We start from the raw sequence: 113,466 nt of genomic DNA on the forward strand, positions 1-113,466 counted from the left end.
GAGAACTTTGTGTTGCACTGTGATAGTCAAAGTGCAATCCATCTCAGTAAGCATCCTACTTTTCACTCTCGATCAAAGCACATTGAGGTTAGATATCAATGGATTCGAGATGCTATGGAGATGAAGTCATTTGTTGTTGAGAAGATCCATACCGATAACAACGTGTCAGACATGATGACCAAACCTCTACCGAGAGAGAAGTTTGAGTTTTGCAGAAGGGAAGCAGGCTTGTCAGAGCCTCCTAAATTGAAGCTTACATGTTGATCGCCAGTATGGCGAATTCCTCACATGGTGCGTGAGGGGGAGATTTGTTGTGTGATCCCGCACCATGTGATGGGGGGACCACCACATTAATTAAGGAGGCAACTGGCTGCCTCTTTGGTTTTAAATTAAATGAAACGGTTACTGTAGAGGCAGTAGCAAAATTTGAGAAGAGAGGAGAAGAAAACCGAGAGAAAGAAAGAAGAGGAGGCAGCAGAGCAGCCTGCGTTCTTTCTTCGATTTCCAGTTCGTTCACCGTTGGATCGGGCTGAGATTTTGACAGCAGCTTCTAGACACGTTCCTCTTCATTCTGAACGGTTGGATTGAAGATTGGTGGTGTGGAAGCTGGCCGTTTTGACAGAAAACGGGGCTGTCAGTATTGTGAGTTTTTCTCAAATAATTCTTCTTTAATCTTGTTGTAATCCGAGAATAAGTTGTTCTTGATGATATATATGTTGTAGCCCTTAGTTGAATCTGAGGAAGAACAATTGTGAACCCATTATTTGTGATAGTGGAAGTTTTTAGGTGGATTCCGGTCCCGTGGTTTTTCCCGTATCGGGTTTTCCACGTAAAAATCTTAGTGTTGATTTGTGTGATTATTTGCATTATATTTGTTCATTGTTTGATTCTGTTTTTTACTGCACAAAGAGGGAAAAAGGATTGGGACTTGTGAATTGTGAATTGTATTCCGCTGAATTGATCCGGTTAGTTGTCCCTAGTTTTCCCAACAAGCTTTAATGCCAGTTCTGCTGCTGAAAATTCTTGATTGATAGAGCTGTTATAACTCTAAGCCATTTAATTTATAGATACAAAATAGTTTGAATAGCTTATTACATTGCATCCATTCATGAATTCCTTGTATATATATTTTTAATGTTAAGAAATATGTAGGAGGTTTAAGGTTTTTGAGACTTGGCTATGGTAATTTTTGGTCTGAGCAAAATTGTAATGTAAGATTGCCTATGATGATATAATCCAATTTGTTTAAGGTGTAGTGGAGCCACGTCCCTGTTTATCAGGGAGAACCTACTTGGTGGAAGCTACATTACGATGATATTAATGGATTTAACTGAGGTAATTTGATTTTGAAATTTATGTAGTGTTCGATATGCTGTAAAAAATGGATTGGACGGTATAATCTTTTTGTGAAGTTTTTTGGATTATTTATTTTTTTGTTCTATCAAGGCCAATTGCAGTGGAGAAATTTTTGTTTATTAAAAGGAGTAGAATAAGATCGATAAATCTTCTATGAAAAAAAAAAACCGAGATGATCTGAATTAATATATAAATAAAAATAATAATTATTATAATTTTAAAATTTAAGTAATAGTTGACTTGAGGAAAAGTTTAAGTTATAAATCATATTAATTATTAATCTGAATTAATATAAAAATAAAAATAATTATTTTCATAGCTTAAAACTTAGTATAAGTGATGACTTGAGGCAAGACCTTGATTTTGTGTTAGGAAGATAAATTAGGGTTGATTTAATTAATACATAAATAAAAATAATTATTATAATTATTTTAAAATTTAATTCAGGAATTGAGACAAGCCTAGTTATAAGTCATGAGGGTCAATCTAAGTTGATATAAATTAAAAATAAATTAAACCAATCTTATTTTGATAAAAAAAAATCAAATTTTTTTTTTATTATGTTTTATCTTGAATTAACTTGATTATAAGTCAGCTTGGATTTTTTATTAAATCAAGTTAGATCAATACTTTCTCAAATTTGTTTTTACTCATGTCTTGTCTAATTTTAATAAATACAAAACAAAATTATTTAGTCTAAAACACACTAAACATAAAAATAAATTGATTTTTTTTTTTTATCTCTGTTGTTCAAATTGAGTTTTAACTACACTTTTTACACCTAAGTGGAATTAGGGTCTGAAAAACTCAACATTGTGTGTTGTCATCAGCTTCATCTCCTTCGTAACCCACCAGATCGGAGTTAAATAATAGCATTATGTCATTTATTAATTTCTCAAAATGTTTATGTGCTTTTTTTTGTTCTTGTGAATGAAGTTGCAATGTGTAGAAATTGAAGTCCAAATTACCATTCAGCAATTAATGGAAATTCTAATCAATATATATATTAGAAATTCAAGTCCTTCGAAAATTATTGCTCAGTGCCATTCATCTAGAATCAATGGTGAACTTGTTAGCCTTCATTCTATGATCTCTATATTGAAGGTGTTAGCATTTCCCAAGTGCCAAAATTGAATTTTTCGATCATTGTACTCGTGAAAAGCAAGGTAAAATATCTTGATAAATAAAACCAACGTTACAGCTGATGCCATCAAGAAGATGACGAGAAAGATAGTTTATAACACGAGCTAAATGAGAATCAATAATCTTCTTCAATATCAGACTCTTTTAAAGTCTGCTGTGAAGTGTTTATTTCCAATATTTTATAAAGGTGAGTGCGTCAACTATGAATGCATATGCGGTTGCAAGGAAGATGAAGGCTACACCAATGAAACAAGTCGTGATTGCAAGCCATGATGATGGAGCTAGCACTGCATAACTTCCTGTGATGAATACGATGATCATTGCTAGGATGGCATATGCGGTTAAAACAGCTGTCCAATGAGAGAAGTTTTCTATTATGTCCTCATCCACTTGACCTCTTTTTCCAAGCAGTGCCCAATAAAAGTGCAGGAAGAGAGCAGAAGTTGAGAGAACCATTGCTGTTGCATCTGATATAACAAAGACTGCAAAAGCAGCATTTTTAACAAGAACTGGAGTGCCTTGTTCGTTCTTGTAACCGCCAGGGACGGTGAAAGCAGCTGCAAATGTTACTGTTGCTACGAGTGCCGCTACAAGCACACGAGTCTCCATTCCACTCTCAGAAATAGAAATAGAGAGGTCCTCTGTTTTAATCATACCTATGGGCCGTTGAAGCGGTCCACTATGTACATCTTTCAATGATTCCAAAAACTCTTTCTGCAACAAGTTTCAGCAATGAAATTAAACGACTCTTTCTTTTCCTTTATCATCAGCAATGAAATAGAAATTGAGAGGTCCTTTATTTGCTATCATAACCAGCGAGTTTGAAATCAAGTAATTTTGTTTCTTTTAGCTAGCAACAATACATATTGCTTTTGTTGCTACGAGGGCTGTTTGTTTTTTAGTTTTAAAATGTTTTTAGGTGCAATTTAAAAGTGTGTTGCTCAGAAAAATATCAAATTATTTTTTTTAGTATTTTTTAATAATTTTGATGGATTAATATTAAAAATAAAAAAATTATTTTAATATATTTTTTAATAAAAATATTAAAAAAAAACATTTTATACTGCAATACCAAATACACCCCGAAACAAACCGACGTAAGTTTAGAGAAAAAAGCAAATAGTGTAATCAATTAAAAATAATGGTTGGAGCTGAAGGTATAATTTTGTTATATTGCCAAAAAGATTCTATTCTATTTTTATTTTATTTTTAAAAAAAGGGAGACAAACCAATTGCTTTATTAAAGGTGCATACGGATTTATTGTTAAAGTTGAAGTTTTTTTTTTTTTTTAACAAGATTGAATGAATATTATAAATTATCTTGATGCATCCTTTGATATTTATGAAAATAATCTTACATCATTCCTCTGACAATTTAAATTTAATTTTGTTTTGGTAATTTTTTCAAATGCAAAGACTCTTTCTCGTGTACGAGCTCTACTCGTTAAAAAATCAAATCGAGGGAATTACCTTTTTTTGGGGAAAATGTCCTCTCAAGATGTCATCAACGCTGAGGTTTTGCTTGTTAAGGCCACACATCTTCTTGTACGCATGTCTCCAATCACTCCTCAAAAACATCTGGGGAAAATTGCCGAAAGCAGCAAATAGATGCAATGGCGTGTTTCCATCGTTATCCTTCTCGTATATAAGTTTGTCAAATTTAGGAATCCATCGAGAGAAACGGATATGTCCTTTTCGAGTTATGGCAGCATAGTGAAGGGCATTCCAACCTCTGCTATCCACTAGTTCACAACTAGCTGGACAAGTGTTCATAATCGCTATCGCTGCTGCCCAAGTGCCTCGAGAGGCGGCCAAGTGAAGGGCTGTTCTCTTCTCTGAATCAACAATGTAGGCTGCGGACACATCATGTTCTAGTAGTACTTCTACTGTTGACACACTATGAACAAAATCACGGAAAAAGACAGCGTAGTGAAGTGGTGACCACCCGTCATCGTCGGTTCTTCTCGTCAAACTCGCGTCTCTTTCTAATATCTTTCTTGCTGTCTCTGCAATAAACCATAAAAAAAATATATGGTACATATTAGGTAATATATGAATAATATTATGGTTAATGCGTAATCTACGCTACTAATTTAGTGATAAGTTAATATTTAATTTGGCCTTTCTCTCTCTTTAATTGTATTATAAATGCCCTTTCTTGCCATTCAATATTGTTTTGCATCATATTTATTTTTTTGTTTCTTATTATTTGGTCATATTTAAAATAATAATATGGAGATGTCAACAACTCCAACTTCATTTAAACTAGATGACCAAAGTTTTTAAGAAAAACTATAAACAACAAGAATAAAGTTCAATATTATTATGAGCCTTTAAATTATCATTTTAACGTAGAATCCAATAGTATTACTAATCTAATAATTCATTTGTATTTTTTTTATTTTTATTTATGTAAGGGAAATGATACTCCGTACATACAAACGTATATAAGAACATTTTAATCCTAAAATCTTATAATCGTGCAAATAAGTCCTTAATTAAATAGACTAGGAAATTCATTGTCTTCTTATTATGTATTTTCTTTCACTTGTATCTTCCAATGAATTATAAAACAATTTAACCTTTAATTTAACAAACATACAATGAATATTTTTGTTTTTCCCCCCTTTATTAACTTCTATATCAAATAGAGTAAACGAAGAATTTGACAAATGAACAATAAATGAAAAGAACAATATCCTAAAGGTTAAAATAAGATTTTTTAAGAAACATAAAATAAATGAGTTTAAATAAAAAGAAACTAAAATCTAAAAAATACAATATATTGTGTACTAAACAGACAAGGGTTTTCCTTGAATTAAAAACGAATTTAGTTTTTTTTTAATATACACCTTAAACTATGTAGGGACTACTTAAAAATTATAAGTTACATCAGGATTTGTTTGTGTTGAATAAAAATTTAGAAACACTTAAAATTTGGTATTAGATTAATATAAAGACAAAGTACAATAAAATGGCAAACAGAGGAACATTCTATTAATCCTATGACAAAGTGTAATTAGACGGTGTTGTGTCATTTTATCATTGTCTATCTGACTGCTGAAGTTTGCTTAGTTAAACCATCCGCTATAGAATTGTTTGGCCGACTGCTAAATTAAAATCAAACCATCCGCTTAGTAGTGTTCTTTCTTTAACCCAATTTAAGATAAGAACACACTTCTCACAGTTATGGTTTCCGATAATAATTTATGAATTCAAAGCTTTACAGTTCAGAATAAAATCTTACCATGATCACCATACATGCCTGCCGCGTGTAGTGCGGTTCTGCCATGAGAACCACAATATTCCACTGACTTGCAATTACTCAAGATTTCGTTGATCACTTTTTTTCTATTTTCTTCATGTCTTTTAAACCTCCAATTAAACCTTACATTGGCAGCAATATAATCATAATTAGATATATGTGATTTTTATTAACATTTTAAGTCCAGTAAAAGAGAATTAAAAACCATTAAATTTTGCTATTTTTTATTGTTCTTTAAAAACAACTAGGGAGATAAGTGAACTTATTCATATTGAATTAATATGTCTCGAGTTCAAGAACATATATAGCATAAAAAAAAATAAGCAGGTAAAATCCTATTATTATAGAAGCATTGCTTTTCTAATATCTTTTATGATAATTTTAAAAACAGATTTACTTAAACATTATAAAGCTGAACAAATTAAAATTAATCATGCAACAATTACATTTATATAATCTTAAAACGATAGTGTTCTAGATTAATGAATTCGATTGATAAATAGATTAGTAAAAAATTGATTAATCTAGTATATATTAAAAGAAATAAAAGATGTTGGTCACATATAGTATCGAATCGGTATCAAACTCTGTTTGAGACTAAAAACAATGTTCACAAACCTCAAATTGGCAGCAATATAAAGTGGAGTTTCTCCATGAACATTGGTGGAATATGAAAACTCAGGGTCCTCTTTAGTCAATATTTCCACCACTTGGACTTGGATATTTCGAGCTGCCACATGCAACGCTGTATCTTTCTCTTCATTGGTCATCCTCAACATCTTTTTTTTGCTTCTGTTACTGCGCTCTCTGGATCAGTAGGTCGAGCTTTTGCGCGGTCAATGAGGACTCTTACCACGTTGGAACGCCCATATCTTGCCGCAAAATGTAGTGGGGTTTCACCTTTCTTATTGGCTTGGAATAACAGTGGTGGACACATTTCAATAATTTGGCCAACAAAATCAGTAGATTCTGATTCTCTAAGTTGGTTTTCTAAGTAAACATGAAGAATCGTGTTTTTTTGTGGAGTCAATAGCTCAATGAGAGAAGTTGGAAGATCCTTAAATGGGTTGATGTTGCCTGCTTCTGCAGCTTTGTACAATTTTGGTTCCATGTAAGTGATGCTATTCATTTGTTGATCAGAGGAATTCATCTTGTATGACTGTTGTTTGTTGAAAATGGTTGTTGATAGAAGTAACTATTTTGGCTAGTTCCATTTACTAGCTAGGCTTGTAAGCCTATTTTAAAGCAGAGGAAGCTGTCTGAGTTCTGTGAGAGAATAGAATAAAAATGATTCTAGAAGTTTCACCTAATGATTTAAATTTTTATATGTTCAAAAAATATAAAACAAAGTATAAAAATAAATTTAAATTTTTAAGTTGAAATGGTTATTTAATATTTTCAAACATAGACGATTTCTTAAGAAGTTAAATTACATGCTTAGGAAATAATAGACGAGTACAGATGGAAATAAAAAACAAATGGAGAGGAAACCATTGTGATATAAGTCTTCTGGGATACATTATTTTGAAGTAAGATATGCTTTAGCACAATCATATTTCGTTTCTTTTCACTTTTTGTTGCAATTTTCTCTGCCTTGCTGGGAAATTATGCAACATAGGTAGTAATTCAAAAAATTATTAAGAACACAAAATTGAACAGAAATAATGACAAAAAAACCAAAATAATGCCAAAAAAAAAACACACACACACACAAAAAAAAAAAAATGAAAAATTCTTCCCTTAATGGCATACTTAATTCCAGCTAAGAATTAAAAAACAAAAAGAAAATAAAAGAAAATAAATTGTTAATAAACCCAAAAATAAATAAATAAAAAAAGACAATATACCTAAGAATGAGAAGAGAAGAGGAGGCTTGATTTTGGCTGAGAAGGAGAGAGAGAGAAAAGATAATTGTTAGTTGAGAAGAAGAGAGAATTAAGAAGATGATATCTCATTTGTTCTGATTCTGGTCTTTTTAATTTAGATTTACCAACGAAATTACTAGCAAACTATTAAATATTAATATTTTTAATATTTCCAATGGTGATTTTGTCTGTAAAGCCAAATGAAAATTTCCAACTTGTATGAAAATTCTTAGAAACCTCTCCAACTATTACCAATGACTTTTAAGTCCATCGGTGATTCCGTTAGAAAAAAAAAGTAAATAGTCAACAATTACTAGAAGCAGTAATTATTAGCGTATTGGAATTCTTATCGTCACTAGAATATAACGACAGACACATTTTGTCAGTATACCCGTGTGTAATGTACACCATGAATTGTGACAAGGAGAAGGGAAACATTTTCCATCGTCACTAGAATATACCAACAAATATATTTTGTCGGTATACCCGTGTATAATGTACATTATGTCAGTATTTTCATCATTGTAAAACAATGTTTGATGTCAAATTGTATATGTATTCCTTATCTATCCATCCTACAAATACTTAAATTCACAAGTGCACATACAACACAATAACAATAGCTCACATCACAATAATAAAACAAATATTTCATTGTCATTCAACAATAAATTAACATCATTGTCATTACTACATTATAATTTATGACATTATATATTCGTGTTGTGCAAATTAATCAGAATTTTCTTCTTGTTCGTTAATTGACTCGTCTTCATCTCCATCATAATCTTATACATTGATTTCATCATTATCATCATCTTCATCAACTTGTGAATGTCTGTGAAAGCTCAAAACATCGTTCAACTCCTTAGCATCAATATCAACATCAACATCAACATCAACAAAAATATTATTGACTATGTGAAATTTTAAATTTTCTTTTAAGTCATTAAACAAAACAACTTGATATGGATCAACTAACTTTTCAAGTTAAAAGATATCATCTCCCACAATTAATTCATTGTTCTCATCCTGAACAACCTCAATATGACCCCTGAGTTTGGTTTTCACTACGAATAATCAATCAACTTTTGAATAATCATTTCTAAAAAAAAGGGTGTATATGTAAAAAAACTTATTAGTATTGCTTGATACAAACAAAGACATCGTCGAAGTTGTAGAGTCTAGACTTTGAATTAATTTCAACCAAACCATGATGGTGATCTTCTCTGATTCCTCTGTTATTGGTGTCATACCAATATCATTTAAATAAAAATACTTTATCATGCTCGCTATAATATTGCAATTTACTTACCTCTTCTAACTTCTCATAATAGTCAACTTCAAATTTATTAGAAGTCAATCCCTTAACACAAAGCCTACTATTATGTTTTTCTACCCCCATATTTTTTTAATATGAAACACATGTCCATTGATGAAATACCAGTTGTAACACTTCACATTTCTTTTAGGATCTATACTTAGTAAAGATAAAGTAATACTTGCATTCCCTCCAAATTGATAAACATGATACATGAAATACAACCATGAACAATTAACGAGAAATGTGTAATGAAATTAAGTATCCCAAAAGATAAGAATAATTAAACAGCACTTATATATGTTTTGAACCATGTGGAAAACTTTTCATTTTGTAATCGAAAGATTTGAGATTCAGTCTGCTATGAATTTTGGAACAATAAAAATTGATGATGTTTCCTATATAGAATTCAATAATGTATCATTTTATAATATTATAAGAGATAAATTGATCGAGAATAAAGACATGTTAAGTAGTATACTTACTGAATAAAATATTTCAGTTCGGTTAAATAGTTTGTGAATTTTATTTCTTACAAATATTTTCCCTCACAATATTTTTTAGTACAGGTCGTCTAGAATGAGATAATATTAACAAACTCCCACTAAACAACATTTTATGAAAATGTACATGATATTTTATGTAGAATGAAATGTTATTATATACATTGAAATGTTGTTTTATTTTAGGGTGTGCATAACTTCTTAGAGAGTCAAAGTATCAAAAGTGCAAAAATAATCACATCTCTTTTCCTTTTCACTTTTGTAATGCGAAATCCTTTAGCTTGCTAGGAAGTTATGCTTTACACAAGGAAATGAAGAATAAAAAAAATTTAAATTTTTTTTATTGTCCTTGAAAAACAATTACGTAGACAAATGAGGTTTATTCATATGATAGAAGCATTGCATCTCCTATATATAATATATTTATTATATCACTATAATAAATATATTATAGTGATATATTAGATATGTTGTAAAATTAAATATAATGAACAGAATCAAACTATAACTTAAGGCGTACATAGACACTATTTTAAAAGATATTTTCTCAACACAAGGCTGTCCTCCAGGATCAAACAACTTCTTCATCTAAAGACGAGAGTTACAGAAACAACGACAAAGATAGAAAATAAATACTAGCAAACCTTGCAAATACAAAAAAAAAAAAAATGATTTTTTTTTCTTTTGCTATATTTGATTGTAAGAGTAGATGGTATATATAGGCTACTAACATGTAATAGCTAGGTACAAAATAAATTAGAAAATTAAAAAATTATTACAATAGTTAAAGAAATAAAAGAGGTGTTAGGGAATTAAAAAGTTATGGCTATTAATAAAAATTAAAAAAAAAGAGTTGTTAAAAAGAGTTAGAGCTGTTAAAAAAATATTCACAAAAATCTGATTTCTTTGTAACCCATTTCCATTAGCACCGATATTACATTATTTAAAAAACTTGTGACCATTTTCAAATGCAAATTTAAAATTGTTTTGAAAAAATTAATAATCTATATATAGTCGCTTATTGGTCGCAAAATATTGATGATAAAATTCCTATTTTGTATGGAATAATTAATTTTTCTAATTAGATAGTTATTGCTAACTAATATTATAGTGATCATCATATTTTTTTAAAATAATTAATTTTCATAAAAAAAAAATTAACAACAATAATAATCATAATTTTCAATAATGAAACAAAAAAATTTTCTAAAATTTGGGAACATTAATTACAACCAAAACAATCAGTACTAGATTTGCTATCAAATAAAGTTCTGTTGAATTTTTTTAAAAAAAAATATAATAATTTTTTGGAATGATTTGCTAATCACAAATAGAAAATAAAGAGTTTAAAAACAAAATGTGATCCAATTTTTTAGTTTCATTCACTTCACTGAATAGAGTTTTATGAATGTATACATAGCATATGCAGTAAAATGCTGTTTTAGTTTAGTATATGTTTCTACGGGGGGTTGTGTGTGTTTGATTTAATTACTTTTTAAGTCCGACAAATATTGATGTAGCGGGAAGATAGAAAAATTGCAGAAAGGAAGAATGTAGTTTTTATTATTCTATACTGAACAACATATATAATCAAAACGGTTTGTATTTAAATACATCAGTACAAGAGTAAGAAAAGGAGGTATGCATAATTATAATAAATATTCTTCAAGAGTTATAGCATAAGATTTATCAAGATCATGGCAGGTCATCAGGAAGCTTGATTAGGAATTTTCTGAATATAAGCTTCCTTCTCAGAAGCATTTTCCTTATCAGAAACCTTAACACGAGATACTTAGATATATACGAGTGTCAAAGTATCGATATTCTCTATTTATAGAAAAGAAAAAAATGATTAAAAAAAAAGAGCTAACATAATCACATTTCTTCTCCTTTTTTTTTTTTGTTGCAAAATCCTTTGCCTTGCTAGGAAGTTTAAAAGAGTAAGAAAAGGATATATGCATAATTCTAGGAGATATTCTTCAAGAATTATAGCATAAGATTTATCACGATCACGGCAGATCATGAGGAAGCTTGATTTGGGATTTCCTGAACGTAGGCTTCCTTCTCTGAAGCATTTTCCTTATCATAAACCTTAACATGAGATACTTAGATATATACGAGTTTCAAGGTATCGATATTCTCTATTTAGATAAAAGAAAAAAAGATTAAAAAAAAGATCTAACATAATCACATTTCTTTTCCTTTTCTTTTTTGTGTTGCAAAATCCTTTGCCTTGCTAGGAAGTCTAAAAGAGTAAGAAAAGGAGATATGCATAATCCTAGCAGATATTCTTCAAGAATTATAACATAAGATTTATCAAGATCACGACAGATTATGAGGAAGCTTGATTTGGGATTTCCTGAACGTAAGCTTCCTTCTCTGAAGCATTTTTCTTATCAGAAACCTTTACATGAGATACTTAGATATATACGAGTGTCAAGGTATCGATATTCTCTATTTATAGAAAAGAAAAAAAAGATTAAAAAAAAGGATATAACATAATCACATTTCCTTTCCTTTTCTTTTTTGTGTTGCAAAATCCTTTTCCTGGCTAGGAAGTTTAAAAGAGTAAGAAAATGAGATATGCATAATTCTAGCAGATATTATTCAAGAATTATAGCATAAGATTTATCAAGATCACAACAGATCATGAAGAAGCTTGATTTGGGATTTCCTGAACGTAAGCTTGTTTCTCTGAAGCATTTTCCTTATCAGAAACCTTAACACGAGATACTTAGATATATACGAGTGTCAAGGTATCGATATTCTCTATTTATATAAAAGAAAAGAAAGATTAAAAAAAAAGAGCTAACATAATCACATTTCTTTTCCTTTTTTTTTGTGTTGCAAAATCCTTTGCCTTGCTAGGAAGTCTAAAAGAGTAAGAAAAGGAGATATGCATAATTCTAGGAGATATTCTTCAAGAATTATAACATAAGATTTATCAAGATCATGGCAGATCATGAGGAAGCTTGATTTGGGATTTCCTGAACGTAAGCTTCTTTCTCAGAAGCATTTTCCTTATCAGAAACCTTAACATGAGATACTTGGATATATACGAGTGTCAAGGTATCGATATTCTCTATTTATAAAAAAGAAAAAAAAAGATTAAAAAAAAAGAGCTAACATAATCACATTTCTTCTCCTTTTCTTTTTTGTGTTGCAAAATCCTTTGCCTTGCTAGGAAGTTTAAAAGAGAAAGAAAAGGAGATATGCATAATTCTAGGAGATATTCTTCAAGAATTATAGCATAAGATTTATCAAGATCACGACAGATTATGAGGAAGCTTGATTTGGGATTTCCTGAACGTAAGCTTCCTTCTCTGAAGCATTTTTCTTATCAGAAACCTTTACACGAGATACTTAGATATATACGAGTGTCAAGGTATCGATATTCTCTATTTATAGAAAAGAAAAAAAAGATTAAAAAAAAAGATATAACATAATCACATTTCCTTTCCTTTTCTTTTTTATGTTGCAAAATCCTTTTCCTGGCTAGGAAGTCTAAAAGAGTAAGAAAATGAGATATGCATAATTCTAGCAGATATTATTCAAGAATTATAGCATAAGATTTATCAAGATCACGACAGATCATGAAGAAGCTTGATTTGGGATTTCCTGAACGTAAGCTTGTTTCTCTGAAGCATTTTCCTTATCAGAAACCTTAACACGAGATACTTAGATATATACGAGTGTCAAGGTATCGATATTCTCTATTTATATAAAAGAAAAGAAAGATTAAAAAAAAGATCTAACATAATCACATTTCTTTTCCTTTTCTTTTTTGTGTTGCAAAATCCTTTGCCTTGCTAGGAAGTCTAAAAGAGTAAGAAAAGGAGATATGCATAATCCTAGCAGATATTCTTCAAGAATTATAACATAAGATTTATCAAGATCACGACAGATTATGAGGAAGCTTGATTTGGGATTTCCTGAACGTAAGCTTCCTTCTCTGAAGCATTTTTCTTATCAGAAACCTTTACACGAGATACTTAGATATATACGAGTGTCAAGGTATCGATATTCTCTATTTATAGAAAAAAAAAGATTAAAAAAAAGGATATAACATAATCACATTTCCTTTCCTTTTCTTTTTTGTGTTGCAAAATCCTTTTCCTGGCTAGGAAGTCTAAAAGAGTAAGAAAATGAGATATGCATAATTCTAGGAGATATTATTCAAGAATTATAGCATAAGATTTATCAAAATCACGACAGATCATGAGGAAGCTTGATTTGGGATTTCCTGAATGTAGGCTTCCTTCTCTGAAGCATTTTCCTTATCAGAAACCTTAACACGAGATACTTAGATATATACGAGTTTCAAGGTATCGATATTCTCTATTTATATAAAAGAAAAAAAAGATTAAAAAAAAGATCTAACATAATCACATTTCTTTTCCTTTTCTTTTTTGTGTTGCAAAATCTTTTGCCTTGCTAGGAAGTCTAAAAGAGTAAGAAAAGGAGATATGCATAATTCTAGCAGATATTCTTCGAGAATTATAGCATTAGATTTATCAAGATCACGGCAGATCATGAGGAAGCTTGATTTGGGATTTCCTGAATGTAAGCTTCCTTCTCTGAAGCATTTTCCTTATCAGAAACCTTTACACGAGATACTTAGATATATATGAGTGTCAAGGTATCGATAGTCTGTATTTATAGAAAAACAAAAGATTAAAAAAAGAGTTAACATAATCACATTTCTTTTCCTTTTCTTTTTTGTGTTGCAAAACCCTTTGCCTTCCTAGGAAGTTTAAAAGAGTAAGAAAAGGAGATATGCACAATTCTAGGAGATATTCTTCAAGAATTATAGCATAAGATTTATCAAGATCACGGCAGATCATGAGGAAGCTTGATTTGGGATTTCCTAAAGGTAATCTTGTTTCTCTGAAGCATTTTTCTTATCAGAAACCTTAACACGAGATACTTGGATATATACGAGTGTCAAGGTATCGATATTCTAAAAAAATAGATTAAAAAAAAAGAGCTAACATAATCACATTTCTTTTCCTTTTCTTTTTTGTGTTGCAAAATCCTTTGCCTTGCTAGGAAGTTATGCTTCACACAAGGAAATTAACAATGAATGTATTTTTGAAAAATTTTATTGTCCTTTAAAAACTATTAGGAAGACAAGTGTGGTTATTCATATTGAGCATTTGTCAAGTTCAAGAGTATAAACAACATAAAAAAAACCGGTAGGTAAAATCCTATTATGATAGAAGCATCTAAATTAATAAATTATTACATTTTTATAATCTTAACATCATAGTATTCTAGATTACTTAATTTTATTAATAAATTAATAATAAAAAATTAATTAATATAGCATATACTAAATAAAATTGTCGATCATATTGTATAGTTCGAACCGGCCTCAAACAAGGAATGAGACTAAAAGAATATTCACAAAAATTTAATTTCTTTGTAACCCATTTGCATTAGAACAAATATTTTGTATTAAAAAAAATTGTGACCACCTTTCAAATGCAAATTTGAAATATATTTTTTAAAAAACATTAATAATATATATATATATATATAGGTCATATATTGGTTGCAAAAAAAACGATAAAAGTTCTATTTAGTATGGGGAATAATTAATTTTTATAATTATATAGTTATTAATAATTAATATCATCGTAATCATCATCATTTTTTAAAAAATAATTAATTTTCATAAATAATAATAATAATTTTCAATAATAAAAAATATTTTAAAAGTTTTGCTAAGATTTGTGAACAAGATTTACAACTGATCCCAAATTTTCTAACAAATAAAATCCATTTTTTATTTTTTTTAAATATTCATTGTTTTGGAATGATTTGTTGGTCATAAATAGAAAATAAAGAATCTAAAACAAAATTGTACAATATTTTATGTACAATGAATTTGTGCACAATATTTTATGTACAATGAAATGTTATATGCATTCAAATTGTCGCACCCTCACAAGCGGAGCGCGGCGGAGCGGCGATCCTCGATTAATTTCGGGGTCTTTGTGCGTTATTGTGAATAAGGGAGTCGCCACCTAGTATTATGGTCACTAGGAACCCTGACTGGTCTTTCAAAGATTCTAAGGCAAGAGACTGGTTGCGTAAAGGGAAGGTATTAGCATCCCTAGTACGCCCTACCTAAGGTAAGCTGCTTGGTGTTTGGTTTGTCTTATAATTGCTATGGTGTTGATGTTCTCTTAATTAGTTTTTCTATGATAGGTTTGCTATGATGAATGGATTTGGGTTCAAAGTCTGAAAGCAAGAATCATTGGCCAATATAGATCATACCTTTAGATATGTCTACAAAGTGTCAAAGGAAACCAATACAGATCTCTTGAAATCTGTGTTTGATTCAGACTAAACTTATTAAGATAAAAATCCAAGGAGATTCCATGTGCTTTAAAAGCTCATTTTTCCCTTAGTATTTCAAAAGTTTTGCGACTCGTAAATCGCAAGGAGGAGAGACAAAAATTTAGAAATTTAAGGAAATTCAGAGCGCTTTAAAAGCCTCTTTTTACCTTAGTGTTTCATACTTTTATGGCTCGTAAACCGTGGAATCAAAAAATTGAAATGCCTTCAATTATAATCGAGGCTTCTTTCAAGAATGTGTGATAACTTATTATTCCTAGAAAAATATTTTGGATATTAACTACTTGAGGTTTCTTTATCCAAACATTAACAGCGAATAATAACAAGTTATTCCCAATAATATTTTGAATATTCATCCCTTTGAGATTTCTTTATCCAAACATTAACGGTGAATAATAACAATTTATTCCCACTAATATTTTGGATATTCATCCCTTTGAGATTTCTTTATCCAAACATTAACGGTGAATAATAGATGAATTCCATCCAAAATAAGATTTTTGTATTTTTTAGAATATTAGCCAATACCCTTTGGAGTTTTACAAACATGTTGTAAAATCCAGAAATAGAAGAAAATAATTTTTTGTTATGTTTAAGAAATCCATGCAAAAACACATTTTTCAAAACTTCAAATATTTATTTTTTATATATATAAAAAAAAACATTCAAAACATGTTAGAGTATTGGCCGTATGCAACACACAAAAACAAGTTTTATATTTTTCTTTGTCAAAAAACACAAACATAACTATTAATCACAATTAAAGTTAACAAACCACGTATTAGTCAAATTTTTAAGGTTTTAATAAATCAGTTATTAAATCTCAATAAAATATATAAAAACATGTTCTTACATTTTCACAAAAAATACAACATGATTTTATTTATCCCTAAAATACTTGATCATATATAGATTAAAACATTAAATTTTTATTTTTTAATTTTTATAATTCAACAACATACATAAAAAAAAATACAACAACACCCCATCTTAAAAATTCATATATAATTACAAATAATAAACAAAAATTTAAAATAAAACAACCATCACACAAATAAAAAATCACATAATAGCCCCTAAAAATATCCAAGAACCTGCTGGGAGGCTTCTGGACCATAAAAACAGTGGCGGCGCGTCTCCTCAACGCGCCGCCGTAAGAGAAAAAACAGGGGGGTAGGGTGGATATGACTTGGCTTCCTCCCTTCCTCGCCGGTGGTGACCTGTAACAAGAAAAAGAAAACGCAGGCAGTTGATTTTAATCTATTCTGTCCAGATTGTTCTTGTGTTTTTTTTCTTTTTTAGATCTGTTAACTTCTGTCTTCTTTCTTCTTCTCAGTTAGCTGTTCTTTCCTTCTTCTCCCGGTAGCAAGTCTGGCGGTTGGGCGGCGGCGGCGCTGATGATCTCCAACTCCTGTTGGTTGCCACGGCGGTTGGGTTTGCTGCTGGAGGAAGACGGCGCTGCTGCACGGGGAGAGGGAGTCGTGGCTTGTCCGTTGTTGAGGTCGACGGTGAGGGAATAGACGCGGTTCGTAAGCTACTGAATCTCCAGTGATGGCAGCGCTGTTGTGGCTGTTGTTTTGACCGCTGCTACTGTAGGCCGAATGGAGGGGGGACCTGCGTTGTGTGGCTGTTGGGTGGGGGATTTGGGTCTGTGGGGGGCTGTGAGGCGGTTTTGTTTCTGTGTGTGGGGAAGAATGTATCGCCTATCGGGCTGTTGGGTGGAGGAGATTGTTACATGCTGCCAACATTAATTCCCTTAATGATGAGTCATAAACAAAGCAGGGGGAAGGAATTTGAACAGAGCCGTAGCGGGAAAACTTCAAATTCACCAAACGCACCGTTTCACTTATAATTAGTAATGTGTCACTAGACACGTGTAAGAAAACTGTAAATCCTACTATTCCGGACTAACACCTTGCATGCATATAATGCACTGCAACCGAATGGAATAGGCAGAGAAGAACAATACGCATTGTGTGTGTAAAGAGAGAAATTCGAGTGAATTTGCTCACATCCTATCCAAGTCCAATTTCTATTTCTGTTTTCAGTCATTAAGACTAGTTTGAATTCCAAATACGTTCTTGAATTACTCTTTCTGGTTCTTAAATTTTCTGTAATAGTGACAGTATTCACTTGAATAAACTTCAGTGTTCTTAGTTTTTGTTGAATCGTCACAAGTGGTATCAGAGCTCTCCTTCCTTGGACTGGGAACATGGCACCTGACACAAGAACCGCAGAGATCAAAAGACTTGAAGATTCTATTGAGTCAGCAAAAAGGGAGGCCAACTCCAAGTATGACCAGCTAGTTAATCTTATGAAGGACCAAGGTCAGAGGTGGGATCACACTACCAATAATCATGAAGCTCAAATCGGGGGAATTAAGGATCTGCTCCACGGGTTGACACAGCAACTGGAATCGGTTATGCAAAGGGTTCATTTTCCCTCAAGGGAATCCAGCCAAAGCAAAGATAAGCAGGCTGCCTATCAAAATGAATCTTCATTCAGGCCTAACTACTCAACCGAAGGAAGGCCATCAGCTTACAAGGTACACCGACCTAAACATCATTTTCCAGTATTTGAGGGTGAAGATGTGCATAAATGGTTGTACAAATGTAACCAGTACTTTGATATAGAGGACATTGATGAATCAGATAAACTGAAACTAGCTTCCTACTGCCTAGACGGCATAGCACTTTACTGGCACCAAAATTTTATGAAAAACCAAAACAATCAGAGAGTGAGCTGGGGGGAGTATATAGAAGCTCTCTGTTACAGATTCGGGGGACAAAAAGATCCAATGGAAGACCTGATAGATTTGAAACAAGTAGGGACCCTGGAGGATTATATCCATGATTTTGATGTTCTATGGAATAAAGGCTGGCATTAGGGAGAAGCAAGCTTTAGTTATTTTTTTAGGTGGGTTGGAACTGGAAATTAAGAACACTGTAAAAATGTTTGAACCAAAAGACCTTAGGCAAGCATTCAATCTTGCTAGATTGCAGGCAAACACTCTAACTCACAGACAAAATCCGGGATATATACCAAAACACTCAATGTCCACAGCACCTCATAGCCTTCCATCAAAACCCCTACACCAGCCAAATCTTACTACTCCCTTTCCCACAGCAAGCAACGTACCACCAGTTAAAAACCCTTCCTGGCCAAACAGTTCCCAAAACTCATTTAACAGAACTCCCAATAAGCCCACCAAATCTATAAAGAACCAGGAGTTTGAAGAGCGTAGGCTGAAAGGACTATGTTTTTGGTGTGATGACAAATTCGTGCCGGGCCATAGGTGCAAGAATAAAAGATTATACTCCCTAAGTATTCTAGAGGAGGAGGAAGAAACTAACGGGGAGGAGATCCAGGAAGAAGAAATTATACCTCACATCTCCTTGAATGCCTTGGAAGGAACCGTGGGTTTTCATACTATGAAGGTGACAGGGAGAACAGGGAAACAAACCCTCCACATCCTAGTGGACTCTGGGAGTACCCATAATTTTCTCAACTCCTTTGTAGCATTAAAACTGCAAAGTGAGTTAACCACTATCACACCTATCACGGTACAGGCAGCCAATGGGGGAAAAATGTCATGTGAATCAGTCTGCAGGGGTCTCAAATGGAAGATACAGGGAGTGAGTTTCGAAGCTGATGTGTTTATCATGGATTTAAACAATTACGACATGGTGTTGGGCATTCAGTGGCTATCCATGTTAGGGGACATTTTATGCAACTATAAGCACCTTTGGATGTCTTTCGACTGGCAGGGCCAGAGGGTGTTTCTTAGAGGGGAAAATCCCATCAAATTCCAAGCTATTAAGCTGGAGCAGCTTAAGGGATTACTGAGCAATCAGCAACAGTTGGCAGAAGTCCATTTGTGCAGTCTACGATTTCTGGACGAGGATGAATTCACTCTTAGTTCAGTGACAGTGGCACCACCTCCTCACCTCAACAAGGACCACAGAATCACAAAGCTAATGAGTGACTACCAGGACTTATTTAAGGAACCTGAAGGACTGCCACCACCTAGAAGCCACGATCACATTGTTCCTTTGAAGGAAGGAAGCCAACCTATTAATCTGAGACCCTACAGGTACTCAGGGCTGCAGAAAGATGTGTTGGAAAAGATGGTAGAAGAAATGCTGGGAACAGGTATTATACGGCCTAGCAACAGTCCATTTGCTTCACCAGTGGTCTTGGTTAAGAAAAAGGATTCCACCTGGAGGTTATGTGTGGATTATAGAGCTTTGACCAGACTTACGATCAAGGATAAGTACCCCATTCCAGTGGTGGAAGAGTTACTGGAGGAACTAGCAGGAGCAACCATTTTTTCAAAGATTGACCTTCGTTCGGGGTATCACCAGATCAGAATGGGTTCAGGGGAGGAATTCAAGACGGCCATTACGAGTTTTTGGTTATGCCTTTTGGGCTGACCAATGCACCCGCTACATTTCAGAGCTTGATGAATGAAGTTTTTCGAGTACACCTCAGGAAATTCATCCTGGTATTTTTCGATGACATTCTTATATACAGTAAGTCTTCTACAGCTCACTATGAACATCTAAGAACTGTTTTCAATTTGTTGAGGATACATCAATTGGTTGCCAAAGCAAGTAAATGCAGTTTCGGCAGCGAGCAGGTCGAGTACTTGGGCCATATTATTTCCAAATCTGGAGTTGCTACTGACCCCAACAAAATCAAAGCAATACTCGATTGGCCCTTACCTAGGAACCTGCGGCAACTACGAGGGTTTTTGGGGCTTACAGGCTACTATCGAAGGTTTGTGAAGGGATACGGGTCCATTTGTAAACCATTGACGTAACTTCTTAAAAAAGATGCTTTCGGGTGGAATTCTGAAGCTACCACTACATTTACACTACTCAAGGAATTGATGACAACCCCTCCAGTACTATCCTTACCAGATTTGGATAAACTTTTTGTGGTAGAAACGGATGCTTCTATGGTTGGTGTGGGAGCGGTTCTGATGCAAGAAGGCCATCCTATTGCCTACATCAGCAAAGCTCTGGGGTTAAAACAGCAAGCCATGTCGATCTATGAAAAAGAGATGTTGGCTATCATGCATGCAGTTCACAAATGGAGACACTACCTATGGAGAAAGCATTTTAAGATTCGCACTGACCACGTAAGTCTGAAATACCTCTTGGACCAAAAAATAATCACTCCAATGCAGCATCAATGGCTAGTCAAGTTGATGGGGTATGATTATGAGATAGAATACAGACGCGGGAAAGAGAATGTGGCCGCAAATGCACTTTCCAGGCCTGCCAGTCATGAAATTTTTACTATGGTTGTCTCCTCCGTTTCTTCTAACATCATGGAAGCAATTACCAATTCTTGGCAAGGGGATCCATATTTACTATCTATCATCCATGACCTACAATCAACGCCAGGCTCACATCCTCACTACAGCTGGGTAAATGGCCACCTAAATAGGAAGGGTAAGATTGTGGTAGGCCGTGACTTGGAACTACAGTCCAAGATTCTTTCCCTATATCACAGCTCAGCATTGGGGGGGCACTCAGGAATGACTGCCACTGCAAAACGAGTGGGAAGCTTGTTCTACTGGAAAGGGCAACAAAAGCACATCCGCCAATTTGTCAGAGAATGCTCTACCTGCCAGCGAAATAAACATGAAAATATAGCCACCCCAGGACTCCTATAACCTCTGCCTATTCCCCACGCCCCATTCATCGACATCAGTATGGATTTTGTCGAAGGGTTACCTAAATCTGAAGGAAAGGATGTCATCATGGTAGTCGTCGACCGTTTCAGTAAATATGCTCATTTCATGAGTCTCAGCCATCCATATACAGCTCCAGTTGTGGCTAAAGTATTCATGGACAATGTGTACAAGCTACATGGCTTGCCAGCATCAATAGTCAGCGACAGGGATCCTATATTTTTGAGCAAATTCTGGAAAGAAATGTTCAATATGCAAGGGGTCAATTTGCTCTACTCTTCAGCATACCATCCCCAAACCGATGGCCAGACTGAAATCGTGAATAAGTGTGTGGAAAACTACCTCAGGTGTATGACTGGAGACAACCCAAACCAGTGGGCACGATGGTTGTCATTGGCTGAATGGTGGTACAATACAAATTTCCATTCATCCACACAATTAACACCCTGCGAGGTCCTCTATGGGTTTGCCCCTCCTATACATATTCCTTATTTTCCCAGGGACTCTACGGTTGCATCAGTTGATGATCTACTGATCCGAAGAGAGGAAATCATTAAACAGGTCAAAGATAACCTTCGACTACACAACATCGAATGGTTCAATTTGCAAACAACAGAAGGAGTGACAGAACATTTTCAATCGGGGACTATGTGTATCTCAAACTACAACATTACAAACAACATTCAGTGGTTCGCAGGACTTCACAGAAATTAGCAGCTAAGTTTTTCGGCCCTTACCTGGTGATTGCCAGAATCGGTGAGGTAGCATACAAACTGGAGTTGCCACCATCATCTGCAATTCACCCTGTGTTTCACGTCTCCCAGCTCAAGCAAAGTATAGGTCGCCAGCCTGTACAAAGTGATCTACCACCAATGCCCCAAATGCAAGAATTGCAACCACAAGCTATAATGGAAAGAAGAATAGGCCGCAGGAGAAATCAAGCAATCACTCAAGTCTTAATTCATTGGAAAGGGCTCTCACCTGCAGATGCTACATGGGAATTTGCGGATGAAATTGCAGCACGCTATCCTGAATTCCACCTTGAGGACAAGGTGGGTTTGATGGGGGAAGATTTGTTACATGTTGCCAACATTAATTCCCTTAATGATGAGTCATAAACAAAGCAAGGGGAAGGAATTTGAACAGAGCCGTAGCGGGAAAACTTCAAATTCACCAAACGCACCGTTTCACTTATAATTAGTAATGTGTCACTAGACACGTGTAAGAAAACTGTAAATCCTACTATTCCGGACTAACACCCTGCATGCATATAATGCACTGCAACCGAATGGAATAGGCAGAGAAGAACAATACGCATTGTGTGTGTAAAGAGAGAAATTCGGGTGAATTTGCTCACATCCTATCCAAGTCCAATTTCTATTTCTGTTTTCAGTCATTAAGACTAGTTTGAATTCCAAATACGTTCTTGAATTACTCTTTCTGGTTCTTAAATTTTCTGTAATAGTGACAGTATTCACTTGAATAAACTTCAGTGTTCTTAGTTTTTGTTGAATCGTCACAGAGATCGGGGAAGAAGAGGAAAGACGACTTGGGTTCTGTGAGAGGGGTCCGGCCGCTGGTCTGTGGGGCTTTTGTCGGGTCTGGAGGTGAGAGCGGCGGCTAAAGGAGGTGAGAGGAAAGGGAGGGGGCGCCTGACTGAAAGGAGAAGAAGCCGAAAATCAAAAGCCCCAAAGCCAGGGGTTTCTCTGGTTTTTTCTTTAGAAGCGGGGCGACAGTCAGGGTCTTCTGGTTTGCTGCCAAAGGAAAGGGAAATGAGGGGAGTGGAGATGGTCCACAAGAGGCAGGCAATCTCTGGTTTGGTTTCAACGAGAGGGGGCTGCGGCCGACCTCTGTCAACAGGGAAAAGGAGGCTTGCGGCTGTTGAGAGAATTTTAGGTTTAGGGTTTTTTCGTAGTTGTTCTAAATTTTTATCTCAAAATTACTCCCCTGTAAATTTTTCTCCCTCGTGCACATGGCTGAATGTTCAATTATATAAAAATTCTCTACACATGCTATTTAAAAAATATTACAATAATTATTATAGAGATTATCTTTTATAACCAGTACCATCAAATTCTATATATTTGGTATCTCATATTACAGTGATTATTTTCCATAACCAACACGAATCAAATTATATATCTATGATATTTTATATTGCAGTAATTATATATGATTCAGTAATTATCTTCTTGACATATTACTTCTTTAATATTAGCCCTGATGTTTTATGTTATTGCCACATATAAATTCTTATTTTATTTTATTTTGAAAAATTATTAAAACATGGGTCAAAAATTAGGTAGCAACAGAAATGTTGTTTTATCTTAAGTTGTGTGTGTGTTTTATTTACTTTTTATAATATTGATGATTACATTGGAATTTAGAAAATGATGCGAGGACGAAACAAGAAGGTGGAATTATGTTTTGGTCCCATCAAATTTGAAAAAATTATGTACTTTCTCATGATGGTTTGTAATTTGTGAATTGGCCGTTACACTTTCTTCTTGTATTCTTTTTCTTCTTTCATGTTCCATTTTCTTCTTGGCATTCCGCCAAAAAAAACACAAACATCTTTATTTGTGAAGGTAGTACTCTCTCGGTTGACTGGTCGGTTTGTTGCTTACTCTTCTCTTAGCCTGTTGTTTTTTCTTCTACTATTTTATGGAGGATTATGCTTTCATCGTTTGAAATGTTGGTGTGTGTTAATTAATTTGACAAATAATCTTACGTTTGATCATTGTCAACTTATTAATCAATAGTTAATTACTTGATCAATATGCTACTCGTTCTTGTTTTTTTCCTTTCAATAAAAAAAAAAAGACTATAATTAGAAAATTAATTCTAAATTGAGACATATAATAGCCTTACTAATCAAACATAAAAAAATAATAAATAGTTGAAAACTATGAATAAATTATGTATATAGGAATGGGGCATCATTTCAAGTTGGTGAATGGCATATTTATATTGTTATAGAGATCAAATTTTATGTAAATATAAAATCTTAATCTTATACAAATTATCTATAGTTTATAAGGATTATACAATTTATTATTTGCATTAATTCTATGTGTTTATATCAATCAGTAATATCCATAAATGTAGCATAACTTCCTAGCAAGTCAAATTAAGTATCAATATTTCCTTTTATAAAAATATAAACAAAAGTGCAAAAATAATCACATCTCCTTTCTTTTTCACTTTTGTGTCGCGAAATCCTTGACGAAGTTATGCTTTACACATGGGAATTAAGAATAAAAAAAATTAATTTTTTTTATTGTCCTTAAAAAAACTTACGTAGACAAGTGAGGTTTATTCATATTGAGAACTTCTCAAGTTCAAAAGCATAGACAACATTAAAAAAAAAAAAAAAGGCAGATAAAATCATATCTATGATAGAAGCATTGCATCTCACATCTTTTATGATAAATTTTTTTTTAAAAAAAAAAACAGATTTACTTAAACATTATAGAGTTAAATGTATCTAATTTAATCAATAATTACATTTATATAATCTTAATATGAAAATATTCTAGATAAATGAATTTGATTAATAAATCAATCAGTAAATTGATTAATCCATCATATACTATAAAAAAACGTTGTCATCACTTATAGTCTCACAAGGTTAGATATTGGTCGCAAAAAAATATTAAAATTTCTATTTAGCATGGAATAGTTAATTCTCCTAATTAGATAATTATTAATATTATAGTAATCATCATCATTCCAAAAATACATTGGTTACCAAAAATAAATAAATAAAAGTGATAAAATTTCTAGTTAGTGTGAAATAATTGATTTTCCTAAATTGATAATCATTAATAATCATCACATTTTAAAAAAGATGATGATGATGATATTTAAAAGTTATTAATTATCATCACATTTTTTAAAATCTAGGTTTGTTCCTTTTGGCTTGAAAATTATTTTAGCTTGTTTGATTTTTGTATTTTTTTGTATTATTGATTCTAACAATATTTTAAAAAAAAATCTCAAAAGATGTATCTCAACCATATCTCAAAATCTAAAATTAGATGAAATTGTCATTTTGATCATTTAAAGCTAAAATGATATTATGATTATTAAACAATCTAAATAAATAAAAGAGAAATACGAAAATAAGAGAGAAGGAGGTTACTGTTTTATTGATATTGCATTGAAGGGACATGTTTAACCTAAATATAAAGAAATTATATATAGGCTAAATTGAAAAGAAAAATAAGAATATTATTCTACGCTTAGTAAATAAAACAAAATAACTTATATTTTTTAACATCTCCCCTCAAACTTATGATGCGGCAGCTATAAATATCGAGAGTTTGTCAACTAAAAAATAGAAAATAGAAAATAGAATGCGACTTGGTAAAGAAATCCGCAAAGAAGAAGAAACAAAAGGCAAAGTAATGGTGTCATGCTTGAGATGATGATGAGTAAAATGACAATTAATCTCAATGTGCTTAGTTCTATCATGAAAAACTGAGTTGTGAGCAATCTGAATAGAACTTTGATTATCACAATACATAAGAGTGGGATAAGAAAATGAAACTCTCATATTTGCAAGTAACCAACGTAACTAACATAACCAAACAATTTCTTTAGTAGTAGATGTTATAGCACAATATTCTGCTTCAGTTGAATATTGAGAAATAATATAATGTTTCTTGTTTTTCCAAGAAACAAGAGAATCACTTAAAAAGATACATAAACCAGTAACAGATTTGCGATCTGTAGGATTATTATCATGATTAGCATCAGAGTATGCACATGGCTCTAAGAAAGAGATGGATAGAAGTAAAAGACTTTGAAAAACTGTACCTCAAAGATATCACAAAATACAAAGAACAGTTGTCTAATGAACATTAGTAAAAGAAGTAACAAACGAACTAACAACATGAACAACATATGCAATATCTGGATAAGTAATAGTGAGATATACCAAGCTCCCAACAATAGTACGGTATAAAGTAAGATGTGACAAGGTAAATCATCAGAAGAAGAATACTTCGTGTTAACCTTAATGAGAGTATCTACAGTCTTATTATTAGTAAGTCTAGCCTGCTCAAGAATATCTACTATATATTTTGACTGAAAAAGAAGCTAACCTATGGGTAAGTAGGTTACCTCAGTACTTAGGAAATATCGTAGAGAATCCAAATCTTTCATTTCAAACTATTTGGCTGACTTTGTCTTCAAAACTGAAATACCATCAATATCATCACCAGTAATAATTATGTCATTAACATATAAAGACATGATGATACGACCTATATTAATGCACTTAACAAAAAGAGCAAAATCATGACTACTAGAAACAAAACCAAGGGAAGAGATCACAATAGAGAATTTTTCAAACCAAGCATGAGGTGCTTGTTTGAGATCATATAATGATTTCTTAAGCTTTCAAACATACTCAGAATCATGTGAAATACTAAGAGGGACGCCATATAAACATCTTCTTGAAGATCTCCATTCAAGAAGGTATTTTTAACATCAAGTTGAGATATATGCCACTGACGAACCGAAGCTACTACAATAAGAGTATGAATAGTAGTCATTTTTGCAACAGGAGCAAATGTCTCCTCATAATCCATACCATATTGTTGAGAGTATCATTTTGCAACCAACCCAGCTTTGTATCACTCAATAGATCCATCAGAATTAGTCTTGATCTTATACACCCAGCGACAACCAACATCACTCTTACCAAAAGGTAGAGGAATCAAATCTCAAGTATATGTTTTAAGCAAAGCATAAAGTTTCTCATCCATAGTTTGTTGTCAAAGAGGATCAAGAATTGTCTTTCTATAGGAAGAGGGCTCAGAAAAACAATGAATAGAAGGTAAACAAGAAGTAAATGATGAGGAATAACAAGAATAAGCAAAATATGATAACTTTGTGGACTTATGAAAGCATATGGTTTGACGTAGAGGTAGATCCACAATCTCAAACGAAGGTGGAGGGATCGCAGAGGAGAATGAAGCAACGTGCCTATATTTTATTTTAGTAACGTTACTTTGCTTAGAAATATTTGTACACAAGGTTTGGTAAATAGTTTTATCTAAACTAAGCAACTCATAAAATTTATTAAAAGTGTATTTTTCATTCAAATTACATCTAAAATATTTAATAACAACGGAATGTTATTACGGTAGAGCACACCATTATAAAAATTTTCCAATTACAGTAACACTTCTATTATAAAAAGTAAAAATAAATTATTGACCCACAGGTTGCTTAATTTCTAACGTACGGTGGAGCACACCATACGAAAAACACAGCTAGCTGAACAAATCTCAATTCCACCAAAATTGTGAATGGACAAATATCTATAAGTTTCTGTTTCTGATACATATGTAATAACAGGATCTCTCTAAGACTCTTTTAACCATGAGATTTGAAAGCTTCTGTACAAACCTCAAAAGGTAGGGAAAGCTAATTTTACAGCGAACAGAACCTCAAAAATCTCTTTAAAAAATCTAAGTTTGATCTAAATGAGATTGAAAATTATATCTTTTATTGTAAGGATACATGTTTAATCAAAATCTCCTACAGTTTCTTTTTCTTGTGATCTCACATGCATGATCTTTTTCATTTGTAGTACCATGAAATGACAGTTCTTCATCTAATTACCTGTTATATAGTAAGTATCTTCAGCATGCCTTTCAAAACAATTGGAATACCGCAAAAATGATATTATGATTTAATTAACCCAATTGTTGATAATTGGATAGCATTTCACTCACCAGAATCTAACAGATACTCTTGATAGTTTCATATTTATGTAATGTTTGATACTGTGATAATAGTTGTTTTTAAAATGTTTTTCGCTAGGAAATATATTAAAATAATATTTTTTATTTTTTAAAAAACTATTTTTAACATAGCACAACAAAACAATCCAAAATCATAAATAAAAAAAAAACAAAACAATCTATAAATAAAAAAAATAAAAAAATATTATTCCTTTTTTTCCTCATTGGAAAGGCCTTGTACTCGGGGCAAAAAAAAAAAAACTACCTACTTAATTTCTTGACCCTGGAAAGGTCCCTGAGGTATGGTTAGCATAATTATGGCTAAATGTATCAAATTATAGTCTACTAATTAGATAGCTATAATTGAAGGAAAAACAAAAGTGATCTTTTTACTAGTTGATAGAATCCTGCATCAACCAGCAAACTCCATATCAATTGACAATAGTCAAAAGACCTATCCAAGCTACTTTACATCATATACAAAGGAAATTGAATAGCAGAAAAGTACTTGTTTTCCTTGAAAATATTAATGATCGTGTAGGATGTTGTTACCCATTTTTTGATTCCTATAAAAAAATAAGAAAATACAAAAAACAATATTAAAAAATATTCAAAAGAAATCCAAAAAATAATAGGAGCGAGAAAAAAAAGCTGGAATGCTGAAAAAATAACAAAATTGGTTGAGGAGGTTCAAAAATACAAAATGTTGAAATTTGACAATAGATTTTTGACTGATGAGAGCCCTGTTGACAAAAAAAATTCAAGTTGAGGAAGAAAAGTCTAAAATCAGATGTTTATAGACTCAATTAAATTTTATCTAAGATTTAATTGAATTTATGGAGGGTTTGATTGCAAGAAAAATTAATTTTTAAGTCAATTTAGATTTTTATTGGAAGAAATTAAAGTTTTGGGGTCCAATTATCATTTTGAAAAGGGACTTAATTGCATAATTATTGAAGTTTGATGATCAATTAGGGACTTAATTGAAACAATCCGAAACCAAGGACCAGACCAGAAAAGACGTTAAAATCAAGGGATCCAATTACAATTCATACTGGGGCTTGATTACAAAATTTTCAAAACAGCCAAGGACCGAATCAAAAATATTCATTTTGAAATTTTGAAACGGCACCGTTTCCACTATTCATTGTCTCCTTCAAAGAGAGTCGTTTTCAGCATTAAAACAGGGATATGTTTTGCAGCAAATTGCTCCAATTATGGGGCATGTTTTATGGCTGCTATCCTAGCGACCGTTACCACCACAGTGCTTTCCTTGGGCTATAAAAGCCAGAGGAGGAAGTAGGAACCGTCGCCAGGGGAGGGAAAAGAGAACAAAAGGAGGAGGAGAAGGCAACGAGACATAAAGGAAAAAAAAACAGAGAGAAGAGAGTGTAAAGAAGAGAGAGGCAGAGGGAGTGAGTAGGATAAGAGAGAAAACAAAGAGAAGGCGAAACCAACAGAGGAGCCGAGTGACCATCAGAAAACGCGACACCAACAAAGGAGTTGAGCCACCACCTGCTCTATCTTTTCCAGAACGAGGAAATAACAGAGGAAGCCACCATCACCATCGGCTTCACTTTCTTCAGAACCAGGGAACCAGCAGAGGAAGCCAGCATCACCATAGGCTTTTCCTTCTCCAGACTCACGAAGCCAGCAGAGTAGGTCAGCACAACCATCGGCCTCCTTTCTCCAAAACCAGGTCTGTTTCTCTTCCATTCTCCGCCTCTGCAAAAAATGATGCATGTCACTGTGCAAAGGTAATTTAATTACCTTCGTACAGTTCATGCACGAGTGAAGAAATTCACGCGTGCTTTAGGTTGTTTAGCCGGGTCACTGGTTTGGGCCAGTGACCCAGCCAGGCCTGCTGGGTCCAGCCCCGCCACATGGGCCGGGCGGGGCCCAACCAAAAAAAATTTCAAAAAAAAATCCTTTAAAAAATCTGTGATTTTCCAGAAATTTTTTTACTGCATTTTGATTAATATTGGTTTGTATTTTTATAATGTAAAGATACAAATCCGGTATTAAAATACCCGGATTTCATCAAAAAAAATGTTTTGTTTTCATGCATACGGCCAAGTCTCTCAAATATATATATAAAAAATCATATTGTATTTTCATATAACAAAGAAAATTTCAAAAATATGTATCAACATGCATTTTAGCTTTAATAACCAGTTTATTAAAGTCACGAGAACTAGGCTAATATTTCAAAAATTCCAAAAACAATTATATTTTTGTTTTCTTTTAGTATATGGGGTTACGATCTTATACGTAAGACGTATTCCAGATATTAAATTTTTTTGTTGACGTCAGAATTACCCGATAAGATAAGGATCTCCTTACTGAGGATGACTTTTTTTAAACCATAGACGGATCAACAACTAGAAAACACGACAAGACCTTAGATTTTATTAGACAATAAAACAATGCAGCTTACCTTAGATAGGGCGTATTTGGTGTGCTAATACCTTTCCTTTACGCAACCAGTCCTCATACCCGATCACTGAGACCAGTTAGAGTTCCTAGTGACCAAAATACTAGGTGGCGACACTCATTCCATTTTTCCACTAATAAAAGACAAGAATTTCTTGTCTCCCCACATTTGCCACATTTTTAGATAATATAAAATTTTGAGGGTGGATATTTTCGCCGCGATGCCGCACACGTGCGACATAGGATATGATATTATTAAATGAAAGTACAAATTAATCATTGCACATTTCTTTTACTTGTTTTCTCTATTTATATAAAAGAAAAAAAGATTAAAAAAAAGAACTAACATAATCACATTTCTTTTCCTTTGTTTTTTTGTGTTGCAAAATCCTTTGCCTTGCTAGGAAGTTTAAAAGAGTAAGAAAAGGAGATATGCATAATTCTAGCATATATTTTTCAAGAATTATAGCATAAGATTTATCAAGATCACGACAGATCATGAGGAAGCTTGATTTGGGATTTCCTGAACGTAAGCTTCCTTCTCAGAAGCATTTTCCTTAACAGAAACCTTAACACGAGATAGTAAGATATATACGAGTGTCAAAGTATCGATATTCTCTATTTATAGAAAAGAAAAAAAAAGATTAAAAAAACGAGCTAACATAAACACATTTCTTTTCCTGTTCTTTTTTGTGTTGCAAAATCATTTGCCTTGCTAGGAAGTTTAAAAGAGTAAGAAAAGGAGATATGCGTAATTCTAGTATAAAGTCTTCAAGAATTATAGCATAAAATTTATCAAGATCACGGCATATCACGAGGAAGCTTGATGTGGGATTTCCTGAACGTAAGCTTCCTTCTCTGAAGCATTTTCCATATCAGAAACCTTAACACGAGATACTTAGATATATACGAGTGTGATCAAAGTATCGATATTCTCTATTTATAGAAAAGAAAAAAAAGATAAAAAAAAAAGCTAACAAAATCACATTTCTTTTCCTTTTTGTTTTTTGTGTTGCAAAATCCTTTGCCTTGCTAGGAAGTTTAAAAGAGTCAGAAAAGGAGTTATGCACAATTCTAGCAGATATTCTTCAAGAATTATAGGATAAGATTTATCAAGATCACGACAGATCACGAGGAAGCTTGATTTGAGATTTCCTGAACGTAAGCTTCCTTCTCTGAAGCATTTTCCTTATCAGAAACCTTAACACGAGATAGTTAGATATATACGAGTGTGATCAAAGTATCGATATTCTCTATTTATAGAAAATGAAAAAAAGATTAAAAAAAAGCAAACATAATCACATTTCTTTTCCTTTTCGTTTTTTGTGTTGCAAAATCCTTTGCCTTGCTAGGAAGTTTAAAAGAGTAAGAAAATGAGATATGCATAATTCTAGCAGATATTCTTCAAGAATTATAGCATGAGATTTATCAAGATCACGACAGATCACGAGAAGCTTGATTTGGGATTTCCTTAACATAAGCTTCCTTATCTGAAGCTTTTTCCTTATCAGAAACCTTAACACGAGATACTTAGATATATACGAGTGTCAAAGTATCGATATTCTCTATTTATAGAAAAGAAAAAAAAAGATTAAAAAAAAATGAGCTAACATAATCACATTTCTTTTCCTTTTCTTTTTTGTGTTGCAAAATCTTTTGCCTTGCTCGGAAATTTAAAAGAGTAAGAAAAGGAGATATGCATAATTCTAGGAGATATTATTCAAGAATTATAGCATAAGATTTATCAAGATCATGACAGATCATGAGGAAGCTTGATTTGGGATTTCCTTAACGTAAGCTTCCTTCTCTCAAGAATTTTCCTTATCAGAAACCTTAACACGAGATACTTAGATATATACGAGTGTCAAAGTATCGATATTCTCTATTTATAGAAAAGAAAAAAAAAGATTAAAAAAAATGAGCTAACATAATCACATTTCTTTTCCTTTTGGTTTTTGTGTTGCAAAATCCTTTGCCTTGGTAGGAAGTTTAAAAGAGTAAGAAAATGAGATATGCATAATTCTAGCACATATTCTTCAAGAATTATAGCATAAGATTTATCAAGATCACGCCAGATCATGAGGAAGCTTGATTTGGGATTTCCTGAACGTAAGCTTGCTTCTCTGAAGCATTTTCCTTATCAGAAACCTTAACACGAGATAGTTAGATATATACGAGTGTGATCAAAGTATCGATATTCTCTATTTATAGAAAAGAAAAAAAAGATTAAAAAAAAAGCTAACATAATCACATTTCTTTTCCTTTTTGTTTTTTGTGTTGCAAAATCCTTTGCCTTGCTAGGAAGTTTAAAATAGTAAGAAAAGGAGATATGCACAATTCTAGCAGATATTCTTCAAGAATTATAGCATAAGATTTATCAAGATCACGACAGATCACGAGGAAGCTTGATTTGGGATTTTCTTAACATAAGCTTCCTTCTCTTAACCATTTTCCTTATCAGAAACCTTAACTCGAGATACTTAGATATATACGAGTGTCAAAGTATCGATATTCTCTATTTACATAAAAGAGAAAAAAAGATTAAAAAAAAGTGCTAACATAATAGCATTTCTTTTCCTTTTCTTTTTTGTTTTGCAAAATCCTTTGCCTTGCTAGGAAGTTTAAAAGAGTAAGAAAAGGAGATATGCATAATTGTAGCAGATATTCTTCAAGAATTATAGCATAAGATTTATCAAGATCACGTCACATCACGAGGAACCTTTATTTGGGATTTCCTTAACGTAATCTTCCTTCTCCGAAGCATTTTCCTTTTCAGAAACCTTAACACGAGATACTTAGATATATACGAGTGTCAATCAATATTCTCTATTTATAGAAAAGAAAAAAAAGATTAAAAAAAAAGCTAACATAATCACATTTCTTTTCCTTTTGTTTTTTTGTATTGCAAAATCCTTTGCCTTGCTAGGAAGTTTAAAAGACTAAGAAAAGGAGATATGCATAATTCTTGCAGATATTCTTCAAGAATTATAGGATAAGATTTATCAAGATCGTGACATATCACGAGGAAGCTTGATGTGTGCTTTCCTGAACGTAAGCTTCATTCTCGGAAGCATTTTCCTTATCAGAAACCTTAACACGAGATACTTAGATATATACGAGTATCAAAGTATCGATATTCTCTATTTACTTAAAAGAAAAAAAAGATTTAAAAAAAGTGCTAACATAATAACATTTCTTTTCCTTTTCTTTTTTGTTTTGCAAAATCCTTTGCCTTGCTCGGAAGTTTAAAAGAGTAAGAAAAGGAGATATGCATAATTGTAGCAGATATTCTTCAAGAATTATAGCATAAGATTTATTAAGATCACGTCAGATCACGAGGAACCTTTATTTGGGATTTCCTTAACATAAGCTTCCTTCTCTGAAGCATTTTCCTGATCAGAAACCTTAACACGAGATACTTAGATATATACGAGTGTCAAAGTATCAATATTCTCTATTTATAGAAAAGAAAAAAAAAGATTAAAAAAAAACTAACATAATCACATTTCTTTTCCTTTTGTTTTTTTGTGTTGCAAAATCCTTTGCCTTGCTAGGAAGTTTAAAAGAGTAAGAAAAGGAGATATGCATAATTCTTGCAGATATTCTTCAAGAATTATAGCATAAGATTTATCAAGATCGCGACATATCACGAGGAAGCTTGATGTGGGATTTCCTGAACGTAAGCTTCATTCTCGGAAGCATTTTCCTTATCAAAAACCTTAACACGAGATACTTAGATATATACGAGTATCAAAGTATCGATATTTTCTATTTATAGAAAATAAATCTTTTTTAAAAAAAAGTGATAACATAATCGCATTTCTTTTCCTTTTGTTTTTTTGTGTTGCAAAATCCTTTGCCTTGCTAGGAAGTTTAAAAGGGTAATAAAAGGAGATATGCCTAATTCTAGCATATATTCTTCAAGACTTATAGCATAAGATTTATCAAGATCACGACATATCACGAGGAAGCTTGATGTGGGATTTCCTGAACGTAAGCTTCCTTTTCTGAAGCATTTTCCTTATCAGAAACCTTAACACGAGATACTTAGATATATACGAGTGTCAAAGTATCGATATTCTCTATTTATAGAAAATGAAAAAAAGATTAAAAAAAAGCAAACATAATCACATTTCTTTTCCTTTTCTTTTTTGTTTTGCAAAATCCTTTGCCTTGCTAGGAAGTTTAAAAGAGTAAGAAAAGGAGGTATGCATAATTGTAGCAGATACTCTTCAAGAATTATAGCATAAGATTTATCAAGATCACGTCAGATCACGAGGAACCATTATTTGGGATTTCCTTAACGTAAGCTTCCTTCTCTAAAGCATTTTCCTTATCAGAAACCTTAACACGAGATACTTAGATATATACGAGTGTCAAAGTATCGATATTCTCTATTTATAGAAAAGGAAAAAAACATTAAAAAAAAAAGCTAACATAATCACATTTCTTTTCCTTTTGTTTTTTTGTGTTGCAAAATCCTTTGCCTTGCTAGGAAGTTTAAAAGAGTAAGAAAAGGAGATATGCATAATTATAGCAGATATTCTTCAAGAATTATAGCATAAGATTTATCAAGATCATGACAGATCATGAGGAAGCTTGATTTGGGATTTCCTGAACGTGAGCTTCCTTCTCTCAAGCATTTTCGTGATCAGAAACCTTAACATGAGATACTTAGATATATACGAGTGTCAAAGTATCAATATTCTTTATTTATTAAAAAGAAAAGAAAAGATTAAAAAAAAGGGCTTACATAATCATATTTCTTTTCCTCTTCTTTTTTGTGATGCAAAATCCTTTGCCTTGCTAGGAATTTATGCTTTACACAAGGAAATTAACAACGAAAGTATTTTTGAAAAATTTTATTGTCCTTGAAAAACTATTAGGAAGACAAGTGTGGTTATTCATATTGAGCATTTGTCAAGTTCAAGAGTACAGACAACATAAAAAAACAGGGTATGATAGAAGCATTGCTTCTCTAGCATCTTTTATGATAAGCTAAGAAAACAGATTTACTTAAACATTATAGAGTTTAACATATCTAAATTAATCAAAAATTACATTTTTATAATCTTAACATCATAGTATTCTAGATGAATTAATTTGATTAGTGAATCAGTTAATAAAAAATTAATTAATAATAATAATTGTCGATCACATATAGTTTCAAACCGGTCTCAAACAAGGTATGAGACTAAAAACAATATTCATAAAAATCTAATTTCTAAAAAATGTTCATAAAAATCTAATTTCTTTGTAACCCATTTGCATTAGAACAAATATTTTGTATTCAAAAACAATTGTGACCACCTTTCAAATGCAAGTTTGAAACATTTAAAAAAAACATTAATAATATATATATATAGGTCATATATTGGTTGCAAAAAAAATGATAAAAATTCTATGTAGTATGGAATAATTAATTTTTATAATTAGATAGTTGTTAATAATTAATATCATAGTAATCATCATCATTTTAAAAAAATTAATTTTCATAAATAATAATAATAATAATAATAATAATAATAATAAAACTTTTCAATAATAAAAAATATTTTAAAATGTTTGCTAAGATTTGTGAACAATATTTACAACTGATCCCAAATTTTCTATCAAATAAAATCCAGTTTTAGTTTTTTTTTTTAAATATTCATTGTTTTGGAATGATTGGTTGGTCACAAATAGAAAATAAAGAATTTTTAAAAAAATTGTTATCGAATTTTTAAATTTCATTCACTAAATAGCATTTTATGAATTTGAGCACAATATTTTTAAAAAACATGGTACATATTAGGTAATATATGAATAATATTATGGTTAATGCGTAATCTACGCTACTAATTTAGTGATAAGTTAATATTTAATTTGGCCTTTTTCTCTCTTTAATTGAATTATAAATGCCCTTTCTTGCTTTCTACGTTCTTTGGTTCTTATAGTCGCTATTCAATATTTTTTTTTTTGTTTCTTATTATTTGGTCATATTTAAAATAATAATATGGAAATGTCAACAGCTCCAACTTCATTTAAACTAGATGACCAAAGTTTTTAAGAAAAACTATAAACAACAAGAATATTAAAGTTCAATATTATTATGAGCCTTTAAATTATCATTTTAACGTGGAATCCAATAGTCTTACTAATATAATAATTCATTTGTGTTCTTTTTTTTTTTAATTTTTAATTTTTATTTATGTTAGGGAAATGATACGCCCACACATACATGTCATATAGATTCCTTACATGCAAACGTATATAAGAACATTTTGGTCCTAAAATCTTATAATCATGCAAATAAGTCCTTAATTAAATAGACAAGGAAATTCATTGTCTTCTTATTATGTATTTTCTTTCCCTTGTATCTTCCAATGAATTATATAAGTAATAAATACAATTTAACCTTTAATTTAACAAACATACAACGAATATTTTTGTCCCAAACCAAAAACACAATAAATAAGTCCCAACCAAAAGCACCAGAATTAACCCAAACAAACTCCCAGCACTCTCTCTCACTCTGTTTTGTCGTTAAAGTTGCTTCGACTTGAAAAGTTCAACGATAAGTCTCCGAAAGAAATTTCCCACAGCATCTCAATTTTCTCTTTCTGACAGCATATCATCCTCTCTTTCAATGGAAAATATGACCTCAGTCGCCCAGGGATTCACTAAGTCGCTTGCGATGACAGTGGTATCGGAGATCGGCGATAAGACTTTTTTCGCTGCCGCGATCTTGGCCATGCGTCACCCAAGAAGACTTGTTTTGTCAGGTTGCCTAGCGGCTTTGATAGTTATGACTATCCTTTCTGCTGCTGTTGGCTGGGCTGCTCCAAATCTGATCTCTCGTGCGTGGACTCATCACATAACAACAATATTGTTTTTTGGATTTGGGCTTTGGTCCTTGTGGGATGGATTTAATGACAAAGGGGAGGCTGAAGAATTGGCAGAAGTTGAAGCAAAATTGGATGCTGATTGGAAAGCTAACACAGGAACGGCCAAAGCTGGTAGCAAGGACAGTGATGAATTGAAAAAGCAGAGGCGGACATTTCTTTCACAGTTCTTCTCACCTATACTCTTGAAAGCATTTTCCATTACATTCTTTGGTGAATGGGGTGACAAGAGCCAGATAGCCACCATTGGTTTGGCTGCTGATGAGAACCCGTTTGGTGTTGTTATAGGTGGAATTGTAGGGCAAGCACTGTGTACTACTGCCGCTGTCATCGGTGGAAAGAGCTTGGCATCTCAAATATCTGAGAGAGTAGCTGCGTTGTCAGGTGGAGTTCTTTTTATTGTTTTTGGAATCCAATCCTTCCTTTCAACGGTTGAGTAGACCCATCATCTAACACGTAGGTGGTGGTTAGGTGTATTAGTGACTTTCATACATTAAGAAGGTGATCATTCTCCGAAGGACGCAGCAAGATATGGTTATTCACAAGAGCAATTGCTCAACTCATAAATTTCCTGATTCAAAGAGCAGTAGCATGTTTGATTATCAAAATTAACCAAGAGCGTGTTATATGCTATTTAAATGATATTCTGTTGGATCTTGATATATCTTAAATTGAATGAAGCATTATGAGGCACCGAAGTTGCCTACACACTGTTGATTTTATGCATGAAAAAAAAAAAAAATGATTATTTGACATGGTATCGGAGCTTGATGACCAGGCGATTATAAGTTCGAATCATTTATTTGATAAAAATCAAGCATAAGGTAATATGAGTTTGTGCAAGTTTCAAGCTCAAAAAGCTTTTACTTGAGGGTGTGTGTTAAACAATAATATAAATTATATCTTGAAGTCTCACCTAAAGTTTAAGCTTTTGAATTGAATTGATTCTTTAACAGTATATAAACACTATTTTAAAAAATATTTTCTCAATACAAGGCTGTTCTCCAGGATCCAACAACTTCTTCATCTAAAGATGAGGGTTACAGAAACAACGATAAAGATAGAAAAAAATATCAGCAAACCTTGCAAACATAAAAAATTAATAATATGATTTTTTTTTCTTTTGATATGTTTGATTGTAAGAGTAGATGGTATATATAGGCTATTAACATGTAATAGCTAGGTAGAAAATAAATTAAAAAATTATTACAATAGTTAAAGAAATAAAAGAGGTGTTAGAGAATTAAAAAGTTATGGCTATTAAAAAAATAAAAAAGAAAGAGTTGTTAAAAAGAGTTAGAGTTGTTAAAAAATATTGACAAAAATCTGATTTCTTTGCGACCCATTTCCATTAGCACAGATATTTCATTATTTAAAAAACTTGTGATCATTTTCAAATGCAAATTTAAAATGGTTTTGAAAAAATTAATAATATATATAGTTGCTTATTGGTCGCAAAATATTGATAAAATTCCTTTTTTGTATGGAATAATTATTTTTTCTAATTAGATAGTTATTCATATTGAGAATATTCAGATTGAAATTCCTATTTAAACAACCCTATTTTAATAATAAAAAATCTAGTTTGAAATGATGAAACTTAAACTTAACTAAATTTTGAGTTAATAAATAATCAGATTGACCTATGGAGCTAGATCAAATTTTATAACCATCTGCATAATACTAATTAACCCGTATTATAAATACCAAAAAAAGAAAAGTTTGGTTCATGTTATCATTTCTATATATTCTTATCTTACATGAAGACTTGCATTTTTCTTTTATTAATTTATGTATAAATTGATATGAGAATATTTCATTAATGCATGCACACGTTGATTCAAGATCATTCATTATCATCCAATAAAAAAAATGATTTGAATCAATTTCACAGAATAATAATATAAAAAAGAAAGAAAGAAGAGAATTTAGGTCATGCGTATGAAAGGGTGGTTTCTGCCATAATAAACGTCTTGCATCATGGAAGCAGCCAAAGGCGAAGTAATCTTTATAATTACCAGAGGAAGAATGTATCAGACAAGAGCAACATCGAGCAGAGATGATGGTCACAGACAGAGGAGCACGGGCTAACCATGGCCTTACTGCATGGTGGGAGGAAACCATAGACAAAAAAAAAAAAACACAACTCCCTCAAATTGTTTATGGGCTTGAGCTAGTGTCTCTCTACTCGCTGAGATGGATGAATCTGGTTCAATCTCACCGTGTCAAGTTGCTATCTGTCTCCACTGTGGCATTGAATTTTCTGGTGAGATCCACCCAGCAGCTTTAATCAAGAGTTTATTTGAATACAAGGATATGAATCATGGCTGCCCCTGCCCTTTCCATGCCCGTTTATAGGGACAGAAGAATTGTTTTCCACTTTTTAGATAAAAAAAAAATCCACCAAACTCTGTAACCCACTTGGGAGAGAAACAGCATCCTCTTTCCATGGAGGGTCCCCAGATATCACCATGTCCATCAATTATTACATTGTTTGGAACCCCAGAAATTATATTTTTGAGCTACAATTCCTTTCGAGCCTTGAATAATCTCTCTCTCTCTCTCTCAATAATACTGATGCTTTTGTACTGACATCTGTGTTTGATTGGGCCTACGCCTATCTATGTAAACAATGACTTGTATAGTTATTAAACTTTCGCCTAGAGAATTGATCTGGTTAACTTTTAATTTAAATTGATTTTAGTATTGATTTGGTTAAATTTAAGTGATTTAACAAGTTGATACTGTTATATCTAGCTATGTCAAAACCAATGAATTTTTTTTAAAAAAAAAATATCAAACAAATTTTGTTAAAAAAATGATAGAATCACTTAAATTTTAAGAATAAAAAAAATAATTTTTTTTTATTGTCCTTAAAAAAACCTACGTAGACAAGTGAGGTTTATTCATATTGAGAACTTCTCAAGTTCAAAAGCATAGACAACATAAAAAAAAAAAAAAGGCAGATAAAATCCTATCTATGATAGAAGCATTGCATCTCATATCTTTTATGATAAATTTATTTTTTTAAAAAAAAAAAGCAGATTTACTTAAACATTATAGAGTTAAACATATCTAATTTAATCAACAATTACATTTATATATATAATCTTAATATGAAAATATTCCAGATAAATGAATTTGATTAATATCAATCAGTAAATTGATTAATCCATCATATACTATAAAAAAAAAATTGTCACTTATAGTCTCACAAAACTATTAAAATTTCTATTTAGCATGGAATAGTTAATTCTCCTAATTACATAATTATTAATATTATAGTAATCATCATCATTCCAAAAATATATCGGTTGCCAAAATAAATATATAAAAGTGATAAAATTTCTAGTTAGTGTGAAATAATTGATTTTCCTAAATTGATAATTATTAATAATCATCACATTTTAAAAAATATGATGATGATATTTAAAAGTTATTAATAATCATCACATTTTAAAAAATATGATGATGATATTTAAAAGTTATTAATAATCATCACATTTTTTTTAAATCTAGCTTTGTTCCTTTTGGCTCGAAAATTATTTTGCCATGTTTGATTTTTGTATTATTCATTCTAACAATATTTAAAAAAAATATCAAAAGATATAGCTCAACCATATCTCAAAATCTAAAATTAGATGAAATTGTCGTTTTGATCATTTAAAGCTAAAATGATATTATGATTGTTAAAAAATGTAAATAAATATAAGAGAAATACAAAAACAAGAGAGGGGGAGGTTACGGTTTTATTGATATTGCATTGAAGGGATATGTTTAACATAAATACAAAGAGATTATATATAAGCCAAACTGAAAAGAAAAAAAAATATTATTCTACCCTTAATAAATAAAACAAAATAACATATATTTCTTAACATATCCCCTCAAACTCATGATGTGACAGTTACAGACATCGAGAGTTTGTTAGTTAGAAAATAAAAACAAAAAATAAAATGCAACTTGGTAAAGAAATCTGCAATCCGCAAAGAAGAAGAAACAAAAGGCAAAGTAATGGTGTCATGCTTGAGATGATGACGAGTAAGATGACAATTGATTTCAATGTGCTTAGTTCTATCATGAGAAATCAAGTTGTGAGCAATCTGAATAGAACTCTGATTGTCACAATACATAGGAGTTGGATGAGAAAGGAAAACTCTCAACTCTGCAAGTAACCAATGTAACAAAAAATCTCTTTGGTAGTAGATGTCATATCACAATATTCTGCTTCAGTTGAAGATTGAGAAATAATAGAATGTTTCTTGCTTTTTCAAGAAACAAGAGAATCACTTAAAAAGATATAGAAACTAGTAACAGATTTGCAATTTGTGGGATCACTACCATGATCAGCATTAAAGTATGCACACAGCTCTAAAAAAGAGGTGGATAGAAGTAAAAGACTTTGAAAAATTGTACCTCGAAGATATCACAAAATACAAAGAACAGTTGTCTAATGAACGGTAGTAAAAGAAGCAGCAAACAGACTAACAACATAAACAGCATATGCAATATCTGGATGAGTAATAATGAGATATATCAAGCTCCCAACAATAGTACGGTATAAAATATGAAGTGACAAGGTAAATCATCATAAGAAAAATACTTTGTGTTAACCTTAATAGGAGTATATACAGTTTTATTATTAGTAAGTCTAGCCTGTTCGAGAATATTTACCAAATATTTCGACTGAGAAATAAGATAACTCAAATCTTTCATTTCAAACTATCTAGCTAACTCTGTCTTTAAAACTGAAATACTATCAATATCATCATCAGTAATAATTATGTCATTAACATATAAAGACATAATGATACGACTTGTATCAGTGCACTTAACAAAAAAAGCAGAATCATTATTACTAGAAACAAAACCAATAGAAGAGATCACAACAGAGAATTTCTCAAACCAAGCACGAGGTGCTTGTTTGAGATCAAGTTGAGATATATGTCACTGATGAACCGAAGCTACTACAATAAGAGTATAAATAGTAATTATTTTTGCAATATGAGTAAATGTCTCCTCATAATCCATACCATATTGTTGAGAGTATCCTTTTGCAACCAACCTAGCTTTGTATCGCTCAATAGATCCATCAGAATTAGTCTTGATCTTATACACCAAACGACAACCAACATCACTCTTACTAGGAGGTAGAGGAATCAAATCTCAAGTATCTATTTTATGCAAAGCATAAAGTTTCTCATCCATAACTTGCTGCCAAAGAAGATCAAGTCTCTTTATAGGAAGAAGGCTCAGAAAAACAATGAATAAAAGCTAAAAAAGAAATAAATGATGAGGAATAACAAGAATAAGCAAAATCTGGTAACTTTTTGGACTTATGAATGCATATGAATTGACGTAGAGGTAAATCCATAATCTCAAACGGAGGTGGAGGTATCGTAGTGGAGAGAATGAAACTTTAGGTGTGCCAAAGAGTAAAATATTAGTACCTGCAGAATAATCAGTATTTTTTTGTTTAATTATTGCCAAATTATTATTATTATTATTATTATTATTATTATTATTATTATTATATGAAAATTCATTATTTAAAAAAAATGTGATACTTACCATGATATTAATTTTTAATAACTATCTAATTAATTATTCCATACTAAATAGAAATTTATCATTTTTTATGACCAGTATGTTATATATATATATATATATATATATATATATATATATATATATATATTTCAAACAAATTCCAAACCTGCATTTTTGTGAAAGAAATCAGATTTTTGGGAACATTTGTTTGTAGTATATGTTGGATTAATCAATATTTTATTGATTGATTTATTAATCAGATATTTTAATCTTGAATACTTTCATGCTAAGATTATATAAATTATATAAATGTAATAAGAATATATATATATATATATATATATATATATATATATATATATCAAAATATAGATTGATATTTGAATACATCAAATATATATCAAAATATCTCACTATATCAATATTTATCAGACTTATAAAGTGAATTAAAAACACATATATATGTGCAAGCGTACACACATATACACTCATATAAACTAAATTAATAATTCACTGTAAATATTTATCACAACTTTAAAACAAAATTGTTTAGGTGTGCCAAAGAGTAAAATATTAGTACCTGCAGAATAATCAGTATTTTTTTGTTTAATTATTGCCAAATTATTATTATTATTATTATTATTATTATTATTATTATTATTATTATTATTATTATTATTATTATTATTATATGAAAATTCATTATTTAAAAAAAATGTGATACTTACCATGATATTAATTTTTAATAACTATCTAATTAATTATTCCATACTAAATAGAAATTTATCATTTTTTATGACCAGTATGTTATATATATATATATATATATATATATATATATATATATATATATATATATTTCAAACAAATTCCAAACCTGCATTTTTGTGAAAGAAATCAGATTTTTGGGAACATTTGTTTGTAGTATATGTTGGATTAATCAATATTTTATTGATTGATTTATTAATCAGATATTTTAATCTTGAATACTTTCATGCTAAGATTATATAAATTATATAAATGTAATAAGAATATATATATATATATATATATATATATATCAAAATATAGATTGATATTTGAATACATCAAATATATATCAAAATATCTCACTATATCAATATTTATCAGACTTATAAAGTGAATTAAAAACACATATATATGTGCAAGCGTACACACATATACACTCATATAAACTAAATTAATAATTCACTGTAAATATTTATCACAACTTTAAAACAAAATTGTGAGTAATTTTTCCCTTTTTTTATAAGCAAAGAATATTAATACTTTAACACTAACTATAATCTAAAACATGTGGGGAAAGTACTAAATTGTAAGTATTTTTTCCCTCTTTTATAAGCAAAGTATATATCAAAGAATCTCATTATATCAATGTATTTCGGACTTGAAAAAGTTAATCCAACATGTGAGGAAAGTTAATCAAACACATTTGTGGGAAAAGTACTCTAATAATATTACTTTCCCCGCATGTTTTGGTGTGGCTTTAAAAAATACATTTGTTTTTGTTTTTTTTATATATATTTTTTAATTAATATTTTGTTTTTTTTTTAATTTTATTCTTTTAATATTATATTTTTTTATTGGGTTATTTTTTTTTAAGACACGGATCACGAGTTTAGCGGATTAACCTAATTGATTAGGGTTTTATTCTTCTTTATTTACCTTTTTTTTAATTTTATCATTTAATATTGGTGTAATTGAGAATTAAGCTTCATGATTTATTTTATTTGCTTTCTATTAGGTTAATCAGTCATTACTTGAAAATAGTGTTTAATGGCTTTATAATTTGTTTTTATTTGTTTTCTATGAAGTTATCATAATCTCATAACTCAAGTCACAGATTTGACATGTTAATCCAAGTTGACTCAAATTAATTTATTATGTTGTTATCTTAATTTAAAAAAAAAGATGTTATCTTAAAATTATTTTTGTCAAATTATATTTTTATTGGTCGTCTGGGTTACTTTTGGACCTTTAAAACCAACCAGGTTATATCAAGTCAATATCCATACAGTTTAAATTTTTTTTCCTCTAAAAAATATGTTAGTAATATTTAAATATTTTTTTTATATTCAAGAAAAACTTGACCCGAGGGTCAATAATTTAACACAAACAGTAAACTAAAACAATATTTCACTATACATGTACTATTCATAAAATACTATTTAGAGAATCAAACTAAAACATTCGATAACAAATTGTTTTAAAATTATGAAGGAAATTGAATAGCAGAAAAGTACTGGTTTTGCTTGCAAATATATACTTGAGTGAAGGATATGATATCATTAAATGAAAGTACAAATTAATCATTGCACATTGCCATGCCATGAAGATTGAACCATTACAGAAAGCAAGAGACAAGCTTATCATATTATTGCATATTATCAGAAATGGCGATGAAATTAGACTACAAACTTACAAAGTTCCAACCCCATTTAGACCAAACCAAAAACATTCTTACCCCGTCATAACAAGAGTTATGGCTTATCAACAACAGACCTGAAAAAAATTTACTAATAGACCAATTCAAAAGTGGCCAAAAAAAAGAAAAACTTCCCTTTATTCCTCGCCATCCTCTCCTGCAAAACTCAGAGCCTGACAAACAGAGTCCCCTGCTTCAGCCTCCTCGATGCAAAAGAATGGTTTCTTCCCAACCAAATCAGCCACTCTTTTCGCAGCCCCTGAATCCCTTGGAGTCTCAGCAACACACCTGACAGTCCTAATCTTTGGCAACACATCAGCCACTGTAGAAACTGTCGGCGGAGATTCGCCTTCATCATCACCCTTATACACCACTACTTCAATTGGAATCTCCCACTTCTTCTTCACTCTACCACTGTCCATTCTCTGACACGCCCCATTTCCTCGCGAAGCCCTCCTCTTATTGGCATCTTCCTTCTCATTATCCGGCAAAGACCTCTTTCGAGCCTCGCTAGCACTTAGATTCCCATTAGACTGATTTGTTCCAATCTGACTATACCTACTAGCCACCACCCGCCCGGGCTTCAAGGGTTTCTTATTAGTAACAGATTTTTCTCCATCTTTGAATAGATTCTTCGGCTGAATTGAAGCAATAATCCCATCTTCTTTCTTCACTGATCTTCTAGACCCCACAGTAGTAACAGCCTGTTTAGGAAATTGAATCTTGGACACATTTTTTCGCGATCTTGGACTAACACTCAAGCTTTTTCCTCTCTCTTTAGTTGCCTTTAATTCATCAATCTCTTCAAGCTTCCAAAAACAAGATTTCCGCCGATTCTGAATCGAAACAGGAGTGTTCATGTCTTGTTTCCCACAGAATAACCTTGATTTGGATCCGGATAAAATCTCACTTGGCCCTAAACTGACTCCTCTTCTATTAATCTTCGATTTAGAACTTGGGATCAACGGTTCCTCAATCTTGACACTCTGTTTCTGATCCATAAATTTTGCAGCCACAATTCTCCCTCTCTTCTCAATAGTCTTTGATATATTCCTCTCTACCTTTTCAAGCCTAAGTGCTTCGAGTCTTGAAGACAAACGCTTAATCTCTCTCTCAATCTCTTCAATCTCCATATCAATCTTTTTCTCATCACGATTCTTGATCTCTTCATTCTTTGCCACCATCTTAGAAACCCCAATCTTCAAAGAACTACTCCCGAGTGAGTTAACTAGATTGGTATTTGATTGAAGTGGCTTGGTGGGGTTTGAAGAATTGACAAAAACAGGAGATGATTTTTCACAAACTGGGCTAAGATTCTCTTTACTTCCATTGGATTCAAGACTTTGAGTCCACCAAGAAGACTTAAGATTCAAAGAATCCTCTGATTCTCCATTATCAAACGCTGCATTGTTCCATATTTGAACTTCTGGGGCATCAACCCCATCTGGGTATTGAAGAAGACTACTCATCTTTCTTGTTGCACTATCAAAATGGGGGGTTTTCTTTGTTCTTTTTACAAATCAAGATTTGACCTTTTTCAAAGGAATCTGTGAATTTTTGAGAGAGAGAGAGAGAGAAAAGGTGAGGATTATTTGAGTTTAATGAGGGATTTTTGGGGGGGTTTTGTGTTGTTTTAAAGATTTTTTGACCGTTGGAGAAAAAGTATACGTTGGAGCCTCATGGTGGAATACTGACAGTTCCATAAACGGCTTATATTAGACGCTCCCATTTTGATTTAAAGGGTTATTTGTCAAAAAAAAAAAAAAAAAAAAGGAAAATTTTGTGCGGGATGGGAACTTGATGCGTTGTTTGTTTCCTGTTTGATGAGTAAGAAAGAGCATATTTGAATAGTGTTAAGGGTTGTTTGGGAGTAAATTTTGTTAAAATTTTAAAAAAAATTCTTTATTTTTTTTAATGTTTTTAAATTATTTTGATATATTGATGTTAAAATTAAATTTTAAAAATTTAAAAATATTTTTTTAATATATTTTTTAAAAAAAATATTTTGAAAAGTAACTACTATTACACTTTTAAATATTTTCTAAACCTCATCAATCAATCTAATAATCTAATATATTATTTTTTATTGATATGTTATTTAATTTAGACTATGTATAAAAAATTAGATGAGAATTAATTTGATCCCGATTAAAATCTAGTTTAATTTTAAAAAAAAATTCAAAATGATATAAATTTGAATTTTTATTAAAAAAATAAAAATTAATTTATTTTAATTAATTCAGATCAAATCTAATTAATCCACATAATCATGTTATATTATATAATCATAATCAGGATCAAACAAGATTTAATAACTTTGATTTGAATAGGAAATGGCCGATGATTACTACTACGAAATTGGGCCGCCCTCCCATAGCCGATGATACTTTGGAAGTGAGGGGGAGAAGGCAAGAAAATCATAATTACCCGTATGACTAATAATCTCATTAATCATTTTGTTAGCAAGATCGAGGAGGTAAAAAATCATAATTATATCCTCCAAGTTGGTTTTTTTTTTCAATTTGATGGTAAAAAATATTTTCATATAATTAAGGGTTGATAAATCAGCATATGGATCTGATGATCCTCTCAACACTGCTAAGAATCTCAGTATGCAAGCAACAGAACAGCAGATGGTTGTAAGAAAGAAATACACAGTGAATTTTATTCCCTTTCAAGCAAAATGATTAGTTAAAATTGGAAGAAAATGGAGCTACTCTTCCTTGACATATCAGTTCATATCACAGCAGCAAAAAGAACCCAGAAAGGAAGTATCAGCTGCAAGTCTGTAACACACAGCATGCTCCAGTCTTCGGCCAATGATACTCAGTGTCCACATGAGCAGGAACCTTGCCTCCATGTTGCCACAATAATACAGACAGTTCCCAGCTGAAGAGTCAAAGGAGAAAAGATAAAATAAAATAAATAAATGCACAGTACTGAAGGAGAAGGCACCACACATAATTAAAAGAAATCTTGCTTACACTTAAAATAAATATTTTCTTAATTCATCATGTGTAATTGGACTGAATTCCAAGAAATTTGTTGACAAGGATCAAATTAGATGCTCAGTAAATATGAAGGACTAATCAAAAGACAAGCCAGATTCTATTAGAATTGTTCAATAATAATCAGTTGCAGCAGCAATCAGAAAATATTATAATTATAGTCAACAATTTTTTAGCAATTAGTTTCTGTTTCAAATTATAAATTATACAAAAATATTATTCTTATTTCCAATTAATTGTATATGTTTATATGTTTCAAACACCTGAATTTTATTTTCATCATTAAATTTATTTTGATTTAAGTGGCTAAATTTAATTTGTTATAATTAAGTGGCTAAATTTAAATTTAAATTTGTTAGACCAGGTAGTTGCTTATTTATTAAGTTTAAGAGAATATTTTCAAGATAGAATTGAATCATTAGATTATTTTTCTATTAAAGAATGTTAATCAAAACATAATTACTGCGAGATGTCTTTTTGAGATACAAAATATCTCATAGTAATATATTTTATCCATTATATTAATTAAAATTAAAATAGAGTAAATAAAATATATATTCATTAAAAACACAAAATCTTGCTCTGTACAATTTTTTTCTTAACAAAGTCACATTAATCTATCTCTGTCATCCTGGATAAAATTTCACAATTACACTCCAACTCGCCCAGTCAATTCAATCTCCTCTTAAAATACTTCACAACTCACCGAGTCAAAACTCGCTCTCACCACCGAGTCAATCATCCTCTCTCTTAAACATGAGTCTCCTTGCTATCTCCTCACCCCTGACCCCAGCAATTTAAGTACATAACTCGTCGAAGAGAATCATCATTTTGCCTCACTCCTCCTTCTAATCCACAACTCCCAAAAACTCCACCACAATCCGATTCAACTGAACCAGCAAGTGGCCGGATCTCCGTGGCATCTCCTCGGGAGAACACCCTTATCTTACCTTGTTGCAGTGATTTTAAGTTGGATTTCCACCCTTGATCAGGGTGCCTAACTGCAGCCACGGTAGCTGCCACCCAAACTCTGTTCAAATAACTCATTTTCCAGGCCTTTCCAATGTATCGGCAGAAAAAATTACGGTGGGAGGAATTTTAAGTTTGCTTGAGTGCTTGGAGGGAGGGCTGGGTGTGTGGCTTTATAGAGAGAAAAGTGCTTGTGGTTTTTGTAAAACAGGAAGTGGTTTTCTTTGATAAAGTGGTTTGGGAAAGGAATCATTTAGTGGTGGGCCTGAGGATCGAGGTTTGATGTTTTGTACAGAAGTGAAGTTTTTATCACGAGAAATTATGTATTGATGTCCTTGAAATTTTCAAATGTCTAAAAACTTTTGTGTTTTTTCTATATATTTTAATGAGATTTTATTTTGAATGAGTATAATTATTTTTTACGATAATAACTACACCATTATATATAATTTCTTAATAAAATATTTGATATTATGAGTGTAGTTTAAATAAAAGCTCAAATAGTATAAAACTATAATGTTTTTTCTTGCAAGAATACCTATCAAGATCTAAGAAAAACTCCCCATGGAAAAAATATTGTTTATAATAAACTTTGTGAAAAAAAAATTAATGTTGGATAAATGTGTTTATAATTTTAAATTTAATGTTGATTTTTTATATTTTTTTAATTTATGATAAGGAAAGGAAATGAATGTATTATATTTGAGAATTAATATATTGTTGCTTTTATTTTTTATTTTTTTTTAATAAAGTGGAAGGGTTCGATAAAATGATAGAAAATGATTCACTGAAGCGTGGAATTATCACGAGAAGAAATGACGATAAAGTGTAATTTTGTAACAGGTAAAGGGAGCAACAGGTGTCGACCTTATCTAAAACCCACGGTTCATCTTTATCTGGCCAATACCAGCTCAACACTCTTATCAAGTGGGGTCCCGCAGGAAGTTAAGATAATTTTGTCTTTTTCTTGACTTGCTAGACCACGTGATGAGGGGACACGTGCTGTGACGAGAATCGGACATGGCTCTTTGTCTGAATGGGTAGGCAGGGATGTCACGTGCTGGATGATGAATTATTGTAGTTGTTGGAGACTTGTAGTGATGGTAAAAGATGGTGTTAGCATGGAGGGATGCTAGGGAAGCTTCCAAAGCGATGCCATTTGATTGAACATCGTGGTGTTTATAAGGGGACATCATGTGAATAGATTTCTCAGTGGATGATTAATGGAATTTGGATTTTTAAAAAAATATTTTTTTTTCAAATTAATTGCTAGGCATGATGGAAGGATTCAATTAAAGAATGTTTAATACTATGAAATCTATTAAAAAAAAATTAGTTCAAAGGATCCAATTGAAAATGATTGGCAAATTGAGAACTAACTGGAGTTTTTTTTAGTATGGATCTTTGTTGAGTGCCTTTTTTTTTACAATTATCATACATTATAGTTATTAAAATTATTCGGGTTACAAGCTTGTTGGATTAAGTTTTTATAATGAAAATGATTTTAATTTGGATATTTTAAAAAAAATCATTAAAATTGACTTGATTGGATTTAATATGATCAACTGTTAATTATTAAATTATTAGATTATTCCGTCAACTGAATCAAATTTAATAAATATATTACCGAAATTAAAAATCATTTTCCTTTTCCTGTAGGCATTTCTATTGACATTGCTTCATGAGTTTCATTATATATTTTCAACAAATAGTAATGAAAAAGAAAGGAAGATAACTTTGGTACCGTCCAAATATGTCTTGCATAGAAGCAGCTAAAGGGGAAGTAATTTTTTTTTTTTTTTTTGTTATTAGTAGAGGAAGAAGGTATCGCACAAGAGCAACAGCAAGCAGAGACAAGAAGGAATCATAGAGGAGATATGGAAAAGAAATCAATGGTGTGGTCTCTATCATAGAGGAGATAATAAGCATAGTCAAAGTTTGTGGGCTAACCATGTCCTAACTGCATGGTGGGAGGAAATCATTATCAAAACCAATGTGACATATTGATTTGTCAAGTTTAAAAGCAATATAAATAATTAAAAAATATATAATTTTATATAAAAAAAAAATCAAGATGAAGTCTTAAAAAAAATATAGAGAAGATAATATATTAAATCAATCTAAGTTAATATGTAAAAGTTATTATATGAATTATTAGATCATGATAACTTTATAAAAATTAAATCAAAAAAACATATTGAAACTTGATTCTCAATTAACTCAATGTTGAAGGAGTGAAATTAAAAAAAAATCAATTAAAAACAGACAAAAAAACTCGAGTCCACCCGGATTAACTTATCAAATCTAGATTATGAGACTTGGATAAATTAGTAAAATGCTAATTAAAACAAATTATGAAACTCAATTCTAAATTAATTTAATGTTATGAAGAAATAGAAAAAAATAATCAATTAAAAAAAACCCCGAATCAACCCGTCAAATCTTTTTCTCGCATCATGAAATTAAGATAGCTTTATATAAAGTAAACATAAACAAATTATGAAGTTTTAACTTAAATATTAAAGAATAAAAAAACAATTACAAAAAATATAGAAATTTTAATAAACAAAACTTTATAAGACGAAGAAGAATATCAATTAGTTTCTGTTAATAATTTAAAGGTTTAAATATAGAAATTTTAAAATAAAAACATACTTTTTCAACCAACCCATTGAAATTTATGAATCTACATTGTGATATTTCAATAATTTAAAGGTCCACCTAGCAACTTTAATCACGAGTTTATATAAATTCAAGGATAGAGATTATGACTGCCCTTTAGATGGCAATTTACGGGGACAAGGAGAATTGATTTCAACTTTTTAGATTAAAGTTCCACTTAACTTTGCAACCCACTTGGGAGAGAAACGCAATCCCGTTCCCATGGAGGGTCCCTAAATACTCCATTGTCTTGGAACCCCATAACTGATATTTTATAAGCTACAAACTACTTATAATATGATATTTTATAAGTCCCTAAAAGAATTTGAGCATTGGCAACGCGTTTTTTAGCTTTTAAGAAAAATTTCATTATGAATAAAAAAAATTAAAACATTCATTTAATCAAATAAATAAATATAAAAAGGAAATATTTACATGAATCAAAAACCATTTAGATTTTTTATGATAATAATAATAATATTAATAATTCATTCATTCATAATCATTTCTCCCTCGATAGTGCTAAAGCTTTATATTGACATCTACGTTTGGGTGGCCATAGCTATCAATCTATCTAAACAAGATCTTTCCCCATTTCAAGTTCTTTAGAAGATAAGATCTTCCCCTTTATTCTCAACACGATTTTGCTTATCAAACTATGTTTCATGTAATTTCTTCTTTAATTTATTAGTTCGTGCTAGAAGAGGGCATCTTGGATGTTATTAAAGTATTTAAGGGCAATCAAAAACACAAAGATGCAAGGCATGAGGAGGATTAGCACGATAAAAGTGACTTCTTTTTTCCAGGAAGTGTCCAAAGCACAACACATTCCAGGTTCTTGATCACTGTCATTAGCAGGATAATTTAATTGCAGTGGACAAAACACAAAGCAAGAACCAAATCCAGATCTCAATCTAAATTCCACTAGTTCATTACCTTATCAGCAAAAGAAAAGGGTATATATCTCCCTTTCTCAGGCAAAATCTCCAACTAAGCTGCCAAATTTGCCTCTATCAGGCTGTCAATCCAATAAATAATACTAATAAAGGACAGCTGCTCAAAGGTTGCTTTCATGTGCAAAACAACAGCAGCAGCAAAGTTGAGCATGTATCCATTGTCACTTCCATGGACCATCCAAATAATAATGCAATGTTATGATGCTTTACGTGACAGCATTATAAATAATTTACACGTGTACTAATGATTATAAAAATGATTATAAAGCTCAAATATCCTAAGAAACAAAAAGTAAACAAGTAGGGTAAGTGACGGATACTGAGAAGATATAATCTTGTTTTGGTTGAGAGATAGATACAGAAGCTTAAAATAAAGGAAACCTCAGCTCAAGAAAAAACAAGTGCTTGCAAGGAAACAGGATCTTCACACAGAATCAACTTCAACCTGCTGGCGTGCCAGGTATCTTTCCCTCCGCTCTTTCTGAAATGCATATCAGAGAAGCGAAGTCAGGAAAATTTATAGGCCACAATGTTATAAAGGAGAAATAAATGGCACACCAAATGTTCAAGACCTCACCCACTCATCTATAACAAGTCCTTCGCCAACAACTCGGGGGCCTGCATCTTCTGGAGGCTTCTTGCGTGCTTCGAGCTCAGCTTCAGCCTCAGCCAGTTGTCTTTTAAGCTTTTCCAGTGCCTTGAAGGAAACAAAACAGAATTTCCTCGAAGATTCAGAAGGCCTGTTTTCGGTCTTTATATTTTCCTTTCAAATTCAGGCAGAGAACATATTAGAGATGTATCTGTTTTACTTACAGGGCTAGGGCATTCTGGATCAAGAAAAACAACTCGTAAAATTTGCTCAACTGCTACTTGATCCTTCTGCTCATCAAACTGCATAAAAATGTATAAACATAGCTTGTTCAGCATTTGTGTAGATCAATGCCATTGTTTTGTAATAGAACACAACATCAGAAGCATTCTTCCTGGCATACAGACCAAAAATAAGCTTACACATTGAGACAACAAAATTAGATCTTCAGTCCTACATGTTTCATAAAACTAGCGTATGCCAATCATAGAGAGAGCTCACAATTCTGATAGATGATTCAGATGAAGGAAAACTGAAGCAAAATGAAAATGCAGTCAAGAAATCCTGAAATTCATTTATTGACAAGCATTTCAACTAGTGTTGAAGATTCACAAATCACAGAGTTGGAAGTCGGAACAAAGAAGGCTAGCCTATCAAAAGTACATATTGAACGACTGATGCATCCACTTCTTATTTTCTACTTACAATGCTGTTTTTTTGCCAGAGTTCTCTTTTAAGAAATTCTTACAACTAATCTATCACCCTTAGTAATGATGCTTATGACCATGTTGAAAACCAATAGTTTTATCAACAAAACAAAGGAAGATGTTCATCAAATCATGTTGACAGGAGCTTAATGTAGAATCAATAATAAAAATCAGATGAAAGGTGCAGACAATATACCATCTCAGGAACATATTCCATTTCTCCTTTCACTTTCAAGCTCATGATCTTGAACTTTACCCTGCTCTTCTGATCCAGTAGTCTCTCATTGTTCTCTGGAGGCTCCACAAACTTGAATACTGTTGGCAAGTAATGATTCAGAATGATAATTCCCTAAAATCAAAATGTATACAGCGCACATGGTCCCTGATCATTTAATTGGGCACAATGAACAAGATAGGTGGTGGAGGAGTATTGATTACCAGTTGCAATAAGACTTTCACCAGGTGCAAGTATAGCCCCGGGAGGACGCATGTAACAGCTCTTTGGTGCAGTTGTTTGGAACTACAACAGCCATCATATCACCAATAATTCCCAAAAAAATGATAAACATAAAAAGCATTGGTAAAAAAAAAAAGTTGACAGATTAGTCATACCTTGAAAGCTACATGAGACTTGCTAGTGTTTTTTATGCCAATGGCACTCCTAACCTGTTTTCCTGGTTCATCTTCAGTACAATAAGATTGAAACAAATTAAGTACCAAGCAAACACAAATCCAGTTCATTGCAAAATTTACAGTAATGGAAACACACATAAAGTAACCCCAGAAATAGCAAGATCAATCAAGAAAAACTAGTCCATCTGTATAATGATAGCTTCAAATGTGAAAGCCAATAATAATAATAATAATAAAAGATTTCTCAGCTCCAAGTACATTAATCAAGAAAAGTTGGATGATTAGCTTTTTGATAAACAATGAGCAAACCCAATCAGGTTTCTTAAACTTGTTTGATTTTGACCACTAAAGAACAATCAATCTGTTTTCACAAGGACTAGACATTATCATCCTCAAAAAGTTCATTTCCCTTCAATAAATTAACCCCCCCTCCTCAGATCATCACAAACAACAAATGAATCTATTAATCACAGTTCATATCAAGTAAAACATGCAGACGACAATCTAAGCTGTGTAATCTATAACATCGACAAGTCAGAATATCTTTGCTTGAAATAAAAACAAAGAAACCCAGATCACACAAACTAAAGAAAAAAAAGTAAAAAAGAGTCCAAGTTGTGCATACAGAACAAAAACCAAAAGAATACAGACAACAAAAAGAACCCGAACCTTAGTACTTACAAGGGAAGAAGAGCTTGTTAGGAGGATCGAGCCTGAGTCTTCTTCTAGTAGGCAACAAAGACTTGGTAACAAAAGACATTGCATTTGTTGAATAATAAAGACTTGATCTTGTCTCTCCAAGCTGGTTACTTTGGTTCTGCTGACAACCATTGTTGCCATTACTGTTATTACTGCTCATGGAACTTGAAGATGTTGAAGAAGAAGAAGTGGTGGTGTTAGTTGAAGAAGAAGTGGCATTGCCATTGCCAGTGCCAGTGCCAGTGCTTGTTTGCCAAAAAGGCATTTTGCAAAGACTAAACTTTCATTTCACTCTCTGCTTAAAAGATGGAAAATTTGAGTAGTTATTTTTTTGGGGGGGGTTTTGTACTTTAGTTATATTTTCTATTTTTACTATAATAATAATAATAATGGATTGTTAGTTGTCACAATCATTAAACTTGATCTCGCAGGTCCACTTGGAGTGTGTTTAGCTTATGTTTGGAATTTTGTTTCGGTGTATCTGATTTAAAAACATATTAAATTAATATTTTTAGAAAGTTTTAATGTATTAATATTAAAAATAAAAAAATATTTTAATATATTTTTAAATAAAAAATACTCTTAAAAAATATTTTATACCACAATATTATACACACACTTAGACTCGATCAACCTGTTATAAGGTATAATTTAGTTTGATTAGGTTAGCAGATCAAAACTTAATTAAACTTATCTAGGGGATAGATTTAGTAATTATTTTTTAAAATAATTTTTATTTAAAAATATATTAAAATAAATCAACATATTAAAACAATTTAAAAATAAAAAAAATCAAAGTAAAGTTTTTTAAGAGTTTTTAAAACATTATTTTTAATGCAATAACAAACACGTTCTAATCTGGTTTTTTTTTTTTCACATGCTTCCATTTTTTTGGTTTTTAGAATCTACCCAGTCCATATATCCTATTAATTTACAGTATATTTTTCAGGAAATTTATATTAGACTTGGGGAATCTTTATAAAAATTATTTTAGAATCAAACTCCAAAAATACATTGAGGGAAATTATATATAACGATGCACACCAAAGAAAATTTTATTGTCTCAATGAAAAATTAAAAAATTTACTTTTGCTTGAAATGAGCCTTGGATGTCACTTTTGCTTTCAAATGGAGACTCTCTTTAATTTTATTACTTTAAGAAATATAACTCGTTTAGCATTACAGTCTAATTGTTTTTTTTTAAAAAAATTATTATTAATTTTTTAGTTTCAAATTATTATTTTTATATACAAGTATCAAAAATTAATTTTAAAAAATAAAAATAACTATTTTAATACATTTCTATGAAAAATTATTTTAAAAAACAACATAACACTTACTTTTTATTTATATATATATGCTTTATCTTAAAAAAATGGATAATAGACTTTAGACCCGAAGAAAGCATCTAAAACATCATGATTTGCTATGATGTTGGAAACATGATCTTGTGGAAACGTTAAAATAACAACACGGGAACACACACACTGATGCTCCCATGTGGCCCTCTTGCAAGAAAAGCATCTCTCTTCCATGATTTCATTTCGGTGATTCATTCAAAATATTTTGCGGGCAATGATTTAACCCAACCAGACGCATTTGGCACTAGATGGCCTGCTGGGTTCTAGTCACACAACCTTTGTAGAAAGTGACTTTACTCTTACAAATCTTTTGACATGGTCAATGAAGGATGGATTCCCTTGGATCTTGCCATTGGACTAATCATCATAGTTAAAGATGTGATAGGATAACAATCAACAAGGAAGCAATGGCGAGTGGAAAAGGAATTTTAAGATAAGGATTAGGGTCATGATCACTGGTAGGTGAGAGGCGATCCCTAAGAACACCAAAGATGCTGTTCTCAGGGATTCTTCAGATTGATTTATTTTTTTTTTTTAATAATCATTGAGAGTATATTGAAAATGCCATAAAGCTAATAACCAAAGTGAAATACAAGGATATAGAAAGAAAAAAATTGATCTACTACAGCAAACAACAAAAAGACTACCTAAGATTTCTTATTACACCACAATTTGATGCTATCAGAAGATCTTAAGAGGTCATTTCTTGTATAAGTGAAGTTTGAATCCAGAGTATGCAACCAAATAGCAACCCGATGAAGGATGGTGGAGAAACAATCAAACAAGTTTATAGTTCCCTTCTCAAAAACAATTTTGTTCCTCAACAACCAAATACCCCAAATAGTACTATTTGAAATTAGTCTCTAAGCTGATCTTTGGAATTTGCCATGTACCATTTCGGGCCACTGCAGAAGCAGCGAGTCAAGTGTTCTCGGTAAACAACATTGGATACCCCACCAATCCAAAACTTTCATCCAAACACTCCTAGAAAAGTTACAATATATAAAAAGATGCTCTGGGGTTTTCAAATTTGAGCTGCAAAAGACACATAAAGCTTGTGTGGCAGACAAAACATTCCGGTGATGGAGAAAAGCTCTTGTACTAACTTTGCCCTGTACTGCCAACTAGAGAAACACCTGAACTTTCGGAGGGGCCCCTTTAATCCAAACATTGGCTTCGAAAACTCTATCATTCACAGAGGAGGTATTATCAATTAGGGTGCAACAGGACTTAACTGAGAAGCTTCCATCAGAATTATATGGCCATATAAGTTTGTCATCTTTTCCTTGTCGAATTATCGTTGGCTCCAACATTGAGAGCAAATGATGATATTGTTGCTCTTCATAAGATAAGAGGTTCCTGCTCCAAACCAAATTTCATTGCCAATGATCATTTACCCATTGACCCATCTCATTAACCAAACCATTCTGAATAGTAGACTTTTGGTAAAGCCTAGGGAAAATGCTACGCAAAGCATTTGATCCTATCCACACGTTAGACCAAAAGAGAATGGAGGATCCATCTCCAATCATGAATTTAATGTTTTCACGCAATACTAAGCTGATAACACTATTTGGATCTAAGATTGACAAAACATCTTTTCAAAATAGGGAAATATGACCATGCAATTTTGGGATTCCATTCTCGAAAGTTGGGGAGTAAAAATGGGTTGTTACCTGTTTCCATAAGGCATGGTCTGGTAAGCTTAGCCTCCATATCCATTTGAAAAACATGGATATATTTTTAGACATTAAAGAACCCAACCCAAGGCCTCCTTCTTTTCTAGCTTTCACAATAATACGCCACTGCACCTTGCAAATTTTCTTTTGCTTCGCCACTCCAGACCACAAGAATCTTCAAAGAATAGATGTTAGTATATTACAAACACCCTTCGACATAAGAAAAGAAAACATATAATAGACTAGCAACGAACTCAAGACACTTTTGATTAGGCAAATACGCCCTGCTATACTAAGCATACGACCTCTCTGCATGCTCAACTTTCTTATGAGATTCTCAATAATAGGCTTCCATGTAGACAATCTTTAAGGATTGGATCCCAAAGGCATGCCCAAATAAGAGCAAGGCAAGAAATCAAATCTGCAAAATACTGAATATGCAATACTAGCACAAGTATCTTCCCCAACATTTATGCCAATTAAAGAGCTTTTATGGAAGTTAATGTGCAAACCTGAACAAATAGCGAACCACAACAAAATCCTTTTAACTGTTTTGACCATATGAAGATTAGCAGGCATGAAGATCAAAGTGTCGTCTGCATATTGTAGGCGACTAAGGCAAAAGCTGTCTCCAAAAGGGATACCTTTGAAAAGATCATTTGTAGCTACTCTTTGAAATAAACAGATAATCCCTGTGCTGCAATTAGAAAAAGAAATGGAGAAAGGGGGTCACCTTGGCAAATCCCACGGTCCATCAAGAATTCCTTAGAATGAGATCCATTAATCAGCACTGATAATTTTGCAGTGGAGATGCAAGTGTTGATCAAATTAATCCATTTTTCACCAAAATCCATGTACCTCATAACCTGCTCTAAATAATCCCACTGCACACTATCGAAAGCTTTGTGAAAATCCACATTAAAGATAAGGCTCGGCACTCTGTATCTTTTCAAGGAATGAACTGCTTCATTGGCAACCAAAAACCCATCAATTATTTGCCTCCCTGCCAAGAAAGTTGTTTGATTCTCATTGACAAGGTCATGCATAACCACTTTCAGACGGCTAGAAAGAACCTTAGTCATTATCTTGTAAATGTCGTGATTCAAACTAATAGGCCTGAAATCTTTGAAGCCAACCGGGGAAGCTGTCTTCGGAACTAGAAGGATATAAGCATGATTGACTCATTTTGGAAGCCTACCTGTTTTGAAGAAATTCTTGGCCAGGTCTAACAAATCATCTGCAATGAAATTCCAAGCAAGCCTGTAGAATTTGAAATTGAAACCATCTGGACCCGGACTCTTGCTACCATCACAATCCCAAATACTCTGCTTTAATTCTTCCAAAGTGATATCTCGCTCCAAGCTAGCTGAAGAAAAAGCCAAGAGTGTTTTAAAACCAACAGGCCCTAAACCAATTCGGAATCTATCAGGGCTTCTAAATAAGTTGGAGAAGAAGCTAACTGTCACATCTTTTATGACCGGTAAGCCTTCAACAACAAAACCATTATGAACCACTTTCAGGAGATGGTTTTTAGCCCTCCTGAAGTTAGCAACTAGATGGAAGAAACGCGTGTTGCGATCACCTAGGCGACACTAAACTTGTGGAAGTTAGAGAGAAAAGATAAGGAGGAGTGGTGCTCCGACAGCCATATCACCAACATCCACCGTTGGATGAGGCCAAGATTTGGGTATGTTGTGCATCTCATCATTTTTTTCATTCTGAACGTAGAGATCGTCCATATCTATCTCCGCTTGGGAAATCTAATTGTTTGAAGGTTTCTGGAAACCCCCCCTCAGACCTATCAGCGTCGCCGATCGATGTCTCATTCTTCTACCGTTGGATCAACACGAATTTTGGGTATGTTGTGTGTACTTATAGTTCCCACATCCTGACCAGAGAGATCGTTCATATTTGAATCCACTAGAGAAATCTTACCGTTTGAAGATTTCTGGACAAACCACTCTCGGAACAGTCAGAGCCGCCGACCTATTTCTCCCTTCTATACCGTTGGATCAATCTGAATTTTGGATATGTCATGCGTATGGGTGTATTACACAGTCTGAACGGTGGCAATGAGATGAAACCCTTCCAGCAAAGTGTTATGCACGTTCAACAGTGGCTCGTCAATCTCAGGACAGTTTTGGTCTAACTCCTAGGGAGATCCAATCGTTAACTTGAGCTGATATTTGGTTATGTGCTGCATAAGATGTGTGTTTACCTTTGTACCATTAGGATGTGTTATGTTTTGAATTGTTGGTGAGTAATTGTTGTTTGAAGCTCTGCACAGAATCTGTCATGGCTTCCAATCTGAAACCCCAAACACCCAAAGCTAACACCACCCCTTTAACCACTAAACATCCCACAAACCAACACCAAAACACCCAAAACACAGCCTCCCCAATGCAGGTTTGGTTTCCAAAATCCCACGAATCAACAAACAATCAAAAATCCCTTTCCAACAGCCACCTTGACCCAAAACAACAACCACCCCCTGAACACAATCACAATATTCCTAGCCCAAAAACCCAGAATAACCACTCCTTTAACATTTCAGTGCCACAAATTTACTTTGAAGGGTTCCCAATATGGGCCGATTACCATCGCATAAAGGCTTCTTTTAACAAGTTTGACCCTGTACTCAAACTCTATGTATCCAGGCATGTTAACAAATCAGGGAGTCTTTTTGGTTTTGTAACAATAGCATCAAACTTTTCTGATAAAGTTTTGCTAGAGAGTGTGAATGACATTTGGTTTGAATGTCACAGACTAAAGGCCAATTTCGCCAGACACTCTAAAGAGATTCCAATAGAGAACAAAGCTACCAACAGATCAAAACCCAAAACAACTATAAGAGTGCCTATTAGTGAAAGAGATGTAAAAAGTTACAAAGAGGTACTCAGTGAAGGAAAAGCGGAACAAATACATCTGTCCGTGGCTTCTGGACCAAAAGATTACTTTGAAAAACTCTCCCTTGATCAGTCCAAAACATATAACTCATGACTAGCCAAGCCACAAGCTAAAGAGATGTCTTTCACTAATAGGAGGTACTAAGAGGATTATGCTTGGCTAAAGAGATGTCTTTCACTAATAGGCACTCCTATAGTTGTTTTGGGTTTTGATCTATCGGTAGCTTTGTTCTCTATTGGAATCTTTTTAGAGTGTCTGGCGAAATTGGCCTTTAGTCTGTGACATTCAAATCAAATGTCATTCACACTCTCTAGCAAAACTTTATCAGAAAAGTTTGATGCTATTGTTATAAAACCAAAAAGACTCTCTGATTTGTTGACACGCCTGGATACATAGAGTTTGAGTACAAAGCCAAACTTGTTAAAAGAAGTCTTTATGCGATGTTAATCGACCCATATTGGGAACCCTTCAAAGTAAATTTGTGGCACTGAAATGTTAAAGGAGTGGTTATTCTGGGTCTTTGGGCTAGGAATATTGTGATTGTGTTCAGGGGGTGGTTGTTGTTTTGGGTCAAGGTGGCTGTTGGAAAGGGATTTTTGATTGTTTATTGATTCATGGGATTTTGGAAACCAAACCTGCATTGGGGAGGCTGTGTTTTGGGTGTTTGGGTGTTGGTTTGTGGGATGTTTAGTGGTTAAAGGGGTGGTGTTAGCTTTGGGTGTTTGGGGTTTTGGATTGGAAGCCATGACAGATTTTGGGCAGAGCTTCAAACAACAATTACTCACCAACAATTCAAAACATAACAAATCCCAACGGTACAAAGCTAAACACACATCTTATGCAGCACATATCCAAATATCAGCTCACGTTAACGGTTGGATCTCCCTAGATCGGAGTTAGACCAAAACTGACCTGAGATTGACGAGCCACTGTTGAACATGCATAACACTTTGCTGGAAGGTTTTCATCTCATCTCCACCGTTCAGCATGTGTAATAAAACCATACGTATGACATATCCAAAATTCAGATTGATCCAATGGTAGAAAAGGGATAAATCGGCCGGCGGCTCTGACTGTTCCGAGAGTGGTTTGTCCAGAAATCTTCAAACGGTAAGATTTCTCTAGTGGATTCAAATATAAACGATCGCTCTAGTCAGGATGTGGGAACTATAAGGACACACAACATACCCAAAATTCGTGTTGATCCAACGATAGAAGAATGAGAAATCAGCCGGCGACGCTGACAGGTCTGAGGGGGGGTTTCCAGAAACCTTCAAACAATTAGATTTCTCAAACGGCGACAGATATGGATGATCCCTCGGTCAGAATGAAGACAATGATGAGGTGCACAACATACCCAAATCTTGGCCTCATCCAATGGTGGATGCCGGTGATATGGCTATCGAGCACCACCCCTCCGTATCTTTTCTCTCTAGCCTCTCTCTAACTACACCTAAGTGGATCTTCTTTAAGAAAATTTAATAATACCTTTCCTATGTGCTATATATATTACTTTCTGAATTCAAGGCGCCGTTAATTTATTTTTTATTTTTATTTCAGATATCCTATTTTAAATAGCTCATGACTAATTTCAGCATAAAAAAATATTATTGATATTTATAATATTATTAAATGTTAATAAAATACTATAAGTTATAATTTATCATATAAAAGGAATCGTCTATAATTTATTTTCAATTTCAAATTAATATAGGTTGTGAAAAATAAAATTTAAGTAACTTTTTTTATCAATACATGAATAGCAGTTTATAATCAGATTAAAGATTTATATAATTTAATAAACAAAAAATGACAGATTAATTTACAATTGATGGTCCTGGAGTAGAATCTGATCATGGCTGATCAAAATCTTTGATGGGAACTCTACAAACAGTTTGATCTTTGTCATCTATAACCACAACAACCTCAGTAGGGACCCCAACAACTTAAGTACATGACGGTCCTTAGTGACTCCTCTGATTGCTTTGCCTTCTGATTTTCTCTTACTTTACTTGAAACCACGTTAGAAGTCGGAGAAGACAGCTTCTTGGCCTTAGACATTGACCTAACTTTGTTCTTGGCATGATGGTGTAATAATCTAATTGTGTAGTTCCATCTGCAAAACCCTTGATCTTTCATTGCCTCCACAGCTGCAATACCAAAGGCTACCATCCAAGCTTTGCTTGTTGAACTCATTTTTTTTCTATTTTCTTCTCTGTACTAGAACAGAAGGATGGAGGCTCTTTTAGTTCAGGAAGACGAGGTATAATCTATCGAGCTTTTGTGCTTGATGGTGAAAATGGTAAGCAGGGGTTTGCTTATATAGACAGTACAGAAGGGGCCAGAAGCTTTGGGAGAAAACTAGAGCCTACAAGATCAGGATGTTAGCTGCTGGTTTAGGCAAAGTGGAAGCCAAAGAGATGTTTTCTTGTGTTTTTTATTAGTGGGGTCGTGTTAGGATAAGATTTTCATTAATGTCAAAAACTACAAGTCGGAGCTAGAAAATGGTATCTCAAGCACACTTTTTTTTAAATCATGAAAAGGCTAGCGTGTGAGTTGTTGCTGATGAGCACCACACGGTTTTCCTATGTAAAAATCCCATTATTTTCTTTGAATAGTCGATTACCATGCGTTCATTGCATGTGTCACCAGAACCAAGGTCTCAACTCTCAACAATGGGGGCAGATTTTACTACATTTATTGTTTGATTATGGAACAGTTTTTTTAAAATGTTTTTTATTTAAAAATATATTAAAATAATATTTTTTTAAAAAAAAATTAATATCAACATATTAAAACAATTTAAAAATATAAAATTTTAATTTGAAGTAAAGAAAAAATAAAACTTTTTAATTTTTTAAATACTTTTAAAACACAAAAACAAAAAGATTTTTATTGGTTAGAAAATAGCAATTTACCCTTTTATTTTTGTTTCTATCTAAATTACTCCAAACTTTATTGATATTGATTTTGAATTCATTCTATGGAATTTGGTAAGTGTTAAAAGTTAATATTAAATTATTTTTAAGAGTTTGATTATAAATTTAATTTTTTAATATATATATATATATTAGAATATTTTTAATTAAATAGTGAAAATTTAAATCTCTCAAGAAAATTGGTCGGAATAAGTTTCAAGTCCAAATTCTTTATTTTAAATTAATAATTTATCACAATTTTTATTTAAGATTTTTTATTTTTTTTTTAACTGTCTTCTTGTTAAATTTCATTGATAACCCCAAACGTTTAAATTTAATAATTTACTGAACTGCAACTCTAATGGTGAATATTGAAAGGAAATAAAGTTATGAGTAGTCTGTTGATGTGAGATTTGCGTTGGAAAAAAATGAGTTTAGATGGCTTGAAAACGCAAAAAGACGTTGATGATCAAAATACACAAGTTAAATTTTGGCGAAAACCTATCAAGTTCTCTATGTAATTTATTTTTCAAAAAAATCACATTATCACCATAACAAAAATAGATTTTAATAGAATTTATCAAAAAAGAGCCTTATTAAATAAATGTTATGATAGAATATATATATTCCACTGTATGATATCATGATTTCCTCCATCATTGTAAACCTTTCAAAGCTCTTCCATTATATATAGGTTCAAAATTTACAATTTTTATATGAACTGGCAGCGTTAAAAACATTTTCCCCCATCATTAGCAATTTATTCAACAACAATCGATTGAAATACAATTGCTGCTGATGATAAATTAAGCTGGTCGAGATAATCATAATCGTTGATGGGTTCCAGACCCAGAAGCAGTTGGCCTTGTGATCTCTGTTCAGACAAGTGTCCCTTGGAGCTCTTTGGTTGCCTCTTTGTGGTCACCAATCCATGAATATAGTTCCTCTGCTAGTAGTTCAGTAATCAACTAGTAAGGACCCCAACAACTTAAGTACATGACTTTCCTCAGTGACTCCTCTGATTGCTTTGCTTTCTGATTTTCTCTTACTTTACGAGAAATCACAGTAGAAGCTGGAGAAGAGAGCTTCTTGGTCTGAGAGATTGACTTCACTTGGTTCTTGGCATGATGGTGTAGTGATCTTATTGTGTAGTTCCATCTACAGAACCCTTGATCTTTCAAGGCCTCCACAGCTGCCATACTAGCGGCTACAGCCCAAGCTCTGCTTGCCGAACTCATTTTTCTACTTTCTTTCTTTGTTTGTACTAGTAGAACAACAACAAAAATGGAGAAATTTTTAGTTGAAAAAGATGAGAAGTAATTGAGAATTCGTGTTTGATGGTTCAAATGGTATACTGGGATTTGCTTATATAGAGTCTAAGGGGCCGTAAGCTTGAAGGAAACCAGAAACTAGGTACAGGCTGCAGCTGGTGGTTTTGGCTTGAGAAAGCCAATGGTATTATTTTAAGGACCCCTCACTTGATGGCATAAATCACTAAGCAGACAGTGACAATAAATAAATAAATAAATAAAAATTGGGAGTTTTTAATACATTTTAGCATGTTCGATCATGACAAAGCATGGATGTGACTTGTACTAGGAGGATGTTTTGCGTTGAATTGTAGTTTTGTAGATTTTTAAATTTTTGAAATTATTATGTTAATATTAAAAATAAATTTCAAGAAATATAAAGATATTATTTTAATATATTTTTAAATAAAAAATTTTAAAAACAACCTCACCACTAATGGCCACTCAATTTTGCTTTATAAAAATCCAAATTGAGCCTAACTATTGGAGGCAAATCCATGTTCAAGAGCGAGGCTAGAAGGATAGAATTTTAACTTCTTTCTAGGTGTCTACTCAAAACCAGAAAAAGGACACGAGGGCATCCTCAAGATTTTAATATAAAGGTAGATGCTGTGTATATAGGTATTTAACCTTACTCGGGGTGTACGCGGCTAACAAATGAGATTTTTATTTTTTTCAGTCAATTTAGGTTGATTTATATTAAATAAAAAAAAATAAAAAAATAGGATAAGTATACATATAAACTATATAAATATATAAAAAAAAAATTTCTTAACTTTTTGATGTGGTATGACTATCACATGAAAATGTTAAAAAACATTTCTTGTATTTTATGACTATATATATAGAACATTTCATATAGATGTAAATTTTATATATAAACATTTCATATTTTTTATGATTATATATATAGCTATCACACATAGAAAAGTTAATGAACATTTCATATAAATATAAACTTTATGTATAACTAGTTATCGTGCATGGAAATATTAAGAAACAATTAATGGGATTTAGGTTATAAATATAGCTCTTTCATATGAAAAAGTTAAAAATATTTTATGAGGATGTAAGTTATAGAAAAAAAAAATATAAGACCAAGTAATCACAAATTAACTTTATATTTTTTGGGTTTTATTTAAAAAAAATGTAAAAAAAGAGAGCTCGGGTCTCACCCGGGTTAAGCCAGGTTACCTTAGTTTTGAGTTGATCCGGCGGATCACTTGGGTTTTACCAGGCTAATTACAAGCTCGGGTTTATATCATTTAAAACCCCGCTAAGGCCCTGGATAGCCGGGTCCTAGGTCAACCTGTCAGGTCAGGTTTTATATCTATGGCTATGTCCTGAAAATGAAAAGGAAGAAGAAAAAAGAAAAAAAGAAGATGAATACATTTGAGTGCTTTATCTATTGGATATTATCAAATTAAGTCTTACCATAGAAAGTTTCTTTTAAAATTATAACCAAGAACTTATTTGTTTTAAGAAATGTCATTTTAAGCATAAATTTTAATGGTGTGAATTGATCGGGTTATATTTGATAAAGAGTTCCAATTGAGAAATTTTTATCAAATTAGTCATTATTAAAATGGTGAAGGGTAAATTAGTTTTTTATATATATTTTTTGCTCAATAAAATAACTAGAGAGCCCTTAAAGAAAAAAAATTATTGAGTTGGCGTCAAGGACTTATAATATGTCTTTTTACTTTTTTAGACATAGTAAAATGAATAATAAACCCTTACAAGCAAAAATTCTTTAACTAATGCCAATGAGCTTTTATGTGTTTTTATCCTTTTTTTTTTTTTTGTTATAATCAATTTAAATTATGATAGATTTGATCTTTTAAAATATATAAACATTTTTAAAAAAATTGGTGATGCATGCATTACACGCGTCAACGCATAGATCGTTCTCGTGTTGTGTTGGGTTATGCATGCTGCAGTGTTTGGCGGTTAAATGGTGACTTCTAAGGGTAGCAGTCAAATCATCTCTACAGCCCCTCCATCCCTGGGCAGTGCATGTAACCAATGAACTTTTGATTTGACGCCAATGATCCTTTTTTTTCTTTCTCTCCTCCTCGATTTCACATTGACCCTTTAAGTTTTCAAATCAACTCCTTAATTTATTTTTCTTTCATATTTAGTTCGTGTTCTTTTGATTACTATTTATTTTATTTAAAATAATTTATATAATTGAAATTTGTTTTTCAATTGCATTCTCTTTTAATTTTTTTCATAGGTTAGATTTGGTCTTATTATTTAGATTGCTATTTGTTTTATTTAAAATGATCTGTAAAATTGATTTTTTTTACTATTTTATCCCCATGTTATTTTTTCATGTTAGATTTGATCCTTATTTTTTATTGCTATTTTTTCTACTTTGACAAATTTTCTAAATTGATATTTTTTTTATTTCATCTTTCAACATTAAATTGGTTGGAAATTAAGTTTCTATATTGACCTTGAGTTTAGGATTTTATAGGTTGCGAACTTGGCGGATTAACCTAAATTTAAGAGATTCGCACATGTTTGCTTTTATTAAACTCATTTTTCTTATTTGCTTTCTATAGAAATTTTTATTAGTTTTAAAAATAATTCAGGTTATCTTGAGTCTCTTTATTTGTTATTTGTTTTGTTAGATTTAGATTTTATTGAGAGAAATTATGTTTTTTTATTAAATTAAATAAATTGATTAAATATAAGTATGGAATGCTTACTTCATGGTTTTTCATTGATTTTCTTTCTAAGTTATTGCTCTTATTGCACGTGCAGCCTCTTTCATTGTCGTCATCAACCTTTCACGGTGGCATTAGAACTGTCTCGGTAAGCTTTTTTTGGTGGTAAGATGATGTTCATGGAAGAGCAACGGTGAGTCTATCAGGCTATTCTTTTTTTTTTTTTTTATTCCAAGTATTATATTGACAACTTATTTTTTTATAGCTAGCTAATTATTTTTATTTTTTGTTTTATTTTTTGTTGATATTTTTTAAAATTATATTATTAAATTAACCGAGTTTTTTAACCCAATCAAATTAATGACTCGAGTCTCAGTTTTTTTTTAATTTATTTATTATTATTATATTTTTTATTCATATTATTTAAATTAATCAAACTTATTAGATAGAATAAAAACAATACAATAAACCTAATCTCAATTTTATTTTTTAATATTTATAACACTTGCATTATCTTATTGAAAAAAATATTAAGGCGGCACGGGCCGCCCGTTTATGTCCTGAACATTATCTATCTTTCAAAAAGCATTTGAAATTGAAGATTAAAAAACTCAAAACTTTAAATTAATCTTTAATTTGTTAAAGTTCGACTTGAATGATGATTGGAGATGAAGTCATGTTTGGGATATTGCGGGCACGATCGAATACGCAAATTAACGGCAGCTATACTAAGTTTTGGTGAAATCTTTATCAAGTTTTTTATGCAAATTATTTTCCAAAAATCATTTTATTTTTCAATAAACAAACAGAACATAAACACAGTCTGAAATGCCGCCGCCTCCAATTGACGAATTGAAAAGCTAGTCCCATCTACCCTTTTTTTTTTTAAAAAAAAAAAACACCTTGATTGATAAAATTGTTAGATATATGTATCAGAATTGCATAAACTACTAATTAATCGAGTTTTATCATGAAACTATATTGTATAAAGGTTGGATTGGTTACTAAATTTCTCCTTTTTTTTCATATATATGAACGAGAAAGAGTTGACTAGATAATTATACTGCACTCTATAATATTACTTTGATCATAGTAAGGCTCTTACATTACAGGTTGATTATGTACAAAATTCAGCAAAAAAAGTACAATTTACATCAACATGCAGAAATTAAGAAAATTTTCTCCCATCATCTAGCAATTCATTAAACTACAATATTCCATTTAAAAACAATTGCTAGAGCAGAATCTGATTGTTGATAAGCAGTCGATCTTGCCTTCGAAACTCTTTGATTGCCTCTTTGCTGTCACCATTCCATGACCATAGTTCCTCTGCTAGCTAGTAGTTTATCAAATAACTAGTAAGGACCCCAGCAACTCAAGTACATGACTCTCCTCAGGGACTCCTCTGCTTGCGTTGCTTTCTGATTTTCTTTTACTTTACTTGAAACCACAGTACTAGAAGTTGGAGAAGACAGCTTCTTGGCCTGAGAGATTGACTTGACTTGGTTCTTGGCATTCTGATGGAACGATCTTGCTGAAATCATCTTTCTTTACCCTTTCTTTGCACTAGAACAACAACAAAAAAGGACAATTTTTAGTTGAGAAAGATAAGATGTAATATAAGATTTTGTTTGATGGTGCGACCAAGCCTAGGTTTTGCTTATATAGAGAGTAGAGGCCCAAAGGTTTGGAGGAAACCAAAAACTAGCACAAGTTGTCGATGGTGGTTTCGGCTGAAGTGAGAAAGCCAATGGTATTATTTAGTAGACGGGATGAATCTAATACCTAGGAAGGACCATTCTTTCTTGAACGAGGAAGGACCATTTGGCTGCCTAAAATACAGAGGAGGAGGAGGAAATCGGGGATCATGACAAAACTAGAATGGGACTTGTTTACGAAAGGTAAAGGCACTCGGTTTTTGTTCATGAGAGGGGATAGAAGGATAAGAATTCTTGGCATTTGTCTGGACGTCTACTCAAAAACAGTATAGGATCACATCATGAACACAATAATTGTGAATCCATCCGTATCAAAAACATCTAAATTCAATACTTAAATTATTAAATAAAATTAAGATATAATTTATATTATTTTTTAATATATATATTTAAATGAAAGCTATTTGAACTTAAAATTTATACAACTTTATATTATTTTTTGCTTGATTTTTATGAAATAAATAGGGATGATAAGATTTGAACTCGTGACTACTTGGTCATCAAGGCTCTGATACCATGTCAAAAAACCATTTCAACCCAATAATTTAAATTCTTAAATGAGGTCCCAGAATATAATTTATATTATTTTTTAACAATCTATATATCACTAAAAAGATAAATAAATAAGTAAAATTTAAGGAAAAAACAGTTCTCAAGTTTTGATAATTATTATTAAATCTGAATCAAGTTAATTTTTTTTTTAAATAGATGATAATTAACTTAGTTAAACTAAAAAATATGATCGATCAAATTATCACCCGATTGAATTAGTTTCAAAGTTGACTTAATTTAAAAAGTAAATTAAATAATATCATTTTAATTAATAAAATCAATTCGAATTATATAACTTGTTTAATCCAAATCTTAAAATAAGTTATTAGCATATCCAATTTAATAACTTTAGTTGCAAGGGGTTCAAAAAAGAAAAAATGACTCGCGATGCATAATGTTGATATGGAAACGACGTGGACTGTGATCAGAAAATATATTGGTTTTCTTATTTTACGAAAGATTATGAATAATTACTCCAAATATTTGTTCTAACTTGTGAATTCCTTTTACAGAGCTTTAAACTCCGGCGCTATGCCATGGGTTGTAGCAGATTTTAAGGAAAAAAAAATTATTTAGATATTAGTAATATGTTTTTTAAATAAATTAAATTCTAACTATAAATAATAATGATATTTTTATTTAATATTGAAATAGAAAAACATTTAATTTACCTAGGTTAACATGCATTCACCTATGAAATTTATAGGGATAATCTTGAAAAAAAAAACAAATTGAAAATTCAATCCTAAATTAACTTAATGTTGAAAAATAAAATCGGTAAAAAAATAGCATTTAATTAAAAAAATTAAGTCAACTCGAATCGGCCAGTCAAACTCACAGCGCAAATCATGTTAGTCATCAGATTCAATAAATTTTTTATCCCAAAAATTATTTTTCATTTAATTATATAACAATAAAGCACATGATAATTTTTTTTGTATAAAAACATTTGTTTTAAGTAACAAAATCATAATAACGCTAGGATAACAAAAGTAGATCATTGATAATAAATAATAAAATTAAAATTATATTTTTTTAGGTTGGGGTTTAAAAAAATAGATCATCGATAATAAAAAATTATTTTTTTAAAAGCTAAAAAGAATTTAAATAAATAAATAAATAATAACATTGTTAAACTTGTAACCTACATTCTAAACTTAATTAAATTTAATAATTTTTTTAATCAAAATATAAAATAACAAAAAAACAAAAAATTTAAAAGAAGCTCAAACACGCAAGTCTTCCAGCCCAGCCTGCCTTGGTTGCCTTTATTTTTTTAATTTCTTAAAAGTTTATTTTTAAACAAAGACAACGAACTACATTTGTTTTTTTCAGAATCCGTCAATCAAATGTCACTGAAAATGAAAATAGAACCTATTAAAACTAATTTACACTCTCTATTGAGAATCCAAGAATCCTCTCTCCTTTGATATTTATAAAAAAAAAACTAAAAAAAACTAAATTTTAATATCAAAATTAAATTTAGAACCAACAATCTATAAAACAAAAAAATATAAAAGACCCAGATAAACTTTTTATATAAAATTCAAAATCATTATTTATTTTACCTTTTCTTTTTCCTTTTAATCCAATCATCTCTTTCGAAAAAGTAAACAGTGCATCTTCAACATTGAAAACCCCACGCGGTTTCATTTTTGTTAATTAATTACATCATGTTACTCAAGACTTGACTGCAGCCTAACCCCAATATATAAACTTATAGTAGAAAGTGTCGTGTTAGGTTCATCCACTCTGCCACAGTCCAAGTTTCATGAAGGAACACAAGTTTTGACGTTGCAGTAATTAATCCCCATGGGCTAAAAGGAGAGAACAAGACTTTAATCCACTCATGTAATTAGCTTATTGATTCAATTGAGTCTTCATTTTAAATGCCATTTCATTCTGAAAAATTACAATTTACATCACTTGCAAATTGTTGCAGCAATGGAAGGAATTTGCTCCCATCATTCAGCAATTCATTGGGACTACAATAGGTTGAAACATATATTGCTAGAGCATAACATTCAAAAGAAGCTGAATAATCGTTGATGGGTTCCAGCGTCCATCGCCATAAGAAGTCGGCCTTGTCATGTTTCTCCAAATGAGTCTCTCTTGGAAAGACTTCGATTGTCTCTATGCTGCAACCAGTCCATGCATGGCCATAGTTACTTGCTGGTAGTTTACTGCCTAGCTAGTAAGGACCCCAGCAACTTAAGTACATGACCTGCCTCAGTGACTCCTCGGATTGCCTTGCTTTCTGATTTTCTCTTACTTTACTTGCAACCACAGTAGAAACTGGAGAAGAGAGCTTCTTGGGCAGAGAGGATGACTTGCCTTGGTTCTTGGCATGTTGGTATAGTGATCTTATTGTGTAGTTCCATCTGCAAAATCCTTGATCTTTCAAAGCCTCCACAGCTGCAATACTAGTGGCAACAGCCCAAGCTTTGCTTGTTGAACTCATTTCTCTATTTCTTTTGATTGAACTGAACAGCTAGAAGATGGACAACGTTTTGAAAAAGTTGAGATGTAATCGACAATGGAAATTATGTTCGATGGTGTAGATGACAAGCTGGGGATTGCTTATATAGAGAGGAGGGAACTAGGGGACCCGAAAATTGGAGGAAACCGGAAGCCAGGGATAAGCTGTGGCTGGTGGTTTTGGCGTAAGTTAAAGCCAATGGTATTATTTTAGTGCAGTTAGGCTAGGATGGGACTGAATCTTTATGTCTATCAAGGACCACTTGGTGCCATTAAATACAAATGGAGAAAAAATGGGGGATTTCTTTTTCATGCATCTTATCATATTCAATGACGACAAAGCTGGAGTGGGGACTCGTTTTGGTAAGAGGCACGCGGTTTGCTTTATAAAAATCAGAATTGAGCCTCAAGTATTGGAGGCAAATCCACTTGTTTTTCTTTAATAGTGGGGCTGGAAGGATAGCATTTTAGCATTTGTCTAGGCATCTACTCAGAAACAGGGAACGTACAGGATTGCTTCCTGAAGACAATAATAAGTGTAGATCCATTGCATGTATCACAAGATACGATTTTTTTTCCAAAATAACAATCGTGGCAAAAAAATTAATTGTTATGTATCACAGTTGAGAACAAAAAAAATTAAAGAACCAGCACATTATAACTAGCCGTGTTACGGGAAAAAAAAAAAAGATATATTGGAAATGAGCTAATAAAAACAAAACAATTGGCAAATTAACAGAGAAGCAAAATTTCTAATGAAATGGTATATTTTCACTTTATTACGTTTTAAAAATACAATATTTATTAAATATTATTATTTTTAAAAGAGAAAATAATTATCACGTTTTAAAATAATAACATTTAATAAATATCATGCTTCTGAAGCACGACAAGGTAAAATTTCAATTATATAACTCAATTGGTTGATCGATTCATAATGATCAGTGAAATTGATCGACTAATTCTAAAAATAACAAAAAAAATATTAAAACTACTAAATTTGAGGGGCCTCAACTAGATTTTTTATATCTAAAGATTTAATGGTTCACATAGCAACACAGTGACTACTATAGAGAAAACGGCCTTTTAAAACTACTATAAAGAATTTGAGCGTCTAATTAGAAGTTATGGTCCTATTAAGAGTTATTTTGGTCTGACATGATTAGACCTTCTCTTTAAGTTTAGATTTATCTCATTGATTCATAAATACATCTGTTAGGTTGTTCAAGTACTATGCTTGGGCCAAAACTCATTCAGTTATAGTAGACTCACATCTGACTGCTTAGAATCACATATTATCGCAAATCCAACTACATCATTGACATTGAAAAACATAGGACAAGCATTTTGCATACGATAACATTTTGAGATTTTAATTGGAGTCTATTTTTTAGTCTACAAGTTGAATAAAAATATATATCTTGACTCTTAAAATATATTTGGAAGAAAAAATTCATTAAATTATAGTTTTTATATAAAACAATCGACCAATTCATACAACTAAATTTAATTAGTCAACCACTTGAGCCAGGTGATTGGAGATTCACCTAGTCACTTTTAGAAACAACGATATTTAGTAAATGTCACGTTTTTAAAGTATGATACGGTAAAAATATATTATTTCACCAATTTTTTTTCAAATGATATTATTCCGTTAAAATTTATAAAAAAAAACTACCAATTTTAAAAAATAACCACTAAAAATTAAAAAATTATGATATTCCTTTACAACCTTTAAAACCTTTAAAAATATACATAAAAAAAAGTAATGATAATATTTACACCGTTAGGTAAAGATCAACCTTAAAAAAAATACGTACCGATTATTTATCCAAATAATTTATTCTCTTTCGAGCAGTGGACAGATGATTCCCTTACGTTACGAAACATTATTCACTTCAAAAAAAGTATTTCTTGCGATCTAATTCATCTTTCAGAGATTAAAGAAAATGTTAATTTTTTGGGCCAGTTCAACCATTTTGCAACATTCCCAAGTTTCTTGAAATTTCATAAGTTTTGACATCGAAGAAAATAATCCCTATTCATCTTCTTTTATGCAAAAAAACGAAAGACATAAAGAACTTCCTTTTGGCTCCAAAAAGGGGACAAGTCCAATAATTATTTCTTAATCCATTTTTGTCCTTGAAAAACCAGTTTAAGTTCTAAATCTAATGTTTCTTGAATTGAATTTTTATTTTTACCAAACTATAATTTAGATTCTAGTGAGATTCCGATTGATGCAAATATCTTTGACAAATGCCCCTCAATTTATTTATTTTAGCTGTGGTGCGCACTAAAATTAACCTTGTCATGATCCTTTTAACTTTGCTACATGAGGGCCTGCGAAAAGAAATGGGAAAACAGAAATTATAAAATAAATGGTGCAAGGAAAAATTAATCCAAAAATAATATGGTTTGATTCCATTAAGTCAGCACCAAAATTTACAAATATTTACATCAACTTGCAACATTCAGGGTAATCCTATCACGATAATTTCTCAATTTCATCTTGCTTCTTAGCTTTAGTAAGGACCCCAACAGCTCAAATACATGACTTTTCTTAGAGATTCCTCAGACTGTTTTGCTGTCACTTCCTTGACTTTATCCGAGATCATGGCAGAAGATGAAGAAGAAAGCTTCTTGGCCTGAGAGGCTGATCTGACATGGTTCTTGGCATGTTGGTGCAGGGATCTCAAGGTGTAGTTCCACCTGCAGAACCCTTGGTCTTTCAACGCCTCAACACCTCCAACAGCTGCTGCAACCAACCAAGCTTTGCTTGCTGAACTCATTTTCGATGTTACTGTAATATAGAACCAACAAGTTGGAAACTCTTTGAAGTGGGATTTGTAGAGATTAAGATATCAGGAGCTATGATCTGATGAAGTAAATGGGAGTAAAGGGGTTTGGTTATATAGGTGGGTGTACCAAAATTGGAGGAGAAAAACCAGAGGCTAAAGGCTTCTTGGTGGTGGTTTTGAGTGAGGAAACCAGCGAAGGCCAACGGTATTTTTTATAAGACAAGTGGTCTCTATTTCCCCTTTAATTATTGGAATACAACTTGGTCATTAAAAAAATAGAGATAAAAAAAACCAAAGTTGTTAACCTTCGGAACTCCTCCTAGTAATAAAGATGGGACTGCTATCAATAAAAAAACAAGAAACAAATATAAAAAAATCTCATAAAAAAATATTAGGAAATGAAATTAAAAAATTATATATAATAAAAAAATCCAAAACAAATCAAATAACAATAAAAAAAATATAGACCAAATTTAATAATAAAAAAAATTATAATCAAATACTGAGAGATGAAATTGAAAAAAAAATAATTTAGTTAGTAAAAGATTTTTTAAAATAAAAATAAAAATAAAAATCATGTTTGATTTGAAAATAAAGTTAAATCAAACGTTAGGGTTGAAATTGAAGAAAAAACCAATTAAAAAAAGATAGAAAAATAAAATAAAAAATCATAGAGAAATGATATTAATTCAAATATAAATTAAAAAAGATTAAAAAAGATTTTTTTTTCAAGAAAGGTATCAATTAAAATTAAAATTAAAATTAAAAAGTTAAAATAAAATAAAATGATAGTTTAGATGTCGCAAGCACATTTAAAATTAACAAAAAAATAACTCAATTTATATATATAGCCTGGTTTATGTTTAATAAGTCGGTTTTATTTTAATAAAATAATAAATAAATAAATAATAATAGTAAATGATTTTTTTATAAAAAAATCATAATAACCTAAAAAAATAACTTTTGCAAGCATGAAATTGGAATAAAAAAGTCCGAATCAACTTTAGATAGTGTGATAAAAATGTAAGAAATAAAATCCAGCTCCTCTAAATCTTCATACTGAGATTTCCTTGTATCAATTGAATCCCCATACATGTCTCCAAGACTCTATAACCATATATTTTCAAAAGTATAAGAGTTTTCGTGATTACTTGTGTCCAATAAGAATCAAGGATCCTTTTTCAGTCTTTGAACTTCTCATGGAATGCATCCTGAACTTATCATATTACTTACTTTTACACTTTTTTTTTTAACTAGATTACTTCTTTTATTAAGAAGACAATTAAACTCTCTTCTTTTTTGCAAAAACGTTTGACAAAAATTACCCACACTTGTAACCTCTATACAAAACAATTAATTTTTTTTTTTTTGTTTCAAGTCTACATGGGAGGAAAATAATGGTTGTATATTTTTTAGAAAAACAAAACTGTTGTGGTTAGCCCAAATGGCAACAAATCTTTGTCTCCTTGTTATTGTCTGGGTTGTGGTCCAAACAACAACACCCTTGCTATCTGGGGCCCGACCCAAACAACTGCGCCTAGTACCAAAAAGAATTTCTTGTTGATGACACACACCTTAATGTATTGCGAATCACCCACACAAACTACTTTTCTCTATGCTTTACTAACAGATTCTTTGCTAATACACATTTTGATAAAGGATTAACACCACTTATCTAGCCAATAGTTACATGTCTATGCAAATCAAGCGTCTCTTCTCTATACCACTAGCTTTTTCTAGCTAATGTTTTGCTAACATTAGCCAACCCAACATTGTATGGCACTACGATCAATGATGACACCAACATTTCCACCGAATAATTGTTGTCAAGACATCCCAAGATAAGCCGATGTGATTCAAGTCCAGAAATACATTGAATCACAGATAAACAAGAGAGGCTTTTGATAATGAACATTTTACTCCTCTACAATTCGTTCTTCTTACATTGTTCTCATTTTCTCTTTTATACTTCCTAACTTGAACATTAAAAGTCTCTGGTTCCATGCTGACCTTATTTTGTAAGGCTAATCCCATATTTAGACCTCCACATATCTTCATCTATAATCGTTGTCTATAAAAACCCAATTTCTGTGTGAATCTTTTTCACAAATTCATCAGTTAATTATTCACAAATTCTTCGGTTAATTATTTATACAATCCTGTTGTAATTTAAAGGCTTGTTTCATTCACATACAGTGATCATCACCCTGCCGTGAACACTTGTGAGTGAACAAATATACTCTCCTAAACTAATTTTCTTCTGGGCTGGGCCAAATTGAAATTGAGAATTCCAGTTCAAGATTTGCACTAATTTGTCAACTTATCAAGATATTTAGCTTTTGTGATGCAACCCCTCCTCCAATTGAGTTGCTGATTTTTTTTTTTTTAACAGGAGCCATATCCTTGTTAATGTTACGTTAAGGCCATTTTCCCAAAATTTTGCCAATAAAATGAGATATATTTGATTGGCAATCAGCACAAGCATTTACAGTTTAAATCAACTTGCAAAAATTTACTCTAATCCTATGAACTCATTTCCTCAGAGTTTCTTTTTTCTTGAGAGTATCAGTTTGGACCCCAGCAACTCAAATACATGACTTTTCTTAGAGACTCCTCTGACTGTTTCGCCTTCTCTTCCTTGAATTTACTTGAAATAATGGCAGAAGATGAATGAGGGAGCTTCTTATTAGCCTGAGAAATTGACCCGACATGGTTCTTGGCATGTTGGTGTAGCGATCTCAATGTGTAGTTCCACCTACAGAAGCCTTGGTCTTTCAAGGCCTCAACACCTCCAATAGCAGCAGCTACCAACCAAGCTTTACTTGCTGAACTCATTTCTCTGTAATATAAAACAGAACAATAGTTGGAAACTCTTTGATGTGGGATTTTTAGTTGAAAAAGAAGAGATGTGATTGAGAATCCGTGTCGATGGTGTAAATGGCAAACTGGGATTTGCTTATAAAGAGAGTAGGTAGGGGACTAGGTGCCAGAAATTGGGAGGAAACCGGAAGCTAGGAACAAGCTGTGGCTGGTGGTTTTGGCTTAGGGGAGCCAGTGGTATTATTTTAGTGTGGTTATGCTATGATGGGACTGAATCTTTATGTCCATCAAGGACCACTTGGTGGCATTAAATACATTTCTTCTTCATGCATCTTATCACGTTGCTAGAGCGGGGCCTTGTTTTGGTAAAGAGGCACACGGTTTGCTTTATAAAAATCCGAAGTGAGCCTCAAGTATAGGAGGCAAATCCACTTGTTTTTCTTCAGGAGTGGGGCTCGAGTAAAGGACAGACAATAATTGTAGATCCATTGCATGTGTCACAAAATACCAAGTTCTCAACTCTCAAGCTCTCCTTATCCAGACATGTCATCCAGCAAAATTTTGATGCATAAACGACTTCAGCAGTGAGCTAATTCGTTTTTCAGATATTAAAGAAAATACTAATTTTTCGTGTCAAGTTCAACCATTTTGCAACATTCCAAGTTTCTTGAAAGTTCAAAAGTTCTGACATTGAAGAAAGTAATCCCTATTGATCTTCATTTAACAGATAATATATATATATATATATATATATATATATATATATATATATATATATATATATATAACTTCCAATTGGCTCCAAAAACGGGGTAAGGTTTTTATCCAATAATTATTTCTTAATCCATTTGTCATTAAGAAACCAGTCAAAAGTTACAGACCTAGCTTTTTTTTAATAGATTTTCTTAACCAAACTAGAATTTAGATTCTATCTTGAGATTGCAATTGATTCAAATATCTTTAGCAAATGCTGTGATGCACTAAAATTGAACCCTTTCATGATCCTTTCCAAAAGAAATGGGAAAACAGAAAAAAATAAATGGTGCACTGAAAAATTAATCAAGAAATAATATAGTTTGATTCCATTAAGTCAGCACCAAAATTTACAAATATTTACATCAATTTGCAACAATCAGGGTAATCCTATCACGATAATTTCCTCAATTTCATCTTGCTTCTTAGCTTTAGTAAGGACCCCAACAGCTCAAATACATGACTTTTCTTAGAGATTCCTCAGACTGTTTTGCTTTCACTTCCTTGATTTTATTCGAGATCATGGCAGAAGATGAAGAAGAAAGCTTCTTGGCCTGAGAGGCTGATCCGACATGGTTCTTGGCATGTTGGTGCAGGGATCTCAAGGTGTAGTTCCACCTGCAGAACCCTTGGTCTTTCAAGGCCTCAACACCTCCAACAGCTGCTGCAACCAACCAAGCTTTGCTTGCTGAACTCATTTTCTCTGTTACTGTAATATAGAACCAACAAGTTGGAAAACTCTTTGAAGTGGGATTTGGAGAGACTAAGGTATCAGGAGCTATGATTTGATGAAGTAAAGGGGAGTAAAGGGGTTTGGTTATATAGGTGAGCGTACCAAAAGTGTAGGAGAAAAACCAGAGGCTAAAGGCTTCTTCGTGGTGGTTTTGAGTGAGGAAACCAGCGAAGGCCAACGGTATATTTTAGAAGACAAGTGGTCTCTATTTCCCCTTCAATTATTGGAAGACAACTTGTTCATTAAAAAAATGGAGATAAATTAAACTTTTTTATTATACCTAGTTTGTTTTTCCTTTAAAAAAAATAATTTATTTATTTATTTTTCAAATCATTTTAATACGAAAAAGTTAAAAATAAAATTTTTAAAATAATAAAATATTATTTAAATCCATTTATTCTAATATCAAACTTGTCTCTGCTCTGAGTCACACGCATTAAACAAATGGGGTTTGTCACTTCTCAATCAATGTTTTGTTTTGGGCAAGACTGTTTTTGAAGACAATTGAAGTAATAGTGAGGACTGTCTGTAAACAATTGTGGTGATCTAGAAAACTACAATAAACTATTTCAACAGCGCTTCGTAGAGGATTGTATATTTTTTTAATAAAAAAAAGAATAAATAAGTTTTTCGTCAGGTTTTTTATATAAAAAATTCTCCATCATATATTAAAATATCTATACATATATTTAATTAAATTAATTAATATTTAATTATTAAAATTAAAATATTTTATCATACAACACATATTATATACTTAGTTATTTTTAATAACTTTGTTTTTTGGACTAAAATTTTTATTTAATCAAAAGATTATTCGTGCTAGTAAACAATAAAAGAGTTGTTAACAAAAGCAAATAACAATTAAATATGAAACTCAACTATTAAATAATTAAATATTGAGCGACAAACTTAAAATAAATATTTTTAAAAAATCAATAATAAAAAAATTGAGTCAACTTGAGTTAACCCACTAACTCCACGATCATGGACACCAGATTAGGATAGCTCCATGAAAAGAAAAGTGAAAAAAAAAAAACACAGATCAATCCCAAAATTTTAAATATTGAAGGATAAAATTGAAGAAAAAAATCAATTTTAAAAAAGATTTTAAAAAATCAAAGTTAAGAAATGTTAACTTTTAAAACTCATGACCGTGATCATGAGACTAAGACCGACTGCATGAAAGGCAAACAAAAAAAAACAATGAAAAAAAATTCTCAATAAAAATATGCTTACTAAGGGAACTAAAAAAATTATATATATATATATCCGAGTCAATTTGGATTAACACATTAACTCTGAAACTATAGGCATAGGATTGAGATAATTCCACATAAAGGAAGATGAAAAAAACCAATTAAAAAAATTAAATGTTAAATGATGAAATTAAAAATAAATCAATTTGATAAAAGAACATAAAAAATTTAAAGTTAACTAGTGTTAACTTTCGAAACTTGTGACCCTAATAATAAGGATGAGACTAACCACGTAGAAGACAAGAAGAAAAATAAAGAACGGAGACCAAATTCAATAGAAAAATCAATTGAAATCAAATGCCGAAGAATGCAATTGAAAAAAAAATAATTTGTAAAAGGTTTTAAAAAATAAAAAAAATAAGGATCAAATTTGATTTGAAAAACAAATTAAACCAAACGATATAAATGAAATCAAAGGAAAAATTAATTAAAAAATAAAATAAATAAAATAAAAAATAACAGAGAAGAGATATTAATTCAAACATAAATTAAAAAAATATTTTTAAAAACATAAATTAAAAAAATATTTTTACCAAAAACAAAATTGTTTTTGTTGGCCCAAATGGCAATAAACCTTCGCCTCCTTGTTATTGTTGGGGTCGTGATCCAAATTCCAAACATCAAGCCAATAATCACATATCTATGCAAATCAAATATATGTTTTCTATACCAATAGCTTTTTCTAGATAACGTTTTGCTAACATCAATGATAACACCAAAGTTTTCACCAAATCATCTGGTTTGAAATTCTTCACGTCCCAAGATATTTTTTAAGGCTAATCCCATATTTAGACCCCCACACATCTTTCATCTATAATTGTTGTCTATCAAAACCCAATTTCTGTGTGAATTTTTTTCACAAATTCATCAGTTAATTATTCACAAATTCTTCGGGTTAATTATTATACAATTCTTTTGTAATTTAAAGGCCTGTTTCATTTCACATACAGTGATCATCACCCTGCCGTGAACACTTGTGAGTGAACAAATATACTCTCCTAAACTAATTTTCTTCTGGGCTGGGCCAAATTGAAATTGAGAATTCCAGTTCAAGATTTGCACTAATTTGTCAACTTATCAAGATATTTAGCTTTTGTGATGCAACCCCTCCTCCAATTGAGTTGCTGATTTTTTTTTTTTTTAACAGGAGCCATATCCTTGTTAATGTTACGTTAAGGCCATTTTCCCAAAATTTTGCCAATAAAATGAGATATATTTGATTGGCAATCAGCACAAGCATTTACAGTTTAAATCAACTTGCAAAAATTTACTCTAATCCTATGAACTCATTTCCTCAGAGTTTCTTTTTTCTTGAGAGTATCAGTTTGGACCCCAGCAACTCAAATACATGACTTTTCTTAGAGACTCCTCTGACTGTTTCGCCTTCTCTTCCTTGAATTTACTTGAAATAATGGCAGAAGATGAATGAGGGAGCTTCTTATTAGCCTGAGAAATTGACCCGACATGGTTCTTGGCATGTTGGTGTAGCGATCTCAATGTGTAGTTCCACCTACAGAAGCCTTGGTCTTTCAAGGCCTCAACACCTCCAATAGCAGCAGCTACCAACCAAGCTTTACTTGCTGAACTCATTTCTCTGTAATATAAAACAGAACAATAGTTGGAAACTCTTTGATGTGGGATTTTTAGTTGAAAAAGAAGAGATGTGATTGAGAATTCGTGTCGATGGTGTAAATGGCAAACTGGGATTTGCTTATAAAGAGAGTAGGTAGGGAACTAGGTGCCAGAAATTGGGAGGAAACCGGAAGCTAGGAACAAGCTGTGGCTGGTGGTTTCGGCTTAGGGGAGCCAGTGGTATTCTTTTAGTGTGGTTATGCTATGATGGGACTGAATCTTTATGTCCATCAAGGACCACTTGGTGGCATTAAATACATTTCTTCTTCATGCATCTTATCATGTTGCTAGAGCGGGGCCTTGTTTTGGTAAAGAGGCACACGGTTTGCTTTATAAAAATCCGAAGTGAGCCTCAACTATAGGAGGCAAATCCACTTGTTTTTTCTTCAGGAGTGGGGCTTCGAGTAAAGGACAGACAATAATTGTAGATCCATTGCATGTGTCACAAAATACCAAGTTCTCAACTCTCAAGCTCTCCTTATCCAGACATGTCATCCAGCAAAATTTTGATGCATAAACGACTTGAGCAGAGATCAAATGGATTCTCTTATGTTACGAAACATTATTCACTTAAAAAAAATTATTTCTTACGAGCTAATTCATTTTTCAGATATTCAAGAAAATACTAATTTTTTCTGTCAAGTTCAACCATTTTGCAACATTCGAAGTTTCTTGAATGATCAAAAGTTCTGACATTGAAGTAAATAAGCCCTGTTGATCTTCATTTAACAGATAATATATATATATATATATATATATATATATATATAACTTCCATTTGGCTCCAAAAACGGGGTAAGGTTTTAATCCAATAATTATTTCTTAATCCATTTATGTCATTAAAAAACCAATCAAAGTTACAGGCCTAGCTTTTTATTAATAGATTTTCTTAACGAAATTAGAATTTAGATTCTATCTTGAGATTGCAATAGATTCAAGTATCCTTAGCAAATGCTGTGATGCACTAAACTTGAACCTTGTCATGATCCTTTTTCACTTGTGACACGAGGTGCTCCCAAGAGAAGGGGGAAAACAGAAAAAATAAATGGTGCAAGGAAAAATTAATCCAAAAATAATATAGTTTGATTCCATTAAGTCAGCACCAAAATTTACAAATATTTACATCAACTTGCAACAATCAGGGTAATCCTATCACAATAATTTTCTCAATTTCATCTTGCTTCTCAGCTTTAGTAAGGACCCCAACAGCTCAAATACATGACTTTTCTTAGAGATTCCTCAGACTGTTTTGCTTTCACTTCCTTGACTTTATTCGAGATCATGGCAGAAGATGAAGAAGAAAGCTTCTTGGCCTGAGAGGCTGATCTGACATGGTTCTTGGCATGTTGGTGCAGGGATCTCAAGGTGTAGTTCCACCTACAGAACCCTTGGTCTTTCAAGGCCTCAACACCTCCAACAGCTGCTGCAACCAACCAAGCTTTGCTTGCTGAACTCATTTTCTCTGTTACTGTAATATAGAACCAACAAGTTGGAAACTCTTTGAAGTGGGATTTGTAGAGATTAAGATATCAGGAGCTATGATTTGATGAAGTAAATGGGAGTAAAGGGGTTTGGTTATATAGGTGAGCGTACCAAAATTGTAGGAGAAAAACCAGAGGCTCAAGGCTTTTTCGTGGTGGTTTTGAGCGAGGAAACCAGCGAAGGCCAACGGTATTTTTTATAAAACAAGTGGTCTCTATTTCCCCTTTAATCATTGGAATACAACTTAGAACATGAAAAAAATGGATTTGTAGAGATGAAATAAGTTTCTTTTATTATTATACTAGCTAGTTTGTTTCTATTTTTTAAAAATATTTTTTTAAAAGTAATATATATTTTTATTATATTACATTATAAAAACATAATAATTACTAAATATCATTATTTTTAAGAGAAATAAGATAAGTATCCGCTTCACAATAGTGATTTTTAGTAAATATCGCGCTTCAAAAACATAACAAAATAAAATTTTAATTATTTGGCTCAATTAGTTAACTGGTTCATAAGAGTTAGTAAAACCAATTGATCGATTTCAAAAATAATAAATAAAATCTCAAAACTGCTAAAATTAGAACGTCTCAATAAATTTTTTTTATATCTAAAGATCAAACAGTCCACATAACAACGAAGTGGCTACTTTACAAGAAACGACATTCAAAATCTCCTGTAAACAATTTGAGTTCTTAATAAAAAATTATGGTCCATTTGAGAGGTATTTTAGTCTGGCATGATTAGATCTTCTCTCTAAACCTAAACCTATTCTTTTGTTCTATAAAATCATCTGTTAAGCCATCCACGTAATTTATTTGAGTCAGATTTCATTTGTCTATGATAGACCCATATATGACTGCTCAGAATCGTCTGTTATTGTAAGTCTGACTATATCATTAATATTAAAAAACAAAAAACAACTACTATGTAAATAATAACTTTTTAAGATTTTAATTGAAGTTTATTTTTTAGTTTACAAGTTGGACAAAAATGTATATTTTGACTCAAAATATATTTGAAAGAAAAAATTAATTAAATTGTGGTTTTTGCATGAAACGGTCGACCGGTTCATGCAACTAGATTCAACCTGTCAACCAGTTGAGCCAAGCGATTGGAGTTTCACCTTGATGTTTTTAAAAATAATAATATTTAGTAAATATCATGTTTCTGAAATATAATAAGGTAAAAATATACTAATTCACCGAATCTTTCTCAATTGATATTACTCTATCAATATTTTTAAAAAGAAACTCTGATAATTGTTTAAAAAATAACCATTAAAAACTGTTTAATAAATTATGATATATATATATATATATATATATATATATATATATATATATATATATATATATATATATATATATTCACTTCAAAAAAAGTATTTCTTGCGATCTAATTCATCTTTTAGAGATTCAAGAAAGTATTCTTTTTTGGGCCATTACAACCATTTTGCAACATTCCCAAATTTCTTGAAATTTCATAAGTTTTGACATCGAAGAAAATAGTCCCTATTCATCTTCATTTATGCAAAAAAACAAAAGACATAAAGAACTTTCTTTAGGCTCCAAAAAGGGGTAAGCCCAATAATTATTTCTTAATCCTGTCCTTGAAAAACCAGTATAAGTTCTAAATCTAATTTTTCTTGAATTGAAATTTTATTTTTACCAAATTATAATTTAGATTCTAGTGAGATTCTGATTGATGCAAATATCCTTGACAAATTAACCTTGTCATGATCCTTTTCACTTTGCGACATGAGGGCCTGCGACAAAATAAATGGTGCAAGGAAAAACTAATCCAAAAATAATATGGTTTGATTCCATTAAATATTCAACAACAAAATTTACAAATCAATTTACATCAACTTGCAACAATCAGGGTAATCCTATCACGATAATTTCTCAATTTCTTCTTGCTTCTTAGCTTCAGTAAGGACCCCAACAGCTCAAATACATGACTTTTCTTAGAGATTCCTCAGGCTGTTTTGCTGTCACTTCCTTGACTTTATTCGAGATCATGGCAGAAGATGAAGAAGAAAGCTTCTTGGCCTGAGAGGCTGATCTGACATGGTTCTTGGCATGTTGGTGCAGGGATCTCAAGGTGTAGTTCCACCTACAGAACCCTTGGTCTTTCAAGGCCTCAACACCTCCAACAGCTGCTGCAACCAACCAAGCTTTGCTTGCTGAACTCATTTTCTCTGTTACTGTAATATAGAACCAACAAGTTGGAAACTCTTTGAAGTGGGATTTGTAGAGATTAAGATATCAGGAGCTATGATTTGATGAAGTAAATGGGAGTAAAGGGGTTTGGTTATATAGGTGAGCGTACCAAAATTGTAGGAGAAAAACCAGAGGCTAAAGGCTTCTTCGTGGTGGTTTTGAGCGAGGAAACCAGCAAAGGCCAACGGTATTTTTGATGACATGATGCATCTTTTGTCTAAGTAGACGACTGGCTTCATTAAAGAAGTTGGGATAAAACGGGATGGGTGTAGATTTTTTAATTTGTTCCTGACAATCGACAGATCAACCTTGTCTCTATCTTCTCACGAGCACACCGTTTTGCTTAAAAAAAAAATCCAACTAAGCTCAAATTAGAGGTGAGGAATGCCACATGCCATGTTCTTGGAGGCTCACACGCATGAAACTGTATCAATTAAGGTTGCAGGACCGTCTAGGAAACTGCCTGCTTTCTTTCTTTTGTTTTTTTTTTCTTTCTCAGTTAATCGATCACTAGATTAACTCGCAAGCCAATCCAATTCGAATTTTACTAAATTAATATTTAATACAGTTCAGCAAAAAACTAGACAGGTTATGTCATGAAACAGACTATAGCCAAAATAAAACTAGACTTGTCAAGTTCTAAAATTGTAGATTAAACTTTTCAGAAATTTATATATATATATATATATATATATATATATATATAATATTTTTTATCTCTATAAAAATAAACTAGATATTTTGAGTTATATTAATTCTAAAATTTATTATAAAAAAGATTTATAGTTCAAAAATTTCTAATTAATATAATCCATCTAGTATAAATTAAATAGAAAATAAATAATTATAATTTAAAATTAATTAGAAAAATAATTAAAATAATAAAACAATAACTTTAGTTTTCATATTAGATGTTTTCAAATTTCTGTGAGGATTTTTTTTCAGACTTAGCTTTGCTAATCTAATCTATTCCAGGTTTAATGGCTATGATCATGCATGGAAGTTAAAAGTTCAGTTGTTTTCTTTCTGCAAGAAGGTCATATGTAGGTAGGTTTCCACTAATGTTAACTATTAGCGCTTGAATAGAAATTTGAGGCAAAAATTGTATTGGTCACGACCATTTGTATTTCTGAAAATAAACGCTCATATTTTTAATTTTTTCTTTTCATTTGGGTTTAACAGAGAGAGATTCTAGTGAGCTTGTAAGAGTGATTTAAGAATGAACATTAATTTTGAATCAGCATCGTTCCTAGTTTCTTGAAACTGCAGCTTTGACAGGGAAAAGGACATAATTCTGTAATTTTAAATATCAAAAGATTTCAATCCAATCTTACTTATTAATAAATTTATGTGATAGTATAAGGTCCTCTTCCATTTTTCACACAATGATCACTCCTGTTGTGATTAGTGACTGGGAATTTTACACCAAAATGGATTTTCTTTTGGGTCAAATCCAATTTGAGATTTTCGTTTTTCATGTAGCCTTTTAATCCATTTGAGGATGTGGGGAGAAAGATATTTTAGATTCCAGTTGAATGTCATATCTCAAATTGAAATTAAATGAAATTGCCTGTTTATTCCACTAGAAAACTAGAAAAGAGCTTTGTTAAATTTACTCACTGAGGAGATGCACTGCGCGCTACCAAAAGAATTGATAAAAACATATGATAATGTTCGATTTCAGCAAATGAGCATCAAAATTTACAATTTGCATAAGCTTGCAAGGATTTACTCCTATAAACTATAAACTATAAACTAAGTCCCTCGATTTCATCTACTAGATTCATAGCTTCAGTTTGGACCCCAACAACTCAAGTACATGACTTTTCTTAAAGACTCCTCCGACTGTTTTGCCTTCTCTTCCTTGACTATATTTGAGATCATTGCTGAGGATGAAGAAGAAAGCTTCTTGGCCTGAGAGGCTGATCTGACATGGTTCTTGGCATGGTGGTGTAGGGATCTCAAGGTGTAGTTCCTGTTGGCATGAGCTGTACAAACCGAGAGACAATAGGAAATTATAGCTGTAATAGTCACGTTTATCTTCTATTTATGTAAATCCCGATTGTCATGGGATCGTAATTGTTTCCTTTCCAAATACAACTAGGAAGGCTGTACATTGTGATGTATAAATCCCCTGTTTCTGCAATAAGAATACACAATTGAATTCTGCAGAAAAACCCTACTCAAATTAACATGGTATCAGAGCATAGATCCTTAAATTGATCTATTGCTACAACGAAAGTTGCTGGAACCAATAGCAGCATACGATAATGGAGGGAATAGAAGGAATGGAAGGAGCACCAGCAGAACTAGAGCAACCAAATATGGCTGCAAATCTTGAAGACCTTATGGCAAGAATGACTCAAGCCATAAACCAGAATCAAACACAGACTCCAACAGTAATGCATGATATTACTGCAACACAGATTGGTATCAAACTCGATGGTACCAATTATGCTTTATGGTCCCAAATTGTTGAGATGTTCATCTCAGGAAAAGACAAATTGGGATATATAAATGGTGATCTTCCACAACCAGAACCGAATGACCCTTCGTTTAGGAGGTGGAGGACAGAAAACTCAGTGGTAAAAGGATGGTTAATTGGCTCAATGAACCCATCCTTGGTCAGCAACTTTATTCGATTCCCTACAGCTAAACAGGTATGGGATTCAATTGCTGTAACTTACTTTGATGGGACTGATACATCTCAGGTGTATGATCTAAAGAGGCGAGTAAATAAGATGAAACAATCGGGAGAACCAATTGAAAAATACTACAATGATCTCCAAGGCTTATGGAGGGAGATTGACTTTCGTCGTCCAAACCCGATGAATTGTGTTCATGATATACAAAAATACAACACTCTCTTGCAAGAGGATCGGGTGTACACCTTTCTTGATGGATTAGATGACAGGCTTGATAAAATCAGGAGTGATGTGTTGCAACTGAAACCATTTCCAACTGTAGAACAGGCGTATGCCCATGTCCGGAGGGAAGACATAAGGCAGGCCGTGATGCTGTCCAACAGAGGAAATATTCCAGATGCTGCTGCAATGATCTCTAGAGGTATGAGAACTGGTTCACAAAACAAATTTACATTGCAGGTAGCCAAGACTGGAAACTCCTCTTCACATGGGGGGAAATTTAATCCTGCAAAAACTAAGGGCCATGTAGAAGGAGGAAACGATGGATGCTCTCACTGTGGGAACTTGAAACACACCCGTGAGACATGTTTTAAAATACATGGCTACCCCGAATGGTGGACAGAACTCAAGGCACGAAAACAAAAAGAAGCTGCTGGTGGAACTGGAAGAGCAGCCATGGTTAATTCAGCCCCTATAAATCCAGAAGCCACCCTTTCACTCGTCCCACTTGTTGAATCAAAGGAGGACAAGGCAGCCTCTCTCGGTAATCCAGGTAACAATTCCAGTAATGACAGCAGTGCCTTACTTGTGTCTAACGCAGGCAAGAATGAAGACTGGATAGTGGATTCAGGAGCTACTGATCATATGACGTTTTGTCAAGATGATTTCGTGGAAATTACAGAGCCAAGGCGAAATAATATATTCAATGCCAATGGGGTTAAGTATCCGGTTACAGGAGCTGGAACCGTAGATATATCATCTTCAATCTCATTGGCTAACACTCTTTTAGTACCCTCTCTTTCCAGTAAATTATTATCAGTGGGACAAGTCACCGAAGAACTCAATTGCTTAGTGCTAATGTATCCAACATTTTGTCTTTTTCAGGATATTCTCACGAAGGAGATCATTGGGCGTGGTACTAAAAGAGAGGGGTTATACTACATGGACGACTTCAGTTTCGGCAAAGTCAATACCATGAGTCGCACATCTAGCGCACGCGAAGAACAGATTTGGTTATGGCACTCTCGGTTGGGGCACCCTTCATTTAGCTATATGAAGCATTTATTTCCGCAGTTATTTTCAACTTTGAGTTACTCAAATTTCAGATGTGAAACATGCATATTGGCCAAGAGTCACCGTGTACCTTTTCCAACTAGCATGAATAAAAGTGATATTCCATTTACTCTAATTCACTCTGATGTTTGGGGACCTTCCCCTATTACAACTATCTCGGGTATACGATGGTTTGTGACTTTTGTAGATGATTGTACGCGGATGACGTGGCTATACTTGTTGAAACGCAAGGATGAAGTATTTGGTGTATTTCGAGCATTTCATGCTATGATTCAGAACCAATATTCAGCAAAGGTCCGTATTCTTCGGACGGACAATGGGGGAGAGTATATGAATCGCAATTTTCATGAATATTTCCAAAGAACTGGTCTCCTCCATGAGTCATCGTGTAGTCAGACGCCACAACAAAATGGAGTAGCCGAAAGGAAGAATCGACACATCTTAGAAACTGCACGAGCCGTGTTGATTGGATCAAATACACCCGGCCGTCATTGGGATGACGCTGTTGCTTCGGCTGTGTATCTAATGAACCGTATGCCCTCTAAGGTTTTGGATTTCAACACCCCATTACAGGTTTTGTCAAAACATGTCACTCTACCATCTTTACTACTCATTAAGCCACGTATATTTGGATGTGTTGCCTTTGTTCATTTGCATAAAAATCAAAGGACCAAGCTGGAACCGTGTGCTGTTCGGTGCATATTTTTGGGGTATGGTACCAACAAGAAAGGGTATCGCTGCTATGACCCGAATAAAAATCGGGTATATATAACAATGGATGTCACATTTGTAGAATCGGACAAGTTTTATTCATCACATGTATCAGCTTCTTCTCTTCAGAGGGAGACTTGGGATGAAGAGCAGAAGTGGTGGACGGGACAAATTGAAGAAACAGTGGTGACAGCAGCTCCTCCATCACAGGAGGAGGAAACCATGGTGACAGCAGCCCCGGGACAAATTGAAGAAACAGTGGTGACAGCAGCTCCTCCATCACAGGAGGAGGAAACCATGGTGACAGCAGCCCCTACCGTGGTGACAGTGGCGCCATCACAGGAGGAGACAGAAGCAGCTGTTACACAAATGGATGAAAATATGGTGACAGCGGATGCTGCTATACATATAGAGGAAGAAGCAGTAACGGGAACACCAACAGGAACACCATCACCAGTTGCAGATAATGGCCTGTATGAAGACATCATGGTTATTGACTCTGACGATGAATCTCCTAGTAGAAGAACCCCTCTTTTGGAAGTACCCGACAGTGACAATCCTTCTCCTGAGAATATTCCTGAGGTAAGACCTTCTGCATCACCTTCCAGCAATGTTTTGGATATTGCAACTGGTTATCACTTACCTTTCAGGAGTAACCGTGGCAAAGCTCCAGCTCGCTACTCTCCTGGAGAAGCAGGGAAGAAATCCAAGTACCCAATTTCTAATCATATGACAACAAAAGGCTGGTCTGATCCTCTTATAAAATTTGCACAAAAGCTGTCTTCAGATCACATTCCTTGCGGAGTCCATGAAGCCTTAGCAGATCACAAATGGTCAGTAGCAATACAAGAGGAAATGGAAGCTTTGAATCGGAATAGAACTTGGGATCTTGTCCCACTGCCGGCTGGAAAAAAAACAGTGGGGTGTAAGTGGGTATTCTCAATTAAACACAAAGCAGATGGATCCATTGAACGATACAAGGCGAGGTTAGTGGCTAAGGGATATACTCAGACATACGGCATAGACTATCAGGAGACATTTTCCCCTGTAGCGAAGCTAAACACCGTGAGGGTGCTGTTATCTGTGGCTGCAAATCTAGATTGGCCCCTACACCAATTTGACGTGAAGAACGCCTTTCTTCACGGAGATCTTAAGGAAGAAGTATACATGGATATCCCACCAGGCTATATGTCATCCTCCACAGGAATTGTCTGCAGGTTACAAAGGGCATTGTATGGACTGAAACAATCACCGCGTGCATGGTTTGGTCGCTTTAGCATGGCTATGAGAAAGTATGGTTTTCAACAAAGCAACTCAGATCATACTCTCTTCCTAAAACGACGACAAGGGAAAATAACTGCCTTGATAATCTATGTCGATGACATGATAATCACAGGAGATGATTCAGAAGAAATCTATAGACTGGAGAAACATTTGGCCATGGAATTTGAAATGAAGAACTTGGGTGGACTCAAATATTTTCTTGGAATAGAAGTGGCTAGATCAAAACAAGGCATCTTTCTATCACAACGAAAGTATGTACTTGATCTACTAGCCGAAGTTGGAATGCTCGACTGCAAGCCGGCGAATACTCCAACAATTCAGAATCAGAAACTTGGGGAGTATCCTGATCAAACCCCAACTGACAAAGAGAGGTATCAACGACTGGTGGGTAAGCTAATTTATTTATCTCATACTCGTCCAGATATTTCATACGCGGTGAGCGTGGTCAGTCAATTTATGCATTGCCCTAGTAAAGATCACATGGATGCGGTTGTTCGAATTCTTCGATACTTGAAATCAGCTCCGGGAAAGGGGATTATGTTCTCTAAGAATGATCACTTAGATGTTGAAGGCTATACAGATGCAGACTGGGCAGGAAACTTGGCCGACAGAAAATCCACATCAGGATACTTCACATTCGTCGGAGGCAACTTGGTTACGTGGAGGAGTAAGAAACAAAAGGTGGTAGCTCTATCAAGTGCGGAAGCCGAGTTTAGAGGTATGGCAAAGGGGCTTTGCGAGCTTTTGTGGCTCAGACGCCTACTCTCAGAAATTGGATTTGCACCCAATTCAGAAATGAATTTATATTGTGATAATAAAGCCGCGATAGAAATATCTCAGAACCCAATCCAACATGACAGAACAAAGCATATTGAGATAGACCGGCATTTTATTAAACAGAATCTTGAAGAAAAGGTAATTCGCTTTCCGTTCGTCAGATCAGAGGACCAACTTGCGGACATGCTTACAAAAGCCGTTTCAAACAAAAACTTTCACAGCTCACTTGACAAGCTGGGTATCAAAGACATTTCTACACCAACTTGAGGAGGAGTGTTGGCATGAGCTGTACAAACCGAGAGACAATAGGAAATTATAGCTGTAATAGTCACGTTTATCTTCTATTTATGTAAATCCCGATTGTCATGGGATCGTAATTGTTTCCTTTCCAAATACAACTAGGAAGGCTGTACATTGTGATGTATAAATCCCCTGTTTCTGCAATAAGAATACACAATTGAATTCTGCAGAAAAACCCTACTCAAATTAACAGTTCCACCTACAAAACCCTTGATCTTTCAACGCCTCAACACCTCCAATAGCTGCTGCAACCAACCAAGCTTTACTAGCTGAACTCATTTTTTTGTTACTGTAATATAGAACCAACAAGTTTGTAGTGGGATTTGTAGAGAGTACGATAACACGAGCTATGCTTTGATGAATCCGATGGGAGGATGGGGTTTGGTTATATAGGTGAGAATGCCAAAAGTCTAGGAAAAAACCTGAGGCTAAAGTCTTCCTGCTGGTGGTTTTGGGTGAGGAAACCAGCAAAAGCCAATGGTAATTTTTTATGGTGAGATGACTGCATTGTCATTCAACTACCACATGGTGACAATAAGAAAGTGGGGCCAAAATCGGGTTCTTAGGGTGGCTAGAATTTTTTTCCTTTTACTCCACAACAAGCCAAAAGCTTCTGTGCCTGCCATGAAATGAGCACACGGTTTTGCTTCGTAAAATAAATAAATCCAAGCCAAAGTATAAGGAGGAGCATAGCTGAAGGGTGAGTCATGCATGCCACAATTTGGTGGCTCTTTCTCATTGAAGTGCATTTGCCACTTGTAAGGAATGCAAGAAAGTGTGGGACTGAGGATAAACAAATGTCAAATTGCATGCTTCTCCTTTTCGTTTTCTTTATATAAAATAAAGCTGATAGCCTCTCTCTCTCTCTCTCGATTTCTTAAAATTCATCTTTTTTCATATTTTATTTTACGGTAAACAGGTATTCACAGAGCTTTGGTTTGGTGTTATGGAGCTATACGATGACGTAGGAGAAGCGATGTTGTTACTTGCTGCTGTTGTTGTATGATTGCTAATAAGCAAGACAGTTTTCGAAGACAGTTGAAGTAAATAGTGAGGACTGTATGTAAACAATTGTGATGGTCTAGAAAACTACATTAAACTATTTCAACAGCACCTCGTTGAGGATTATATATCCTTTTTAGTAAAAATAATAATAATTAAGTTTTTCATGAGGTTTTTAATATAAAAAATTCTCAATCATATATTAAAATATTTATATATGTATTTAATTAAATAAATTAATATTTATCAAGAAATTATTAAGATATTTAATTATGGAACACATGTTATCTGTTATGTACTCAATTTTATTTAGTAATTTTGTTTCTCGGAATAAGTTTTTTGTTTATTCAAAAGAATATTTATGCCAATAAATAAATAAAAATCATAAATAAAAATAAATTAAATAAAAATATAAAGCTTAACTATCAAATGTTTAATATTAAATGATAAAATTAAAAAATATAATATTTAAAAAAACAATAAAAAAAGATTTGAATTAACCTGTCAACCCCATGATTATGAGCACTAGATTAAGATAGTTTCATTAAAAAAATTTTAAAAAAAATAAAGATCAATTCCAAAATTTTAAATGTTAAAAAATAAAATTTAAAAATATTCATTTTAAAAAAATAAAAAAAAAATCAAAGTTAACCGTGTTAACTTTTCAAAACCAGTGATGAGATTAAGGCAAACAAAAAAAAATAGAGTAAAATTCTCAATAAAAAATGCTTAGCAATGAACTAAAAAAAATAATATATTAAAAAAATCAGTGGAAAATTCTTCACAAACTCATCAATTAATTACACACAAATTCTTCGATTAATTATTTATACAATTCTGTTGAAATTTAAAGGCCTGTTTCATTTCACATACAGTGATCAACACCCTGCCGTGAACACTTAAGAGTGAAGAACTCTTCTCCTAAACTAATTTTCTTTCGGGCCAGATTGAAATTGAGAATTCCAGTTTAAGATTTGCACTAATTTGTCAACTTATAAAGATGTTTAGCTTTTGTGATGCAACCCCTCCAATTGAGTTGCATAAATATTAAAGTTTGATGGGCAATTAGAAACTTGATTGAGAAAATCCAAAACTAAGGACCAAACTGAAAAAAGCGCACAAATAAAGGGACTGATTTGAAAAATTAACATTTTGGCGTTCTTTTAAATAAAACAACGCGTTTTGTCCAAAACAGCGTTGTTTTATTGCACTGTTCACTTTAAAAAAAAACCAAAACAATGCCATTTTGAATGACACTGTGGGTCTTCTTCTTCCCCTGGACACACAAAGGCAGGGGAAAAAGAAGTTTATCTCCCTTGCAACTCCACTCTCACTCTCTCACTTGCAAGACGACTGACGAAACCCACGCCACTTGCCTACAACCATTATGAAGATTGGACAAGGGAGTCATGCCCTGAGAGTGGCTCTGGGGTGGCTGTACAGAGGCCGCCCCAGCCACCCTACCTTGTCCCATGACTGGACAGGACAGGGTGAGTCTCTCTCCCTCTGCCTATAATACTGAAAGGCAGAGAAAAGAGAGAGGGAGGATGAGAGATTGAAGGAAGAATTGATTGAGATAAAGGAGAGAAAGAGAAGAAAAACAGAGAGCAAAAACAGAGAAAAAAAGAAAGAGAACGAGGGAGATTGAATAAAAAAAAAGGAACCAGAATAAAAAAATAGAAAAGAAAAAAAAAGGAAATGAGGGAGAACAGAAGTGATAGAAGGGAGAAACCGAAGAAAAAAAGAAGAAAGAGAAGCAAAGGAAAACATGGGAGAACAGAGGAGAGGGAGAGAGAAAAGAAACAGAAGCAAAATAGACCAGAAAGAGAGAAGCCACAGGGGGACGAAACAAAGACAGAGACCGGAGGAAGAACAATCAAAACAGAAGGAGAGAAGGAAAACAGAGGCTTGAGCCTCTATACAGGGAAGAAGAAGTACAATCACCACCACAGCAACCACCATTGTTTTTTTACTACCACCTCAAACCACTGCCAACGACAGTGACCACGCTCCTTCAATCCAGGTAATCTTCTCTCCTTCTCTGGTCTATCTTGCTGGTTTGTTTCATTTGCATGCAGAACATGAGCAATTCACGTTCTGCTGGTCAGCCCTTTTCTCTTGAAGACTTCAAATTCTATATATTTCATGGTCTTCGTGATGAGTTTAAAGACTTGGTAATTAGTCTCGTGACCAAGGTAGAACCGCTGTTATACGCTGACCTTCACAACCATCTTCTTACTCATGAGTTTCTGCATAAGACTTCCCTTTAATCCTTGGCTGCAAATCCACCTTTGTTGCCCTCTGTTCATCTTGCCCAACAGCAGCACACCCCTAATTTTAGCCGTAACAGAGATCGTTCTCGCGGCAACTGGCGCTCCAATAGCAACAAGTACAACAACCAACACAGGTTTGATTTTCATGGTTCTCATTCCTCTGCTCCCACGGACTAGAAGCAGGGTAATTGGCAGCAGACCAAACGGCCTGCTGGTTCTGGACAATGGTTTTCTCACCGGTTATTTAAGCACAACATCAAGTGTCAGCCATGCTTCTTCTTCGGCCACACAACCCTACAATATGCTCAGTTTCGCAGCAGCGGTCATCAGCCTTCTGCCCATCTTGTTGTTGGTACTATTTCTGCCCCTACTTGGTTCTCAGAAATTAGTGTGAACGAACATGTTACGCCTAATCTTGCGACTCTGACCAATTCTGCACCCTATCTTGGTAATGATCACATGCATGTTGGTGACGGTAAGGGTCTTTCCCTATCATTAGACATACCATGTTACGTTCCCCTAAACACGTCTTTACATTATCTAACGTTCTTCATGTTCCTCATATTACCAAACCATTGCTATCTGTTCAAAAAATTTATCGTGATAATAATATTTATTTTGAATTTCACGCCTCTGTGTTTTATGTAAAGGATCTCACCACCAAAGCAATGCTTCTTTTCGGTTAGAGCAATAATGGTCTATATGTACTCTCTGAGTCTTCTGCCACCATCATTCCTCAAGCTTATTGGTCTCCTTGCGTCTCGACGACTGCTGATCTGTGGCATCATTGATTAGGACATCCTACTTCCTATATTTTCAATTTGTTAATAGCCTCACCGTTCTCCACCCTTGTCTACCACCATACCACTGTCACCCAGCCTTGCCCCTATGTCACCATCTGCATGTTTCTCTAATGATCATTATGCAGGAATAGGTTCACCTCCTTCAGAGTTGTATATTTCAAGGTTCGTCACTACAACCAACTCTGATTCTACGGCAGGTTCTCCTACATTTGCTGTTGCGAGCTCCAGTCCTTCAATAGATTCTCTTGCAAGTCTGCAACTCTTTGTTGATCTCTCATCTTATCCTCTTCAGTAGCTCTCCAATTAAGATTCTTCTGAACCTCGGTCTACTGCTCGTCGGCATCCGATGGTTCTTTGCCCTCGACTGCCGAAGACTGCCCTCCTAACAGCGTTTGCAGCCACCTCTGCTGCTTCTAATTGTCGGGTAATGTCTTCTTCTGCTTGTGAGCCCCTTACATTCTCTGATGTTGACAGGTATGAGGTGTGGCATGGTGCTATGTGCAATGAAATTCAGGCCATACGCTCTAATAGAACCTGGTCCTTGGTTCCTTTTCATCCTTCGATGAATGTTGTTGGTTGTTGGTTGTCGGTCGGTGTATAGGATAAAGCGTCGTGTGGATGGAAATGTTAAGCGATATAAGGCACATTTGGTTGCTAGATGCTTTCAACAAGAAGGCATTGATTATTCTGACACTTTCAGTCCAGTTGTTAAGCAAACGACAGTCAGATTAGTCTTCTCCATTGCAATCTCGCGTAATTGGAAGATTTATCACTTGATATTCATAATATATTCCTCAATGGTGTTCTTGCCGAAGAGATCTACATGAAACAACCTCTAGATTTTGTTGACTCTGCTCTTCCCTCTCATGTGTGCCGGTTGCATAAGTCTTTATATGGTTTAAAACAGGCTCTACGGGCATGGTGCACTCGTTTGAGTGATTTTCTTATTTCTATTGGCTTTCATGCTTCCAAGGTTGACACTTCGTTATTTATCTTGTCTAGTAGTGATGATATCTTCTATCTTCTGGTTTATATTAATGACATTCTGCTTATGGATAACAACTTTGCTATGTTTCACCGCCTAATACAGTTACTGAGTTTAGAGTTCAAACTTCGTGACTTAGGCATCGTTCACTATTTTTTGGGCATTGAGGTTCAGTCCACTGCTATGAGTCTGATGTTATGCCAGCATAAGTATATTCTTGACATTCTCACTCGAGTAGGTAAGAATTCTTGCAAACCGGTTAATACTCCTATCTCTACTTCCAAAGTCACCATACTGTCAAATCCCTTGTTTTCTGACCCTACACGGTTGCGTCAAATTATGGGTGCTCTTCAATATCTCACGTTTACGAGACCAGATATTTGTTTTGCTGTTAATAGAGTCTGTCAGTTTATGCATGCTCCTACAGATTCTCGTTGGGGTGCCATTAAATGTATTCTGCGTTATCTATGAGGTACGACCACCTATGGCTTACACATCACTTGCAGTTCCTCCTTTGATCTACATGTTTTTACAGATGCAAATTGGGCATGTGTATTGATGATCGCAAGTCTAAGGGTGGTTATCTTATCTTCTTTGGTCAGATGCCGGTTTCATAGAAATCAAGCAAGCAACGCACAGTTGATCACTCCTCCACCGAGGCTTAGTATAAAGCCTTGGTAGATGGCACTGCTGAGGTTATCTGGCTTTAATATCTATTTAGAGATCTACAGATTCTTTTTAACCCTGCTCCTATTATTTGGTGTAATAATTTAAGTGCTACTTATTTGCAAATCATATCTTTCATGCTCGCATTAAACATGTTGAGGTTGACTATCATTTTGTACGAGACAGGGTTGCGAGGAAAGAGATTCAGATTTGTTTTATCCCCTCTCACGATCAACTTGCAGATGTTTTTACTAAATCTCTTCCTACTGCTCCGTTTACTGTTTTTCAATTCAAGTTTCAGATCGATCCTTCACCCTCAATTTGATGGAGCATATTATAGAATGTATATATATAGTAAAATATTATAGTTATACTCTTGTATTGTAATATTCATTACTATTATATATTACTCTTAGAAAAGATTAGCTAACCAATAAATCAAATCTACTAATTATTCTCACTTTTTTATATATATATAAATATCAAAAGATTTCAATACAATCTCACTTATTAATAAATTTATGTGATAGTACAAGGTCCTCTTCCATTTTTCACACAATGATCACTCCTGTTGTGATTAGTGACTGAGAATTTTACACCAAAATGGATTTTCTTTTGGGTCATATCCAATTTGAGATTTTCGTTTTTCATGTAGCCTTTTAATCCATTTGAGGATGTGGGGAGAAAGATATTTTAGATTCCAGTTGAATGTCATATCTCAAATTGAAATTAAATGAAATTGCCTGTTTATTCCACTAGAAAACTAGGAAAGAGCTTTGTTAAATTTACTCACTGAGGAGATGCACTGCGCGCTACCAAAAGAATTGATAAAAACATATGATAATGTTCGATTTCAGCAAATGAGCATCAAAATTTACAATTTGCATAAGCTTGCAAGGTTTTACTCCTATAAACTAAGTCCCTCGATTTCGTCTACTAGATTCATAGCTTCAGTTTGGACCCCAACAACTCAAGTACATGACTTTTCTTAAAGACTCCTCCGACTGTTTTGCCTTCTCTTCCTTGACTATATTTGAGATCATGGCTGAGGATGAAGAAGAAAGCTTCTTGGCCTGAGAGGCTGATCTGACATGGTTCTTGGCATGGTGGTGTAGGGATCTCAATGTGTAGTTCCACCTACAGAACCCTTGATCTTTCAACGCCTCAACACCTCCGATAGCAGCGGCAACCAACCAAGCTTTACTCGCTGAACTCATTTTTTATGGTACTGTAATATAGAACCAACAAGTTTGTAGTGGGATTTGTAGACAGTAAGATAACACGAGCTATGCTTTGATGAATCCCATGGAAGGATGGGGTTTGGTTATATAGGTGAGAATGCCAATAGTTTAGGAAAAAACCTGAGGCTAAAGGCTTCCTGCTGGTGGTTTTGGGTGCGGAAACCAGCAAAAGCCAATGGTAATTTTTTACGGTGAGATGACTGTATTGACATTCAACTACCACATGCCGACAATAAGAAAATGGGGACAAAATCGGGTTCGTGGGATGGCTAGATTTGTTTTACTTTTGCTCTACAACAACCCAATAGCTTCTCTGCCTGCCTTGAAGAAATGAGCACACGGTTTTTCTTCGTAAAATAAATAAATCCAAGCCAAAGTATCAGGAGGAGCATAGCTGAAGGGTGAGTCATGCATTCCACAATTTGGTGGCACTTTCTCATTGAAGTGCATTTGCCACTTGTAAGGAATGTAAGAAAGTGTGGGACTGAGGATAAACAAATGTCAAATTGCATGCTTCTCCTTTTCTTCTTTATATAAAATAAATTTGATAGCCTCTCTCTCTCTCTCTCTCTCTCTCTCTCTTTTGGAATTCATCTTTTTCATACTTTATTTTACGGTAAACATGTATTCACATAAAGCTTGAATCAATCCCTTCTCAGAAACTTACAGTATTGAGCAAATTACTTACATCCAGACATGAAGATATATAAAAATCCTACTCGCCATCAACTTTCACAGGAAGGTTTATAAAAGATTTGGGAAAAGAAAATACGTAAGCACCAATTAGCACATTATTTTATATTTGATGTTGTGGTACAGTCATATTTTTAAATTTTTTTGTGTTAATTTAAAAATTAAAAATTTTAAAAAATATTATTAAAACAATCTCTAAAAAGAAAAATTCCAAATTGGAATCCTCTATCTATAAAAATTATCCAATTATGATAAACAAAATTTATTATTTTAAGTCAAATTGATCCTCAACTTTATGAATCATGATTTGTTTACCAACATAGATGTGCACAATTTTCTTTTTATATTTGATATGAAATAGTTTTTTCAGGTTATTTTGTGTATCAATCTTACTTGTATGATTTTAGAAGCCATATCCTATAAACACATGATACATTAAAAAAAATAAAACTCAGAATGCTAACTTTTGAATAAAAATAAATAAATCATGCACAAATTTTAAAACGAGGGTTAATTAGGTGAGTACAATTTCAAGCTAACAGTGACGAAGTTGTAGAAACCACTTGCAAAAGAATTAGCTTCCTTTTAGGTTGAGTTGGACTAAAACCTGCTTGAGAAAGTATTGGGATGGATGATAACCTTCAAAACAAGTCTTTTGATGCAAATGATAGATCCTTCAATGCTTAAATCAATTTAAGTAGGAGAGAAAGAGCCTTGAATAACCATGTATATGTGTGGGTGTTAGAATAGTAGCAAGGTTAAGGAGGATATGATGGCGAAGAAGATGAAGAAATTATCCCTTACTTCAAGATTTAAGTCTGTAAATGTCCTTTGCTCTAAAAAATTCTGCCCACCATTCAACGTAAGCCTCTAAAATCCTATCGAAGCCCTATTATCCAAGCGTAGAAATGGTTAATCGTTTACTTGAAGTGAGAAGTGGTCACACTGATAGTCAGGTTGGAATTTGGAAGACTACAGATCTCCAGAAAAATTGTTGAAATTCCAGTTTGAATTCTAAATTGAAAATGCACATGTATCTAATCTTGTTGCTTGACGTTAAGCATCAAACCATGATCTATCAAGGAAAGGCTTAATCCATGCTCAAAATTAAGCAGGATGTTTGAATGTCATTTAGCCCATGTCACAGAAACCATGAAAATTTGGTGGCAACATCTCACAACGAAATGATCAAAGAACAAGCAAGATTTTTTAGATTGCATGGGTCGACATCAATTAAAAAGCGATAGGAAAAGATAGGAAGATGGTGACAACATTTTTGTTCCACAAAATTTTCGTGTTGCATATAGCAATGAGGGCAGTCAGACTAGCTACAGTTCACATCAGGCTTGCATCAATCACTAATCAAGCCCCGCAAATTTTCTCTCACAAACCATAATCATGGCTTTGACTATGTTCTTCTCAATGGACCAGCTTCAGCCTGCACAAGGCATCAGATTCTCATGGCAAACTTCTCAACTCATTTAATTTGGACCCCAACAACTCAAGTACATGACTTTCCTCAGAGACTCCTCGGATTGGCTTGATTCCCTCAATTTACTCGAAACCATAGCAAAAGATGAAGAAGAAAGCTTCCTGGCCTGAGAGATTGACCTCATATTATTCTTGGCATGTTTGTGTAATGATCTCATGGTGTAGGTCCATCTGCAAAAACCCTGGCCCTTCAATGCCTCTACAGCTCCAAATGAGCATCAAAATTTACAATTTGCATAAGCTTGTAAGGTTTTACTCCTATAAACTAAGTCCCTCGATTTCGTCTACTAGATTCATAGCTTCAGTTTGGACCCCAACAACTCAAGTACATGACTTTTCTTAAAGACTCCTCCGACTGTTTTGCCTTCTCTTCCTTGACTATATGTGAGATCATGGCTGAGGATGAAGAAGAAAGCTTCTTGGCCTGAGAGGCTGATCTGACATGGTTCTTGGCATGGTGGTGTAGGGATCTCAATGTGTAGTTCCACCTACAGAACCCTTGATCTTTCAACGCCTCAACACCTCCGATAGCAGCGGCAACCAACCAAGCTTTACTCGCTGAACTCATTTTTTATGGTACTGTAATATAGAACCAACAAGTTTGTAGTGGGATTTGTAGACAGTAAGATAACACGAGCTATGCTTTGATGAGTCCCATGGAAGGATGGGGTTTGGTTATATAGGTGAGAATGCCAAAAGTTTAGGAAAAAACCTGAGGCTAAAGGCTTCCTGCTGGTGGTTTTGGGTGCGGAAACCAGCAAAAGCCAATGGTAATTTTTTATGGTGAGATGACTGTATTGACATCCAACTACCACATGGCGACAATAAGAAAGTGGGGACAAAATCGGGTTCTTGGGATGGCTAGATTTTTTTACTTTTGCTCGACAACAAGCCAAAAGCTTCTCTGCCTGCCTTGAAATGAGCACACGGTTTTGCTTCGTAAAATAAATAAATCCAAGCCAAAGTATCAGGAGGAGCATAGCTGAAGGGTGAGTCATGCATGCCACAATTTGGTGGCTCTTTCTCATTGAAGTGCATTTGCCACTTGTAAGGAATGAATGTAAGAAAGTGGGACAAACTATACATGAGGTGAAAAAAAATTTGGGATTAAAATATTTGTTTTTTTTTAAATTCAGTTTGAAATCTTGTGATTGTTTATATGATGGTCACTGAAAACTTATATAGTCGTTAATTTTAGGACCCGTTGGATTAATTGAGGTATGTGCGAGCTGGTTCGGACAAAAAAAAAAAAAAAGTGGGGGACTGAGGATAAACAAATGTCAAATTGCATGCTTCTCCTTATCTATATATTAAATAAAGTTGATAGCATCTCTCTGTCGATTTCTTGGAATTCATCTTTTTTCATATTTTATTTTACGGTAAACATGTATTCACATAAAGCTTGAATCAATCCCTTCTCAAGAACTTACAAAATTGAGCAAATTACTTACATCCAGACATGAAGATTTATAAAAATCCTACTCGCCATCAACTTACACAGGAAGGTTTATAAAAGATTTGGGAAAAGAAAATACGTAAGCATCAATTAGCACATTATTTTATATTTGATATTTCAGCTTAGATTGTTTAAACAATATATTTAGATTATGTTGTGGTAGTGGTTTTTATTAAATATTTTTCAAAATATATTAAAATAATATTTATTTTATTTTTAAAAATTCATTTTTAAAATCATAAAATACAAAAAAAAAAAAAAAACGCCGGTACACGTGTTTTTTTTAAGGGAAGTACCATCCAAGCATATCTAAGGCCCATCTACACATCCAAGTGCATCCCTGGCCTTTCTAGTTTTCTATTTGGGGATCCAATTGAGAATTAAATGAAAGTTGGTGGTTTGTATATCCATTGCTCTAAAAAATTCTGCCCACCATTCAAAGTAGGCCTCTAAAATCCTATCGAAGCCCTATTATCCATGCACAGAAATGGTTAATCGCTTTACTTGAAGTGAGAAGTGCTCAAACTGGTAGTCAGGTTGGAATTTGGAAGCCAGATCTGCAGAAAAATTGTTGAAATTCCAGTTTGAATTCTAAATTGAAAATGCACATGTATCCAATCTTGTTGCTTGACGTTAAGCATCAAACCATGATCTATCAAGGAAAGGCTTAATCCATGCTCAAAATTAAGCAGGATGTTTAAATGTCATTTAGCCCATGTCACAGAAACCATGAAAATTTGGTGACATTTAAGCAATGGTGTAATTACAAGCTGATCATGAGATGGCAGTCTGCCTAGCTACAGTTCACACCAGGCTTGCATGAATCACTCATCAAGTCCCACAAATTTTCTCTCACAAACCATAATCATGGCTTTGGCTTTGTTCTTCTCAATGGACCAGCTTCAGCCTACATAAGGCATCAGATTCTCATGGCAAACTTCTCAACTCATTTAATTTGAACCCCAACAACTCAAGTACATGACTTTCCTCAGAGACTCCTCGGATTGGCTTGATTCCCTCAATTCACCCGAAACCATAGCAAAAGATGAAGACGAAAGCTTCCTGGCCTGAGAGATTGACCTCATATTATTCTTGGCATGTTTGTGTAATGATCTCATGGTGTAGGTCCATCTGCAAAAACCCTGGTCCTTCAATGCCTCTACAGCTCCAATGCTAGCTCCCACAATCCAAGCCTTTCTTGCTGTACTCATTTTTTTTCTTTAACCCTTAAAGTTTCCCTTTTCTTTTGCAAGTAGATGACTACAGATTAAAGATGATCTTAATGAAGCTAATGGATTCTAAGGGGCCTTTATTTATAGAGGGGATGGTGATAGCTGAAAGTCAGTAGTAGAAAGCCAGAAACCATTAGCTATAGGCTAATGTCACTGGTTTTGGCCCCTGGTAAGGCAAATAGCATTATTTTTTCTAAAATTACTTTCTTGACCATGCATAACCACTTGTCATACTATTACATTAATAATAGAATTACATTCAACTCGAGGATTTTCCCTTAATTGTTAAAAATTAGGTTTATTTTCTAGAAATTATCAAATTTAAATTTTATAAATTTTAAAATTATTAGAAATTTATATAGTTATTAATTTTAGGGCCAGTAAAATTAATCAAGGTACGTGTAAATTGATTCGAACATTCATGTTAATAAAAAAAATAAAAGGACAATCTTCCTAGAGGTTACCAGTTTGAGTTTCGCAAATCTCAGGATCATTGAAGATTTATATAGTCGTTAATTTCATGGCTTATAAGATTAGTTGAACTATATACAAACTGATCCGAATATCTATATTAAAAAATAATAATAATAGAAGGATAAGTATGGGTTTTGGTCACAACTTGACGTGAAAATGTGACAAGATAATGCAGCCACTAGACTAAAGTGAGTAATAATGGACACGCAGTTTTCTTGTGAAACTGCCTGGTACTCTGTCAGATGAGGCCACCGGCAACAAATGATGGCACCCACTCTGGTCATTTGTGGGTTTTGACTTCAGAGGACAAGCCGACAAGTCGTGGAGACAAACAAACTTCAAGGGTAAAATTGCTAAATTGTTTCTTTAGAGACTCAACTGTGAATACAAATGTGGGTTGGGAATTCGTGGTAACTTATATGAGATGATTCATAATGTTCTAGACAATTGTATTAAACTCACTCTGTCTTATCAAGTAAATTCGGTAATCTATCCATCCAGAGCTTGGTATGAACTATATGAGAGTTGAATCGGTAAAATCGGGTTTAATCATTCGGGTTTATTCTTAACTTGATCAAAATAAATTTTTGATGAGATCTGATTTGATTTTTTTTGTTTAAAACAATATTGATTTAATTTTTTTCTTAAAAAAACTTGAAAATAAGCCGTTTTATAATTTCCGGATGATATCCATGCATAGGTTTTCTGTGGTCTGTCTAAGAAAGCGTGGTAATGAGCTCATTAATTGCGCCATTTTCGCGATCTGGAGATTTATTAATCGTAATTTTGCTTGGTTTACAAAAATTGCTTCTATTGAAAAAAACCCTCTTGAAAAAGCACCATGTTTTGGCTAGCTTAAGAATCAAATCGCCTGATTCTTCTATCAGGCCAAACATTAAGGTCATCAAGCACAGGAGTTAAACCTGACGTTTAGAGCCAACAAACACGAGTCTAAGCTACTTAAGCAGGAATTGTCTTGGAGCCGTTCAAGGGCTCAAAGACCAGAACTCTAAAGGGATGATGAAGCATCATCAGGCAAGAGCAGCAAGACCAGAATCCGAAAATTCCACTCAGTTTAGATGGGTTTCTGGTGCCATTAAGCCCATGAAGATGGGTGGTGTTAGAGAGATGCTCAGGGTAAGGGAAGCCGGAAAGGCTGAGAATGCCATGCATCTCTCATTTGTTGGGGACCTCGTTAAGATAATCAGTATGTTGTGTACTCGTTCTGTAAATTTCTCAACATAGATGAATTAATATGTTGGTGTTTTGTAACAATACATATAGCTTATAGAAATTACTAGCATCAAGTGTATTAGTCTATTCGGGTTCAATCGGTTCTAAGGGATTTTAGTGGACATCCTATCAAGAATTTAAATCCTATAGACACTGCAAGTCCAATTTGAAAAGCATGTGTTTTGGACTTGTTGGCCAATCATGACTTTAAAAGTATAAATCTATGATCCATTTTCTAGACAAGCACTTGACTAAGTAATATATCCAAACTCGAGTGATTAAGTATTAAATGAATGTATGTAACTTACGAGAGGAGAGGTGCACCTCAACTTATCATATTTTAAGTTTGTTTTTCAAAATTTATCATTTTAAGTTTTACAAATATCAGGACCACTAAAAATAAAAACTTATATGATCATTAACTTCAAGACCTATAAAATTAGTCGAAGTGTACGTAAATAATATACCAAAAATTATTAAAAAAAATTAATGGATCAAAAATAAAAAAAAAACATATCCGACTAGTATGTGAACTTATCAAATTTATGAACCGGGTAACTCGAACCTATGAATCGGGTTATGAATTCCATTGGGATTATAATTTTTTTTCGAAACTAGTTTTTATTTACTACATGATAAAAACAATATAATCACAAAATAAAACATCAACCAAATACTAAGATGCTGTAAAAAATTAAGAAACAAATGAAAATCAAAATATTTAATATCGCAACATGAGTAATTTACCTTGTTATGTTTAATGAATTTCTCTATCAAAATAAACTTGTAATAGAAAAACAAATAAAATTTATAATAGAAACCAAAAAAACACATCAAATTTATTGAATAAAAAAATGCAAGGCTTCACACATTAAAAATCTTGTAAAAAATCTATATTAAAAAAATCTATATAAAATGAAAAAAAACAATTACAGATGAGTCATACATACCTCTTTAAAAACTAAACACACTTAATATCATTAAAAAATAATTACAAACTAATTAAAATAATAACTATCAGGTTGATGGTAGGTCAGGCTTAGCACCTGGCCCAATCAAGCAACAGACCGCACGCGAGCCTACAAGGCTAGACCAACCATGTGGGCCTATATTTTTTTAAGTTCATCATCTGCCCATGCATCAGAAAAAAATTTGACATGTCACCTGCATCAGCAAATTACACGTATTATGTTCATCCCTAGAATCTAGTAACTATGGTAGTCGGAAAAATTGTGTCATTTGTTTTTTTAATCTAAAAACCTATCTTCAATCCATTTTCTACCCAAAAATACCTAGAAAACACCGTAGAAAACTTGTTACACCAATACATGGTCACGAAAAACATAAAGAACTGCCTTAAAACCCAAAATCCACATGAAACAAAAAATATTTCGAGCTCAATCTGATTTTTAGGTGTTTATAAGGTAGAAAAAATACTTAATATTAATACCCCTCATCATATGGAACCATTTAACATAAAAAAAACAACTGTTTTGATGACCGGATTCCTCACCAACATACACCTTTTCTCTCCAAGCCAGAATTTGACGACCTTCTCTCTCTTCTCCATCTAACAAAAAACTGAAAAATAAGTTAAATAAAATTTGATATTAAAATTAAATTTTATAAAATTTAAAGGACTAGTCACCTAATAACTAAAAATGATAAGGGACTCAAATAAATTGTTGACATAAATTTTCAATCAGCCACCTATATTACTATAAATTTTCAATCAGCCACTTATATTCCTTGATTGTCTCACTTTAGTCCATTTCCTTTTGATTCAACACTCTCTTTACAAAAATAATAATAATAATAATAATAACATGTAGTTGAATTTTAATTTAATTTCAAAATAGCTCAATTATACAAAATTTTTAAAAATTACACTATTATAATTCACATATACGAGAGAAACAATGATATTTTTATAAACAGTGGATTTAGCTTTATGTATAATGATAGTAAATATCAGTATGTTGCTTAACAATGAGCCTTCTAGTAAATTATTGAAACACAAGATTATTAATGTGTTCATACATGTTGTCTAATCCTCAGAGGTACAGTGCTTCTTCTGTGTCGATTTCTTAACCTCTCACACATGTTCTTAGCATGTTCCATATATCAAGTGTTTTCTTTAGATGAAAAGGCTATTTGTGTGATCCATGATAGTTTGATGCCTTTCTTTACTAGAGAGAATATGTCCTTGAACTTCAATTTTATTTATCTTCAAATTGTTGATTTCGATTGATGTTTTGAATGAATCATAAGCAAATCTATCTCCAAATCCTGTGGCCTTAATTCCCATCATGATCAAGGGAAAGCATATCTTATAATCAATTTTCATGGAGTCTCTATCTTGCTTTTTTAGGTACCACCATGCATTAGCAATTTTAAGAGTTTCAGGCCATTTTCTGTGCTCAAGGATCTGATCATTACTTGCCATTTTCTCACTTTAAAGTTCCCATGACGATGAACAAGAAAAGATAGGCATATATGTTAAATACAGTACATATTCATGAACACTCCACTTACATTACAGACTCTGTACATTAACTTCGATGCAATACCCCAGCCTGCTCTCACGATTTGGATTGCATAGCAGTTAATTAGGACCCCAACAACTCAAATACATCACAGTCCGCAGCGATTCCTCTGCCTGTTTACGCTTGTTATCTTCACTATTTTTAGCAGGATTATTGATATCCTTGGAACTGAAATTACCTGAGAAACTTGTTTTCTGCTTGGATGAAGCAGAGGTACAAGCAGCATCATTAAGGGGCTTGACACTTGAGTCATTTTTAGAAGCTTTATCTTTAACACTCTGCATCCTTTGGAAACCTGGCTGAAAGAATTCCTTCCCAATGGATCTCAAGCTCATAATAACTTGTTCTAAGAGAGACTAAATGCTTTCCATTTTTACTGCTTCTGTGTGTGTAGAAAATAGTATTTGTTTCCGGAGTGTTAGAGGAGAGTGGAGTGAAGAGAGATGTAAAGTCTACACCATAAGAGTAAGAACAAAGCTGGAGTAAAGAATCACAAGTAGCTTATCTAGTTATTGACTTTAGCGGGGAACTTGCATTATATAGAGGAAAAAAAGGTATTTTGTAATATTATTTTTTTTTAGCTCTGTGATTCCTGCTTTGAAAAAGTAAGTGTAGAAAGCAGCTAGCCAGTGACCATGATTAAAATATTAATTCACTGAAAGATCTTGTGACTCCACTTGGCTATAAATCTATCCCCTTCCAATTTTGTAGATTTTAATCTATCTCGCATGTCATCATGATTCTTCTTGATGTTTAATGCTACATGTAATGAGATTAAATTTTGTCTTGTTTAATCTTGAACTAATTTAGGTACCAGGAAATGTGGAGGTCCTGTTGTTTTTTAGTGTTATTAAATTTAGTCTTGTTTAATCTAGTGGATATATTAGATTTTAAATTAAATTAAGTTATAGTTAATTTGATGTGATTAGGTCAAAACTTAATTTAACTTTTTAAAATGATATTATTTTAATTTAAAAAAAAATCTGAAAAAAAAGCTATTATACATTGATTTAATTAATACACTTAATTCATTGGTTTTAATATTTTTTTTATTATTTTGTACAAAAAAAAATGAAGGTGATAGTCTAGTTTAAACTCTTGATACATATGATATTGTTTGTTTTTACAGTTTATTTAAAAAAGTTAATTTTTTTAATATTTTAAAATTATTGTAATGTGTAGGAATAAAACAAATTTAAAAAAATAAAAAAAATTATTTTAATATATTTATAAATAAAAAAATATTTTAAAAAGTAATTAATATTACAACCACTGACCGTCTGATAATACACTGCGTTCAATGACCATGTTATGAAAATCTATCACATCAATATGTCATGTCCGAAACTATGATTTTGTCTATAAATCATAGGACATAGAGTTGCCGGCAATAATAATACCCGCAAATCTCATGGCCATAGGCGAGGCCAGGATCCTGTGTTACCGTGCAGTGTAATTTAATGAAACAGCCACCACAGCCACATGAAGCTTTACCTTGAGTCTCCACCGTTTCAATTTACAGTGAAAGATTCTAAACCCATCACACAGTTGCAGAAATTGTCAACTGATACTTCAATTTCTCGCATATTATTTATATGTTTGTAGCTATAGCTAGTTTCCATCCATGTCTAGAGAGAGACATGACTTGACATGAAATCTCCATCTTAAGATCTTCCCTCACTGTTACTCTTCCCTCTTTTTACCACAGATGTCTCTCATTTATGTTCAGACCATCCATGACTTTATTTGACGTAGATTTTTACTCGGTAATATATTAACTCGGTAAAACAAAATTACCTTGAAGTTAATATGAAAAATAAGAATAAAATGCTATCATTTTAATAAAAACAATAAACTTTAATTAATCTAATAATTTATGGATTGATAGATAAATCAATCACATGCTTTTTTTTTTTATTTTTAAATCAACACATTTAATTAAGAATATTGACATGATAGCATGGTTAAAATAATAATCGGTAAAATAGCATAATTTACACATGTCATGATTGAAAAATACAACTTTTATAACTTGTCGCTATTCAAAATAATGATATATTTTAAAAAATATTAAATGAGCCGGATAAAGGAGAGATGCAATAAAAATAAAGAAAAGAAAAAAAAGATCTTGAAAATACACCGAAAAAACTATGATCATAATACCATAAATATAATGAGAAAGATTTTAATAATTCAAATTCAATAATACTAAAAAATATTCTTCAATAATAGCAACTTGAATGAACCACACTAATCATTCAAGTGGGTTATTTTTGAATGATAAATATGACTCTTGGGTTGCAATGGTAAACTTTTTTTATATGTTAAATTGTTTTGGTTAAGATTTTTTTTTAATAATATTGATATTTTGTAATCAAAGCTCAAGTGGGTATTGAATTTTTTTTCCTTTTTCTTTCTTAGTGGCTCCCTCCTATAGAATATTACAATCCTAAATAACATAAGTTATAAAAATTACGTTTTTCAATGATGATATTTATAAATGGTACTATTTTGCTCGTTTGGGGCTACATTATTTCAACTTTTTTTTTCCGAAAAATATCCTCAAAACAAAAAATAGGCCTTCTTTTCTGAATCAATTACCGAGTAGAGGCTCACAACTATACAGTGTTTCTGTCTCTTCAACTGCTGTACTGGACATTTGTTTGTCTCTTCCTTTGTAATTAGAAATCTGTACGGTAAGATTGTTGCTGAAAATGAAAAGATAGCGAGCATGTTACTTCCATGGTAATTGGAGCAGAAGGCATATAACCACGTGAATCAATGGATAGCCTAGGCACGTTAAAAGTGACTTGGATAAGATCGACACGTCATCAGGAGAAGCCATGACTGCAAGCTACAATTTGACTGCTTTCCCCCTTTTTGTTTTGTAAATTTTATTTCTTTATTACTATTGTTTCTTGTATTACCCGCGGGTTATTTTCCATTTTTTAAAAAAACATTATGAATCAACCACAATGTTAATTGAGTGGAGAAAATATTTTAATTTATTTAATGCAAAAAACACTTTTAAAAAGTTCATTACACCAAAATACTAAACACATATTAAATTATAATTATTTAATTTAAATTTAATATTTTAAATTTAACGAGCATATTCAATCATATTATTTTAAAATCATGGGATCGTCTCATTCTTTCTTATGATCAGTTCCTTAAACATAACTAGGATGACTTGATTCCAAGAATTGCGAGGACAAGATTTAAGGAAAAAATAAATATTTAATGAC

At 32.7% G+C, this 113,466-nt stretch overlaps 15 protein-coding genes, 1 long non-coding RNA gene and 3 other non-coding genes across 23 annotated transcripts in view; 4 read left to right on the forward strand and 15 right to left on the reverse strand.

The window, feature by feature from the left end:
• Nucleotides 1–6,999, reverse strand: part of LOC7458862 (ankyrin repeat-containing protein NPR4) — a 65,619-nt gene extending 58,620 nt beyond the window's left edge. Inside the window, exons 1-3 of the mRNA XM_052449547.1 lie at nt 6,383–6,999; nt 5,747–5,886; nt 4,015–4,505 (exon numbers count right to left, since the gene is read on the reverse strand). Of these exons, the coding sequence (XP_052305507.1) occupies nt 4,015–4,505; nt 5,747–5,886; nt 6,383–6,543 (792 nt within the window). The 5' untranslated portion in view covers nt 6,544–6,999. The remainder of the gene's footprint in view (nt 1–4,014; nt 4,506–5,746; nt 5,887–6,382) is intronic.
• Nucleotides 965–1,058, forward strand: LOC112325382 (small nucleolar RNA Z223). Its single transcript, XR_002979437.1, has one exon. It is a non-coding gene; the product is annotated as a small nucleolar RNA Z223 (small nucleolar RNA).
• LOC112325384 (small nucleolar RNA Z278) lies at nt 1,220–1,337 on the forward strand. The gene has a single exon (XR_002979439.1). It is a non-coding gene; the product is annotated as a small nucleolar RNA Z278 (small nucleolar RNA).
• LOC112325393 (small nucleolar RNA snoR97) lies at nt 2,133–2,239 on the forward strand. The gene has a single exon (XR_002979448.1). It is a non-coding gene; the product is annotated as a small nucleolar RNA snoR97 (small nucleolar RNA).
• A 30,173-nt stretch (nt 7,000–37,172) lies between the features above and the next one.
• LOC112325266 (GDT1-like protein 4) lies at nt 37,173–38,263 on the forward strand. Its single transcript, XM_024591267.2, has one exon. It carries the CDS (start codon nt 37,337–37,339, stop codon nt 38,030–38,032), a length of 696 nt encoding a protein of 231 aa, XP_024447035.1. The 5' UTR covers nt 37,173–37,336; the 3' UTR covers nt 38,033–38,263.
• A 7,462-nt stretch (nt 38,264–45,725) lies between these two features.
• LOC7458860 (uncharacterized) lies at nt 45,726–47,057 on the reverse strand. Its single transcript, XM_002325653.3, has one exon. The coding sequence runs from the start codon at nt 47,055–47,057 to the stop codon at nt 45,726–45,728; it is 1,332 nt and encodes a 443-aa protein (XP_002325689.2).
• Nucleotides 47,058–53,424: 6,367 nt separating this feature from the next.
• Nucleotides 53,425–56,131, reverse strand: LOC7458858 (vesicle-associated protein 4-2). Its single transcript, XM_002325651.4, has 7 exons — nt 55,793–56,131; nt 55,091–55,161; nt 54,917–54,998; nt 54,675–54,793; nt 53,996–54,073; nt 53,760–53,879; nt 53,425–53,663 (listed from the first exon to the last, which is right to left on the reverse strand). Exons 1-7 carry the CDS (start codon nt 56,073–56,075, stop codon nt 53,607–53,609), a joined length of 810 nt encoding a protein of 269 aa, XP_002325687.3. The 5' UTR covers nt 56,076–56,131; the 3' UTR covers nt 53,425–53,606.
• A 7,388-nt stretch (nt 56,132–63,519) lies between these two features.
• LOC18108623 (uncharacterized) lies at nt 63,520–64,137 on the reverse strand. The gene has a single exon (XM_006371568.3). The coding sequence runs from the start codon at nt 63,951–63,953 to the stop codon at nt 63,684–63,686; it is 270 nt and encodes an 89-aa protein (XP_006371630.1). The 5' UTR covers nt 63,954–64,137; the 3' UTR covers nt 63,520–63,683.
• A 1,197-nt stretch (nt 64,138–65,334) lies between these two features.
• On the reverse strand, nt 65,335–66,043 carry LOC18108624 (uncharacterized). The gene has a single exon (XM_006371569.3). It carries the CDS (start codon nt 65,911–65,913, stop codon nt 65,644–65,646), a length of 270 nt encoding a protein of 89 aa, XP_006371631.2. The 5' UTR covers nt 65,914–66,043; the 3' UTR covers nt 65,335–65,643.
• Nucleotides 66,044–72,806: 6,763 nt separating this feature from the next.
• LOC18108626 (uncharacterized) lies at nt 72,807–73,494 on the reverse strand. Its single transcript, XM_006371571.3, has one exon. It carries the CDS (start codon nt 73,386–73,388, stop codon nt 73,119–73,121), a length of 270 nt encoding a protein of 89 aa, XP_006371633.3. The 5' UTR covers nt 73,389–73,494; the 3' UTR covers nt 72,807–73,118.
• A 2,305-nt stretch (nt 73,495–75,799) lies between these two features.
• LOC18108627 (uncharacterized) lies at nt 75,800–87,352 on the reverse strand. 5 transcript variants are annotated; one of them, XM_052449586.1, is made up of 3 exons: nt 87,213–87,352; nt 80,383–80,601; nt 75,800–76,102 (listed from the first exon to the last, which is right to left on the reverse strand). In XM_052449586.1, exons 1-3 carry the CDS (start codon nt 87,350–87,352, stop codon nt 75,928–75,930), a joined length of 534 nt encoding a protein of 177 aa, XP_052305546.1. In that variant the 3' UTR covers nt 75,800–75,927. The 5 variants fall into 5 exon arrangements, with proteins under 5 accessions (XP_052305546.1, XP_052305545.1, XP_052305548.1 ...); XM_052449585.1 differs by having other exon boundaries at nt 75,800–76,148; nt 80,429–80,544; nt 87,156–87,352; XM_052449588.1 differs by lacking the exon at nt 80,383–80,601 and having other exon boundaries at nt 75,800–76,320; nt 87,213–87,349.
• LOC18108628 (uncharacterized) lies at nt 78,641–79,206 on the reverse strand. The gene has a single exon (XM_052449590.1). The coding sequence runs from the start codon at nt 79,036–79,038 to the stop codon at nt 78,769–78,771; it is 270 nt and encodes an 89-aa protein (XP_052305550.1). The 5' UTR covers nt 79,039–79,206; the 3' UTR covers nt 78,641–78,768.
• Nucleotides 82,961–83,472, reverse strand: LOC18108630 (uncharacterized). The gene has a single exon (XM_006371575.3). The coding sequence runs from the start codon at nt 83,356–83,358 to the stop codon at nt 83,089–83,091; it is 270 nt and encodes an 89-aa protein (XP_006371637.2). The 5' UTR covers nt 83,359–83,472; the 3' UTR covers nt 82,961–83,088.
• LOC18108631 (uncharacterized) lies at nt 84,462–84,933 on the reverse strand. Its single transcript, XM_006371576.3, has one exon. The coding sequence runs from the start codon at nt 84,855–84,857 to the stop codon at nt 84,591–84,593; it is 267 nt and encodes an 88-aa protein (XP_006371638.2). The 5' UTR covers nt 84,858–84,933; the 3' UTR covers nt 84,462–84,590.
• Nucleotides 86,688–87,161, reverse strand: LOC18108632 (uncharacterized). Its single transcript, XM_006371577.3, has one exon. It carries the CDS (start codon nt 87,084–87,086, stop codon nt 86,820–86,822), a length of 267 nt encoding a protein of 88 aa, XP_006371639.2. The 5' UTR covers nt 87,087–87,161; the 3' UTR covers nt 86,688–86,819.
• Nucleotides 87,353–100,676: 13,324 nt separating the features above from the next.
• LOC112325276 (uncharacterized) lies at nt 100,677–101,171 on the reverse strand. The gene has a single exon (XM_024591298.2). The coding sequence runs from the start codon at nt 101,067–101,069 to the stop codon at nt 100,803–100,805; it is 267 nt and encodes an 88-aa protein (XP_024447066.1). The 5' UTR covers nt 101,070–101,171; the 3' UTR covers nt 100,677–100,802.
• LOC18108634 (uncharacterized) lies at nt 100,677–104,077 on the reverse strand. Its single transcript, XM_052449591.1, has 2 exons — nt 103,544–104,077; nt 100,677–100,774 (listed from the first exon to the last, which is right to left on the reverse strand). Exon 1 carries the CDS (start codon nt 103,843–103,845, stop codon nt 103,579–103,581), a length of 267 nt encoding a protein of 88 aa, XP_052305551.1. The 5' UTR covers nt 103,846–104,077; the 3' UTR covers nt 100,677–100,774; nt 103,544–103,578.
• A 1,374-nt stretch (nt 104,078–105,451) lies between these two features.
• Nucleotides 105,452–106,025, reverse strand: LOC18108635 (uncharacterized). Its single transcript, XM_006371580.3, has one exon. The coding sequence runs from the start codon at nt 105,942–105,944 to the stop codon at nt 105,684–105,686; it is 261 nt and encodes an 86-aa protein (XP_006371642.1). The 5' UTR covers nt 105,945–106,025; the 3' UTR covers nt 105,452–105,683.
• Nucleotides 106,026–108,550: 2,525 nt separating this feature from the next.
• LOC112325283 (uncharacterized) lies at nt 108,551–110,877 on the reverse strand. The gene is made up of 2 exons (XR_002979339.2): nt 109,186–110,877; nt 108,551–108,836 (listed from the first exon to the last, which is right to left on the reverse strand). It is a non-coding gene; the product is annotated as an uncharacterized LOC112325283 (long non-coding RNA).
• Nucleotides 110,878–113,466: the final 2,589 nt, after the last annotated feature.

The sequence above is a fragment of the Populus trichocarpa genome, chromosome 19 (genome assembly GCF_000002775.5).
Source record: "Populus trichocarpa isolate Nisqually-1 chromosome 19, P.trichocarpa_v4.1, whole genome shotgun sequence".
Classification (NCBI taxonomy): domain Eukaryota; kingdom Viridiplantae; phylum Streptophyta; class Magnoliopsida; order Malpighiales; family Salicaceae; genus Populus; species Populus trichocarpa.

Bases quoted from the DNA above. Each gene is read 5' to 3' on its own strand.
- LOC112325266 (XM_024591267.2), top strand. From the start codon at position 37,337: ATGGAAAATATGACCTCAGTCGCCCAGGGATTCACTAAGTCGCTTGCG.
- LOC7458860 (XM_002325653.3), bottom strand. From the start codon at position 47,057: ATGAGTAGTCTTCTTCAATACCCAGATGGGGTTGATGCCCCAGAAGTT.
- LOC7458858 (XM_002325651.4), bottom strand. From the start codon at position 56,075: ATGCCTTTTTGGCAAACAAGCACTGGCACTGGCACTGGCAATGGCAAT. The intron at 53,880-53,995 runs GTAAGTAAAACA...GTTTCCTTCAAG, and splicing joins ATCCAGAATGCCCTAGCCCT to GCACTGGAAAAGCTTAAAAG. The intron at 53,664-53,759 runs GTGAGGTCTTGA...TATGCATTTCAG, and splicing joins GACTTGTTATAGATGAGTGG to AAAGAGCGGAGGGAAAGATA.
- LOC18108623 (XM_006371568.3), bottom strand. From the start codon at position 63,953: ATGAGTTCAACAAGCAAAGCTTGGATGGTAGCCTTTGGTATTGCAGCT.
- LOC18108624 (XM_006371569.3), bottom strand. From the start codon at position 65,913: ATGAGTTCGGCAAGCAGAGCTTGGGCTGTAGCCGCTAGTATGGCAGCT.
- LOC18108626 (XM_006371571.3), bottom strand. From the start codon at position 73,388: ATGAGTTCAACAAGCAAAGCTTGGGCTGTTGCCACTAGTATTGCAGCT.
- LOC18108628 (XM_052449590.1), bottom strand. From the start codon at position 79,038: ATGAGTTCAGCAAGTAAAGCTTGGTTGGTAGCTGCTGCTATTGGAGGT.
- LOC18108630 (XM_006371575.3), bottom strand. From the start codon at position 83,358: ATGAGTTCAGCAAGTAAAGCTTGGTTGGTAGCTGCTGCTATTGGAGGT.
- LOC18108631 (XM_006371576.3), bottom strand. From the start codon at position 84,857: ATGAGTTCAGCAAGCAAAGCTTGGTTGGTTGCAGCAGCTGTTGGAGGT.
- LOC18108632 (XM_006371577.3), bottom strand. From the start codon at position 87,086: ATGAGTTCAGCAAGCAAAGCTTGGTTGGTTGCAGCAGCTGTTGGAGGT.
- LOC18108627 (XM_052449586.1), bottom strand. From the start codon at position 87,352: ATGAAGCCAGTCGTCTACTTAGACAAAAGATGCATCATGTCATCAAAA. The intron at 80,602-87,212 runs CTATATAACCAA...TGGTACGCTCAC, and splicing joins TACAATTTTGGTACGCTCAC to CTATATAACCAAACCCCTTT. The intron at 76,103-80,382 runs CTTGAGATCCCT...GTGGAACTACAC, and splicing joins TTCTGCAGGTGGAACTACAC to CTTGAGATCCCTGCACCAAC.
- LOC112325276 (XM_024591298.2), bottom strand. From the start codon at position 101,069: ATGAGTTCAGCGAGTAAAGCTTGGTTGGTTGCCGCTGCTATCGGAGGT.
- LOC18108634 (XM_052449591.1), bottom strand. From the start codon at position 103,845: ATGAGTTCAGCGAGTAAAGCTTGGTTGGTTGCCGCTGCTATCGGAGGT.
- LOC18108635 (XM_006371580.3), bottom strand. From the start codon at position 105,944: ATGAGTACAGCAAGAAAGGCTTGGATTGTGGGAGCTAGCATTGGAGCT.